This window comes from Amaranthus tricolor, chromosome 13 (genome assembly GCF_026212465.1).
Source record: "Amaranthus tricolor cultivar Red isolate AtriRed21 chromosome 13, ASM2621246v1, whole genome shotgun sequence".
Classification (NCBI taxonomy): Eukaryota; Viridiplantae; Streptophyta; class Magnoliopsida; order Caryophyllales; family Amaranthaceae; genus Amaranthus; species Amaranthus tricolor.
The window spans coordinates 6,101,954-6,218,869 of NC_080059.1; the positions used below are offsets into that span (position 1 = coordinate 6,101,954).

Below are 116,916 nucleotides of genomic sequence, written 5' to 3' on the forward strand. Positions count from 1 at the left end.
TTTCCAGAAACACTCATTGTACACATTTATTGGTTTAATTCTATCCATATGTTGAAATTTGTCTCTTTTCATGTGAGAGTTTAGAGTCATGGTAACAATAATAACAATAATAGAGGTTAATTTGTTGATGAATATCATTGATATATTGAGTTCTATAAAAAATTGCATAAAACTATGTCAGATTGAAAGACCCTTCGTTGAACGTTATATCAAACAACAATGTAAAACACGGTATGTAAAATTTTCAAATACCATCTACAATAAATCAATGATCATAAATTTTTATCAATTTCAATTTTGATTTTCTTTCAAATTTTATTATCAATTTCAATTTTGATTTGCTTTCAAATTTTATGCATTTTCTTATTGTTAGTTTTGATATAGAAATCGCATAACTCTTTTATCAATTAATTTATTTTATTTTACAAAATATCTTATCTAGAATATTATCCTATTATTATTTAATGTCTCCATGTTGTATAGAGCTAGATTACCATCCATTTCCCCATTACTTATGGACGTTCCATCGTAAGTTGATTCCTATGCAAAAGTACAATATTTGAGTGCACCACAAAATTCACTTGCTTTCTCGCACATTGTTGTCCACACATTTTTCATTTAACATGTCTTTTCAATTCTTTTAAATTTGCCTTATTTAATAAAAAAAATTTAAAAAATAAAGAACACTCTCAATATCTCATATTAGGCAGAGTAAGGATGGGATTTAAAGAGGATACGCGCAGTCAAGAAATCTCCCAACTGATAACTGCGCTCAGTAGGGATTGAATCCAAAATCTTCTATTTAATATACATATACTCTATCTATTGAGTCAAAAGCACTTTTAGGCCTAAACTTTTTGGTTTTATCTTAGTGTTTTCATTGGCTAGTCCACTTATGGTGTTGGTCCGCTTGTATTAAAGAGCATCATACATCTTTAGTCCTTAATAATTTTTTTCTACAGGATCTTTTATGCCATCGAGACCACTAAATATCCCTTTAATTTCTATTGAATGATATTAATCAATTAAAAAAAAAAAGACGGTATAGAATTAAATTACAAGTTTTCTTTGGCCAACAATAAAAATACAATTATACTAATTTTGACTTATATTTTGGTCTTCTCAAATACGCTCGGTTATTGGATCTAGTAGTGGGGTACTCATAGGTTTTACTTCATATTATTTTTTTATTTATAAAATGTTTTCACGTTCAAATGCATGATCTAGTTTAATTTAATAATTACAATTAATTTCTTATAAGAAATGATATTATATTTGAAATATATTTTTGATAGAATATATTTTTATATCAGCGGGCCTTATGAAAGAATATCTTTTTATGAAATAGTTCAATGACATTCATAAAGTTTTTGATTTCTATCTCTTCAATGAGTTCAACAAACAACTCTATTTATTGAAGTTCACTACAAAGCTATGTGTGACAGTTTAGTGTAACAATTGAGAAACTTAATATTTTAGAATAAAGGTATGTGTGGAGGTTTAGCGTAATAGTCGAGAAATTTAATATTTTATAATTGAAGAATTTAAAATAAATATTCGAACGGGGATTAATTTGGGTTGAGTGAATATATAATTTGTGGGTAAGATAACGGAAAATCAAATTGGGCTCAAATATATGGCCACATTTAATTCTATTAATTTCTTTCTTTTATTTATTTTATTTTATTTTTTTTTATATTTAATTTCTTTCCATATTCCTAAGAGCATCAATAATGATGATCTAATTGTGAGTCGTATGACCAAACTAGAGGAAAATAATATTAATGGTGATCTAATATTGGTTGGGTTGGGAAAAAGATTGGCCAAAGTGGTCAACATGCGACCGTTTAGGTGAACGGTCACCCATTTTTTTTTAAATTTTTTTGCCACGTGTTGCGATTTGATTGGGCAATGAAAAGTTGCTGCCTCGCTCTCTGACACGCGGTCTGCCCCCCTTCCAGCTACTGCGTTGTAATTGACTGCCAAAAAATACCCGTTTATTGTAATTAACGGCTATTTTCGTATTTGATTAAATTTTTTTTTTAAAATAATTATACCAACGATCATATTTTTTCAAGATCTATAAAATGAGACCCATATTGATATTTTTTGACATAATTTTATATTTACATATTTTCTTTTTATTTTCCTATATTTTTTTTGTTAAAAAAAAACCAAAATAATCATTTCAAAAATCCCAAAAAAAAAAATTCAAATAACCCAAATTATGGAAGAAATCCAAGTAAAAAAAAAAAAAAAAAAAACCAAACCAAAACAAAAAAATCTTCTAACAATCAAAGTGCTCAAATTTAGTATCAAAATCCTCCATTCAATCCTCCATTTACTCAAAATTCTCTAAATTCTTCTTACTATATTCCTCAAAATATCTCAAATTCGTCTTATTATGTTCCTCAAAATACCCAAAATTCTCAAACTATATTTCACCACCATCATCAATCTCACAACGTCAACTCTAATATTGATAACTATTCAACTCCGATAAGGGGTGAAAGTTTAGACGAAAATGAAATGGAGTTTGATGATGATGATGATGATGATGAAAATGAAAGAAATGATTAAGAAGAGCAATATGGTGAAGATGGAGAAAATTTTGTTCATCATGTTGATGCTAGTCTCTACACCCAACTATCATTTCAAGATCTACTTTCACAATTTCGTTCACCACCGAGCTTCACTCAATTGGTTCAACCATTTCAACAGCATCCTAATGATGAAGCCCCTATACCTTCAAAGAAAAGTTGGGATTTAGTTGAAGATCTTGCTCTCTTATGTTCAGTCATGAACATAAGTACAAATCCAGTTGTGAGCACCAACCAAAAGATAAGAGTGAGCTGACAAAAAGTTAAGGAAGCTTATGAAGCAGCGAGGATGGAATGACCCCATCTGATTCCATGAAGAATCGCCGACATGCTTAAATGTCGTTGGGGTAGAGTTGCTCCAGCATGTTTGAAGTGGTCTGAAAGTTATGACGAGGCTCTTAGGAGGAAGAAGAGTGGCACGAGAGACGAAGATGTGCTTAGAGAAGCACATTTAATCCATCAAAGAAAACACGATAACTTTAACTTGATTGAGCAATGAAAAATTTTAGGAAAGTATAACAAGTGGAAGTAAGTGGTAAAAAGTAATAAAAAAACAATTGGATCAACAACCAACTGGTGGTGTTAGTAGTGAAAAGTAGTGGGAAAAGATCAAGGACGGAATAAGATTCTGAAACACCAACAAGTGAACCTCAACGAGGATCATCTACTCGCCCCGAGGGTGTAAAGAAGGCTAAGACTCGCATGATCGGGAAAATGGTTGCAGATCAATCAATTCAAGCTTTGAGTGCATTTGGAGAGAGTCTTTGACTTAATTCAGAAATAATGAAGGAAAAAACAGAACTTCAAAAACAAAAGAAGCCCGAAAACAAAAACAACTTCAAATGAAAGAATATTGAATGAATTGGGATATCTACCAAACATTTAGCAAAAAGAAAACTCTTCAGCCATGGGAAGCTGATATGATGGTTCAACTTGGACAATACTTTCAGAATTACAATCGTCAATAGATGGTTTAATTATGTAATGTCTTACTTATGTCTTAATTATGTATTGTTTTTAACTTATGTATTTATTATATGTATGCGCATTGTAATCTTTATTTAAATTTAACGAATTTTCCTTAATTATTATTAATGTATACATTTATATTTATTAAAAAATATTAGTTTTATTAAAAGAATAATGTTTTTAATAATAAAAAATAGATCTATTTTAATCAAATAAAAACTTTTATTAACTTTGTACGTGAAAATATTATTATAAAAAAATAAAGATAAATATTAGATAAATTAAGGGAGAGAAATTATAGTGGGGTAGAAAAAAAGTAAGAATGAAAGGATGATGAACTTTTAAAAGAAGTCATTGTTAATAAAATTAAGTTGAAAGATACTTTTAGAACAGAGAAAAATTATAAAATAGTAAAATAACTTTTTTTTAGGTCATGAATAATGATGTTCTAATGCCCTAAACCATGAATCAGTTTATTTTCTTCCCATTTGCATTTTCCCCAAACTCTACTTTCATCAAACAAAACTGAAATCAAAAATTTGTTCTTGTTCCATTTTAAGCCATTCGAAATCCCTTGACTTCTATTCCTCTGAATTTTGCAGTTTTCTCCCTCAAAATAACTCTGAGAATTCGAGTATAGAACAATGGCTTTTAGTGCTTTTTTTCCTTGCCATTTTGACATGAAACTTTCAAAATTATCAACAATGATGACTTGTTCTAATTGCTTTCGCCTTCCTCCCTGATTCTTGAAGAAACAAACATAATTTATCCTTCTCATTCCTCTGAATTTCGATAGCAAGTAGTAAGTGATCTTCTTTCATATTTATTTTTTTTTAAAAACTGACGAAAGGCAGCAGCCTTGATTCTACCTAAGTTCTTTTTTTTTTCTTTCATTCTTGTTATTTTATTATTTTTAATTGGTAATTCCTTGTACCCATGGAACAACAGCTGCACCTCCGTTTTCCTCTGATTGTATCGCTCAAAATACAAATAACTTGCTTTCTTATTCGAAACATGAAGTGGGAAAACAAGTACATCTTGCTTTCCTTTGATAACTTTTACCTTCTTAAATCCTTATGTAATTCTAAATTTTTGTGTATACATTCTCTTTGCTCCATTATATCTTAATTTCTATTTCAATGCATTCTTTCCGAATTCATCAAAAATGACCAATTATTGATTCAAGATTTATTAAATATAATTGTTTTAGCCATTTAATTGGACTAAGTGACCATTAGTAGCAAATTATTGGATCTTGGGATAAGTTCTTGAATCTTAATGGTTAGTATGAAATTATTAATTTATGGGTCTTGTTGAGAAATATTTGAAAGTAATGAAATATTGGATGACTAGTGTTCTTGATTTAACTATGTGAGTCTTGGTTAAACCACAGTCGTAGGAGATGTAATAAGTTATATGTTAGCATAGTTGCATCGAACACATGCTGGTGACGTTATGATATTGCCATGCTTCAGGATATGACTACGTCGATAAGCCCTTCTAGTCAACTGCAGTGAAACGGTCTCAACTTCTCAAAGCGACATTGTCGGTGAGTAGTAGCAGTCCCTTAAAGGGTCTGGCCAAAATACAATAAAATAGTTTTATTAAAGCTGTGAATTTTATAATGTTGAGACAAATTTGTTATGAATGATTATGCTGATATTGATATGGTCAATGGATCGGACTCACGAGTTGGTCATTGACAGAGTATAGGGAATCTCCTTTACTCCCTATTTTAAGGTGAATTGTCATTCAAATATTGACTAGCCTTACCCAAGAGTGACATAGTCTTAGAGCTATGGATGTTCCTCTCAACTAGACTCCCTGTGCACACATAGATCTAGGAAACTGATGTTGCTTTTAAACCTATGATTTGAATTATTGTGTTTTGTTGTTTTGGATTGTTACTTCTCATTCAGTTAAACCTGACCCCTGTTGTTTCCATGTTTTAGTTTGTTTGCAGATCGGAACCGGTCGAGAACTAGGGTTTAGCGGTGATGATTAGAGTTACAGATATGTTAGATTTTAGCTGAGTAAGTGAGAAGTGTAGTATTGTATTAGGTTATTTGATAAATGTATAATAGACTTGGTTGTGTTGGTTATATTGGACTTATGGAGTGACTTTTATGATTACTTTGTGTTTTAGTTAAATGTTTGGTTTGAGAATTAACTGAGTTAGTTACGTTAAAGAACTGGTGACTCCTTTTTCAAGTTTTGGAAGTGTGATTTATGTTTCTTGGGAAATAAATTCTGTGAAGACCCTGTTTACTCAGTCAACGGTAAGTCGGATTTTTACTTTTAGGGCGCAATAAGGCTATAATGATGGAGAGAGAAAAAACTACTTTTTGACGTGGAGGAAAAGAAAGCGGAGACCTCCATTAAATGCCTGCTCGAGGGGTTCCTCTTTTTGTCGTAGCAAATGATGTTGTTGATGCCGGTGAACATGATTGCAGAATAAAAAAGAAGACGAAAATGAAGATGAAGATGAATAGAAAAGTTTGACTTTTATTAAAACATATTGATTATTTATAACACCTATTATAGTCCTTAAAATATTCACTTTAAATGCTTAAAATAACTACTCGTGCTCTTAAAAGTCTCACATACAAGTTTTGAACAAAATTAAGCTATTAAGTATGCAACAACATATTGTTTTGTTAAAACACCTACTTGAATTTTAAAAAAATATTTTGGATAGTTAAAATACCTATTTTTGCTCTTAAGAGTTTCTCATTTAAAGTCCCATTACAGCATAATGTCCCTATTCTGTATCAGTTTAAATCGAAGCAGAAAATAAATAGTATCTATTACATGTGTTTGGGGAAAAAAATGCAACATAAAATTCCAAAAAAATTGCAAAATATAAGATTTTTTCTATTAATGTTATAATATTTGCTTTAGTACTTAAAAATACCTACTTGATACTTAAAAACACCTAATGTAGATGGTTAAAACACAAACTCTTTCTCTTATAAGTACCATTCTCTTTTTGCATGAATTTTTAGAACACCTACTAAAATAACTACTTAAAACAACTATTTTTTCTCCTTTTCCTGTAATTTACTTTTTACACGAATGGATCACCTATTTTTTAAATTAAACTATTTTAAATGGTTAAAATACCTACTTACGCTCTGACTTTTGTAGAAAAACCTACTGATTTGCATTGCCTAGGGTTCGGTTCATCCATAGGATTTGGAGAAATATAATAATAATGTTAGACAATGAAGATTGCGACGAGATAAATCATTATCTTTGATGGTATTAACTGTAGGTAGCTATACTTGTATAATACTTCTAGAAACAAATAACCTGCCATGTCATGTTCATTTATGAACGGCTATATTACATATCAATTCCTTTAAGAAAAAATAAAAAAATATATAAATAGGTGTTTTATCCTACATGCATGAATTATGTTTTGGTTGTTGTTAATTAAAGAGATGGTTTTAAATCTGCATTAGTTTAAGAAAAGATTCTAAAATACATATATAAGAATCATAAATTTCATCAATTATATAACATAGATAGTTTATTTGTAATAAAATAGACATATATTAGTAGGTATATATTGCTTGTGCCAACATAATATGAAACTATTTTATTTTGATATTATTAAGTGACTTTTATACATGTAGAGACTCGAGAATATAATAAATAAATAAAAAATTTAAATTTTAGGACTTTTAGGTTTTTCAAAGTTCGATTGTAAGGTGTTCTATTTTATTGAGTAATTGAAAATAATTTCATGCAGAAAAAATTATTTAGAATAATCCAATAATTCAACTTTTTTATGATTTTCCTACAATAATTTCATTTATTGATTAATCATGAACAATTCTAATTTTGGGAGTATTTTTCTAGAGTAATTCAGGTAACCGGATGACTTGCTATAGCAATTTTTTTTAAAAAAAATAAATTGAAATAAAATGTCGAAAAAAATGTTAAAAAAAATTTCTGAATTTTTTTTATTATTCAGAATTTTTTATGTAAATTTTAAAAAAATTTCTCTAATTTACATCAATTTTCAATTTATTTTTTTTTGGTGAATTACCTACTAAAATTGGAATTACTCATAATTAATATATAGGTGAGATTATTGTAAAATTATAATAAAAATATTGAAATATTTTCACCGCATATAAATAAAGTATTATCCTTAAGTTTTATGTCGATTAATATAATGACTCATTATAAATTTACAATTTATCCTTATCTACTTTGAGTAACGTCATGAACTTAAATTTGTATACAAAATTTTACTCAAATAAGAAGTTATCAAGTTAATTAGAGACAGTAAAATCTAAATTAAATCTTATTTTAATTGAAGAATAAATATTAAATTTTTAAGGGATATTAAATTCGATTATCATCTAAATTTTACAATTTTTTTCAATCTATAATAAGAGCAAGTGAAAAGACGGCTGGATGGTAATAGTGGGCGTTGACCAACCCCTTCGAGTGCATCAAGAGCTGGACCACCTCGTTACTAGTCAACGCAATAATTGTGAACATAAGGTCGACACTTCTTGTATGTGGCTTCTATAACTTAAAAAAAAAATAAACATAAAGATTAGATTATTTTAAAGATCATGATCTCACTGATAAATACTGATAAGATCAGCTTCGAAAATGACTTTATTGGTTTACAACATTTAGATGCTGCGTGCTTTCATTTGCCAACTGGTCTTAAAGAAGTTGACCCCACCCATTGAATGTCTCTATTCATTACTGATTTGGTGTTTTGAAACATCACAATCATTCAATATATTACTTATATGTATTGGATTGAATAAAGTTTTATAAGAGTCATTGGATCATGAGTTGTCGTTTTTCTTTTCTCTTTAGACCTTGATCATAGTGTTTATATGGGTAAGATATATTAGGTAAGATGATGATGATAAGTCATCACTCTAAGTTCAAAATTGCCAAGAATAAGAATCGAGTGTCGTCTTAGTTGAAAAGTAAGTACTATTTTTCAGAAAGTATCTTAGGTTCGATTCTCGCATATCCCTCCATCTTCCAATAGCATCATGTAATCAAAAAAAATTGCCAAGCATGGATCAATATAGTTTTATAATAGGGATATTCTTTATAATAGGCACCAATTATTGAAAAAAGCTGATGGTAGCAATTCTTCAAAAAAATTCCACAAAATAGCACTCTACTGTTGAAGACAAGAGTAAAATGAAAATTTCTCAACATAACAGAAAAACATATGTTTTCCTTCATAATGTTACTGTAGTTCATTGTTCAACAGTAGAGTGCGATTTTGTGGAAATTATTTTAAAAATTGCTACCGCTGGCCTTTTTCAATACTTTGTGCCTATCATATAGAATATCACTTTATAATATTATCTGATGCTATCTATAAAAAAGTATAAGATACTACAACATATTTTTTTCTATTTTTGTTATTATTCTTCATTATTCCTCCTAATATTGTGTTCCCTATTTTGTATTTTGGGCCTCTGTGTATTCAAGGCCATTTAGGTTTTTAGTTAGAGTTGTATATAACTCTTTTAGTCTTGTATATTGTCCTTCTAAAGCAATAATAATATCTTTCTCTCCAAGCTTTCTTTATGGTATCAAAGCCATAGCATTTTCTTTCAAGAAAGAATTTTTTTTTTTTACCTCCATTTTTGAAGGTCCATCGTTTTTTTTTTCTTAATATGAGTGGGAGAAACAGTAACATTAAGCCACCAATGCTTATTCATGATCTATCTTCTCTTTATATTACCTTCATCCATCCGAAGGGTCCGATATGTCTATCACCAAGTACATTCTTACAGGAGAAAATTACGATGTTTGGTTCAAGGCGATAATGAATGGTTTGGAAGGGGAAAATAAAGAAATTTTTGTTACTGGAGAATTTAAACAACCAGATGAAAACTCTTCTGAATTTTCAGCATGAAAATCTAATAACTCAACCATTTGCTCTTGGTTGTTTAATTCTATTGATATTTTCATACAACCTAGTGTTGCAGGACACAAATTTGCTTTTGAGATGTGGAATGACTTAAAGGAATGCTATGCTGTTATGAACAGACCTTGAATTCATCAACTTAAAACTAATTATCATACCCTTCGTCGAAAAGGGATGAATGTGGTGACATATTATAATATATTTAAAGGTTTGTGGGACGAGTTATATGGTGATGAAGACTTAACTTGTGGTTGTACTTGTGTTGTAGCTGCTAAATTAAAAGCTCAGATTGAACGAGATAATACCCATGATTTTTTGTTGGGATTAGATGATGAGCAGTTTGGGGATCTACGCACCCAAATTCTTGGTTTGGATCCATTTCCCACCCTTAATAGAGCTTTTGCCATGGTTTCTCAAGAAGAGCATCACCAAAGCATCGTCCATTTTTGAGATGATAAATCTGAGGTCCTTTGTTTTGTTGTCCAGGCCGCCTTCGTTCCAACGCAAGTAGCCCCAAAATTTTCCCCAAACTCAAATCCAACTTCACCTATTATGTTATGTGATTATTGTGGGAAACAAGGCCACACTATTGATTTCTGTTATCAAAAACATGGATATCCTCCTTGTGGAACTCGAGGTGGTTGTCATGGTGGAGGTCGTGGTAGGAGCAGAGGGGGAGGACGCAAGCCTACACATACTGCAACTGCTTCTCAGTTAAGCACACAAGTATCTTCATCACCATCTACTTCTGGATTAACTCCTGATCAAGTGCAGCGGCTTCTTGCACTACTCAACACTTCTTCATCCAATGATAGGCTACATGGTACGCCAATGATTGGTAACACCGATTGGATGCTAGACAGTGAGGCATCCCATCATATCATAGGATTTTTATTCTATTTAGTTGACTGTATTGATTTAACTCCGCAACTCGTTAGCCTTCCTGATGGTGTGCACATATCCGCAGTTAAGCAAGGAAATGTTCATCTTAGCACGGGAATTGTGCTTAAGAATGTTTTATATGTCCCTAATATGAAATGCAGCTTAATCTATATTCGTCAATCAATTCAAGATTCTTGTTGTACTGTAACATTTAATGATAAATTTTTTCTTATCAAGGACCGCAATACGAGGACGTCGATTGGTCAGGGGGAGCTTAGAAATGGGGTGTATTATTTCAAGACAGAGATGCCACAGCTTCATGCTCATGCCACCACTACTGATACAACTATGATGCTTCATTAACGTCTCGGTCATCCTTCTAGCCAAATTATGTCTATTATTTCTACTACAAGTAGACAAAGTAGAGTTAAGAAATTATTAGATAAGTGTGATTTGTGTTTTCGAGCAAAACAAACTCGGAATATTTTTCCCATTAGTAACAATACAAGTTCAGAACTTTTTCATTTAGTTCATTGTGATCTTTGGGGATCATATACAAAATCCATCTTTACTGGGACTCACTATTTTCTTACACTTGTTGATGATTGTTCTCGTTCTGTGTGGGTGTATCTTTTGAAAACCAAAACTGAAGTTAAAAGTTATTATCTTCATTTATTTGCTCTCGTGAAAACTCAATTTAAGAAGGTGGTGCAAATTGTTCGATCGGACAATGGAATAGAATTTCAACCTTTGATGAATTTTTTTTTTTTTCTGATAATGGCATTTTTTCAAGTCTTCTTGTGTCGATATTCTACAACCGAATGGTCGGGTTGAAAGAAAACATTGTCATATTCTAGAGATTGCTCGGGCACTTCGGTTTCAAGCATATCTTCCAATTGAATTTTGGGGGGATTGTGTGCACACTGCCGCTCATCTAATTAACCAAACTCCTTCAAGAGTTTTAGACGGTAAGATTCCTTTTGAAGTTTTTTTTGGAACACCACCTCAATTACATTTATTAAAAGTATTTGGGTGTCTGTGTTATGTTCATAATAAGCCTCTTACTAAAGATAAATTTGGGCCTAAAAGTAGACATTGTATTTTCCTTGGGTACCCACATGGTAAAAAGGGGTGGAATGTTTATGATTTGGACACTAGAGAAATGTTTGTGTCGCGAGATGTTCGATTTGTTGAAGATGAAATTGCTTTTGCTCAAATTTCTCGTGATCGCATTTCCTCCGAGATTGGATCGAACTCATCATCCACTGAAGATTGGTTTGATGTTTTGAATGTGGACCGAGAGCAGCAACTAAGTACGTCTCATCAAGTGTATGAACCTGTTCAACAGATGAACAATCAAGTGGATCACATTTCTGTTGACTCAATTAATCATCCTAGAAATAGTGGCACTACAGCAAGTTTAGATGAGCAGCCCACATTGCTTACTGATTCTATTAATCATCCACTTGATCACATTTCAGTTGACTCTAGTAATCTCATTGATCATCCACCTCGTGTGGGTCGCTCACCGGCATGGATGTCCGATTATATTTGTCATTCTGCTCGTACTACACACCCCATTTCTGCGTCACCCTCTACCCCTTCTTTGGCTCCTCCGGGTATTCGGTATCCTATTGCAAATTATGTTCAGTATAATAATTTCTTTAATGGTCATAAAAAAAATTTGGCTGCTATTACTGCTAACATTGATCCCACGACTTATAAAGAGGCAGTTTGCGAAGAGAGATGGAGAAAAGCAATGAAGTTAGAGATTGATGCTCTTGAGCGCAATCATACATAGGACATTACTAATTTACGATATGGAAAGAAACCCATTGGATGCAAATGGGTTTATAAGACTAAGTTGTTCTTGGTAATCATCAAAAGGAGGGAGTGGATTATGGTGATACGTTTTCCCTTGTTGCGAAAATAGTTACTGTACGCACTTTTCTAGCCATTGCAGTTGCTAAAAAATGGGACTTCCATCAATTAGATGTCAATAATGCTTTCTTACATGGTGATTTGCACAAAGAAGTTTACATAAAGCTTCCTCTCGGTTTTTTTCCAACCTCTCCCGCTAAAGTATGTCGACTTCGCAAGTCTCTTTATGGTCTTCGACAATCTCCTAGGAATTGGTTTGCTAAACTTACTTTCGCTTTGGGCACTTATGGGTTCTCTCAATCTTCTTCTGATCATACTTTGTTTACTCTTCGTCAAGGGATTGATATATTATGCCTTCTGGTTTATGTTGATGACATTTTAGTTGCTGGCAATAATACTGATTTGCACACTATTTTTAAACGATTTTTACTTACCTGTTTTCAGCTTAAGGACATGGGACCCCTTAAGTATTTTCTTGGTATTGAGTGTGCATGTAACTAGGAGGGGATGTTTTTATGTAACACCCCTGAATTTCCGACCCCTTAAAGAAACCAAAACCGTAAAGGACGGGAGGAAATTCGGGTGTTACATAAAAGAAATAAGAAGAGAATTTAGATAAACGTTAAATATTAACATTAAAAAGGTGAGTGGAAATTTCGGCAGCATCTGCCTTAAAATTGTGCGCCTTTGTAGAAAAACAAAAGTTATTTAGAAGCTAATAAAGTAAAGGCATCAACGGCCTATCAAAACTATGTCACGGTGGAATGATTCGTCGCCGGCTTCTCAAATCAACATGCCAAGCATGGATCGTGATTCCAGTGTCGACGTTTGCGTTTTAAAAAGACTTAACTTCTTAAAACCATACAGAGTTATAAACTACGCAGCGGAAATACAAATATACGAGGGAAGACACAAGGCCTAATAACAAACATATACAACCAAAATTTACAAAAAGTAACAGGAGCTACAAAAATCGAAATATAGCAGTATGACACAGGTTATGCTTCGCCCTCATCACTCTCCCCAAATGCAATGGAATACAAAAGAAGCTCCAGTACCTGCTACGCCTGTCTATGATCCTCCTGAATGGAGTAATTTAGAATAGGGGTGAAGGCTAGGTTGTTGTTGCAGTGGTGTGAAGCACAAAGATGTTGGCGCTGTGCTCGTGGAGGGCTGCTGGTTTGCTGCCGTGGAGGAGGGAAGGGAGGCTGCTAAGTAGCTGTTGTTTGGGGGAGAAATTGCAGCCCCTGCTGCTGGCTGCTGTGTTGGTGGTCACGTAGGCAGCAGCTGGTGGTGGTGGCTACTGGTCGTGAGCGGCTGATCGGGGCCAGCTGCTGGTGACACAGCAAGGGGAAAGAGAGAAGAGAAAGAGAGAAGAGAAGAAAGGGGGAGAGACGGCGTGAATTGAGTGAGGGAAAGAGTAATACCCCTTAAAACCCTAACTCATCCTACTTATTTAATTTATACACTTATTTATTTATTTGTTTACCTAGGTTCATCTTTTTGCGAGGCCCAACTAAAAAAAAACCCACCTACGTGTGCTCACACATTTCAATAAAATAATTATTTTGATTCGAACCTCTTTATTTAGAAAGTGTAATTGTACTTTTAATATAAATATATGTTGATATTTAAATTCGTATATGAAAGAAGTTTATTAAAACTACTTCTAAATTAATTTAACATAATTATAAAATTTCCAAAATTATTAAAATTTTTAATTAATGACGTCAGAAAATCTCGAGGTGTTACATTTTATGTCAAAGAAAGTATGTTCTCGATATTCTGGATGACAGTAGTCTATCTTCATGTAAACCTGTTGATACCCCCATGCCTTAAAATCATAAGTTGGGATCTGCTATAGGCAAATTTTATTCTGATCCTGCTCAGTATCGGCGTATTGTGGGTCGTTTAATCTACCTTACCATTACACGACCAGACATCTGCTATTCGGTGCACGTTTTATCTCAGTTTATGCAAAATCCCCGTCAAGAGAATTTTGATGCTGTTATGCGTGTGTTGTGTCATCTCAAAACACACCCCGGTCAGGGTGTGTTTCTCGGCGCTAAAAGTGACTTGCAATTGTATGCATATTGCAATTCAAATTGGGCGAGTTGTCCTATTACTCGTCGCTCAGTTAGTGGTTATTTTATTACTCTTGGTTCATCTCCCATTTTTTGGAAAACCAAGAAACAAGAAACTGTTTTCTGTTCTTCTGCTGAGGCTGAATATAGATCCATGGCTTATGCTTGCTCTGAGATCAAGTGGTTGCGTAATATTCTTGCGTTCCTTGGTGTCTTCCATCAACAACCGGTTCGCTTATTGTGTGATAATCAAGCAGTTATACACATAATTGCTAATCCAGTTTTTCACGAACGTACCAAGCACATCGATATTTATTGTCATTTTGTCCATGAGCTTCTAGTTGCGGGTATCATCACTACTACGTACGTTCGAACTTCTATCCAGTTAGCTGATATATTTACCAAGGATTTGGGAGCTGATCAGTTTCGTTTTCTTTTATCCAAATAGGAATTTGTGATTCCCACACACCCACTTGAGGGGGAGTATAGGAAAGTATAGGATACTACAACATATTTTTTCTATTTTTGTTATTATTCTTCATTATTCTTCCTAATATCTTGTTCCCTTTTTTGTATCTTAGCCCTCTGTGTATTCTAAGACATTTAGGTTTTTAGTTAGAGTTGTATATAACTCTTGTAGTCTAAATATTCCATAATATTTAGTTTTCTTATTAGATGGTCAAATTATGTATAAATAGAGGTATTCCTCTTATTGATAAATTAATACAAATCCAGTATTCACTTATTAAAACCAAATTTATATTTCCGCACTATGAATTTCTTCATGGTATCAGAGCCAATAGTGTTTTCTAGGGACTGGTGATCGGCCACGTCATTCATCATTTTCCAGAAAAATCAAAACCAAACTAAACTCAAAAAACCATATCAAAATCAAACCAAAACCAGAACAAAAATCAATCCAGAAAAAAAAAAAAAAAAAAAAACCTGAAAAAGATGATTTCCTTGGAACAAGTGTTTCAAAATATCCAAACATATAACCAAAAACTCCATACTTACCCAAATGTTTCTGAGAATTTGAATCTTACAAATTACACCAAGTGGTGTAATTAAATTAAACAAGAAATAGCAGATCGGTGGCGGCTCAATTATATCATTGTCGCCCCTCCAAAAAACAAAGATCCTCAATGGATCCAAAATGATGCTGAAGTGATGTTATGGATACTTTATACTCTTGACTCCACCATTGTCAATGTTGTTCTTGACCATATTACTAGTGCCCATGAATTGTAGACATGGATTTCCACCTTTCATGGGCCAGTCACTGACGAAAGGGGAGCGCAAAAAGGGAAGAAAATCGGTCAAAATCTGAAAGTTCATCATTCCGGCGAAGTGATGAGTTCAAAAACGAAAAAGTCGTCTTTAAAGCTCCGATGGATCACCGGAACGGTGGCAAGACTATTTTCGCCATTCCTCACCAAGAAAACTTGAAAACAAACATCTCAAATCCAAGAACCCAAAAATCAAAATTCATCAACAACAATCAAAATCAGAAATCAATAACCAAAACAGAAGATTCGAAACCAAATTCAGAAAGACAAAATCAAAAGTGCCTAAATCCAAAAAACAGCAACCCCAAATACCAAGATTCAAGCACAAACCCAGAAACACAAAACCAAAAGGCCACAATCGAATCTCATATCGGTACACACTACATAAAATTCGCCAAACCAATAATCAAAACGGGCACAAAAATCACAAATCCACACTGCGTGACCGCCACCAAGGCCCCTGTGAACCGGACTGGCAACATGGTCACCACAGGAGGTGGTAATATCCAGCAAGTAGAGCAAAGGGAAGGAGAGGCAGAGAAAATAAAAAATGAGGGAGGTGGGTATTGGGAACTTTCCAAAAATATCTCTTTTTATATGGACACTAACAAAAACAAAACCCTAGCCCTACCCCAAGCCAAACCCGCGTGTCCACATATGGGTCACCCGAGGATTCGCATGTGTGGACCCGTTTCCCAGCCCATTTGTCCTTTCTCTTTAAACTCTATACCTATTCTTCCAACCCATTTAAACCCTATGCCTGTTGTTATACCCGTTTTCCTATCCAAACTCAAAAAGTTGAAAATCAATTATGATAAATTTGCCGAAAAAATTATCAAAATGTCCTATGTAAATCAAAAGATCAATTAGCGAATTTTCTGATCAAGGCAATTGGCTCAAAAGCAGTGAAGAATATTTTTTGCAAGTTCGATCTCGGTGATCCCAAAACCAAACTCAAGGGGAAGTGTAGGAAAGTAAAATATTAGTAGAATATTTATATTTTATATTTCTTTACATAGATACGAAACCACAACTCGGCAAAAAAAATCGAACTTGGGACCTATTAACTTCCAAATTAATACCCTTTAATTATAATTATTTCCTCTATTTACCAAACTCAATTATCCATTTTTATGATTTTCAGTGATAATAAATATTATTTATTTTAATTAATAATTATTTTTGACGGAATTTTTTCTCTCATTATTGATTTTTTTTAGTTTGTTTTCATATTCCAAATTGAAAAAATATAGAAGTTCGGAGAGAGTATATCTGAAAACTTGATCAAATTAAATTATAGTAATCTCAATGGAGTTGGCTATCCATAACGGGCCGTATGTTCAAACGCTTTATTATAGTGATGTTGGTTGAGCTAATAAAAACTTTTCAAATAAATAAGTTTTTTTAAATTAGAAAAATTAAATATAGAATTGTTTTTTGTTAATTATTTTTAAAATAAGCGCTTTGTCTAAGTCTTTGATCATGGTCATCAACCTAGCATTTTGCACTAAGGCATGGTCGGAAGGAATATGTAACGGACATGCCATATCTGTACCCCTTTAGGGGTAGGATAAGAGAAAAACCCGTAAACAATTAAACCCCAAGAAAAAAGCTAGTCAAAAGCCATTTAAGCCTTTGTTTCCTTTTACTTATAGTAAACACTTCATTATAATTTTTACACTCGTTTACTTCCTTTTTGTTATCCAATTTAATTTTTTTACTTTTGAAAAGAGAAATTTAAATTAAATTTTTGGAGTATGTATTAAAGATAAAATATATCCATGTAGGATCTTATTAGATTAGTCTTGATATAAAGTTTTTTAATATCTAGTATTTACAATTTTTTATAATGTGTACTTATAAATATTAATGCTCAAAATTTACTTTAAAATGTGTGCATAAAATAAGGTAAACAGACAAAAAGGTTAGAGAGATATTAAAAAATGTCATAATTTTAATCAAAAAATATTTATTTGTTCACTTGTTCGCTTAATAACACAACAAACAAATAAATTCATAATTTCAAATTTTTTTAATTTGGTTACTAACTAAATTATTTTATATGAATGAATACTTTTTTTTTTCATTTTTGACCATCAAAAAACCGAAAAAAGTAAAGTTATGTATTCGCTTTTGTTCTCTATTATCAAAAGCAAAAGGTGAATAATAAATTTTTTTTACTTTTTAAATTATGATTTCTCAATAAAAAATTATAAAGAAAACTTATTTGCAATTAACAAAGATTTTTTTTTGACTTTTTAATTAAATTTTCTCTTATTTGCTATTAGTAATAAAGACTAACAACGAATAAAATAACCAGAGGTTCATACAATAAGACATTTATTTTGAAAAATAATTTTAAAAAAAACTTAATTTTATAATATTTTTTATATTAAAACAGCTTTTATAATATTTTTGATATTAATATTTTTTATATTAAAATAATTTAAAAAAATACTTGTTTAACCCATTTGGTTTCTTATAAATAAGATTGTAGGGTATCCTATTAAATCACGGACATGACATCATTTCAAATTTTCGATCTTTGACCTTCTTACTTCTATTTGAAGTTGAGTGGGTTAGTTTGCCATTAGGTTTTCTTGAGGCTGGCAATAGTGAGATTTTTTGCCATTTTGCTGTCCTTTTTTTTCAATTAAATTAATTAATAGCAATAAAAAGATTTGTGAAAGTAATTAGTTTTTAACTAATATAAGGAGAAGCGGAAATAATCTTTATCGTAGGTCATGAAAAGTAAAATGTTATTACAAAAGTGAAAAAAAATCTTTAACTAATATATCAATTCATAATTCTCATTAGTTTTTGCAATTTGTATTAAGCAACTTAAACCACCTACTTGAACACTTCAATTTTTAACATACGTACACTTGTAGTTATAGATGAACACTAAGTATGAATATCGAATCTAATTTCAATTAAAGTTTGTATTATTTTCTTAAAGAAAAACTTAAAATCGATTTTTATTGTCTCTTTTTCTCAGCCTACCATATAAAATAATATGTACACTCTAAGAAATGAAATGGGTGTGTTAATTAATCTTGGAGGAAGTTTCTTAATGTATTTTATTATTTCTAATACATCAAAAATATATTTGTTAATGCGTCAGTTTCTTAATGTATTTTATGTCTGGAATTGGATTCTTGAGACTAGGGTTGAGCAAAGTTTGGTCTAAAATGCAAATTAAATTGACTAAATTGTAATTTTAATATTTGGTCGATCTATGGTCTAAATGGTTTGGTTTTCTGTTTTTCATGAAAAATTACGGTTTACTGTCTAGCCACAGTTTTTTATTTTTTAAACCAGACCAGACCACAAACCGTACTATGATAAAAAAAATCATATTTAAAAAAAAATATTGCTACCTAGATATTTCGAGATGTAGTTGTTTTTATATAATAATATATACTTCAATAATATTAATGCAATCAACTATTTATAAATTATTATATTTGGTGATTGTAAGTGCGAAATATTTGAATAAACACATATATTAATTTGGGAAAAGTATAAAAAAAAAAGTGTACACCAAACTAAGCCGTTGTAGAACGGTTTGGTCCGGTCCGGTCTGGTAATTTAAATGGTTAGATTCGGTCTAAAAATTTTTGATTTGGTCTTATTTTAATGTCAGAACTGATCAAACCGAACCATGTGATTGAGACATGGTCTAAATTCAACATTAATGGTTTGGGGGAAATTTTCTTAAGATCCCACTAAGGACAATGCATTCAATTAACGAGAATTGCAGAGGAACAACAGTGCTCCACTCGTTTTTATTATTGGACTAAAGTTCACCTTCCTCTGAAAATACGAAGACGCAACCCCTAAAAAGAAGAAAAGTTGTTCCTTAGCTTGTATTTAATGCATCACTGCACAACCAATAAGAAATGGCCATGTCACTTAGCTTCTTGTAGCCGACTCTACAACGAAATCACCTCGGAATCGATAGCGACATTCTAATTTCAAGGACATTTCAGTTTCAAAGGTGTCAAAAGATGAGATATAAATATCACTTCACTTCATCATTTTCTCTGTATCGAATATTAGTCTAAAGAAGTATTTACTCTCTAATATTCATTAATCTTTAAACAATATTTATTGAGAGCGAACAACATTTACCGGACTCAATCGTGCTTGACAGAGAGTTTTTCATTTTCTCATTTAAGTCAAAAGCATTAACTTAAGTCTCACACTTGACGCACCAAACAAACCTTTGTATTATTTCTCCAAGCTAAGTTAAGAGTCATTGTATATTTGGAATAGGATTTGCTAGGTATTAATCTAATATTCTTATTAACTTGGTCGTTGAAGAAGGATTTCAAAAAATCTCTTTGGCCTTTCTAACCCTTATTACTTATGCAAATATTGTCATTAAAATGACCTTACTATAAATGAATAAAAAACCTCACACAAACATGATCTTCGTTAGAGTCATTCCACTAACAATAGACTTAGTAATTATGTAATTTTATACAGATCTAACACAGGAACAGTAAATGATTTATATATTCCACAATCCAAACAATTGTAAAAAAAAAAAAAATCATGTTTCTAACAACGCCCTAAGGGATAGAATTAATTTAAATTAATTAAGAGTAGTCATTAACATAGTTATCAAAATTTCAATTCTAATTAATGATTTTACAATTTTACGATTTAAAAATAGGTGATCGATCCAGATCGTAGATAGGATATTAATACGGTAGAATCGTGCAATCTTACTTAGCTTAATAAGTTATGTGGTAGGATCATAACACGATCCTACGATCTTACGATCCAACTATCTGATCCTACATAGATAGTTTCATTCGTAAAATATTTTCACATAATACAAATTTCACTTAAGTATAAATATATATTTAAAATAATTATATGATCAATGCCTTTATAAAATTCAAGTTTTTCTTGATTTACAGTTTAAAAATAATTATTAAAAGTATTTTTTTCAAAACTTATTAGATGAAGTCAAATAAGTTTTTACTTACATCTTAAAACTTAAAAAGAGAACAAATATAATTGATAATCAGTAATCCGAAGCACATTAATGCATATTTGCACGATCCTACAATCTAATTCTATCGATTTTGATCTTAACCCTCAACGATCCTAGGTAGGACCCTGATCCTAATAATCTTAGTCATTAATAAGTAATTAGGTTTATTTGAGCATTTGACACACTAGAATACATATACTATGTTTTAGTTTCTATATTAAGGTTTTCTACAAACACTAAAAAATAGAAAAAAATCATTGTAATTTATAACTCTTAAATAATTGAATGAAAAGTTGATGAGGTATGAGGTAGAAAAAAATTGGGGCAAAATATATATTTACATTTATTTTTTGCTAAAAATAGTAACATAACAAGTAGTCTGACACAATTAAATTGAGAAAGTATACCAAGTAATAATAAAATGAAGTATGCTACTTATGTACTCTTCTGTCCTATTTAATTCATCCCATTTTTTATCTTATTCTATTTCAATGAATTTATTCCATTTTTATTTTTGAATATTTTATTTCTAAATTTTTAACTTTTTAAATCCATTATACTCAACTCTTTAATCTCCATGATAAAAATAAATCCATATTTGTAGTCTGTAAATTGTAAGGCGTATATGGTTCCCACATATTTTTTGTTAATTTCATTTTAATATTTTTATATTGCTTATGAACCCCATATGTCTTTCACTAACTTTATTTAAACATTTTGTTAATAATTGTGGTTCTTATAAATTTTTCACTAATTTTATTTTAATATTTTTTAATGTTTATTATCCACCTTTTTTTCTTTATTAAATTTATTATTCAATAAAATAATATATCCATCATCTAAAAGATTTTATTTCTCTTAATTCTCTCCTTAGATAAACAACCTTGAGAAATGAAAGAAATAAATAATACTTCTATAAAAAATTATTTTTAAATAACTGATTTATCAGTCAATACTTTAAATTAGTAAAACTAATTAAGTCCTCCAACCATCAGCTCCACACCCCTTCAGCCAACAGTGTTTTGCCGAATAAACCTTATGATTTCTTACCAATTACCATTACCTATTATATATAATAATAAGGAAAAATTACCTAAAATAATCCAACTTTTTCATGATTTTTCTACAATGATCTCACATATTGATTAACCATGAACAATTACAACTTTAGAGTGTATTTTCTTAGAGTAAACTCGTGTAACAGAATAATTTGCTATAGTAGTTAATTCACCAAAACATTAAACAGAAAATTAATGTAAAATTAGAAAAAAAATTGAAAATTTAAATGAAAAATTCTAAATCATAAAAAAAATTCAGAATTTTTTTTTTACATTTGTTCGATATTTTATTTTAATTTATCTTTTTAAAAATAAAAAAAAACTTGTTATAGCAAGTCATTCGATTAACGGATTACTCTGAAAAAATACTTCCTAAATTTTAAATTATTTATAGTCAATTAATAGATGAAATTATTTTAAGAAAATCATAAAAAAATTAAATTATTAATAATTATAACATCACTGGTTATAGTAAAAACAAAGCCATAATTCGAATGTAAGAGCATCATATTCACGGACATGACATCATAAACTTCTTTATCAGCTCATTCACAAAAGTCAACCCTTTTCACTTGCCCTATAATACTCCATCTAATTAAATAACAATTGGTTTTCAATAAATAAATGGTGTTTAATAATGTTAGATATAACAAATTTCAGCTATACCCTCTTTTTCCTCATTTGACGTGCCGTCTCAACCACTCTTTTGCTTCTTTTCAAACTATAGTAACACCACTATTTTATCATCTAAAATACATATATTGTACTTGAAATATATTTACAATTAATAAATTAATTACTCTAATCAGTTAATCATCTCTTCGCTATCCTCCTCCTCTCAAATCATAACTTATGCAAAATACTGAATTGATGATAATGATAATAATAACGACGACTTAATTATTTGTCCCATATTCAATGAGGTCAAAGTTATATGATTTTCTGATTTTGAATTATAAGAAACTATAGCAAAATGATTTATTAAATTACGTATACTTTTTATTTATGTGAAATTGCATGTATGTTTGCTACTATTAATTATAAACTCTTTGTTTGTTTCATAAATAATAAGCTGGGTAATATTGCGTGCACACAACCTCCCAAATCCACTCTATAGACGAGAAACACGTTGAGATAATGTAATGTTGTCGTCTAATTACTTGATCAATTTCATATTTAATTTAAGTTTTATTTAATCTTATCATCCATATTTGCCTGCATTATATAATGCAGATTTTGATTTATACATAGCGTATATTTGTACTTTCCAAGGAGAACAAAGTTTTATTAATTAAAATTGTGTATAATTTTGTATATAAAAATAAAATAGAAGTAATTGTATAGGACAATTTCAATCTTGGAAGTAGTAAATGGCTTAGCTTCCATATGAAATAAAGGAATTAAGTAGGGTAAAATACCTATATTTAAGAATATTACGCATTGGTATACGTTCAAATCGTAGTGTATGTTTGTAATCCCCACATGTGTATAACTTTGTGAATATTGAATATACCAAGAACAAGAAGTAGTCAAGTAGACCCAGAAAACAATGTACGATTATATCAAAAAGAAATGTAAAATTCATTGAGATAATAATAAATTATAATTACTAGTTACACAATATATTGTATTGAATGAGTGACTAATTCTACGCTCTACAATAATCATTTTTCAATAAATTAAATGAAAATAATATTTATAATTCTAAAATTAAAATTAATGATTACACAGATTCTTATTGTAAGATAATTTTAATTTGGATTAAATTGATCAACAAGATTAATTAAGGCATTGAACTGTGAACATACTTAAAATCAGTGTTTAACACATAATTTAATTTTTAAATGTTAAAATTGACATTTTAAAAATTAAAACATTGATTATTTTTATGAATGTAAGCTCCTTTGTAGAACATTTAAAACCTATATGATTCAGATCAGAAAATTAATTTTTAAAAATAAAAGAAGACAGATGTGATATTTAATGATATTGTCTAAGATCCATCATGAGTATTTTTAATAAAAAAAATAAATGGAGTACATCATTGAATAAATTTACCAACAAGCAATAAACATCGATTGAGAAAAAGCGAAAAAATTCGGTATAAATAACAATAATTATAATTGATTTTTCTAACAAAAGCACTAAATTCATTAACAAAAATATACTCAAATATTATTACAAAAAAAAAAAATAAATAACACTCTACAAAATAAAAGCTGATTAATATAACAAAAACCTGAAAAGAATCAATGGTGCAAAGGATTTGGACCGGTAGGAACTAGACGTTTCTCGACGCCGTAAAGCGGATCAATTTCCGGTTCAGACCGGACCGGCACATGCTTGCGGTGGTGACTCTTGAATGGTGTGAAATCAAACAACTGATTATTATTTTTATTATTCTGCAACATTTTTCTGTGGATGTGATGTCTTCTCATATGATGATCAAACCCATAATTCTTATAATTATTGGTATTATTATTACTATATTTACTATAAATAGTATTATAATTTGGTAATAAAAAGAAGAAAAGAGAGATGAAGATGGAAAATATTACTAGTATACAAAGTATTAATTTGAGAGATTTTTTGAAGGCCATAGTAGATAATATTATAATGAAGAAGAGAAAAAGAAAGCATTGAGTATGGTTTTAATGATGATGATGGTGATTAATTATCATCAACATTTAATATGAAATTACACCAAACTTTGTTTAAAAATATTTCTTAGAGGGTGATTATATACATAAATATAGGAAAGAGTTTTCTGTAAAAAGAAAATACTAATCTTCAATAGGTTTTTTTACAGGTCCAGATAAGAGAATCGAATTCAGGATTTTATTGGGAGAATGTGGTGTGCTCCAACTGTAATGAAACCTGATTCTCGAGAACGTGAAATGAGCAATGGGATTATAATGTAAAAGAAGAAGAGAGTAAGAAAATTTATCGTATTGTGCTTCAACTGTGATGAAACCTGATTTTCGAGGAAAGGATTAAGTAAGTTAGAATGTAAGGAAATAAATGAGGAATGGAATTATAATGTGAACGTATGGAAGAAAAGAGTAAGAAAATGTAGGAAGACAAAAGAGTCCAAATAAGCTGTCTTTACGTTCAAGGAATTGTGAAGAAGAAGGCAACAAATTATATTAAAATAAATAAGTAAATAAATAGAAGTAATAATAATAAGTTAATTAAATAAGAATATTAAAATAGAATAAAAAGGGTTTTAAGAGAAGATTGTCAAAGTTGGAATTATAGGAAGAGCTGACTACAGAAAAAGTTGTGCAATAACTATGCATTTTGGGAAGTACAAGTGCCTGAAGTGATGGAGGGGCCATCTTAATCAATGACTATTATATTTGTTGCCCTCTCTTTTAACTCCAAGTCTTAGCTAGCATTATTGTCAATTCATCTATTATTTTTATTTTACTTTATTTTTTAGATATGCTACGTAATGGAGTATTTACTGACGTGTTTCGCAATTGATTGTTGACTGTTGATTTTAGTTGGTTTGTTTGACTAGTTGGAAATATTGACTGTGTTTGTTTGCTTTTTAAGCTACCTGAAAAAATCAGCTGTTTATAGAGATATTTGGTAAGCTTAGGTATTGATTGTTAGTTGTTTATTAGAGAAAAAGTAAATTAATAAGCCAAAAGCCAACAAAAACAGCTAACTAGTAATTTTTTTTTAGTTTAAAATAAAGCTAGCTTTTCTACTGGCTTAAAAGACATTTACTAAATATTTTTTTTTCTGACCAATCATCTACCAAAAGTCAAAAATGAAGCAGAAAGTTAATCAAAAAGTCATTTACCAAAGTATGAGAGAAAAACAATTTGTTAAGTAGGTGGTAAAAATTAAAATATTCGTAACAAATGTTAAATAGAAAACATAATTTAACATTAGGCCGACCCTAAGATTTATTAATAAGAGGGATTATCATTTTAAGTAATATTAATGTTTATTCATATTTTGTAATTCACCTATTTCCTTTGTCATTATCAATTTAATTTGCTAACAAACCCAGAAAAAATACTTTTATGTATAGATTTTTTATTATTAATATAATATAGAAGTAAGTAATACATTTATTACAGCATGGGGATGTATGCAAAGCGGCAAAACCGATTCTTTTTATAAAGGATGTCAAACTCAAGTAGAGTTGTTGATATGTCAAAGCTTAATCTATTGCTGGTTTTCAAGGAGATTTTAGAATATCATTCATCTCCCTTTATATTTTGGGTTACGTTTTAACCACCCTTGACCCAACAACTATGACATAAATTATGAAAGAGGGAGCATTTCCCCTTTTATAATGCTTTCACATTATTTATAATTGGATTCTACGTAAGTTTGCATTAGGTAAAGTTTAGCATGAATTGTCATCCTTTAATATTTTTTATTATTGATTATTGGTGGGCTTATTGTCTCTTATTTTAGCTATTTGTGGTTTAATTGATCATATTTCTTCTGCCCTTTTTTACGAGGGGTACAGATATGGTCGTATGATTTATATGTCATCTATCTTGAACCCTGGCTTTATAAGCGGAATTTACTGGATATGATGGTATAGTGTAATATTGTATGGTCTCTTATTTTAATAAAGCCAAAGATTTTAATTTTTTTTTTGGTTTGTCCAGATTATAATGAATTATAAATTAAATGACTTACTAAATTTTATGCACCTTTTATTTATATGAAATAGTAAATGATATTTATTATTAAGGATCAATAAAAAACAAGATATTTATTATCAGAAATCACTAACATCCGACGACTCCTCCGAATCCTATGTCTCAGGGATTTATTTTATGGCTTTGAAGATATGAGATGTTGTTAATTATTGTGTTATAATTTGCACAATTTTAGGTCACATTTCTGGAAAAAATTAATGTTGATCTACTTGTGGTGGCTTATCTTTTATTAATCCAATATATGAATTATTGACGTCTATTTAATCTAGTATTTTCAAATTTTGAGCATAATGACATCCATGTAAAGGATAGTATGTAGGAAAATTTAGATAGAAAAATAGTAAATTGATTTATTTGGAGAGGAAGATGAGTGAATATGTAAAATGGTTATTCTTATTCATTGCCAAAAATTGATTACATCAATAGATATTAATAGTGATGAGTTTAGTTACAAGTTTACTAAAATAATATTTTTATTTTTTAATTACTTTTTTTAGGAACTTCTATTATATTATCTTAGATAATTTTATTTTTTTAATTCTTTAATTTAGATTTTTTTTATGTTTAATTAAAATTCTAGATTTTTCTAAATTATTTCAACATTGTCTGTTTACAGTTGGAAAAGTTGATTTCAACAAATGGGCTATATGTATACCGTAGAATGTCAAAGAACTTAGAAGCTTTCTGGGCTTCGCATCAAGATGTTGTGGTGTTTTGGCAAATGACTATTAATTGTTTTAATTGACTTGTTTGACTAGTTAGAATATAAGTATTAGGTGTTTTGTTGGTTTTAAAGCTATGTTTTTAATAAATTTAGACATTGACTGTTGCTTATTTATTAGAGAAAAAGTGGGATAAAGACCACTGAAAAAGCTAAGAAAGTAAGCTATTTTTTATTTGGCTTAAAATTCATTTATCAAACATATTTTTTGATTTTTTAACCAACCAAAAAGCGAAAAGCCAAAAATCAATTCAAAAGCCAACCCAAATGCATATAGGCAAATATAAGTGGTTTATTAACGACTCATTTTATTGTCAATATTAAATGATGGAAATGGTTGGAAAATTAATAAGTGTATTTTTTGATAAGTTTAATAGTTATATTTGTTCTACTTCAATCTCATTTTCATTGCAAAATTTATTCTAATGCACCGTTTAGAGAGGTGATTTTAGGTGATAATGAATAATTGTGAATAAAAAAACTTTTTATGAGCAAAGTTACTATCACCATGAGAATAACATACTACATTTTATAAACATTTACACTACAAACTACTCTCATTACTACTATTAGTACCAACGACAAAACCGATAGTAAGACATGCCTTACTTTTGGTTTGGTTGTTGGTATTAGATAGTAGTAATGAGAATGGTTAAATGGTAGCTATATATGTTGGATATACCTTTCATATTATACCTATTGCTATATGAGTGAAATTTAATAAAAATGAAAATTAAGTTGAAAAATAAGACAAAAAATAAATACATAATAAAAATGAGTACTTAAGATGACGAAAGAATAAACTTGTAAATGAGATTTTAAAAAATAAACCATTTCTAAAAAAATTGCAAAATCAATAAAACTTGATGAAAATTAAAATCAACAATGAATATAAATATTAATAATCCACTCCAAAACTTAAAGTGGCCCAAATAGAAAAATACAATAAGAATGTGCAACTTGTAAGCAAAATTTTCCTTCTCCAAATGATCTATTAATATGGTACAAGGATATCATTAAACTCAAATACTCAATAAATCACCTACATAGCCTGCATTGACATCTTGTGTTTTTAGAGTTTGACTTGATTACACTTTTGACTTCTATGAAATTGACAATCCCACATTGCATGTGCCATTTGCACATGCCCATGATAATTTTTATTCATCTTGGGATATATTTTCTCCATTTTTTTAAAATACCACCTTTTCTAAATAACTTATTTAACATTTAATATGTTTAAATATATAATAAAAAATTGTAAAAAAGTTGATGTGAAAAAAATATTCATGAAGCCAAATCAAACAAGATCTAACTTAGCTATATTTTTTCTAATATATTCTAAAAAATTGTAAAATAAAATAGATTGATAAACAGTGTTTATAGCTATTAAAAAACCAAGAAAGCGATAAAGTTGACCTTCCAACATAAAGTTGACCTCCAAAACTTTGCTAATTATGAGTATATTGCTAGTGTTGATGCGTTGACAATTTTCTGATTTTAAAAGCTTACTTAAATTATGAACTAAGAGCAAAAAAGGAAAATTTGACTTACCATCTTCCATTAAGATTTCTAAAAATGATGCTTGATCCCCCCACCACTTCCTAATGTCCTTTCTTCTTCCTCCTCCTTTTTATATTGAGGTTATAGCTTGGAAAAAATATATATTCGACTTTTTACTTAGATGAAAAATTAATAATAATTAGCAGATTTAGAATTTTAGCTATGTAAGAATTTATATGAATAGTTTGTTTGTTGAGTATTTTTAATTTGTGTATTTACTCTATATGTTTAAGTAGCTATAATTAGAGACGAATTCCAAATTTTTAATATAGGGATCACACTAGTTGCTTTATATGCATATACATATTAATATGCATATATAGATTGACTGTTAAATACTTTTAACTTATGTATTATTATACTATGTTTAACTAGTGCTTTTCTTTGGTGTAATTAACCTATTAATCGTTTTTTTTTTTTTTTTTTGTTGGGGCCATGTTACCCTATACCCTTTTTAAGTCTAGTCTTTAACTTTATAATCGTCAAATTAAGATTGTAATTTGTTAGAATTTCATTGAAGCTTTTTTAATTAATATTTTCTTGTTGTTGGAGTAAACATATGAGTTTTCAAGCCTTCTTGAGGTACTAGAGTTAGGAAGTGGGTGCTTATTTTAACAGTTAAGCATCCTTCAATCTTTCGAGAATTAGTAGAGTTTTCCTTCATGATTTACCAATTGGTTAAAGTTCTCAGCTACTTTTCAATGTTAATTTTCATGCTTGTTTAGAGTTAATTTCTTGTACTATTTATGATTTGGGTTCATGTTCATGGTTAGCATGGAATGGTATGCTTAGTTTTCTAATTAGATACTTAGTTGTTGATCTTGCTCAATTAGCCTTAATCTTCTATATTAGTTGCTTAATTAAGCATGGTTAGCTTTTTTCATGTTTGTCTAATGTTTATTTATCGCAAGTTGCTGTAGAGGAAACATAAGCCCCAAAAGATATGTCTAACTGATCACCTGATACCTAATCATAGTTGATGTTGATCTTGCATAATAACGTTGGTGTGTTCTTGATTTTGTGTCCGTAACTTATGGATTGGAGGCCTAGAGGTCTAAAAGCTAGTAGGAACCTTTGTAACTCCTTGAAGATGCATTTAGAGTCTTTTTCGTATATTCTTGAATGTTCTTAAATATGCATGATTGGGAATTTGTGTTGGAATTTGAATGCTGAATTGGAAATTAGGGCGAATTTAAAGTGGAAAAAAACATGACTTTGAATTAAAATAAGCAACTCATACTTATGTTATTACTCGGGTAAACATGTTAAAAAGAATTATATAAATAAAAAGTATCAAGCTACATAAGAAGTATCATTCTCTTTAATTACAACATAGATTGAGGGAAAGAGGTATGCTAAGTGACAATAGAACCCAATATCTTCTCTAAAAAGTGGTATTTACTCTTCAACTAATATACAATCTACTTCTCTACATAGAATTAGACTAAAACTTTATGAACTCCCATTATTTTTTATGAAATTAAAGTTCACATTTAGCATAGCCCAACCATTGAGAGGAAGTTCGTGGTGCCTTTTGATGTTTTCTGTTATTTAGTCAATTTGTCTTTAAAATGGCTTAAATATTTTATTTTTCTTTGAGTTTGTCCAATAGAGAGTTTAATTTTATCTTACAAATTTCTTTTTGTACAAAAACATCAAAGACATAACGATAGTTTCAAGCGGCTTTTTTAAAAAGCTATTTTTTAAAAAAAAATTACCTAAAATAATTCAATTTTTTCATAATTTTCCTACAATAATCCCACCTATTGATTAACAATGAATAATCTCAACTTTATGGGATATTTGCTTAGAGCAAACTTGGATAACTGGATGACCTGCTACAATAATTTTTTTTTAAAAAAGATAAATTAAAATAAATGTCAAAAAAAATTAATGTTAAAATAGGTTAAAATTCTTTTATAATTTTTTATGTAAGTTTTTAAAATTTTTCTCCAACTTTATATTAATTTTCAATTTACTTTTTTTGGTAAATTGCCTACTATAGCAGGTCATTCGGATATTTAAGTTTACTCTAGGCAAATACCCTATAAAATTGAGATTATTCATGATTAATCAATAATTAAAATTATTATAAGAAAATCATTAAAAAGTTGAATTATTTTAAGTAATTTTTCCTTTTATAAATCACATCTTTATTAAAACCCTCAACTTCTCTATGATAAGGATTGAATAATCTTAGTCAATTCCCATAATCTTCTCCTAATATTATGGGATTTATTATGTCAATATTCTGTCAATAATTTCTCCTATATTCTAGCTTTTATAGTACTCTGTTTACATACTTAGATTCTTGTTTCCTTTCTTGTAAATTCATTAGTTGACTTTCTTTACTTGTATTCCTCTATATATACGTTGTTGTACTCAATAAAATAATTATCACTTGTTGAAACCTTTATACTCTAAACCTCTTTTTTAGTGAGAGACCACATCAAATTACTACGAGAGCTAGATTTGACATAGCTTGGGAGAGAGCTTTTTCTTGATCCAAATCGAAGCCTTACAAAAAGAGAGCTTTTCCCTTTTCGCAAAACCAAAACCTTATAAAAACAAAAACACAAAACCCCACTCGTCAACATAATGTCAAAAACCCTTCTGAGTCTTGCAGACAAAATTTTTGTCTCAAATAACAATTAGTGAATGTTGAGTGTAGAAGGTGAAATAAAGAAGATCGAAAGAAGGTTACAAGTCATTTGTCATCAGCAAAATGACGTGAAACACTAAAATAATCGTTAAAATGGAACAAGGTTGGAGTTTTTTTTGCTAACCAATAACCATAATCATATGCCTCAGATAGTTACTATTTTAATATCGATCAGTTTACATAGAAAATCACCAATAGAATAAGTTTTTATTTATTGACAAAGAGAATATTTATTTGTGACAATAAGTGTTTTACCCAAAATCTACTATTATTATCATAACAATTTCATATGCTTAAAAAAACTTCCGACTATCTATTATGTTGTGAGCTTATTTCAATGTGAAATTTTAAACACTTTAGCAAATTCTACATGTTAAATTGTTAACACTTACCTTTCGACTTTTCCACAAACAATTTTTATTTTTCCACATAATAACATTTGTTTTTCCACAAACAATTGTTAATGCCTATATAATGTTTTTTTGACACAAAAGACCACTTAAACTTAACAATGTCTAATATCTATTTAAATGGATAAGTTAACTTTATAATTTCACAATTTCTTGTGATCATTTAACATTTTCTGATAAAAAAAAAAATCATATTTCTACTTATCACTCTATTTGTATTTTGTATAAATTTCATGTTGTGTTGTACTTCATTCGAATTTTAATAGTTGCTATATTTCTGTTTTTTATGCTATTCAATATACAATTTTAATCTTTAATAGCTTTAATTCTATATGATAAAAATTTCTAAAAAGTTCATGCATAAAGACGAATCATACAAGATCCCACTTAATTATGTTTTATATTATACATAGAAAAAATATATGTCTAATAAGATCACTTAATAAACAGTAATTAATAACTATTAAAATCCCACGAAATATAATGTTAATTTAATAAAACTTTTTCTACCATGTCAAAATAAGGTAGAATTTTGACTTTTTTTTTTTTTTGACAAAACAAAGTGTACTCTCACCATCATCCATAATGCTCCAAGTTCTCAACGTCCAAGCCTTCAACTATTTTGTTACTCTTCATCTGTAAACGAATCGTACCTTGTTTCTCCCTCTCCCCACACAAGACAAGATCCCTTCCTATTGTATATTGCAGCGTTTCTTCCCCCTTTCTCCGCATCGATTCCGTCCTAAACGCACACTAGAGCGAGAGATTTAATGGCGAAGCCTCGTAAGCCATCGAAGAATGAAGTTTCCAAGTCTGATACCTCTTCCGTTGAAGCCATAGTTCTTCATCAAAAGCTTTGTCTTTCTATCGACCTCGATAAGCATCGAATTTATGGGTTTGTCTTGTTTTTTCACTTTCTCAATCATGATTTAAGTGTTTTGAGATGTTTAAACCCTAGTTTCTATATATCCATTTTTTAATTAGTGAAATATCAGATATATGAAGCTCGTTTTAAGGTAATTAATTGTATGAGAAGGAATTCAAGTGTTTAATTCACTTTATTGAGCAATTGTTTTTGTTGTAAATGTTAAATAGGAGTAAATTTTTGTAAGATTATATTTGGTGTTCTTTACGATGTTTTTATTGATTAATAAGCTTTGGATGATGAATTCCTTGATGTTGATTAGTTTTGTTTCTGTATGCATGAAATTAGGTTAGTTTTGGTTTTGTATTGGTACGTCTTGTTAGGAGTGTCATACCAGTGTGCTCAGCCTCAATTGAAGTAATGGTGTGAATATCGGAAATTGTATATGTTGGGGAGTTAGCAACAAGATCATAAATGCAAAATTCATAATTGATAACTTGAGATTACAATCCCTAATTGGATTGGAAATATTCATCAAGAACTTTATGATAGACGAAAAACCGAAACTTATACTTCTATATAGGGAACTTCTATGTCTTTTGTTAAGCTTTATTTCCCCACTTGATGTTAGAGATGAAACTGAAACAAGCACAAGAGATAGAAAGTTATACTTACTCAAACCCTAGCACTAGGAAAGAGTTCAAATACAACAACATTCCATTACCAAAGTGCCATTAAGTGACACTCACCACACGGGGTTTAGGGGTGGAATGCGCGCAACTTTACCCTTATTACTGATAGAAAAGAGTTTGTTTTCAGTTGACCCTTATTAGTAGCAAACCTCATATGCAACTCTACAATAAATAAGAAGTGCATATGGTTTTGATTAGCCATTTTAATGTAGTTCATTATGATTTGAAATCAAATAACTATATATCTTTAGCGTCATTGAATAGGGATAACTAGAAAAGAGTTCAAATGAATGAATCAATTGATGAAAAAACGACAAAAAATTGAACTCAATTGTCGTTTGTATGGGCATAAAGAAAACTTTTGTTTTCAGAAATTTGTTAGAGTAATTGATTTTTGCATTTGATTAAGTTTATATAGCATAAATAAATGGGAAAAAATAACTTCCCAATTTCGCTAATGACGACACTATGGGTATCAACTACCCACTTACGTATGCAAAGACACATAACCACAAAACTGCAACAAAACAAAGCTGGGCAGAACTGAGCACTCAACGAATTGTCAAGGTCAAGATCGATGGCTTGTCGAGCCTTCAAATGCTTGTCATTAACTTTCTTTGTTGCTTTTTTGTATAGCCTCAACAACCAATTAATATATACCTCAACTGCTTGTGAACCCTCGTTTTGCGGCACTACTAAACCAAGTAGCTTCATGATCTTCCATGGTTTAATATTTACGCACTCCTATCCCCAACTTTCTACACACGAAGTTAGCTCATCTTTTAAGGAAACCAGTTTCAGAATGCTCTGAATTCTTAATAGCATAATTTATTGCTTGTTTGTTTGATTGAGTACAACTTTGGTGGAAATATACAATAAAAAATTGATTTTTATTTGTTTGTTTGGTGGAAAAGATGGTTCAAAAGTTGAATTGGTTTATGGAAGAGCCCTAGGATTTGGGAATTAAAGTGGGAACGCAGAGGGCGGGTGTGGGCAGTGGGAAATATCGAAGGAAATTTTGTTTTCTCGGCATGTTGGAGGCAAATGATTTACATTAGGGTGGATTGTGAATTCTATTAATTTTAATTACTCTTCCTTTCTAAGATCTACTCCTAACCAATGAATCTAAAAGGGGAAAAGAGCTTTTGGTAACATATTTCTCCCAAAACAAATGATTTTACTCTTACTCCTTGTATCTGGAACAAGTGATTTTACTGTTTTTCAGTGTACTTTTGAAGGGTTTTTTTGAACATTTTTTTGGTGCAAATACATCTGGTATATCCTACAATAATACTGTTTTGCAAGTGCAGTAAAATAGTTTTGTTAAATCATTTTGAGTCATAACATGCATTTTTACATTTTTACTGATTTTTATGATTGTGGAAGACGTTAGTCACATTAAGTCTTACATTGTACGACTTTCACATTTAGCTTTTTTGTTGTAAATAGCTCTATTTATGCTAGTTTTTATTTTAAAATGGATGGAATTTTATTTGGTCTGTTCAAGATACATCCAATTTTGACTGCCTTGAGTTGTTTTTTTCTGACATCTTTTTGGCTCTTTGAATTGTTTAGTTACACTGAGCTGGAGATTGCTGCCCCTGACAGTGGAGTTATTGGCCTGCATGCTGAAAATCTGGAGATTGAGAGAGTTTTTGTGGATGGGGAGCCAGCAGAGTTTTATGATTTCCCTCATTATCAACCTGTTGAAATTGAGAACAGGTGGTGTTCTGTTTCATCTGTGAGTTCTGCTGCAGATGCTGCGGGTGTGACTTACATATCAGCTTTGGAAAGAGAATTAGTTCCAAATCTGCTGATTCTTTGCCGTAAGCCATTTGACAATGGGAATCAACAAGAAGCACAACTGAATCTTGAAAATGGGGGGCAATCAGATGAAGAAGTGAAAAAGGTTACTTTATATGTTGTACCTTTGACAAGTTCTTTTCTGCATGTACTATATTTAGTTGTTTGTTTGGTAATTGGTTTGGTAGAAACTTCACAAATAGAGATTTCTTGTAAAAAGCAAAAGGAACTTAACCCAAACATGAGGCTGCAACATAGAAAATAATTGCGTTTGTCGTCGCGATTGTGGTGACTGTCGCGATGTCACGGACGTGGTACCTTGCGGTGTTATGACTTGTTTCGCGAACATCGCGATGTGAATTATTAACTTGAAAGATTTATTTTAGAATATATATTTAGATTAAAGCTTATAATATACCTTTTAGAAGCTCATACACTTGTAAAAGAACATAATAAAGGCTAATATGTTAGAAAAACAACTTATAATGGTTGTTTCTCTATTATTTTAATTCACAAGTTTCGTAACGAGGTTTTACAGATCGGTAAGCTCAAACTACTTTACAGAACATTCATTATGTAGCTGAACGGTCTCACTTTTATTCTAGGGGAGCCTTTGGCTGCTTAACATTGGCATAATAAAAATGAATTGTCACTGGTAACCGTCATCATCGTCATCACCGTCATTATGATCTGTGTTCCACTTTGCTGTTTTGCAATCCCTGCTACTCTACTGTCTTGCTTAATCTATAGTGTTTTACAGATTATGAGTATTTTAACTACGTAAAACTAGAATAATGACCTTACATTGTGTTATATTCAACTTCTATCTTTTTTTTTTGCATTGTAGTTTTGCCAAAAACCAACTTACCAGGATTATATGCTTGTCATATGTAGTTATTACTTGAGTATTATTTAATAATGATATTTACAAAGCGAGGCTCTAGGGTTTCCACCACAATCAAGGACACATGTAAATTATGGACTATAAAACCGCGATACTGTCGTCCTACCTACTAAGAAATGCACCATTAGCATGAACACAAAGGCAGGCCAGATATTTTCTTGGAATTTCTTATGTTTAGTTTTTCGTCAAATTTCTTATAAAACTTGTTATAGGCAATATCTTCCACAAAGCATTATATGCTGTATGCATCCTAAACTTTCATGCCAACTAATAAATCTAGATGGCATTGGGTTGTCTCTTCTCATTCGAATAACTTTATTGATATGTAATTATCAATATCCTGCTTCCGCTTGACATAAGATGTCAGCCTCTTATTCAGCCTCCTAGCTTTGGTCTCCACTTTTTGAAACAAGTTCCTTTTACAAAATTCCAACAAAAACATATCAATTAGAATAAAAATAAGCAAAGTTCAGCAAAATATGTCAATTAAGAAAAAAAAAAAGAGAAATTCAGAAAAATAAATTGAAGTTGAGCAATAATAAGTTAAGTTGAACAAAAATGTAAGTTAAGTTGAGAAAAAGTAAACTGAAGAAAAGATAGGAAATGAAAGCTTATTGTCTTGCTTTGGTCTGAGCTCATATATATGGTACCTTCCCTTTTGAAGATCAGGAAATCATGCAGGTTCTTTTTAATATAATAATGATCAAGATTATGTTAGATACTAGTAGCTAAGTTTTGAATTTTTTGGTTTTGCTTGTTGCTGGTTTTCGGATTCTAGGGTCTTATATGTGTTTTGAGCTCTAGCGGGGGCTCCCATTGTACTCTTTTGCGGTCTATACATCAATTTTTCCAAAAGGCTCATCCATGTGTGCTTTTGCTAGTCATGTGGCACACAAAGTTCATCCATGTTGGTCTGGTTGGTGGCACATGAAACATGATTGGTTTATATTGGGATATAAATTTTCTAAAACAATTTTTGAACACATCTAATAAAGACTTTCTTTTGTTTTGTTTTTCTATTGAAGTCTCTCTCTCTCCCCCCTTTTTAGAAATCCAATAGGCGATTATTTTATTTGGCCATTTAGGTGTTAGAATCTGCCTAATCTTTCCATGTTTGGGCATTATATTTACGCTTTCTAGCTGTCAAGGTCATACTTTGGCTCAACCTGTTCACTTACACGTGCCTTGTGTTTAGATTCTTGATCACTTATGATTCACAAATTTACTGTTAACTCGAAGATAAGGTTCAGTTGAAAATATGCTCTTTTGTTGGGGTATAATATGGAACTCAACTTCAAATCCAATTGCCCCTTTATATTAGCACTGGAGTTGTAAAGTCTCCATGCGTCAGGCCCTTATGTTAATCAAATTTATTTCCGTTCTTTCCAAATGTTGCCTGGTACAAGGGTCTCTCATTACGAATAGAACCATGTTTGTCCCTGACTCCCTACTAGACAATCTAAGCTGTGATAGGTGGTAGGTGTGTGTTCTTGTTGCCAATAGGTAAGGGTCTGGCGCATGGTAAGAAACTAAGAGCTTTAGTTGATTTGCAATTAGTTTCATCTGATGGATTTTTATGAAGTTCCTTAGTGTTAATCTCTATGGGATGTTGGTTTCTGTTTACAAGTTTGATGCACTGTCAACCTCTGGATGGAGAGTTCCATCGCAAAATAGTTGAGTGAATGTAAGCTTGGTGTATGAGAATTGTGATCATGTTGAGTTGCTCCTATTGGACTATTTTGTGTTCGATTTATATAACAATATTACATTACCCCAATGCCATTAAGTGACTCCCATGTAGGTTTCCACCTAGGCCGGGTTTGTGGGTCAATGTATGCAATCTTACCCTTGTAATAATGTAGAGGATGTTTCTTATTCACCATTGATAACAAATATCAACCTTACACAAAAAGAAGTGCACATGATTTGACTCATGTTATAATTCGAAACCAAAAATTTTTTTTTTTGGCTCCATTTAACATTCGAATAACTTAAAACATCTTCTTGTAGAAAAGTTAGTTGTTTATTAGTTTCAAACTCATTTACTGTTATTCTTATTTTAAATTTAATGTTTTTTAGTCTTAGTTTATCTGTAATGTTGCAAGATGCTGTATAATGTGTGCATCTTTGATTTCTCATGTAGGTTAATGTTGGGTGCAGAATGTGAAATTGATTAGAATTGACTATTTGGTGGAGAAAGCAGAGGCTGGAGTGCACTTTGATGATGATGTATTGCATACCAATAATCAGATCAGACGCGCCCACTGCTGGTTTCCATGTATGGATGATAGTTTACAGCGCTGCTGGTAAGTGTTTGAATCAGTTTGCTTGCAGATTGATCTTTCAGTTTACAGAAGTTGATAAGTTTATTTCTTCCATGTTCTTGCCGCAGCTATGATCTAGAATTTACTGTTCCTCATAACTTTGTAGCTGTCAGCAATGGAAAGCTAATTTATCAGGTATCTTCCAAAACCTTTTTTCGCTTCTTTTATGCGTTCCGCATTTTTGCATGGTTAATGTTGATGTGATGACCATTGTTCTCGAGTCTTATATACTGATGTTCCGCATTTTTTCATTTTGAGTCTTGAACGTTGTTATCTTTGGCATATTTTTGCTAAGTTAATTTATGTTTGTTCAGTTAAGCTTAGCCTTAAGTGTTCTTGTATAGGCATCAAAGTTTATCCTATTCACAGAGCCTCAAATGAAATAAGTAGTTAAATGTTTTTTCATATGGAATTTTACTTATGAGAGCTGAATGCATGCTTAAAATTATAAGAACATTAAAGATTAGTGTGTTATGAGCTGAATTATTTGTTTTAGAAGAATTTTTCAATGTCATTTACTTTGAATTGTTTGTGATCTTTTGGGATTAAGGCTTTGACGTTGTTATTGTTGTTGTTGTTTGCTTTGAGTTGGAAGTATTTACTGTGGGCTTGTTTTAAAAAACTATTCTAGAATTGAGACGAAAATGAAGAATCATAGGCTTCTTTTTCTTGCTTTGTGTTGTGTAAATCACTTCAATGAATAATCGTAGTTGGTGTAATGAAAATTCTTTGCTAACTTGCTATAGCAGCTAAAGAATATTTCTAACATTGGAAATCTATAAATAGTTGAGTGGGTTGCCATCACTCTATCTGCTTCTATCCACTTGTTGACGTTCTAAAGCTACTTATTGTGTTCTTATCGTGTCTTGGTAAAAGATTAAAAGAAAAGGTGTTTTCGTGCTGAAAGCCCAAAAGTTTGTTTTAGAGTTAAGAAGATGCTAAGCCTCAAAATAGATTCATCTCTTTTTGATCAGGGTTCTCATAGTTAGTTTTAGCCACCAAAAAGTGTTTTGGTGTTCTGCATAGCTTTTTCTTTTATGAAATGGTTATTTGAAATTGTTCGTTGTCTTTTTGTATGAAAAATTTAGTTACAATTAAATTTTTTTAAAAAATAGTGAGTTAAGACATTCGCCTTTTGTTTATTATTTTTCTTTGATTAATCACTTCCTATATCTCCAAATATGTTCACACCTTGGCATCATTTTTTAGTACACCACCAAGGATTTGGTGTACACTTGTAACACATATTACTCAAACACGAAACATGTAACCATCATATGCCTCTCAACATGGACACACATACTATGTCTATGTTGGACTCGATTGTGTGGAAGCACAATCTCACGACCATTTTATTATATTTATTTTAGTATCGTAGTGTATATTTAAATGTAAACCAAGTATTAGGAATCTTTAGGCTCCCTTCCAAGTTTCAAAAGCAATGCGTTCCAATTTCCATTACTATAACGCCTTTAAGTGCCTACAACATAGGTGAGGCTTGGGGGTTAGATCTAAGCATTTTTACCTTTGTTAGTGATAACATAAAGGTTGTTTACTAGTACCTAACATCATTTTACAATTTCTCTTTTACATCATTAAATATTTTTTCTCTCATAATTCCCTTGTTTGGAAGAATTACACAATAATCACTACCTTAGATGAAATAGAGAATTGATACGAAGAATACAATAATCGGAACTAGAGGGAACTTTGAAGAAAATGAAGCTAAAGTAAGTGGTTGGGCTAGATGGTATACCTATTGAGGTATAGAGATGCCTAGGGGCGATTTGAATAGCTTGGCTAACTGATATTTTCAATAAGATTCGAACGACAAATAAGATGTCCAATGACTAGAGAAGAAGTAATCTAGTGCCTATTTGCAAGAACAAATGAGATGTCCAAAATCGCTCCAACTATCGAGGAATAAAGCTCGTTTTACCATACTATGAATTTATGGGAAAGAGGGATAGAGATATGTATGAGGAGATGATTCATGCTAGAAACTCCATTTGGATTAATGTCAGAGAGATAACAATGGAAACAATTCATCTTATAAGACAAATGATGGAGTTCTATAGGGCAAGAAAAATAGACTTACACGTGATTTTAAGACTTGGAAAAAGCATATGACAAGATACTTAGAGAAGTACTTTGACGAGCAATGATAAGAAGGGTATTATTTAATATAGTGCAAGATATGTATTGAGAAGTAAAGACAAATGTTAGGACATGTGGAGGGGCAACAAAAGATTTACCAATCACAATTGCCCTACATTCTTGGCCCTAAACCCTTTTCTTTTTGGTGTAGTTCTTGATGAGATAACTTGATCGATAAAAGGAGACATTTCTTGGTGCATGTTGTTTGCCGATGATATATTTTTGGTAGATGAAACCAAGGAGGTAAATGTCAAATTAGAAGGATGGAGACATGACTTCGAGTCTTAAGGTATTAAATTAAGTAAACTAAGACATAGTACATGACACAAAAAAGATAGGCACTATAAAGCTTAAAGAGAAAGAAATCACTCCAAATGAATGTTTCAGAATCTTTAGCTCCATATTTCATGGATAATGGAGACATCCAACAAGATGTGACCCATATAATTAAGTGTGAGTGGAAAAAATGGAAAGTGGCCACGGGAATATTACGTGATCAATGTGTGCCCTTAAAGCTAAAGGACAAGTTTTATCAAATGATGGTTAGACCAACACTACTATATAGATTAGAATAGAATGTGGACTTTTAGAAAGGATCTTAGTAGGAAGATGAGAGTAGCATAAATGCATGAATGCTTCGGTGGATGAGTGGGCATATGATATGACCCATGTTCCTCCTCCCCTCTTGCATTATACCTATAGCCGGAGAAATGAGAAGAGTAATAAGTAAGGGTAGTTTGCTCTGTGTATGTTTGATTGTTTTGGTTGGTTTTGAATAGTTTCCTTATTTTTATACGGGGGAGATGTGCTTTGTTAGGGGAGTGTAGAATAAAGAAATTAGTCTTGTTGAGGAGTTTGGAAGCTATTTATCAATTTTCAATAATAATACCATTTTTTACTTCTTTTTGGTTTTATAATTCTTTTTCTACATAATAGTTCAATTATATTGTTTGGTATCAGATTTAGGTATGGCCCCCACACAATCAACCCGTTCGTATACACTTGAGGGAAATCCAAAAACTTTGGGCTTCTTTACCGATTTAGATACATAATGTGTCAAGATATCTTGAAGAAAAAATGAATGACACAATGAATTTAATTCAGGAAACCCAGTTAAAGATGGTAGAGAAGTGTGAACAACTTACAATGTAACAGAAACAAATTATTGAAGATCAGGCAAAGGTAAGGATTGATTCAAAGAAGAAATTAGTGAGCCTTAATTAACCAAGAAATCTATTTCTATTATTGATGGGGTAAAGTATTCGAGATTCTTGGGTAATGAATCAATTAATGGGGACATGGAGAGGTTTTCATGTCCTATGATAGGATGGTTTGGACGCTTCACGTGAGGGTTTCTTTTCTAGAAGGGATTGAAAGGGAAATGGCGACTGCATGGGTTTTATTTGGAGAATTAAGAGGCTGGAGATTTTGGTGTTCCCCAGGGAAAATCCCGACGACTAGATTCTTAGGGCCAAAAGGTATTTTGCTTTTCAGTAGTTGACTAATGCTTTGGATTGTGCAATAGCGGCATTAGATGATGATGCTTTGATATGGTTCCAATAGGAAAAACGCTGATCCCTGATTACCTGATGGGAGAATCTTAAGCGACTTGCTAAAGTATTTTAGAGTTATTCACGAAGGATCTTTATGTGAGCAGTAGTTGTGGTTGGCGGTGGTGCAAACGGTTTAGTGGAGGAATATGAGAGACAATTTGGTTCTATATTTCTTTTCCTACAAAATTGTTTAGTTATATCGGCATACCTTGAGGGATAAAATTCCAAAAGAAGATATAAGCAAGGGTTTAGAAGTTGTAAATATTAAAAAAAAGATGAAATATAATCGTTTAAGATGGTTTGAACATATGCAAATACTTGGTATTAGCAAACTTGTATGGAAGATAGAAAGTTGGAGCTCAGGAGATTTACAAAGAGGGAGAGGAAGAGTAAAGATCACTTAGATTAAATGAATGGGAAATGACATGAAGGATTTAGAATTACAAATGAAGATGATAAGAAATCAGAATGAATGGAGATGTAGAATCCATGTAACTATCATTGGAAGTAAATTATTTGTTTATATAGCCGATTTCAATCTTTTGGGATTAAGGCTCTAGTATTGTTGTTGTTGTTGTCATAATTGCCGTGTTTATTATCTAAGTTCTACTTTTTTACCCTTTAACATTTTGTTTGATTGTTTTTTCTAATAACTAGTGAGTATTGTGTCCTGAAATAACATGTTCTTATTAGGACAGCTAAGGAAGAGGTTTGATGAAATAGAAACTTATTGTGTTTGACTGTTTGTTTCTTTTATGATGCCTGTTTTTTTTTTTTTTTTTTTTTTTTTTTGAGACGTGTCCTGAAGTTTGTTCAAAATTCATAGCGAACAAGCTACTGTTTACAGAATTACAGATCTTTTAAATTCCATGCATGCCCAAGAAGATATTTCAATTGGTTGATCCTCCAAGAGAAATATGTTCTGTTCTTTTGCTGTTGGCTACCATTTGAGTTGAACTTTGGACTACATTTGCATGTCTAATAGAGTTTCTTTAAAATTTTAGTTCTTGATGTTATTTCCTGATTTTTAATTGGTACTAGTTGTTTGGCATTAGGTTTTGAGCAAGGATGATCCCCCCCGCAAAACTTTTGTGTATAAATTGGATGTTCCAATATCTGCACGATGGATATCTTTGGCAATAGCACCATTTCAGATCCTTCCAGACTATCATAATACCCATCTATCGCACATGTGTTTACCGGGAAATGTATCGAAACTTCAAAATACCGTGGGTTTTTTCCATAGTGCATTCAGGTTAGTCTCACTATGCCAGTAAAAAGTTATATTTGATTTTGAAATTACAGTTAAGTCAAGCTTACTAGTCTGACTAATTTGTGATTTTTGTCTTATTTCCCTAGTGGTGAATATAGCTTACGTCAATAAGCACCCTATGTGTTTCTTTCAGTTCCTTTGATGAAGTTTTTTTTTTTTTTAATTTTTTTTTAATTTTTCTCTCTTTTGTCAGACATTATGAAGTTTACCTTAGATCTCTATTTCCGTTTGGGTCGTACAAGCAAGTATTTATAGCTCCTGAGATGGTGATATCTTCGGTGACTTTGGGGGCTTCCATGAGTGTCTTCAGTTCTCAAGTCCTTTTCGATCAGAAGGTTATAGATCAGGTCAGCAACCTTACTCCCGTCCCCTTCGATGGTTTAGATATTTTCTCCCCTCTTTTGTGTTTATATTAGACGAAATTTTTGTTTATCATTGTCCATGGTTTTCCAAACCTGATATGTACATTTAGTTAATTGTAGGTGCAGTGTTTTTTATAAATATCATTTTGTATTAATGTAAGCAAATCATTTTTTTTAAAAAAAAGAGCCTTCTTTTTATTCCTTTAATCTTTTGTGTTGACGTTAAATTTACGTGTTTATAATTTTGAGCCATGATATCCATTGTAAAAAACATGTTTATTCATTGGTAGTTTCCCTTTGTTTTTATTGTACTTTAACAATTTTATTTTGTGGTCTCCAACTCTTCAACGCACATCTTTGACCAACAATTTTTTGATGAAAAATCATGGAAATCTAATATTTTTACATGCTGTGATAAATCACACATCGTCTGAAGCTAAATTCATTATCAAAGAATTGTAGAAATTCAGATTTAGGCCATACTTGGATTGGGAGTGAGTTTTTATGGATGAAATAATTGTCAAACTATAAAAAAGGTTATTAGAGTATAAATTTACTTTAATGGGATGGAATGGGATGAAAGGGACATATTTCCCTCCTTCTCCGTCAAACTAAGGTTGATAGTCTCCTCTTTCCTTCGTCCTCCTCATACCATTGTATTCGCTTTCCATTCAAATCCACCTCTACATCTTTATTTCCATATTTTGACCTTTATTTTTCCCATAAAATTTATGCACTATAAAAGAACACTTGGGATTCTAACCACTTTTAAGTATTTAAAATGTTTTATATCTTTGCAAATAGTTAGATAAGATAAGAAACTATAGATATTTCTAATGACGGATCTTGAACATATTTTATAGGGAGACCACATAATGTAAAACCAAATGATTAAAACATATTTTAGGGGGATATGTAAAAATTTTAACCGTTTTACAAAAAATGACCAGGCCAAGCCAAAGCCAAGGTCTACTACTATGTATTTTAGTTCTTAACTTATATCCATTCTTTGAAAGTTTGAACTCAGTGAAGAAGTGGGATTTTTTCGATTTTAATCCGTGTTAAAATGGCCACATACCTTAACATTTTTCTTTAGTTATATTTTCATTTCTTATGATAGTTGGGTGGTTGATGTGATTATTCATTTTTAGATATGATCAAGATTCAAATGAAATTCTATTTTTATTTCCCTTGGTTTTATATTTCTATTCGTGTTAGACGGAATCCCTACATTAGATATTGTTGTGCTGTATATTAATCTTGTTTGGAATTCGCTTCTACATAATTCGTGAATGGTTTTGTTTAGCTTTTTCTCCTGTTATCTTAATGGGTTAGATTTTACCATGTAGACCATAGACACAAGGATTAAGCTTGCTTATGCTCTTGCACGTCAGTGGTTTGGTATCTATGTTACTCCTGAAACACCAAATGATGGTAAGTAGCTGCTGTAAAGTTTTAAATTGGTTTAAGTGGGTTCAAATTTGTGCTTGAACTCTTTTGCTGTGTTGGCAGAGTGGTTGGTTGAGGGTCTTGCTGGTTTCCTGACTGATACATACATCAAAGAATATTTGGGGAATAATGAGGCGCGCTACAGACGCTATAAGGTTTGGGATTATGCGAACTTCTTATATATATATAAATGTGTGTGTGTGTGTTGTTTTAAAGTTTTCTTAGATCTTGTATTTGGAATTTTGTTGGTCTCTTTATTATTGTGTGGTGGAGTTACTTGAAGTTGACCAGGTGGTATTTGATGTCAAAATTTAACACTTGTCATACATGGCATATTCCTAGGGTCATATATAATGTAAAAGAATAGAAGTTGTTAGAGTTGTATTTTTAGGGTGTTATGTTAGTAGTCTTTTATTAGCTTGTATTCTTGTTTGTATTTCTGATCCCATCTCTTATAAATAGAGGGGAGTATGGGATGTTTAGAGGATAGGAAATATCTAGAGAGAGAAGTGGAAACACTTAGGAGTGTTTGGGAGACTCAAACGTCCCATACTTAGGAGTGTTTGGGAGACTCGAACGTCCCATAGTATTGTTCTTGAATTCATTAATAAAGATTGTTTTGATTACCATCTTGGCTGATCTGTCACAACACTCTTCTGAAACATTGGTGATTTCAAATCAGTTCAGCATTCAGTTGATTCATCTGTCTAGTTTTCTTAATATTGAAGATAGAACTGTTTTTGATGTGTAATTGAGCTATTTCTGATGTATACAGGCAAATTGTTCTGTTTGCAAGGCTGATGATAGCGGCGCAACAACTTTGAGCCCTTCTGGCTCTTTAAAAGATCTGTATGGTACACAGTCAGTTGGTCTTTATGGTAGAATTCGTTCTTGGAAGTCTGTAAGTGATCTGGGTAGTTAATACCTGATAAGATTGAACCTAGAGAGTGATCTTTCATTGCTTCCATAGCATGCATTCTAATGTTTCTTTTTTTCTATAGGTGGCTATTCTTCAAATGTTGGAAAAGCAGATGGGTCCAGATTTGTTCAAAGGGGTAAGACACTATTAAAATATTTTTCTTTTCTTATCTTTTGCAGTAGTATGGCAAATTTTTGGGTTGTATATTGACTGTTGAATGATATATTCATGCTCTTTCTTGGCTTGTTATGTAACATATATCAATCTATTTCATGTTTGCATATGTTTGTTTCATGAACCCTTAGTGACATTTTCTACTACTTCTGCCTTGATAATTGTCCTTTGTGGGAAATATATATATGAAGTGACACCATAAATTGCTTTTACTGGTGATAAATTTTTGATGGTACCTTCCCACTATTGCCATATTAGCACCATACAAGAGCGGTTAATTAGGCTGGGCCGTTATAAAATTTTAAATGGATTGGACACTTAAAGCCGGTTAAGTTTAAAATTGACCCGCCCGACCCATTTAAAAAGTTCATTTTATGATCTGTTAGTCCGATTTTGTAGATCCCCCTATATATATATATATACACACACACATATATATATATATATATATATATATATATATATATAATGTCATATCCATGTTTTGAGTGAGATGCGCCTCTTCGCGGACTTGACTAGGGATAGGAATAGGTGGAGACGCCAAATCCATGTTTTGGACTACTAATAGGTTCTTTAGTCGCCTTCTTGCCCCAGTGTAGAGTTCATTTCTTGCTCTTTTTTTTGTTGTTAGGTTTTTGTTTTTTTACCTACTCATTTATTCATATACTGTTCTCAGTATTATTTTTATTTTTATTTTTTTTATTTTTTTGTTGTGTTTTTGTTTTTGGTTCCTTTATCAATAGTTTTTAATCTTTAGATAACATTGTCAGTCGTCACTCATTTCCTCTTATGCGGGGCTCTTTCTTTCTGGGAGTAAAATAGACCACTTTCCTCTAGTCCTACCTTTAAGAGAGTACGGGTATAGATTGTTCGTCACCTTCCCTCACCTAGACCCTGCCTTTGTGCAGGATAATGGGTACGATGATGATGAATATGTCATATAAAGAAAACATGAGAATATTGTTATGGAAATCAAGCTCAATAATGACCCGAACCGACCAAGACCCAACCCGTTAAAAATGTGACCCGGTCCTTGACCGGTTGGGTCGACATGCCCCTTGATGGGTTATGTCGACCTGCCCCAATGAACGCCTCTACGTCAGACCGCTCATCTAAACCATTGTTTTCAAGAGTACGTGATGTATAGACGTATAGTAAGGTTTTGTGGTTTTCACAAGGAAGAAATGAGATTTATAGATGGCACCTTCCTATGATTGCCATATCAGCACCAGGTTGCGCCTCATATGAACCAATGTAAGCAAGAGAGCATGAAGGAGAGTAAGGGTTGGCTGCTTAGTAGGATAAACGGGCCTAAAACTTGGAACATGAAGGTTCTTTTGGAGTGAAAGTGGAAACTTTTTTTTTGAAGTTTAATCAAACAACGCTAATGTAGAATTGAAGATGTCAAATTTTAGTCCTTCATTCACTTTATTAGATGCCATTTACCTTTTGTTGGTCTTTACTTATACATTCTCTAATCTCAAAGACTAGAACATGTGAGAGCTCTTTATTTGATTTCAGTATATATATTCAGGTCAGGTGTGTGCTAGATTTTGCCCATGTTTTGCAAACAGATAACTGCTTCACTTGTCTACTCCCACATACTATTAGGAATTAAAAGCTAACAAATTTAACACCATATAGAAGCATTTTTGGTTGGGTTTTAGCATGAGCAAGGTTTATTTTTTATTGTTTTCTATGTAGTTTTTGCCATGAACAACTAGGCTGCACCAATTTCTTATTCTAAGCAACAAGTTGTTAGGTAAACTTTGAATCTAATCCATATTGTCTAGAAGTTGGCTTGAGCCACGCCAACGCAATTGGTGTATCGTCTTAGTCGAATTGCAATAGTTTCCAAATGTACTGAACTCATCATCTGCATTGTATAGGTGTAAAAATCTGTGCCTATGCCACTACAAGGGATATCTTATAGTTAACGTCTTTGGTGGTAGAGTACATCACCGTTGGTAGTAGAGTTTGGTTTTATTAGTGGGTCAGTAGCTCGGCAGGTTTGTTAATAGATTTACCTAAAGACGGTCAATAATGGATTATGAAGAGTCGGTTTATATGAAGTGTCAATAAAGGATTTATGTCTTAAGTAAATATTATATTGAATGAAGTATGGAAGTATAGTGATCTTTAACTAGAAAATAATTAAAACCTTTCTTTTTTTACTGCCCCGTAAAATTTTATTGGTTGTGTAGTTAAAAAAATTTGGGTTGAACGAACAGTTGGTGGATGTTGTCCACCAGACTACCGAGTACCGACAAACAATTGGTGGGTTGAACAAATAATTATATATGAACTTTGATCATAAAGATCGCACCTATGAATCAGAGTTGATCGTAATTTTGATTTTTAATTTGAAGGCATGTTTAGTTTTAGTTGGGTCATAGTCCTTGTTAATCTCATTTGATCCTTTAGTGAACCACGCTGAACTATTGTGACTCACTAATAACCCAACCTACACTCAAAAATTTTGACCTGCAACTCACTCGCATGCTCCTCGACCCTGGAACCGCTTCTAACCCGGTAAGCCATATTGCTGCCCCTCATTTGACCCACCCACATTGACCTACCCGTTGACCAAGTCTAAGTTTGTGACCGCTACCATAATCGCAACAAATGTATTTTTGCACTTTGATAATGAAGAAGATATGGGTCATGATCTGTTTTACTTCATGTCGACTCAGAAAACTCCTAAATATCTTTATCACGATTACACCTGTTAAATTGCATAGTTTTAGTAGTTACTAACTTACAACTACAATGGACTTTTAAAGGTTTTGAATGATTTTAGATTATGATTTGTACTCGAGTTTTGAAAGAAGAATTTTTCATGCTTTCAGGATTTGTTTATACTTCTCACAAAACAATATGTTAAAATAATTTTTCAACTCTATTTATTTTTCAGCTGCAATGCTCCTTTTTATGCTTTTCTAAAGAAAAAAGTCAAGAATGATGTAGAAGTACTACTACGTACAATACTTAGTCTAAACTAAATGAAATCAAACTTTTTAAACTCACTCACAATTTCTAGAACTCGAAGTGGAGTCATGAGTGGTAGATGTCGAGTTGTTGTTTTGTCTCTATGCTGTAGCTGGTGCAATGAGTTATTGCTCTTTAGTCGTCCATTTGGCAATAGCTATGATTCAACTCCATGCCTCCATCTCTATCTTAATCTTAACGTTTCTAGAACTAAACCGAATTGTTCTATTTAGATGTCAAGTTTGCGTTGTTGACACGACCTCTTGCACCTAAACTCTTACTATGAGCTATAATTACTGATGAGGACAAACCTTGTTTTCCTTTTATATGCAATATTGCATACGTGCTTACTCCATGGCTAATGAAAATGAGTTTTCATCTTTCTTATGAATGTGTTTATCCCATATAAAAAACTTTGGTTGTGGTTGCGCTTGCGTTAACGGTCACAATGTTGCGTACACGTCACCTTGCAGTGCTACGACTCATTTCACGGGTAACACAATGTGAACTCTTTACTTATTTTTTCATAAGAATTTAAGTTTTCTAAAAAATATATTTAAATTAAAGCTTATAATAGAACTTTTAAAACCTAATACACTTTGATAAAAGGAAAATTTGCCTTGCATAATTCAACATTTTCACGATTTCCCTACAATAATCACTACTTTTGATTAACTAGGAATGATTCCACTTCTGGTAAGTGTTTACTTATGATATCATTCTTAGGTTATATGGCCAATAAAAACTGTAAAATGAAAAGAAAAGGCAGATAAGTAAAAACTCCCCACCTCTCCCCATTCCCACCGTGGCTCCCACCACTCTTCCATCACCCTAGCCCCTCTTTATTCGGCTCCTCCTTAAAATTAGACTTTTGTGCAGCAAACAAACCCCACAACATCTGGATAAGTTCTATCCTATCAACTATGCTTAGTTCTTATTAATTTCTGGTATGAGCTACATAAGCTTCCTAAGCTGGCATATTCTGTTCTTTTTTTTTTCTTTTTTCTTTTTATGCTATCTTAGAACCTTCCATTTTGTTTAGTTTGGTTAGGAGGGAAAGAAGAAAATGGGGAAAAGTGGTCATGTAATTTTGTGATTGCAAGGGCTTGGAGGAAGGAGGTCAATAATGGTTAGTTGGTAGTGGTTGCAGGGGCTGGGAGGAGAAAGGTTGGTGGTCGGAGGGGGAGGGGTGGTGGTCAGTTGGGCGGAAGGTTTGGTTTTTTTTTTTTTAGAATTATTCTGTATTTCAAATTTTTTTAAATATTTTTATCATTTACCTTTTTGGTGCATTCTAGGCAAATACATTCAAAGGTGGGGGTTCATCATGGTTAATTAAAAGTAGGGATTATTGTAGGCAAATTGGAATTGTTTGGATTATTTTGGGTAATTTTTTCTAAATGTAAATATAATAATGGATAGTATATTTAAATAGCAACTTATAATGGTTCTAACTTCATGATTTTAAAAAACTGGTTACATAATGGGATTTTGTGTTTCAGTGAGCTCAAAATCAGTTATAAAGCGGTAACGAAAGACCTTATTTTTATTCCATGGTTCATTCCCTCCTTTTGTAGAATATTGCGTCAAATGTAATCTAACAAGTCTCATCATAATTGGGCCCAATCTTCGTTTCTTTAAAGCTCGTTGTTTTAGGATCTTTCTTAAATCTACTATGTAAGAGTTATTGTCGCTCTTCAAGTCGACAATAGGGATCAATCTTTAAAGCCTTCAGCACTCGAAAGGGTGTTGTCAATTTATTTTGGTTAACTCTCTTTTGCGCTTCTTATCATTCTTTGAGAACTTACCATGTTTGACATCTACCTACACTAGCTCACTTTCCATAAAATCATGATTACCTCTTATAAATTCACTTCTGTTGTCATGCATGCTTTACAATAGTCACCTCGGTCTTTCTTGTACATTTATAGGCTTCAAATTAAATTTCATACGTCCACTGTTCAAGGAATATGTGTTTTAAACTCATCATAAGCAACACCTTTACCTCCATTTTTCAAATGTTACTGCAAGCCTTCTTAAAAGGTTTTAAAAGAGCAACTTTTGAGTCTGTCACTGTGTCACGCTGATTCACTTCTAATCTTCCAATGAAATGACCTTACTTTGATTCTTCTTTCTTTTCAATTTGACATGCTATGTTCATTTGCTGAAGTTGCTTCAAATAGTTTGACATTTCATGCTCAACTTGATGTGATGACTCCAATGAATGTACAACTGTTCATAGTAAGATGGAACGAACCTTAGGTGTATAAGCTTTATAAATTTTCCGAAAGATTGAATCTTTGGCTCATGCTCTAGTAATTTGGCCAACTTCCCAATAAAACAACTAACCAAGTGTTCATATGGTTGGAAAGTTTCAACCTTACCAACTTCATAATTTCTTTCGGAGTGCTTTTGTATTCAATGAAACACTACAAGCTGCGCTCCTATCCTAGATACGCTTTAAACTCTAGTAATCTTTGTATTGTTGTCATCTGTGCATTCTGTGATCTGTTCTATTTCTCAAACGAGAGCTTATCTACTTCTTGATATCTTCCATCACGCCAAACTACAGTTTTTGTGCCTTGTCTTTCGCAGTGTCGGCTGCATTGCCTAGGTTGCCGCTTCCCATTTGTGTTGGGTTGTGTTGTTTGGCTCGCCTGCACAGAATCTTCCATGCTAATTCATCCACGATATATTCTCACTCTAATGCCAGATGCACCGATTTGCTAATACTTATCACAGTTTGTTAGGTAAAATTTTAATTTACTAAAACATAAACAGCATAGATATGGTTTTTGACGTCTATGACTACTCCAAAATCCTAAAGGTTTAGAAGGATGTTAGCATCTCTCTACTTTCATTCTGGTTTTGGAAACAAGAGTCACTCACTTTGATGTGTTGCATTTGATTTTTACAAAATACAAAATACAAAATTAACTCATTAATGTTCAACTCTACTAATTTTATAAACTACAACACTTCTATTTATACCTTTCTGTACATGAGACTTAGAATCATGTGGATGAACTATTTCCTCTTCCAATGAAACTATCATTTTGACACAACTTTAATCACTGACTCTAATTAAATTGACTCTTTAATTAACTATAATATAAAAGCAACCCTGATTCTATGTTAGTAAATCTAGCATAGCGGAAGTAAAAATCAAATAGAAAAGGTCTTGCTATACTACGAAATGTAGACTAAATTAAAATACATTCGAAGTCCAAATTTAGCAAAATCACTTGCAATATCCTGAACTAGGTAGAGTTGTCCATGGTAGATTCTGATTTGTTGCATGTTTTGTCTCTACCCGTTGCTGTAGTTGTTCACCGGCGACTAGTTGTCTCTTTAAAGCCATTGAGTCGGTGGTAGCTTCTGGCCATGTGTTGCCTTCTGGGTGAATTATGCACTAACCGCACTATTCCAGACCTATAATTGAGTCACTGCGATGCTTGGGTCCTGTGGGCGTCTTCTTCTGTCTGTTCTTGTATACGTGCTCTCTCCATACTCTGCCGTTTGAACTCGTTTGAAGGGACAAGTTAAAAGAAAAGGTGACCGTAAGCCATTTGCCTAACAATATCTACAAAACAATCTAAAACTGAAGCGTGGAAAGAATTTGGATGTATCAGGCATATGGTAGTATTGTATCATGAATGATTTTCTTGCTCAGGTACTCATGTTGGCAATCATTTGATTAAATGATTCTAATTTTTATTAGGTGGCATGCATTCTGATTCTTCTGTCTTTTTGGTTTGAAAGAACTCAGTTTAGTGGTCATCAAGTTGCATGTAGGATGTCAAAGTTCATAGCAATTTGAAATCTCTGTTATAGAGTACTATTTTCTGTGAAATTGAAATTGGAAATTTTCTCGAGGGACATACAAGAATTTAACACCATTTTGTGAGAAGCAGAACTTTTGGATATTGCAATTTATGTGTAATATTAAATAACAATGAACGACCTACTGGTTGTGTGATTTGGCTAACACAATTGGTTTTGGGGTTGGGGGGGGGGGGGGGGGGGGAGGGGGTTTTTAAAAGTAGATTGTTGGTTGATTAGATTCTGTCTCTGCATTCATGCATATTGAATCCTTAATATTTCAGATTGGAGTTAACTGATCCATTTCCAAAATATTGGGCGCTGCCCTAATTTGCAATTGCAGATTTTGCGGACCATAATTTCTCGAGCTCAAGATGGTACTCAATCATTGAGGACGCTTAGCACAAAGGAGGTAATCATGTTTTGGTCAGCTTACTGTCACCTACCTATCCACCTAGTTTGTCTATATTCTTATTTTCATGATGAATCTCCGGATGATCTTTGATTTATTCTAAATGTTACTATGTGTTTCATTATCTTCCTTTCTTTCAGTTATGATTTCTAATGTATCTGATGTATGCAGTTCCGTCATTTTGCCAATAAGCTTGGTAATCTTGAGCGGCCTTTCCTTAAGGAATTTTTCCATCGATGGGTGGAGACTTGTGGCTGTCCCATCCTAAGGTATATGTTCCTACTTTCTCCTTTTCAATACTTATAATGTCTGGCATCTCTGCGCCATGTTTTGTTTTTTAGTTAAATTTTCATACTTGTTGATAATTTTCATTCTGAGCCATATCAAATGTTTATGACTGAAGGTTGGGGTTTTCCTACAATAAGCGCAAAAATATGGTCGAATTGGCTGCTTTTCGTGATTGCACGGCCACTCCTAATGCTTATGCACCTGCACCTAGCAATAATATTGATTCTGAAAACCGTGAAGGTGATTGTGGTTGGCCTGGCATGATGACTATAAAGGTTCACGAGCTTGACGGTACACATGACCATCTCTTACCCATGGCTGGTGATGCCTGTCAGGTATTAGAAATAAAATGTCATTCAAGACTTGCTGCTAAGCGTTTCCAGAAGTCTAAAAAAAGTGCTAAACCTGATGGCTCTGATGATAACGGTGATACCGTTACAACTGTGGACATACGCTCTAGGTATCTCATTTTCTTAACTTCTAATGGAGTAATAGTGACAGTTTCCCCTCCTATATCTGAGTATATATATGCTAAATGCAGTACAGAATCACCATTGTTATGGGTCAGAGCGGACCCTGAGATGGAATATCTTGCGCACATTCACTTTAACCAGCCTCTACAGATGTGGGTAAGACTGCGAGTGCCATAATTTATCCTGCAGAGTTCATTTGTTTTTGTTCTTTTTACTTGATTCTTCTCCAAGTTTATTTGATTCTGTATGCTTTGATGCTTAGGGTAAGGTTTTAACCTTTGACATAATTTGGATCATGTACCAAAAATGGTTAGGTGTGAATAGAGTACGTCACTTTGGCCCGGATAAAACCAACTGACCAAGTATTGATTGTTTCTATTCTGGGTACTAAAATAGATAAAATATTTTCATCGCATCTTTTACGAGTTCAATGGATGAACTGGACAACTGGTATCCTTGTAAAGTTGCTCTGAAACTTAAAAGATCAAGTAAACCCTGAATCCTTTGTGATAATAAGGAAAGTTTATGCTAAACTCTTTCTCCATATCCGTTGATATTTGTTGTTCTCTTGTACTGTCTGGAATGTATATTTCGTATTTATTAATTTTTTCAGTTCGAGTTTAGAGCATGTTTGTACTTGCTAATGATAATGACGCAGAAGAAGAGGTCTATACCTATGCCATTGTGCATTGTAGTTTACTTAATTTTAGAAAGGAGACTGTTTACGCTTATTCTCTAATTCTCCTTCAAACTCCTTGTGAGCAAATAGTTACTGAACACCCCTCTTATATTTGTTCAGTCTAATATGAAAAAATCTATAAATCATTGACAAAAAGTGCTTCTCCTCTTGGTTCTTACATTAACCACAGTTTTGATTCCCACCATTTCTTGAATCTTGACAAGTCACGGATCAGACTCTTCATAAAAATGAAATGCACCATCTAAAATGCTTTTGACGGCCTGCATATCTTTCATCTTTTTTCTTTTACCTTTTCTTCCTCCTCCTTTTCCTCTTCCTAGGTCGCTTTGTAAACAAATATGGAATAAATTAAGACATTACTGTCAAGGTGTGGTTTCTATTTGTCTTACATAATACTCTTCACATTTCAACAAATGTTCTTTTGTGTTTTTATTTTTTAATGATGAGGATTACCTAGGTCTACTTCTAATTAGTGGTGATTATTTGTGATCAGAGCTGAGGGCACTAAGATCATCAAAACTTCCTTGCTCTAATCTCTCTATATGTAGATATTTATTGATGAAGTTGCTGCTGTAAATGAGATGTCAATTTTTCCATTTATTCCAGTCAGCATCAAACCACCTAACCTCATCTTTTGTTGTAGTTGTTTAGGCTCTGAACTTTGTTGTGAGTTGTGGCACTCTTCTGGGCAACTTCTCTTCTAGTTTTTAGTTCACATATCCTCTTTGGTTCTGTGTTTTCAAATTTAATTAATAAAATTCTCAATCTTTTAAAGTTAAGACTCAAAGAGTTCATGTATGTGGAAGTCCATGTGTTGATTGAACATGAACTCTTTTGAGTGTTGGTGTCCGTTGCTTCTTTTAAAACTAAGTTTCAAACATGTTGAACTCAAGCACATGGCTTCATATCCAATTTAAAGTTATCATGAACCCAATCCAATGAAATATAGTCCTAAAAGTTATCATGAACTCAATCCATTGAAATCTTCTCTACATTTTATTCTACATAGTTTATTTTATTTTATTTTATTTTTTCTGAAGTCCAGTTAAATCTATATTGGCCTTAAATTTTTTTTTTAACAAATCGACTTACAGAACGACTACTTAAAATAGATACTCCCTTTGTCCCCAAAACTTTGCTTGATTTGCGTTTGATTACTTATTTAAGTTTTGGTTGGGTGGTCATGGCCTTAAAGTAAAATGGTTAGGCCATTTACTGTTAATGGAAGGATGTACTTGTGGTTACCTATAAACAAATATGGAATTAAGAAATATCACATTGGCACCTTAACGAGGAAATCAGCAAACACATAGGACTGGATAATTATTGAAAAGGCAGAAGTCAACATGACCCCTTTGGCTTATGCAAGTTTGTCAAGGGAGTATTGTAGGGATGGCATTTTATCCTGCAGTGATGCAGATGGTTTTCGATCGACCATTGTCTAATTTAAATCCACTTTCAACTACCGTAACAAATAAGAATATAAAACTATTTATTTCTTTATCATCAATGTCAATGACTGTGAATTTGGTTGGGAATTTTATACTGCATAACAGTAATAGAAAATCTGAAATTAAGTTTGATATTTTCTCAGATTAATCAATTAGAGAAGGACAGAGATGTTGTTGCTCAAGCTCAAGCAATTGCAACATTGGCAGAATTACCAAGTGTCCCCTTTCCTGTAATCAATGCTCTAACTAATTTCATTGCTGACTCCAAGGTTAGTGCTAATCTCTAAGCTTTTGGATTTGCTTCAATTAATGTTTTAGGAATGTGACCTTTTCTTTCTTTGAACTTTCTGTTAAGGTCTTCTGGAGAGTACGAATAGAGGCAGCTTTTGTTCTGGCAAAGCTTGCATCAGAGGTATGACTTCTCTTTTTTTTCTCAATGAATACCTATGGGTTGTGTTTGGGAACAAGTAATTCATTTCAAATTGTATATTTCAATAATAAATCATAAATGAAGATCTTGAGAATGTCAAATCTTGGGAATTTATTTTTAAATTCTCAACTTCAACTACTTTTAAAACAATGGTGGAATTGGATCAAATCTAAATATGAATTTTTTTGATTTGCCGAACATTAAATATCAGCAAATTATGGGTTTCCAAATGGGAATTTATTCTCAAATTTTCAACTTCAACTACTCTTAAAACAATGGTGGAATTGGATCAAATCTAAATATGAATTTTTTGATTTGCCGAACGTTAAATATCAGCCAATTATGGGTTTCCAAATGAAATCATCGATCCCAAACATATCAATGTGGTATTCTAATGAAGATGGTGTGAAATCTTGATCCGTAATAAACATTTCAGGTCTAGATACTTGGGCATTTTCCTTATTTCATTAAGAAAGGAATGAAAGCAAGCCTTAATCCCAAAAGACAAGAATTAACTACATGAACCAACAAATCAATCCCATTGGTTCATATGAATTCTCCGTCTCTATTCATTTTGATAATTTGCCTTTAAATCTTTGTCTTTTTCACTCTTATTCTCCATGTCATCTTTGGTCTTGCCCGCCTCCTTTTTAAATCTCCCAAATTACAACTTTCTATCCTGCTTTTGAAAGGAATATCTAAAATTTTTTAGTTCATTCTTTAGAAGTTAGTGTAAGGCAATATCTAAAGCTGTTGCATAGATGATTCCTTAAAAGGGTAGTGTGGCATCTCCTGCAAGTGTGAATCTTGCTTTGCCCGTGCAGTTGTCTAAACATCCTTAACTTATATTAAGGGATCATTTCCTGTTTGAAACACATAACTTACCTATATGAAGTGCTCATGTTCTTTTTGAAGCCTGTGGTGGCCACTTCCGTTGCTGCCATCTTTTGGTTGCTTATCACATTATTGCTTGCTTTAATTGGTTTCTCTTTGGACTATTGTTCTACGTCGGGGTTACTAATTTACGAGAAAATAACTAAAATGTTTCTAACTGTTGATCTTGGATCTTGAATCTGTTGCCTTTGCTACAGGAGACCGATTGGGCTGGCATGCTTAATCTTGTTAAATTTTATAAAGCAAAAAGATTTGACGCCTCCATTGCATTGCCCAAGTAAGCTTTCTGCATCATTTTTTAAAGTCAGTTAATTTGTTACAAATACTGCTTACACGAGAATTGTCTTTTCCATGATATGCAGGCCTAATGACTTTGATAATTTCTCCGAGTACTTTGTCCTTGAGGTAATGATTTGAGGTAGGATTTGTATCAAAATCCAATGTTTGTATGGCTTCAAGTTGTTATTTGTTTGAAATTGAATGCTACGATGAGTTTTCTTTAGGTGGTCACTCTATTAATCTATTTGAAGTGGGTTGGCCCCGAAAAGCCAACCACGAATAGAAAAAAGTAAATTTTCATTTTTATAAATCTTGTGCATTAGTTCCCCCTCTCTCCCTCCCCCCTCTATCTCTCTCTCTCTCTATATATATATAGGATTTGGATCATGTGAAAAGCGATTAAAATGGTGAAAACTGAAAAAGATGTACATAAAAGCTTAAATGTACATATTCCAGTGGGTAAATAATCAGACATTTGCTAAAAGGTGTACATAAATGCTTAAAAGGTGTACATATTCAGATGTCATTTTTTGTAAATAATATGAACTTTTTCCGTTATAAAAATATGTATACCTTATAAGATAGTATGTACATCTTTTACCACAATATGTATATTTCGGTTTGGTTTTTAGTTTTCTCCACTTTAGTGGTTTTCACCTGATCCTGTCCATATATATATATATATATATATATATATATATATATATATATATATATATATATATATATATATATATATATATAGGTTTTGGATCATGTGAAAACCAATTAAAGTGGTGAAAACTGAAAACAGGTATACATAAAAGATTAAATGAGATACATATTTTGGTGGCAATTTTGTAAATAATTGGATATTTTCTACAAGGTGTACATACATGCTTAAAAGGTGTAAATATTCGAATGGTATTGCTGTAAACAATATGAATTTTTTCCTTTACAAAAATATGTACACCCTATAAGATAGTATGTACACCTTATGCTACAATATGTATATTTCAGTCTGGTTTTCAGTGTTCACCACTTTAATTGTTTTCACTTGATCATGTATGTATGTATATAAGGTAAGGTTTGCTTATTTGCACGCTAACTAGGGCTTTCTAGTGTTCCTTGTGTTGGTATTTTTATTAGTTTTATAGTTTGAGGCTGGTTGGGCCCATGGGGTGTCTTGGGGAGTGGTGGAAAAAAGCTGGTAGTGTGGGCTTTACTACGAAGATATTAAAGTAAAATCTGAGTCATTTCTTCATTGGACATTTCGTGTGCAAGTCACAGGATTTGGATAATCTCCATCCCAACAAAGAATTGATTCCCACGCACCATCTTGCTGATTTGTACTATGAAAAATTGATGATCCAGAAATTTCTTCTCACACAAAACACACAGGAGAACCATGCAATTCAGTTCTAAAATTTTGTTTCTGGTACTCAATCTATACCCTAGTGCCAAGTGACAATGCAGTATATCTAGCTCGTGGAGCTTGCACAATTACCACAAGCCAAACTTTTTAAGCACTGCTATCAATAATAGACCATGCTATAAAAATGAGCATTGTGGTAACTGGATATCGAATATACAATATGTGAGTAATGCCCGCCACCCCTAATATCCACTATTCCACTTCAGTGCATTCATGGCATGTGAGCAGGATCAACTCACACATCCTGTGCATTCGCAGTCTTTAATGTAGTAGCTATTATTAAATGTAATGAAAGCTTACTTTTTTTTTTTATTGCATCCAAAGCAACCTAAAAATTGTAGTTCTCCCAACTTTGTAATGTATAAGATTCAAACTTCCATCACATTGAGCTCTAGGAGGTAGTTCCAACTTCCAAGCTATCAATGCCTTCTTAGATCATAGGGAAACACCTCCAATTTCTATCAAATTGCCAGAAAATGATTATAAATATGAGACAAAAAGCTCGGACTCAATATATCACAGATTTGATGAGTTGTACCTTCCGTGAATTGTATGAATCAGCTAATTAATCTTGTTATTTGCTCAACTAAGGCATGATAATCAATGTTTCTATGTCAATGAGAGGCAAATGAAGTTATCGCTATTGAGTATATATTATCTGATATAACTAATAGAGCTTGCCACAATCGATAAAGCAGTTCTTTATTTCCTCAATTCTTTGTCTTGGCTAAAGAAAATTTTAAATGTATCATTGTTTCAAAGTTGCAGACATCTGTACAAATGCCACTAAGAATAATTACCCCTATGGCCTACAGTCTGAATATATTCCCCTATTTTTCTGTTTCAACCATTTTAAGTGGTTTCCTTGAGATCCTTTTTGTGTGTGTTACTCATGAGATCCTTTTTGTGTGTGTCACTGTGTATATAATATATAATAATGTGGTTTTGAAATTTTCTGAAGCTTTTGGGTTTAAGACAAGTATGTCTGACTGACCACTCATCTATACCATTGACTATGTCCTTGACTTCATGTATCTGTGTGGAATCCTAGGCATTTTGACATGGGTTTGACACTTTTTAATTACTTGAGTCCCCAGCTATTGATTGTAGGATGACAAAGGTTGGGTGTACTCTGACCTGTTGAGAGTTATTATTCTTATGAGTTGTTTCTGTTTTGTCGGTGTAGGCTATTCCACATGCTGTAGCTACTGTGAGAACTTCGGACAATAAAAGCCCAAGAGAAGCTGTGGAGTTTGTCTTGCAAGTCTTGAAGGTAACTTTCTTCTTTTGTTGGCTTACTGACACTCCAAGGAAGGACTAATGCTTTGTTCATATTTTTTTCTGGCAAGTATCAATCTTCTTTGAAAAGCCTTCATACACAGAATCTTTTCTTTTCCCTATTATATGAAATTTGTTTATTCTCGATGAAGCCAAAGATATATAGTTCTTTGGTTTCGGGTCATAATGAATTATGGTAAAGTGACTTATTAAATCATGTGTACTCCGTATATAAGTTGCAAATTATCAAGGGTCAATGGGAAACAACTTTTTTATAAATACAGGGTTAATTCTTTGCTTTTGAGACATGTCATCTTTTGTAACTGAAACTATTGTGCTTAGACACTCCAGGATCCAAATGGATTCCGAATTAATTCTTCTCCACATTTATGTGCAAGTCATGCGATCAAGGCATAAAGCTGCTATAACTGATATGACAGAACAAAGTTGATAACTCTTTATATCATATGGAGAGTTCTACATCTATTCTCTTTTTCTTATTAGGGGAAAATATATAACTGCCATGAGGGTTTGAGGGTTCCGTGAATTTCTGTTTCTTACCATTGTGATAGGCTGGAGTAGTGGTAACTGCATAAGCACAAGTATGAAACAATAAGGACTTGAATTGAAAGCCTGAAACAGATTTGGCATTGTATTATAAATTGTTTTGTGCTCTATGTTACTCTTTTTTGTTTGATAAATTTTGTTGCTCGCATTTGTGTTTTTTGTTACAACATCAACGACAAAGCCTTAGTCCCAACAATATCAGTTTGCCTACATGAATTAAAATACATAAATGTTGAAAATAGTTTTTTACAAAAGGTTATACTTTTTAGACCCAATTTAATACCACTATACATCGAAGAAATTAATTCCAATGATCATCTACATTTACTCATCTCTTACGTTATTTCTATCTATTGTCATAAGTTCTTGTAAATTCCAGTTGTTCATATTATTTTTTGCTCCTACTATCCAAATCACTCTAAGCCTACCTTTTCCTCTTCTAAGCTCCTCAAAGTTTCCACCTTTTGTGCATTGTTCTGCTTCTTTGCACGTGATCAAACCAATGTAAACAATTTTATCTTTTTTTGTCTTCAATGTTTGTCATTGCAGGACCCTTTCTTGTGTCTTCATTTTGAATTCTATCGTTTAGGTTACGTCCATTCATCCATCTTGACATAAATCATCTTTGACATTCTCTTCTCCACAACCCTAATAACCCTACAATGATCTCTTCTAAAAAATTGTACGGACCCAAAATGTAGAAGTGCTGGTGTAATGACAAATTTGGTAGAATTTTCCCTATAACCGTACTGGCTCATCTTAGTCGCAAATTGTGGTTACAACTTCTCATTTGAGCTACACAAATTGAATCTTATGCTTAACTTCTTAAAAAATTAATCTAAGGTACTCAACAGCTTCTTCATATTGAGCTTTACAACGCCTTTGCTATGATCCTTTGATTCGTTGTAGTGGCTGACCCAAGATATTAACTATGGGGTCTTTAAAATTAATTATATAAATTAGACAAAAATATATAAAAAATAGAGGGATCATGACATATGTTTCTTTACAATTATTGTTTAGATTATTGGTATAATTTATGAATTATGGTGGGCTTATGCTCCTAGGCCCCTTCGTACGTTCGCCATTGGTCCTTTGTCTCAAAATGACATGTCATATACTCTTTCTTTCATAAACATGATTTACCCTTGTGATTCTAATGTTTGCTTCACATCTCTAGTATAACATTGATCCATCTATATTTTGTCCCCTAATATGATAATATCAGTGAACAACATGTACTATAAAACTTCTCCTTGGATATGTCCTGTATCTCATATAGGAAAGTTGTGAACCAGAGAAGGCTTAAAGCACAATCCTAATGTAGACCTATTGTGATAGGAAAGTCTTTAGTCGCTCCTCCCCACATCCTAACATTGGTTTGTACATCCTCGTACGTATCTTTGTTCTAGACTGATATGCGTTTGTAGTATGCCTTTCTTTGTCATAACCCACTCAATCACTTATCTTGATACTTTTTCATATGCCTTCTCTAGATCAATCAAAAAACATGTGCAAATCACATTTCATTACTCGGTAATACGTTAGTTGTTTCCGCATAAGATAAGTTGCTTCCATGGTGAATCGTCTTCGCATAAAACCAACTTGAATTTTTGGAAATGCTTGTGCTCTTTGGTAAACAGATTTTATTTCTCTTTTAAATATTACGCCTTGAACTGTAGAACAATTTCAGTGATTTTATAGCTTTTAGCAACTCCTATAGCTGGTGTGGTGTGAGTGGTCTTCTGTTCTGAATTCTGATACTCAATTTTTTACGCTGTTGCAGTATAATGATAATAGCGGTAACCCTTTCTCTGATGTATTCTGGTTGGCTGCTCTAATTGAAGCAGTAGGAGAGCTTGAATTTGGGCAACAGGTTTTTTTCTGTTCTTCCCACTTCATGATATCTTTGTTCATTATGATGCTAAGATGCTTCACTTACAACCTTTTCTTATGATTCTGGTTTGTTCTATCACTGCTATTGTCTACATTTTGAGTTGTCCCATATATTTCTCTTTATTTTAAAAATACACAATAAGTCTAATGATCTTACCAGATTCCAACTGTATCAATGCATCGAGTCTATTGACTGAATACCAACTAATTAGTTGTATAGTGTTAAGTGTATATAGTAATGCATTAATTGCATTCCATAATATTATGTCGTCTTTCATTACACACTTTAATATTCAACCATCAATTACACTCATAATATTTGTTCGTGGAAAGTCAGCTTCAATGCTTTTGAGTTTGAAGGGAGTACATATTTTCCTTAAAGTTTTTGTAGCTGTGACTTGTGAGGTTCTTTGATATACAATTTCGGTAGTTCAGATTGAATTCATTCGTGTTAACTATGTGATACTTTCGAGGTTTATTCAGTTAATTACATGTACAACATTGTGTGTGCTTAATTTCATTGTAATCTGGGTTGGATTGCTCAGGTGTCTAATATGGTATGCCTACTAGGTTTGTGTTGTGACTTAAGGTGGATAACAAGTCCCACAGCGCAAATAGGTTTTAGTATGCGTCAGGTCACGGTTGATGATGTGGTGACAAAAATGGTGCATTTTTCGTACTCGCACTACCAAATATCGGCTAAAGCATGAGATATGCTTATACCTTGAACCAATATATAACACAATTTTTTACACTTAGGTTGTGTGTAGTATTGGTTTGGTAGATTTAAAAACCTATATAACTTCTGCCAAAACCATACAATGTGGCCTTGATTTCTTTTTTTACTATGTTTTGGCCATCGGCTATTTGTATTTGGTTATAACTTGGGCTTGTACTTTGTTTTGGTTGATTTCTTTATGGGTAAAATCAATTTGATTTTGAATTTGCAAGAACTTGACAGGTAAAATTAATTCTCGTGTGTTGCCTTCTTTAAGAGAAGATTTGAATTGTTGGATTTATTAGATAATAACATTTGCTGGATTTAAGACAAGAGTTGAATTGTTGTATCATCCATTATGTATGTAAGGACTTTTCAATTGAATTTAACGTAATTTTATACAATTTCAACATTGGCTATTGTTATAAAGCTACTTTGGTTATACCTTCTAATTATCATGATAGTGATTAGGCTTGATCTAGGTCTAGGTCCTCTTCTAATGGGTAAGGTTGTAGGGTTCGCTTTAGGTGCGGAGGAAAGAATCTCAAAGCCCAATATATTTTTTATAAATTTCTGAAATCGAGGACGCTTATAATTAAAAGAGAGATTTTTTTAACCTAAAATAAAAATTTAACACAATTCTAATTTTAAGTACTATAATTAAAAAAAAATTAAAAAAAATCAACATAATTTCTAACTACATTAAAATTGATTTTATAAAAATAACTTAAATTAAGTTGTTAATAATTAAATTTTCATCGTTAATGCTAAGAAGGGAGAGAAAAAAAAGTAATCGGTTGATGACTTATAGTGTAAAAGTTTGAAGGATTGAAAAATTAAGAAAAAAGATTATTATTTTTATTAATAAAGTTGGTGATTATTGATGTTTAATGAATGAGTGAAAATTAAATGATGTAAGAGAAGGTGTTTGGGAGTTCAAGGGTTGCTTTGGAACGCGATAAAAGAAAGGAGAGGACGAAATGTAATTAATAGGATTTGATCCGATGACTATTGATTTGTTAGATAAAACTCTCATTAATAAAACTCTTATCACAGTATTATTCTAATATAATTATTTAAATATAAGGTTTTTTATTTTTGGGGGAGCCTGTGCGGTTGGGCACTCTACACATCCCAAAACCATCTCTGATTCATTTCCTGACTCGATTTGGTCGACAACTAGATTCTAAGCCAAAGTTTTGTACCTTTTGTATCAGATTACAATGAACTGTAGTTAAATGTCTTACTAATCACTTGTGTTTCTTATATTTGTGAAGTTGTTGATATTTGCAATTAAGGATTAATCAGAAATAACTTCTTTGTTATTACTTGGGAAGGGATGTACATGTGGCCCCTAGACTCTGCTTAAGCGGTAGCCACTTGGCATTCTGAAAATGGCAAGATGTTGTTGGCTTGTTGCAAGTTAATGTATGCTATTGGTTTGTAAATCTTGGTATTTGTCATTAGTTCAAGTTTAATGTTGTTGGTCTAAGGAATCATTTGTTCATTTTAGATTTGCAGCATTATTTCCATATTTGGTGTTGTCCCTCTACTATATATACTTATAATTGTTCTATTGACCTGTGATCTACTATGTGTTTATGCTTTGTGAAAGTATGATTCCGCATCCCCTTTTGAATTTTATTTTCTTAAGTTAGCATTTTTAAGATATATGATTAGTTTTTTTTTTTTTGGCTTTTAGAACATATCTTGCTTATCGTCTCTTCTTAAAAGGATTGACCGGCTGCTGCAATTTGATAGGTAAACCGTGTTTTTGCTACTTCTTTTGTGTGCTGGTATCGTGCATATGAATTGCTTATGTTATGATTAACATGCATCAGGTTAATGCCAAGCTATAATGGGATCCTTACAATCAGTTGCATCAGAACTATTACTCAAATGTCATTGAAGCTTTCAGAATTCATCCCTGTTGTGAGTTGCTGTACACTTCGTATTGCTGTCTACTAATGGCCTCTCTCATCCTCTGTTCTAATGGATGGCTTTAACCTATTGCAGGATAGTGTTTGGGAATTGATCAAATCATTTCAGGACTACAAACTCATTTGGCAAGTCAGGATCGAGGCAAGGAGAGCTCTTCTTGATATTGAGTTCTACTACAAGGGTATAGATGCTGCATTGGTTTTGTTCATGAAATTTTTGGAGGAAGAATCATCCTTAAGAGGTTATCATTCTATTTCTTTTGAGACTGTTTATGCTAACGTTCTTTGTTTTAAATGCGATTCATTTGCAATAAAAACATTTTTATTGAAATGATAAGACCCATAAATTTTTACATTTCTTTTGAGTCCTTATCTCTGCATTTTTGTTGTACTTCGTTGGGCTTTAGAAACAGAGAGGCTTCCTGGTTGGTTTCACACTGTAATCTTAGATGTAAATCCCATCAAAGTAAGGTTTTATTTGTTGTACTTTGGGCTTTAGAAGTCAGTTTGTTCATGAATGTTATGCGTTGTGAGTTTTGTGATACTAAAAATGAGTAGTTTTCCAAGTTGAATAGTCCTTGCAACAGAATTTGATTTCCTAGAATCTAGAATGTTAAATTTGGCACAGCTCTGAGTCTTTTTGTCCAACTTATTTACAATGGAGTGAGCAGTCTGAATGCTTATGGGAATTGTGATTTTATCTTACTGGTCAGTACATGGCATGTTGTTATGTCATTGATTTTTGTATGTTTCCTGTGGGCTGTGCTTCTCTAAACCTCAATTTATAATTTACTTCTTTCTATGCTCTTCTTTTTTCTTATGTTGATGTTTATCTCTATCAGGGCAGGCAAAGTTGGGCATACATATGATCCGGCTGAGCCAAATTAGTGCTGGCTCTGGTTCTAGTGATGATCTAAAGAGCCCAACTCTTGTTGCTTTGCTTCGTTTGCTTGAAAGTCGCGTAGCATTCCACAATGTGTTTCTTCGGCATCACTTGTTCTGCATTTTACAAGTCCTTTCTGGCAGGTTAGTTGATTGACATCTTTTCCTTTTTTAATACACATTAAATTATATATGGCTTCAAGATGTTAGGATGTGCAGGTAATAGAAGATAGGATCTTGTTTTACGAATTTTTATTCATGGAATTCCTGTTCCTCTCGCATCCTCTTTCAAATTTGTATTAAATTCCTTTATGAGGCGTTTGGTTATCAAAATGATGGTAATGAGAATGAGATATTTTTATTTTTCATAAAATGTGTTAATGTCATTTCCATGGTGGTGGAGTTCTCACTCTCAAGCATGTGTTTTTCTTATTAGTTTTCAATCACCATTTAATACCAGTACCATGTTTTCAACGGGTAATGGATGAGAATGGATTTTGTGAAGTAAAATAATAATCAGTGCAGGACAAGCTTTGATCATAAACATTTTTCTTATATGAAGCATACCATTAATGGCCCATTTAGTACCAATAACCAAATGGGCCATTAATGGTGGTGCTTCATATGATTAGGCTTTTATTTTCTCCTGAAACAACCCTTATTGTCTTTTTGCTAGGTGGTAGTGATTAGCATTTGTGCTGATTAGTTTGTAATTTGAAATCCCATGCCAATGTTCGTCATTATGAAAATAAATAGAAGTATTTTTCTTTTCTTCATAAAGTTTCATGACCACAAAATAATTTGAAATACATGAAGAGTAAGTGGATTACCATGTACATCGGAGCGGGAATTTATCTAGTCACCTATAGATATATTATTGCTGCTGGCCGATCGCTGTTTCAATTGTTAATCACATACCTAAATGATTGATGAGGTCTCTGTTTGCCTTGCTCTTACATTACCATTGGGAGCATTACCGTCTATTCTCTAGTCACCTATAGATATATCATTGCTGCTGGCCTTTCGCTGTTGCAATCGTTAATCGTATACCAAATGATAATTTCTATGATTATTATTAAATCACTTATTATCAAGATTGGTGAGGTCTCTGTTTGCTTGCTCTTACATTACCTTTGTGGTTCGCAATTTAAATTGTGTTGACATTGCCCAACTTTGATCCTCTCTATTCTCCTTTAGTTGTCTCATTACTAGGATACATCAATTTATCTGTTATTCAATAACTGCCCAGTCTTGTTCTAAAAATTGAAATTGTTTTTCTACTAGCAATTCTCTTCATTAATATAATTACATTTTTGTGCTTGTTTTCATAGAAACCTTTACAGGCATTGACTGATGTTGAATGTTTTGTCCAGATACATGGCTTTATGGAGTGTTTTATGTTATTTGTACTTTGTAATATATTTTAGAATCAATTGTTTTTTTTATGGCATTTATTATACATGTATACATAAGTATATGTTTTCATTTTGGGATTAGGATTGGAACTTGGAAGAGTTTAAAGGACTGGGGGATAGTTGCTGGTAATTTGCTACCCCATCTATGCAACAGCATGGTTTTTTGCATTTAAACATTTTACCTTTATTTCAGGCGTCCGACTCTATATGCTATCCCCAGAGATCACATGCGTCAATCTGGCCATGCAGAGATTTGCAGTGAGCAGAGGAACAATTTTTTAGCTTTTATCAATCAAATTAAGCCCATAGAGCCTCTTATTGAAATTCAGAGCCCTCGCCAGGGTGGTTTGATGGTGCAAGAAACATGCGGAGATGTAGATATCATTTCCGATAGTCAGCCACAGAAAATACCAGCTTTGGAAGCTTTCAAAGATGTTTATGTGGTGTCCAATACAACTGGGGTTCATGTGGATCTAGAACCGGTAGCTCTTGGAGTTGGAGATGCTCCAGAAGCTTTCAAAGATGCATTTGCTAATTCTAATGGTTTGGGGCAAACAACGACACCTGCGCATGAAGCTCTGAGGGACGCTGATACTCTCTCTAATAGTCGGGTGAATTTGATGCCAGCTCAAGAAGTTTTGAGAGAGGCAGATACTGTTTCAACTAGTCAAGATCGGAAGTTACCAGTTCTTAAGATCCGGGTGAAGCAAACGACATCCAATAAAAGCGAGAAGGTTGACATTTTGACCCAAGAAAGATCTCAGCCTGGCATTGAAACTAATCCAGTGGCTAGCAGTTCTCTTTCTGTTGATGCACCACAAAGAAATTTGACAGAAGCTACTGTTAGTGTAAGCAATCAAATTACCGAAGAAGTAAATTCATGCCAGGGTCGTGGGTCCCATATGACAGCCAGTATTGGCAGTGCCAAACCAGTTAGAGAAGACGGTGATGAGTTTGGAAAAGAGCTTTTGTGCACTGCTGATTCTAGCAGCATTCCACCACCGCAACAACTCGTGTGCACTGCTGATTCCAGCACTCCAGCACTGCAACAACTTGATGATCGATTATCACTCAGTATTGCTAAAGATATCCTCCCGAAGTCTGAAATACAAAAACATGAGTTTCAGTCATTGTCCGAAGCTGCTGAAGATGTCGATGGGGTTTCAGCCAATCCATTATCCCATGGTAAAGAGAAATCAAAGAAGAAAGACAAGGATAAGAGAAGAAAGAGGGATGACCATAAAAGCCACCGGGATGATCCTGAATATTTAGAAAAGAAGCGTTTAAAGAAAGCGAAGAAACAAAGGGAAAAGGAAATGGCAAAATTGTTGAACGAGGAAAGGAAGACTATATCAGGGGATGAGTACAGAAGGGTAGAGAATGAAAAAAGATTGCACAATCCCGATACAATGTCCGTTTCAACTGAATGTATGGGTAGAAATGAAGAGCCTACGATAAATAGTCTCAAGGATAGACCTTTGAATCTGGATGCTCCATTAGAACCATTGTCGAAAAGTAGGGCCGATCTTGAACACCGGGAAGCCATTGTTAGATTAAAACCAAATGAACCCAAATTGGTCTTAAAAACAAGTGATCCTAAACCTGGAGTGCCTGAAGGTAGCTCAGGTCACAAATTAAGAATCAGGATAAAGACTCGAAAATAAAGCCCTCCATAGTGTAAAATTCTATACTACTAATTTCCTTTTTTAGGTGTTACTGTTAGGTTTTTTTACTGATGTGTGCTCTCCTTTCTGTAGTGTTATCAGTTATGGCCCATTTATTCTCAACAGGATTAGCCATGTAACTGTAATAGTGTTTAGAAATCCTAGCCCTATACTATATTCTGTACTTGGCAAATTGTTAATGAAGATAACTCAATCTGTTGCATAATTGTCTTTCTTTGATTACATTTTGTTTATTTTCTTGCACCGTCATAGTATACACTTCCTCCTTTCATAAATGTTCTTCTCAGAGGTATTTTTATGTTTTCCTCATAAAATCTTTACCATTTATTTAATTAGAAAGATCTTTTATTATTGGCTAATAAATATTGTTTAATTAAGAGACTAAAGTACATGAAAATTTTTGTTGTAGTGTCAACATGAGTTATAGATACAATCGTTTATTCAACCTTACAGACAAATAAAAAATTCCACAAAACATAATTAAATCGCATTTTTCAATCGAATTATTCAATAATCAAGAAAAAATTTGGAGGGTTTTATGCTTGAATTTAATATGTTTACTTTTCAAAATTTATGAAACAATTATGCAAAAACAATTGAAGGTTCTTGAAAATAAAATAATGAAGAAATGATAAACAAATTAATAATATTGATAATGCCAATGAATATGTTGTAGGGTGAAGAAGGTGATGATGAAACGGAAGAACAAATGAATTTGAGTTTTTCTTAAAAACATACTGATTTCTTAAAACGTATACTTTAGTATGTAAAAATAACTATTTTGTATTGTTTAAAAACTTTCTTATTACTTTTAAATGTCATGTGTTAAAATATAGTAATTTGATCATTTAAAATTCTTTAATTTTATTATCTAATTAAATACGCAAAAACACAAGTACTTAAAAAATACATATTAAATGTTTAAAACACCTACCTTATTTTATTACTTAAAATATCAACTTTAAATACTTAAAACAATAATTTTAATACTTTAGAAAACTTAAAGCATACCTAATTTACTACTTAAAATTAAAGGCATCTCATTCACTTTTTGGATGAAATGTTAAAACAGTTACTTTACTAAAAATACATACTTTAATATTTCAAATAAAATTACTAAAAACACATACTTTATTAATACTAAAAAAATACATATTTTAATACTTAAAGTAATTATATTAAGTGTTTATAACACTTATTACAACACTTAAAAATACCTACTATTAAATGTCATGATTTAGTTGTGCATTATAATTAAAATATGCCAATGAAATGGAGGACAACCATTAATATAATTCTTCCATTCTAAAATAGTTATAACTTTTAGCTTTTTAAGCAATTTAATATACTAATTCAATCCTTAATTTTTTTAATTATGTATAATAAAAAATTTAAAAAATTTAATATTTATAATCTTTGCGTTGAGAGAATCAAACAAGATCTCACTTGATTATATTTCAACTTATAGATTAAAAACTAATCACAAATTAAGGGTGATGAACGAATAATGCATTATCTTGTAATGTAGCAAGTATAACGGGGAAATAAAATAATAGTCCCTCTGTTTTTAAATGTTCTTATCATTCACTTTTTTGTCAAATCCTAATGCGAATTTTAAAATTAAATAATTTTTATTATGAGTTTTTAAAAATTCTAAAAAGTTGATATTTAGAAAGTATATATTAAGACGAATTTAATAAGATTCCACATAAATAAATTTTTTCTTATAGATCGATGAGAAATCAAAGTTAAAGTTTGATATTAAAATTCATAAATTCTATTTGAGAAGAACGGAGGGAAATCGTAGTTAAAATTTGACACTGAAATTCGTAAATTTTATACTCCCTCCTATTCACTCAATGTGTCCCATTTGACTTTTCACATTTTTTTAGGTGGTCAAATGAGACTACATGTGAACGAGAAAAGTATAGTATTTTTAAATTTTAATAAGGGTAAAGTGGAGTTAATAGGTGTAGAGGTATGAAAAAATTAGGTTTAATAAAGGTAAATTAGTAAAAATAACATATCTAAAATAGCAATAAAACTAACTAAATTAAATAAAAAAATAAAACACCTAACAATAAAAAGAGTGAATATTTGAAAAGAAGGGAGGGAGTAAATGAGAGTATTATTAATAGTAGGCTAGCTAGTAGCATATACTAGTAGGGTTGAGTAAGTAGAAGTAAGAAGGTGTAAGTATGTAAATGAGTAGCCCTACTCCTAGTCATAGTCATAGATAACATGTGTGAGTGTATTTGTAAATTGAAATGTGTCGGTGAAGAAAAAGGGAGATCCAAAAATGAAGAAAGAGGAGACCCAAAGAGGAGCCCCAAAGAGGAGACCCAAAGAGGAGCCCCAAAGAGGAGACCCGAAGAGGAGCCCCTACCGGATGTAACATTTAAACGCAACACGTACATAAATGGGAAACTCACCCAATTTACACTCCACCATTTCGGGTTATTATTATTTATTCTTTTCTTTCTTCCTCAAATCCAACTTATTCGCCTGCTTCTACTCTATGTTTACACTATTCCTTCCTTTTCCACTTCCAAAAACAAAAATGAAACGTTTTTTCCTTTACTTTTTATATAATTTTTAAAGTATATTTTAAATATTAATATCTCTAAATATGCATATTAAAAAACTATAAAAAATACATAATAAAAAAATATACATCAAGACGAATTTAATAAGATTTCACATGAATATATTTTATCTTCTAAATATGTCTTAAAAACCTTAAGTAAATTTCTCTTTGCTTAAGGTGAAATATTTCAAATGGTAAGAACATTAAAGAACGGATGAGTATATAAATTGGTAATAAATAAAAAGTCAGAATAAATTATATGAATGTAAAAAGAAAATTAAAATCAAAATAAAATAAAATAAATGATTCATTAGGGAAGGATTGAACTCGAAACATTATTTATAGAAAATATTAATAATTTCAACTGACACAAAATTCAATTCATAACTTATTTTAAAGTACTATATTTTATTGAAATATTATCATCAATTAATGGTGGTCCTGTATTATAGTGAACCTATTCTCTATTACCTAGCTGTTCATTTCGTGTATGCTTCTCCATCTCCATATTTTAATGACAAATTGACAATTGACAAGTCTCAGCTTGTCATATAATCTTTTAATTCGTTTGATTGTTGGTATTAACAGTGATATTAAAAATTATTTATAGTACTCAAAATATTTAAAATTTTTATATAATGTATTATGTTATTTTGATGGTGATAGAATTTTGATCACAAAATTAATTCAGAATATTTAAAATTACATTTTCTAATTTGAAGTATTGATTTCATTAATTCTATTGCTTGATTTAATTTAAATTGTTCATTTAAATGACTAGAACAATTTGAGTGAAGAAAGGTAGTCTATAGCTAGAAAATCACTTATATGAAAAAGGTTAGTTACAAATTGATTATCTATTTCATTTAATTTGTTCTATTTTTTATTTTTTTCATTTTAATAAATATGTGAAATCTCTAGTTATCAATATGACCCCATTGCTTTTAATTTTTATATATATTTTTTTTATTTTTTAACACCTCACTAATTTAATTCATTATATTTACTTTTTCGTCGTTGGACAAACAAAAAATGATAAAACACACTTCTTCTATTAGGAATGACATCATTATTACGAATGAAAAAGAGCTTAATGTTTAATGTAGAATCACACATGGACACGGTTTTTTTGAGTAACTATCTCTAATTGGGCCTGTCCATTATATATATTTTAAAATATAGTAAGTAGATATTAAGAATGATGTAAGTAAACGTTTAACATATTGAAAGTAGGCATTAAAGATACGGTAAGTATGTATTAAAGATAATATAAGTAGACATTAAGAATACAATAAATATGTATTAATCTTTAATGGTTTGGGCTTGAGATATGTCCCTCAAAGAGACAGTCTCTCAAGAGACTAACTGATGCAGAATGAGATGGGCCGAGGGATTAATATGTATTTATCATCATACTTACTGTATTTCGCTAATAAGAATTAAAATTAGGGTTTAAAGAGAGAAAAAAGACAACTTATACTTCATAAAGAAAGATGGAGGATGCGGTCAAAGAGTCGACTCAAAATTATTAATTTATTTTCTTTTAATTATGTTAATAAGAATATACTTGCGCACTAATCCATACGTAGTTTACATTTCTTTTTGTTGAAGTTAATTTACATATTATATATCAAAAGAACTCATATTCAACATATTGAATTTTTATTACTAATTCATTGTTGATAAATTGATGTTTTGCACTACATATTATTGTTGAATTGAACTAATATTTATTAAACAAAACTTGCTTTTAACTTAATTTTATGTTTTAATAAATTTTTAATATAAAAGTCTGAGTATAGGTTTAAATATTACTTCCTTTTGATGTTGTTATTTAGAATTTTGGTACTTCTAAATGATGTTCTCACAAAAAATATTTTCATTTATATCATATTTATTTTTAATTTAAATATTATTAAACGAATAAAGTTTGTACGCAATTCTTACTAACTTTATTTTAATTATTTTTTTCAAGTTTATGGTCCTCACTTGTTTTTAAACTTTATTTAACAATAATACTTGTGGTCTTCATATATTTTTTCAATAATTTTATTTTAATATTTTATGGTACCCACATTTTCTTCAGTAATTTTATTACTTCATAAAATCATATTTACTATCTAATTTATTATTACTCCTATTAAATTTTTTTTTCTTAATCTACATAAATAGTCTATATGAAACATCAAATTGGAAACGTAGGGACAACAAAATGAAACAATACGGGTAAAATATTAAAGGCATGGCTAACCTAATACATAGCACCTACTAAATGAAAGTCCTGTTATCTACTCTCAGTTTCTAAATATTCTTGTCGTATAAACTTTAAAATCAAATAATTTTAAATGTGAATTTTTAAAAGCTTTAAAAAGTTGATATTTGAAAAGTATATATTGAGACGAATCTAATAAGATTTCACATGAATATGTTTTTCTTATAAATCGATAAGAAATCGTATTCAAAATTAAACACTAAAATTCGTAAAATTTTATTTGGAAAGAAGATATGAAAACCAAAGGAAGTATAATTTTAGCAGGTTACACAAAAAATAAAATAATTTTAATTTGCATACTATTTTATGACATTCCACAGTCAGATTGTTACGTACAACCTACTCTTAAAACTAATGCGTACTCACCCACTCCGGTGTTTCTAATATTTAAGTTTTGTATTTTTTCCGTTTCATAATACTTGTTAGTGATGGAGATATTTTTTCACATAAGATGTCCTACTCAGTAGCAAGAATTATGAAACGGAGAAAGTATGTTAGAATTTTTTTTAGGAGATTTATCACAATTTTAAACGGATTGAAGGAGTATATATAAATATATATTGATTGATGGATTACACATTATCCGTTCCTATTAAAATTGATTTTAGGATTTTCTTTATTACTTAAAATATAATGGATAGTTCATTATTCAATCTAATTGTTAGAATTGCTTGATGGAGGAAAATAAGAAGGATTTTGAGATTTTAATTTTTATTCTAAAATAGATGTCAAAAAATCTTAGTATGGATAATAAAGAAAAGTAATGGAAAAGATACTCATATGGAGTATTAAAATTAGTGGTGAGCTAAAATTTTAGGGGGTAAGATTAAAAAAAATGAAGCTAATTCCTTCAATTTGCAATAAATGATATTTTCTTCAATTCAGTATAGGGATGCAGGCGGGGCGGGTCTAATAGGAGACCCGCCCCATCCCCGCCCCATCGGGGCGGGGATGGGTCCCGGTTTGATGGGTCATGGGGCGGGTACGGGTATAAAATTCATACCCACCGCGGGGATGGGTTTTAGGTGATACCCGCCCCATCCCCGCCCCGCCTAACGAAACGTACAAATTTTGAGAATTGGAATACCCTAAATTATTTTTCAAATTTCTGAAAACCTTGAATTATTTTCAAATTTTTTAAAAAACTTTAAAAACCCCGTTTTTATATTTCTTTTAAGGTCTAAGATCATGTTTTTTAGAGTAAGGTTTATAATCATGTTTTGTCTATTTTTTATCCTTTTTTCTCAATAAAATTTGTTTATATTCATTACGAGTTGTGTAGAGGTAGGCAATATTAAGTGATGATTAGATGGGGATTTGAAAATAAATATGTGACACAGATGAGTATTAAGCGGGGATTTGACGGGTGGTGGGGCGGGTAAAATGGGTATTAGACGGGGATGGATACCCAGATGGGGATGGGGATGGGGATGGTATTAGGTACAAACCCATCGGGGCGGGGACGGGGAAAAAATTATACCCGCCGCGGGGATGGGGATGGGGATGGGGATGGGGATTGATTTACCAGATGGGGATGGGGATGGTAACGCCAATACCCGCCCCGCCCCGCCCCCGTTTGCATCCCTAATTCAGTATATGTTATACTTAACCAAATTTCATCATCATCATAATATCCAGGGTATCCCGCTCATAGAAAACTATGGTCAGGGTCTTGGGAGGGAAGAACGACAGCAGCTCATCATACCCATAAAGGAGAGTGCAGTCGAAGAGTCCCTCGACTCGAGAAAGGTCTTCAGAGAGAGAGAAACCTGCAACTTACAAATAAAATAAATAGAATATGTACAAATAACTAAAAATTAAATAAAAGTAAAGATGGAGATAAAGAGCGATAATTAAAAGCAATGAACAATAACAAACGCCGGGTAAAAGAGACGGGTTTCGTAATCTAAGATGTGGATAAGGCGCCGCCAACTGCCCCTATCCCTGGTCAGGTCCTTGGAGAGATGAAGTTCATGCATGTCACTTTTAATCTGTTCCTCCCACGTTCTCCTAGTTCTTCCTCGATTTCTCTTGCTCTGCACTATGATGCATTCGATCCTTCTTACTGAGGCGTCATGTGTCATTCTCTGCATATGTCCAAACCATCTCAACCTGTTCTCCCACATCTTTACGAAAAGAGGTGCAACTCCTAACTTTTCCCTGAAATCTTGATTTCTTATCTATCCATCATAGTATTAACTAAATTTCAGTGCTTTTAATTGGTCAAAATGTAATAATAACTTGTTTCTAATTTTCTAAAAACCTAAATCCTCGTCTCAATTGTCCTTAAAGATTTTGTGTTGGGTTCATTTTAGATATGGATAACAATAACAACAACAACAAAGTTAATAACATGAACTTGCTTTGTTTTGAATATTAAAAACAAGATATATTTAAAAATTGGACGTATTTATTTATTTATTTTTTATCTATTTTCATTTATTTTAATATTTTTATTTTTTTTAATGTAAGGAGTACACCTCTGTCCCCTTTCTCTGCTACAATTCTACATTATTTATTATTATTTATCTGAATTTGTATTTTGTACAATTTATCATTAATTTAAAAAATAATCACGTAAAATTTTATTTTATTTGTCTTAATATAAATTTACTAATATTTTATTGTGTATAACTACAAAGATTAAGGATGAAACTAATATATTGGCAAATGTACATGAACAAAATCTAGCAAAAAAAGGGAATCGGGGATTCAAAAAATTTGGGTAACGTTAAATAGTGTATTGCCACAGAATTGAGGTTCTTTTGTTCTTGTAGTGCAAATATTCTCTTTAAAAATAAAAGAAATTAATTAAATGGATATCTTCTAATTTGTTGCATACAAAATACACAAACACAAACTTTTTTTTTTTTTTTTTTCACTTTAAGCTACAATGAATTCTCTTTTCTTTTATTTTCCTTTTCACTTCCATAACATAGCTTTATTTAAGCATTATATGTATTTATGATTTACATTAATATACTTTTATGTCAAAAATATTATAGGATTTTATGTGAAAGAATGTTTGAAAAGAAAAAAATAACCAATGAATTTTTTTTTTTACGATAGATATTAGATATTTAAACTTAAAAGTTTAACCTAAATGCAAGTTCATATATAGAAGTACTTCCTTCTATATATTAAAGTTTGTCGTATTGAATAGTCTATAAAGTACTCATTCCGTTCCTTAATAAAGTTTCCATAAAAAATATTCACGGTAATTAAGAAAAAATTTTAGATAATGGATATATTATTTAATTGAAAAATTAATTTAACTGGAGAAAAGTAGGGACCATAAGCATTAAAATATTAAAAGAAAGTTAGTGGAAAAAATATAAGGACACCACAACTAATAAAAAATAGTTTTATAAAGTTAGTGGGAAACATATGGGGACCATAAGGAATATAAAAATGTTAAATTGGAGTTGGTGGAAGATATATGGGTAAGCATTCAAAAAATATTAAAGTGAGTATAAATAAGGTTATTTTTATTCAAAATTTATGAAATAAATGAAAAAATTCTTAATGAAAACAACAAATAAAAAGAAGAAGTATAAATGTACTACTTGTTAAATAGCCAATCATTTTTCAAGTGGCAATCCCTAAGTTCTGCAAAATCGAATTAAGTACGTGACCACAAGTGTGGTTTGGTTGTATGGGTATGGGCCATATGGCCATATAATAATTAATTAATATCACCTCTAATAGTATAACTGTATAAGTAACAGTAAGATGTTGTGTGGAAAAATATAATTATCGATGAAATAGTTTGTTTAATTTTATTATACTTATAATATTTAAATTTATACAATTTAATATATTTTTTATTGTAGAAAGCTAATGTGATTAAAATATGTAATTAGATGATTCAAACAAAATATTACTTGACTATATTTTTTCTTATACATTAACCACAATATATATAAAATAAACGTAAAAGATAAATAATATCAATAATTATAATATAACCGGTATTTAGGACAAAAAAAAGTACTACCTTTAAATTTGATTGCTTCACCAACACGTACAAATTTTGATCTGTTCATTCTCTACCACTACAACATTTTATACCCGATCTGTACAAAAATAGAGTACAAAATTTTATACTTGATGACAAATTGTGATACGGGTATATGTCCTCTACGACGACTTTGACTTCATAAACTCATATTTTCAGACCATACGATTTTAAATTTGTTGTTTATAATAGAAACTTTGCACAAATTAATTTTTAACAAAACTTATGTCTCTTTTTTCTGTAAAAAGCTCAAATTAAAAAAAATATGTTTGTATTTTTCTATTTTTGTTAATGGTCTCACATTCACTCCACAATCACATCTATAAATTCATTTTATTTCTTTTTCTCATCAACATGTTTCTTTTATCAACTTATTCTATGTCATATTATTACATTAACCTATCAAAAATTTCAAGTATCGATTTTTTACTATAGAAAAATAAAAAAGACCGAAAAGTTACGCAAGATATGAAACTCATGTTTCACGTAAGGAAGATGCAAACCTGTTAAATTAGACTAGACTTATTACATATGCCTGCATATTAATGGAGAGACACGAGGTGCACACACTTCATAAGTCAAAGAGATATATACCATTCCAAAACCATATGATAATGGGAAGAAGAGGTACAATAGCTTATAAAATGTGTACACCATCTTTAATTTATCGATATAAGATAAACCATCCCAACAACCTGTATATTTTTCATGTCTCTTTAAATTTACTATTGCAAATACATAAAAACTCATTTTGATTATGTAGAAGTGTAACAATAAATTGAAAGCAATGTGAAATAAAGAGTACGTATTAGGCCATAAGATGAACACCCTATCTCTTACCAAGCTATTGAACATTACACGTTGCCATTTGCCATTATAAATACTTGTTCATATTGCCTCAATAAACACCAAAAATAGCAAAGTTAGAGAAAGAGGGAGAGACAACTTTTAAGTGCCTGAGCCAATTTTTCCTAATTGGAGGTAATCAATTTGTCATGTCTATTTTTTATTTAGATTATACAGCATGGCAATTTATGAAAGAGAGTTAAGTGATAATCGAATTTATAATTTTTTCTGAAAAGTATTAATTTTTACTCTCCAATTAAGATAAAAATACGATCTTCCAAATATCTTTTCTATATTTTGAATGTTCATGATATTTATCTTTTTTGTTCAAATAAAAATTCCAAGTTCTAATTGGTAAGACCATTTAACTATGCAAATAAAATAGGAAAATTTGTTAAAATTAATTTCGATTAAGACCCATTCGATCACTATTGGTTAACTCAAAACATTCCAACTATTGGTAACTTTTTCATAATAATTTGAAATATGTTTTTTTACTAAAACGATTGATTTTCAAGGGTTAAAAATTTTCTTTATATTATTGTCTCAAGGTTAATTAACCAACAATGAGTTACTTTGTAGAAGTAGTAGTATTAAATAATATTCCCTTTATTTTTTTTGTTTTTTCCATTTACTTTTACACAATTTTTAATATAAATTTTAAACCTCAATATCTATAAATATATATAATAAAAAATTATAAAAAATACATAATAAAAAAATATACATTAAGACGAATCTAACGAGATCTCAGATGGATATATTTTGTCTTCTAAATATGTGTCAAAAATATTAATTAAATTTTCTTCTATTTAAGACGAAATATTTCAAATGAGAATAATATTAGAGAACATAGGGAGGGAGTAGTAAGGATTATCTCATAATAAAATTTTCCAATAAAATATCATCAAATTTTCTCAGACCACTTCGTTTTGATTGTCTTTGGTTATTGTATTATTCCGAAATAGAGTATATAGTAATTTGACTCAAAATAGGTTATTATATAAAAATATGGTTTATAAGAACTTTAAGTGCAATTATGTTGGAGAAAAATAATCATAGAAGTAGTTTATTTGAACTGTACAAAGAAATGTACTACTCCCTTCCTTTTTTTTAAGTTTGTACACCTTACTATAACGGGTAGTCTTTAAAATTTTTTCACTTTAGAATACTTTTTATTTTTAGAATTCTTTTTTCTCCTAATATACCCTCATATTTCTCTCTCACTCTCTTATTTCTCTAGTATATTCACTCTTTCACTCATTTTTTGTTCTTTAAATTTTGTTTTATTTTAATTTTCTCTCGTACTTTCAATACAATTATTATTTTACATCACTTTCTAATTAAAATAATACTCACTACAATAAAAAATTCTACTTTTCTTAATAAGTGTGAAAAATTCAAATTAGAGAGCTTAAAAAAACGGAAGGAGTAGTATAAGTTACACTCCTATAATTGATGTTTTAGTTACCCCAGTCTTTTTTAGTATTCTTTTTAATAAATAAAGCAAAATAAAACGTGTATTTCGATTTTTATTTTGAAGTTTTTAATTCAGGATAATTACTGAAAAGTGATACTTGTTAATCAATATTGACAAAACCCGATTATTAAATCTTCAAATTTTGATCAAAAGACTAAGTGGAAAAATATGAAGTACTTCATCTAGTTGCACATTTTTATATATTTTTTAAATTTTCATAAATTCTCAAATCAATATTGCCAAATTAAAAATGAATTAACATATATATGTGAGAAGAAAATGAACTCTTAAGAATTGTACAAGTAAAATATTTAAGTAATACTTCATCTCATTATAAAATCTTTTAATATCTAGTTAATAAATTATAGTTTATATAAATTGATCGAATAAATTTCGATTTTCATGTAAGTATTAGGATCTTCAAAATAATTATTTTATTACGTGTAAATCTTTTATTATTTCTGGATTAGGTCATCAATTGAAGTATAAGAAGATAAGTTTGAAGACACCATTTTTCATTTCAAGATTGCTACTTTACTTAAAAGGTAATTTTATATTGGTTAATTGTTTGATTAGTTGATTAAATATTAAATTATTTTTTGGACATTTTAATTATATTTAGTTTAGTTATTTACGGTTGTTGAAGTGAAATTTAATTGCGATAAAAAAATACTATAAATTAATACAATTCAAGTTAAAATAAAAAACTATTAAATTTATAATTGATCTAATTATTCTTCCCCAATGATGTAGGCCGCCCACTAATTAATTGATTAAGGTCATTTATCCACTAGAAAACCCAAGGTACTAAAAAAAACTCACTAGCTCATACATCGTTATAACAACTTAATATATGTTATATTATATTCTGTTTAATTACTTTTATTTGATTGTATGTGTGTTATTTTTTCTTCTTACTTAAAATTATTTAGACCTGTTTTTTTAAATTTTAACATTGTATTATATTTTTTGAGTTATAAATAGACATTTAATCAAATTATACTATGGTTTTGTAGATTATTGAAGTAATCATATATTTGCACATATTTAAGTTGTTCCACATCAAGAACAGAAAAGAGCGTATATCATTTTATATACTTACTAATACTACAAATTAATTTAGTAGTAATCTTCCTTTAAATTTGTTAGTGAATTACTTGATCTTCTCTTTCTTATTTGGATTACTCATATCCATTCCTAATCCTAACATCATCTTAATAAGATTCAAAACAAAAGAGATATTACACCATACGTTTTTTAATGTTTTTTTCATTTGAAATATTTCATCTTAAGAAGAGAGAAGTTTTAGTAATGTTTTTGAAATATATTTATATGAAAATTCGTCTGATTTGTCTTGATATGTTGTCTTTTGTTATGTTCATTTAATAATTTATTATTATACGTATTTAGAGATATTAAAGTTTAAAATTTGTTTAAAATTATATAAAAAGTAAAAACAAAAACAGTGGGAATGTATTATAAAAGTTGACGTACTTAAATTTTGAGTGCTGAGTGCTGACGAATTGTGTGTGGGAAGCAGAGACAGTGTTTCAGTGGATGTACCTTATTTCAAAAGAATACAATTTTGATAATTACTTTTTCATTTTTTTCATTTGCTCGCAAGGTACGGAAGGGAAAAAGTTTTTATAAGAAAATGAAATAAATATATATTTTTTCGTTCTAGTTGTAATATTGGTAAAAATGATATTATTCATTCATTACTCTTAATTTGTGATTAGTTTTTAGTTCATAGGTTGAAATATAGTTATCAAATTTTTATAATTTTTTATTATGCATAATTAAAGATATTAAAGATAGAATTAGTGTATTTGACTGCGTGAGAACACTAATGTTGCAAGTAAATTAAAATGAAGGAAGTAAATGGGAAGGAAAAATAAGTTTAATGTGTATATGAAAATTAAAGAATGTTTATCATGTCCAAAACAAAAACTATCAGAATTTATAGAACGACTAAAAATAAAAATATAGCCGAACCATTCGACAGAGTTAGATGACAAGAGTTTAATTCTTGTATGTAACGGTCTCATTGTGAAACGCACTCCATACATACGTTTAATAGCACATTTAATACAAAGTATTGCATATGGGCTTGTTGTTTTAAGCTTGTTTCACCAAAAGATGATCTCACTGTCTCACCAACAATTAAATCAATTAAACCAACTACTTGCATACTTAAAATATTTATTTTTATCTTTTAATGTTTAATACGTCATATTTATATTTAAATTGATACTTTGAATATTAAATCACTCATTTTAATTGTTTAAAGAGTGACTTTGAATGCAAAAATACACACAATAACTGTTAAGCATTTACGATTTTAAGTATGTATTTTAACTAAAAAAGTTAGAGATTGTGGCAATTTTTAGTAAATTTGTGATGTATGGTGTTGTGCTCTATGGATCATTTATTTCTTGTTAAAGCTTCCACTACATAACTTATTTAAGCCCAAACCATTAATTGATTAAAGCCCCTTTTTGTTTTGTACTCTTTAATTCCTAAATTGATCACTCACTTGTGATGGTGTTACGGACAGATTATTTTTATTAAATTAGTCTAATGTATATTTTCGGTTCTAAATTAATCACTCAAATTTTAAACTGATTAGTTATAATTTTAAAGTTATCAATCATAATCTTAAAGTGATCACTTTTTATAGTATTATAGTGATTATTTATAATATCTTAAAAATTAATTGCTTATAATTTTAAAGTGATCAATTAGAAAAATAAGCTAATTATTGGACTCGTTTCTTTAAAACGATCTAGGGTTGGATTTGGGTAGGGTAGGTAGGCCCAATTCAAACTCAAGTTGCACACAGTCCCTTATGCTGATCCATAAGATTTGAAATATTAACTCTGACATGAATTTTTTAGGTCAGTCTGAATTTGGGTCTAATTATTTTTTTTTTCATTGTAAAACAATCAAATACTTAATTCAATAACGATACATTCCTATAACATTTACAAAATCTCTTTTTCATTAATGAGAGTTATTTAATGTTGATGTAACAGTGAGATTTTATCAAATCTTTCAACTTTCAAATCAAAAACGATTTAAAAATTTACTCAACTTTTTAATTGTAATTTATTAAAACACATATTATTATAAGCAATGTTTAAGCCATATTTCTTTCTACTTTTAACTTAATCATCCTACAAAACAAATTAAGTTATAAAATACACAAGAAAGACAACCCAATAAACTCAATTAGAAATTGATACAATCAAGTTTAAAACTATAAAAATTAGTTACAAGTAAACAAATAAATTTGTGCATGAACAAAAATGTTATCAAATCATGAATGAACATTAAACACATACTAACTATTCGATATTTTATATATTTTCAATAACATTAAGCAATTAATTATAAACTTTTACCAAAAGACCTACTTTTATGAGAATTACTCAATGTTTACTATTGATTACTATGTAGTGTATTGAAATTTAGAATCAAGCAATAAAGTTATTAAATCAATTATATACAACCACTTATATTCTTTATTTTTAATTTAGAGTTATATTCTTTATTTTTAATTTAGGGTCGATATACAACGAGCTATATTCTTTATTTTTAATTTAGGGTCAATGTACAACCAGCTATATTTATTTTTAATTTAGGGTTCAAAGATAAAATCTGAGTCTACAAAACTTGAATATGAACATGTACAAATTTTTGTGAGAGATGATTTTTTTGAGAGACCATTTTTAATTGGGCTGGTCTAAAAAGGAAAATGTAGAGTAAGTTTTTCAGTATGCATTAAGAATATTGCAAGTAGACATTTAATTAGAATATTGCAAGTACTTGAATACTAACTCGGTGTGCATAAAGTATATTATAAATAGACATCAAAGATATTGTTAAGTAGGCTAGTACGCTAGTATGCTAAGTTTCTCGGTAGGCATTATGAATATTGTAAGTAGGGATTTTAAGTACTTTTTCTGTGGGCATTAAATATATTGTAAGTAGACATTAAAGATATTGTAATTAAGTAGCCTTTAAGGATACCTTAATTGGACATTAAGGTTTAATGGGTTAGGCGTGAGAGAGGACAAAAGAGAGGACCCATACCGTAAATTTAGAGTCAAATCTGGATCTAGACTCATGGGTCCAAGATTTAGAAGCTGCTAGTGTAACAGGCTAGCTATATGGAATGCACTAATAAAAGATAGAGTAAGGAAGAATAAAATTGTGTAAAAAGTGAAGCCAAAGTAATTTCCCTGGTATTAAGGATATAAATAGAATCTAGAATAAAGGGTAAATCACCATAAATAGGCTTGAATTGAGATACATTGAAGACAATCATGGATTTTTATTTTCTTTGGGGAGCTTAAATAGTGTTGTGTAACATTGGCTTGAGATCTTTTGTTTGCAATTTTGTGAAGTTTGTTGTTTAGAGAATTAAAGATTAGGATGTTAGATGTCTATGATCATATGACATGTTGGGTTTAGGGGAGAAGTCAAATATTTTAATTTGAGGTTAAATAGTCAATATACTAGTAAAAAATTTTGTCAAATGCTAAAGATTTTATGAAAAAGATTTAGAGTCAAATGACGAATCTATTAGAAAAGAAATATAGTCAAATGATTGATACATTAAAAAAGAGTATAGTCAAATGACAAATACTCTAGCTAAAATACTGTAGTTATTAATTAGGTGATCGACATACTAGGAAAAGATTTGGCCAGATGATCAAAATACTAGTAAAAATTATATTCAGATGACTGATAATAGCAAAAAATATATTCAAATCACTGATATACCAGGAAAAAAAGTTATAAAAATTAAGTTAAAAGTTCAAGGTTCCGTTTTTAAATGGAATTTTTTTATGAGACATGGAAAGTTGAAGAATGTGAACACACTACAAGAAAAGTTATTTTTAGCAACAGAAAAAGTCGTTGCTAAAAATCTGATTTTGTTGCTAAAAATGTTTTTTGCAACGAAGTACATTGTTGCGGGTACAGCCGTAGTGAAAACTTTTAGCAACGACTATGGTTGTTGCAAAAGATATCTGTTTTTTGCAACGAAATCTGTTGTTGCAAAAAAAATGTCGTTGCAATTCCTTCAAACATTTTTAGCAACAAAAAAGCTCGTTGCCAAATCTCTTGCATTTTTAGCTACAACTATTTTCGTTGTTAAATTTCTGTTTTTCACAACAATTCAAGTTGTTGCAATACATGATAGTCAATCTTTTGCAACGACTTTACTGTAGGGAAAACAATGAAGTAAAATTTATTATTAATGTTTTTAGCAACAACTATTTCCGTTGCAAAAAACATACACATTTTTTGCAACAATTATAGTCGTTGCTAAAAACCAATTTTATTGTACAATAAACTAGACAATTAAAATAATAAATAATTTAATACCAACTAAACTAATATCACCGATTATCATTATATATTAATTCGTATCCCAAAATATCACACGTCCCAAATATTATCGTGTGTCATTGAATCCCGTGATTGGTATACATGTAACGGATTGGATAACCAATTTTCCAACATAATTCTCCAACCATACACAAGTTTTTATGCAAAAAATTACAAGTGATAGGCACTTTTAAAAAGTCCAAAAATATACAAGTGCACATATAGCTTCTTCATAACCCAAAACATCGCGCATCCAAAATCATTGTAGCTATCACCAACTTCGTCATTGTAGCCCCAATATTGAGTATTCACAATCAAACCATACCTACACTTTTTGGAGAGACATAATAAGCAAAGGTCTTAGCATGATATTCACTAACAAAAGCATTATATGTATAGGGAAAGCATTTAGAATTGACCATCAAATTCACAATTGGACTAAAATGCCAACCAGCTAATGCCATTGTAACTAAAACTACAACACAAGCCACCAATACTCCTAATTGGACTAAAATGCCAACAAGCTAATGCCATTGTAACTAAAACCACAACACAAGCCACCAATAGTCCTAATTGGACTAAAATGCCAACCAGCTAATGCCATTCTAAGTAAAACTACAACACAAGCCGTCAATACTCCTAATTAGATGCAAAAAATAGGCCAAGTATATGTCTTTTTAGCATGTTGTAAGCCTAAGTATATGTTAAAAAAATGCAAAAGAAAGCATCATTTACCTAATAAGCATTCATGACAATCATTGAACTTCTTTACTCTGTAGCTGTTGTAAGATGCTTTGTTTCATCGATTCAATTGCTTCTTGTTGTTGTGCCTTATATTCTTCAAATTGTCGTTGTTGTAGCAACTGACTTTCCATCAAATCTTTAATTTGTTGTTGCTCTTGAATTTTCTCGTGTTGTTGCTCCACAATCTTACGTTGTTCTATTTGTGCTTTCTCTTTAGAATATGCACGTATCCCTGTCCCTTTTCCACGTACATGCCCTGACTTTTGGCCCAGAACTCTAAGCAAAATTTCATCTTGTGTCATTGAATCCCCAGCTGATGCAACAACATCTTTCAACTTCACCTAATAGTTAAACAAGATATATGTAATTGCATATTATAATAAAAAAATCAAACAAGGGTAACAAAAATATAGTTATAATGGGTTGTTGTACATACATGGATTTCTTTTGACCGCGTATCGAGCCATTCTAGTTTTCCTTGATCATTCTTACGAGTGTGTTGGATAAGCCAAACTTTATCAGCAGTTAGCTTCACATTATCATTCTCTTTTGTCTATTCAAATCATACAACGTTATTGATATTATTTCAGACTACATTCAATAAACATAATAAAATAGGTTTGTCTTACCAATACATCTTCTGATTCAGGAAATGATAAATTTCCAGTCGTATGCATAGTTCTCTTGGCAGAATTCCGATTTTTACAGTTCCTCTCACTTATGACCTGCATGATGATTACAAAAGTTGATGCCAATCAAGTTCTTGCTCATAGTTCATATACATCGGCTCATAGTTCATAAATAGTACATAGTTTAGTTAAAGAAATGCCTTAAATTTGTCAGATCCGTAATACTTGATCAGATATTCCCATTGAGGTTGGGGTAAGTCAAAAGGAGGATTCTTTTTGATCTCCTCGTTAGTTTTTCCGCATCTCGCACTTTTGTAGTAATTGTGCAACCTACACTTGTACAATCTATATAAACGTTGCATGGTCTCCAAGACAAATGCATACATTCGGAAGTAATCGCTAGACTTATCAATTTCAAACTTATCCTGCACAAAGAAGGTAAGATGATAGGTACAACAAAAACCAGAAAACTATAATGCTAAATAAGTGATATTAATAAAGAAATTAGTAACTAACATAACCTGTATTTCCTTCAACATACTTTCTCCAGCTGCCTCAAATGCTTCTTTCCAACTTTTCACATTCAAGGGAGCTTTTGTCCTCACAATACGCCCACACTCATTAACCAAGTGACGAGCATTTTCTCCAATTGCTCGGTCAATTTCATCAGGTATTGTGATCTTCAATTTCGATCCTCTCCCTTTAATTTTCATGTCAACCACGTAACTCTTATACATTCCTCTCTTACCTCTTCCTTTGATCTTACTAGTTGCTAAGATAATACAAATGTTCAAAGTTATCAAGTATGCCTACAATAATCAATAATCAATAATCAATAATATTTAAAAAAGTTGCTCCATCTCTGTTAATTACCTGTATTTCTATCTATCTCATCACCGTTAACTTGCTCCACCTCATTTCGAGTGATAATTTGCCTTGGTTGTGGATCTAAAGCTTCATTCACTTGCAAGCCCACTTCAATTCTACTAACAAAGTTGCTTCTTTTCTTTCTCTTACCAAGTATGCCTACAATAATGGTCATTAATCATTAATCAATAATATGTAAATAATTACAAACTAGAAACGTGAAAGTCGAATTTTGCAATAATGTACTTTCATCCATTAAGGTAATGACGCCTTCTGATGCTTGGTCATTTAAGATTGGTGTAGCAGTTTCTTCATAACCTTGATGATCGTCTCCATGAATTAAGTTATGGTCATTCAAGGTCGGTGCATCAGTTGTTGGCGATTTAGTTGCTGGCAATTCAGTTGGTGCTGTTTTGTTTATATGCGCTTCATAAGTTGTTCGTTGCCTCTCCAAATCTACAAGGGTAAAGACAATAAAAATCAAAGTGAATTCAACATAATAAAATTTAAATATTTTGAATTGAAATAGAAAAAAAAAACTTACTTTTGCTAACTGCATCAGTAATCTCATCTGTGATGTGTGGGTTAGAGCTATCATTGAATTGACCAGCTACATTTTGCTTGCTAAACAATTGTGTCCGACTAGCTTGAACACGACTCATAAGTTTTCCGGGGGCAATACTTCGACTGCATATTTTCTTTCCCCCTCCTCTCCCAACCATCTTTTATCTATTCACATATTTTTGCAAAATTATCAAACAAAAGGTAGCTTCAATAATAAACAATATATTTCAAGATAGAGCGGAAAAAATAAACAATAGTAGCCGAATTGTTCATATAGATAACAAGATAATAGTGAATGTAAATATTGTACAACAGAACATAATGAAGGAGATAAATCAAAATCAAATTTCTTCTTCAACTTCACTCGATTCCTCAAAGACTTCAATTTCACCATCATTAATGAAATTGTCATCTTCCAATATTTGTGTAACCATTTGCACTTCATGTTCTCCTTTATAATCCATAAACATATTTGTAGCCAACGACGAACTAACTCTGAAATTGTTAGTATGTACGCAATCAGTACATTCAGCTTCAATATTAGCTTCCACCTCTACTTGTTGAAAGGCATCTACATCTATACCCTCCTTATGTAGATCACTAGCACTCATATTATACAAATCCCTTGGTTGTGCTTTTACAACAAATTCCCAATTCTCATTGTTTTCATCTTGTATGTAAAATACTTGTTCCACTTGGGATTCTAGCACAAACACATCATCCGACTTTAAAAGTCTATTCTTATTCACACTAACCAAACCATGCTCATCTACCTTATACCCTCTACCAAGGTTTTCTACATCAAACCAACTGCATTTGAAGACAAATACATGATTTTCTCCAGGATAACGCATTTGATATATGTCTCTCAAAACGCCATAGTATTCCTTATCTGAAGCATCATCACCACGCACCATGACACCTGAATTTTGTGTTTCCCTATTTTCTGACCTATCACTGGTGTGGAAACGGAAACCATTTACAATATATGCTGTGTAACGCCCTACAACTCTAGAAGGACCACAAACCAAATTGTACAAGTCTTTATCACAGCGTCCAAGTTTATAAATTTTTTGTACCTAAATGAACAAATGTTAACATACTTTATTAGCAAAATGGCTTACTGGACAAACTTAAGAAGGAAACCATTTACAATGTATTACTTAAAAGCTTTCTTACTTGATTTTTTATCCATTTGGAAAATTGTTCTTTGTGCCTCCGTTCTACATTTCTTGGACATTCCTTCTCCAATTCCAACTTATGTTTTCTATGACACCATATAAAAACAAATAAATGTGGCTTCTATAGCCTAAAATATACTATACAATTCAAACTAATTAAACATAAGGAATAAAAATGGCTTACTGGACAAACTTAAGAAGTGGATCGTAGTTTTGAAGAATATAAAAATGGATTTGATCACACTCTAAATGATCTAGATGTATTGGTGTACTCCCCCCAATGGTATGTCCAAGTGGTCTAAAAACCTCAAGGTTTGATTTTAATGTATCCTCTTCTATATCTTCATCGTCATTTCTTACTTTGCGATTGAATTTAGTGTCAATGTCACTCATGTATCTAGAGCAGAATGTTAAGCACTCATCTGCCAAATAACCTTCAGCAATGCAACCTTCTGGATGTGCTCGATTTCGAATATATGATTTTAATGTTCGGAGATACCTAATAGAATAAGACATGTTATGTTAGTATTTGAATACTTGACAAACATGCATGAGTATATTTCTTAAAGAAAAAGTATACCTCTCAATAGGATACATCCACCGATATCGAACTGGTCCAGCAATTTTTGCCTCGGTTGCCAGATGTACAACTAAATGCACCATAACATCAAAAAAAGCCGGTGGAAATATCATTTCCAACTTGCATAAGGTGTAAGGAATTTTTTTTTCAAGTTCTTCCAATTGATCAACACTTATGTTTTTAGAGCAAAGGTCTCGAAAAAAAAAACTTAGTTCAACCAAAGGGTCATAAACCTCTTTAGGTAAAAAGCCACGAAGTGCAAGGGGAATCAACTGCTCAATAAAAACATGATGGTCATGGCTCTTCAAACATGATATCTTTTTTCCATTATCTTTAACACAACGAGAAATGTTTGATAGATATCCATCGGGAGATTTCATTTTTGCAAACATACGACATATGGAAACCTTGGCATCTGACCTCAATGTATATATAGCAATAGGAACACGCACCTTACCATCAACCACTTTAGGATGCAACTTATCTCTGATTTTCATCTTCACCAAATCCAATCGAGCCTTCAAAGTATCTTTGTTTTTGCCTTGTATGCTCATTAAAGTACCCAAGATATTATCAGAGACATTTTTCTCAATATGCATAACATCCAAGTTATGACGAACTTTTAATTTCCTCCAATAAGGCAAGCTAAAGAAAATGCTTTTCTTTTTCCACCCAAACAAGCTATTAGAAGCATCCCTTTTTCTTTTGTTCCCTACAATCTTCCCATATTTTGCTTGTGAGAATCGGCTATAATGTTGTAATACATCATCCCCACTCAATGGAACTGGTGCAACACCTTTTTCAATTTTACCGTCAAAAGAATTGGCATCATTTCTCCACTTATGATTCATTGGAAGCCAACGTCGATGCCCTAAATAACCACCCTTATGCATCAATGAAGTCCGTTTAGTTTCCTTATGACAACATGGACAAGCGTAATAACCTTTGGTAGACCATCCAGACAAATCTGCATACGCAGGAAAGTCATTGATAGTCCACAGTAGTGATGCACGCAAGATGAAATTTTTTTTAGAGTAAGCATCATAGGTTTCAACACCAACCTCCCAAAGCTCCTTTAACTCCTTAATAAGTGGTTGGAGGTAGACGTCCATATTAATTCCAGGACTTGTTGGACCTGGTACTAGTAAAGATAGCATAAATGAATAAGGTTTCATGCATAACCAAGGAGGTAAATTATAAGGGATAAGAACCACTGGCCATATGCTATGTTGTGAATTATTGAAAGGCTGAAAGCCATCACAAGCTAGTCCAAGTCTAACATTTCGCACCTCTTTAGCAAATTCACTATATTCTTCATCAAATGATTTCCATGCAAAGGAGTCAGATGGATGTCTCATTGTATCATCCAACCCACTCGCATTGTCATCCTCCAAAAAGGTATCATCCTCCTCTTCCCTAGAAAGGGCATCATCATCTATAATCCTATCACAATCATTCACTTTAGTAGCATCCCTTTCTTTGTGCCAACGCATGTCTTTGGATGTCTTTCTACACATGTACAACCTTTGTAGCCTAGGCTTCAATGGAAAATATCTTAGCACTTTTCTAGAAACCTTTACCCCCTTAGAAGAGCCTTCTTTTTCTTGTTTCCACCTTGATAAACCACAAGTGGGACACTCAATCAATTTTTCATGCTCTTTCCAAAAAAGAATACAATCATTTTCACAAGCATCAATCTTAAAATAATCAAGCCCCAAGTCTTTAATGAGTTTCTTAGCCTCGTAATAAGAAGTTGGAAGGTTAGCGCCATAGCCTTGACGTTCTAATTGGAGTAAACTATCAAAAGACTTATCAGACCAATTATTCAAAACCTTTAAATGTAATAATTTAACAATATATGACAACTTAGACATTGTTGTGCCATGCATTGTTAATGGTTCTTGGTACTCCTCTAAAAGTTTGAAAAACTTTTTTGCATTTGCATTAGGTTTCTCATACTCCTCAACATTATTTAAAGCCTCTTGAGCACTCCCAACATTCATAGCACCAACTCCACAAGCATCTTGCAACATTGTGAAACCACTATCAGTGTCATTGGACTCATTAACATCATCCCCTTCACTTGATTCAACTAATTCTTCCCCGTGAAGTTCCCAAAAAGTGTACTTCTCATACATTCCACTCTTAAGCAAGTCTAATCTTACATCACATTTTGTTTTAAGAAATATATTGCGACAACAATTACAAGGACACCTAATAGTAGTACTATCTCGATCATCTTCTCTTACTTTGGAAAGAGAAAAATTTAGAAACTCATCAACACCATTTACATAATCAATAGATGAACGATCTTTTACTTTGACCCATGCCTTATTCAAAATCATTTCCTATATTTAAAGTTTATAATAATTAGATTATATAACATTCAATAATATCATCAAGAACTCCTTATAATATTGTTAACAATTCATACAAGAACAAGAACAATTTAACAACTTGTAGAAGAATTTAATTTTGAGTTGTTCGTAAAACAATTTAACGATTCAAAAAGAACAAGAACAATTTAAATTTTTGAAAGAAACACAAGAACAATTTAACAACTTCAATAACAATTTAACCACGGTGTGAAAGGGAATTTTAAGTTTAAGTTCTTTGAAGAACAATTTAACAATAAAAACAAGAACAAAGATTACCATTTGTTCCAATGTATGCGTGACAAATCAATTTAGAAAATATTTTCAATACATGACAAATCAACTTAGACAAATCAACTTGAATAAACAAGAGCAATTTAAGAAGTTCACATGAGGGAATAATTAGAACAAAGCCCAGAAAACGCAAGTAAAACTTGTTCCAGAAAGCCCAGACAAATCAACTTGTTCCAGAAAACGCAAGTAAAACAAAGCCCAGAAAGCCCAGACAAATCAACTTGTTCCAGAAAACGCAAGTAAAACTTGTTCCAGAACAACCCATAAACTTGTTCCATAATTAGAAAACGCAAGTAAATCAAGAAAAACGCAAGTAATTTCCAATACACATACATAAATCTTATAATTAGAACAAAGCCCAACAAAAAAGCCGAAATCTTGTTCCTTCGCAGAGCCAAGACCGAAAATCAGTACAACCCAACAATTCAAACTGATGAAATACACATACATTAATCTGATAATTACAACAAAGCCCAAGAAATTCAAAGAACAACCCATAAATTGAAATCAACAAGAAACAAGAACAACAAATTTAAAGAAAACGAAAGGCAAAAAAAAATTAAAACTACCTGTCGTGGGTTCAGAGGCGGCTGAAGGGCAGCGTAGCGACAGCACCGGCGTGCAGAAGGCGGCTGAAAAAGCGGCAGAGGTTCCGATGTGCAGGCGGCAATGGCTTACCTCCGGTGTGCGGGATTAGGGCTTGTGAGGGAATCGGGTTTGTGAGGGAAGGCTATGGGCGGGGTATATGGTTTCTGAAATTTCGAAGGGAGGGAATTGGATTATGAGGGATTGGGGTTTATTTTTGAGAGGGAAATAAAAAAAAAAAATTATTAATATAAGGTTTTTTGCAACGACTTTATTGTATCTGTATATTTAAATATTTTTCGCAACAATATATACTGTTACGAATTATTTATCTAATTTTAGCAACAACATTGTTTGTTGCAAAAAATTGGCTTACACCGGGAAATTATTAAAAGGGGTGGGAAAATTTTTTTTTTTTTTTGGCAACGATTATTTAGCAACAACAATGGATTTTGCAACAACTTATATTTTTCGCAACGAAAAAAATTTAGTCGTTGCTAAAACTTGTTGCTAAAAACAAGTTTTCTTGTAGTGACATGTCGATAAGGCGATAAGTGTTGTGTGGGTATATGAAATACAAATTACATTTCTATTGAATCAATAGTGTTTAAAAATTATTACAATAACAAGATTCGAACTAAATACCTTATGTTTTATTTTTACTATTTCAATTGTTGAACTTTATACTTTATTTTATATGATATTTAATCAGTCCTCGTATCAAATCATATATATATATATATATATATATATATATATATATATATATATATATATATATATATATATATTATAAAACTAAGGCAATCGAGTTAAAAAAAAATAAGTTGCGTGTTTGGACCAGCGAGGCTGGGCCTCACACGGTCTTCCAAGGCCAATGGTTGCAGTATTTGAATTAGTAGCAGCTCCTTAATAAAAAATGTAATTCATCAATAGTATAACTCTAGTAAAATGAAAGCTAATATGAAATTTAACAATGGAAAATAACATGATAAACACAAGACAAAAACATTGGAAAAAGTGAACACAATGATATATAAGGTATCTTAGATATCTTTACGTTTAACAATAATTTATTTATAATTGGAATCAATAATACAATACGTAAAATAGTCCTAAATATATCATTCTAGAATATACACTTAAGTCTCCATCAATACGTTATTTCTATAATAAAGAATGACAATAATCAAGAAATGCACCCCTTTCAATGCCCCAAACGTACAAGTAACTAACCATTGGGAATCCAAAGCCCATCTGCTCGAACGAGCCAGAAAATCAAAAAGCTACTGCCTGCTACCATCATATGTGCTTGAACGAGTGAGCACTATGCTCGAACAGCACCCTCCTCTGGTGCCTTTTGTTTGATGTTTTTGTGTTGCCTTGTTCGAGCATTTCACTTCCCATGCCTTACCTTGTTCAAGGCATGGTTCCACACCTTAGTGAAGCATCATTTGCCCCACATCAATTACCTTATGAATCGCTCTGAACCTTAAAACATCAAAATTCGATACATCACCATCATTCTTATCCAAAGTACTCGATAATGCATGTTCGATCATATGTGAAATTTAACGTCATGGTAAGAGTTTTGGCACTTGCATTTACATCTAGTTATGAGATACTATGTCAACACTCGAAGTAACTCATTACTACACAAATCTAAACGAAACAAAGTGCTTTACTCTGAATGAGCAAGCGCCCATTTGGAGCAGTTGTCTTTAACTACATCAATTTGTTTGGACGATTGTTCCTGTGCTCAAACATATCTTCCTATACTAAACAATCCACCCAAAACCATGTGTTAATTTGAATGGAAGATGTATATCCTATCCCCTAAAATGTAACTTTTTGGTGTCGATTGAGAGGAAAAAAAAAAAAATCTTATTACTGCATTATGGGGTATCCACATCGATGATATGTGAGATGAGTTTGTTAAATTGCTGATTATTACCTACCTTTGAATTTTTTAATATGGGGAAATAGAAGAGAGAATGTCACTTTTATATAAACTTGAGGAGTAACACAATTACCAATTGGTTTTAGTAGTGAATGACCTATTTTTTCCTCCTTAATTGGGTTGCTTAGGCCCATTTCTAAACTTGTAACATGGCATCAAAGCTCGGTTTGTTGTTGTGCCTGTAAGATTGGGCATCGGATCTTATTACTGGTTTGTTGTTAAAGTGGTCATCATTACTTATATGTGAGTTGTCTCACATGGAGAAAGAGAAGGAGATACGCCAATTATAACTTGAGAATCAACTCTTATTACTACCAATTACTTTCAATAGTGAACCTCTTCCGGGTTTATAAGTGGCTTACTTCTTTTTCTCTTGTTTGAGTTGCTTTGATCCATTTTCTAAAAATCTAACAGAGTATTACAACTAAAGAAGGCTCAATCAATGAGAATATTGGAAAATCTCATATTTTAAGGTATACATCCTGCTCACCGTTAAGAACCCTAAAACTTTGTTTAATCCTAATATTGTTTCAGCTTTAATATAAGTGGGTTCAAGATGATTAAGCCAGGAAGGACCCTTGGGCCTGTATAGGTTAGAGATTCCTAATTAAAGATCAGGAGGAAAAATAAACTAATCTTAGACATTGAGAATCAAACTAAAAGATGAAAGTATAAACTCTCAACCACTATAGGCTTATCCTTAATTCTCAATAACCCTAAATTATGTAACCTAACCTAGAGCTAAAAATGGCAGCTTCAAAGTTCAGACTGATATATTTGAGCATTCAACTTCTTTGGTGTAATTGTAAACATTAATAGACCATTATTAGATCACAACCCTAAACACCCCCACTTATATGTCTAATGTTAGGATCTCACATTTACTTGTATATTGGAGAAATTAGGTCTAGATAAACATCGTCCTAATTACATGGCTTATTCAACTACTTTAAAAGCTAATAAAAACAGTCAATACTTTTGACTGGTAAAAAACAAAACACTAACCAACAAACCAAAGCCATTTGCAAATTAAACAACCCCAATTATATCACTAATGTTAGGATCTCACATTTACTTGTATATTAGAAAAATTATAGGTCTAGATAAACATCATCCTAAAGACATTATGGCCAGCTAAAAAACCAATAAAAACAGTCAACATTTTTTACTAATAAAAAAACGAACTAAAAATCAAACAACCAACAACGCAGAATGACATTGATTATCATTTAATTTGAAAGATTGAATCAGAAAAAGATAGTGGTCCTATAAGTGAATAATATCCCATTTTTGTAGTTATTGTCAAAATCACGTTTAAGGGTAGAAAGAAGAAAGAAGAAATAAAGAAATAAACTAAAGATGTCTGCAAATAATACTGGTCCTTCACAATGAGCATGGTACAGCTAGGGCACGGCAATGCAATGCAATGGAAAGGACAAAGTAGCTATAGGCAACTGCTTGCTTGAACATGTAATTATGCTGTTGTCCAATACACATCTTATCAGCATCTTCATCTGCTCTTAAAAGATAATGAAAACGACCCCATATTAGTTGCTAGTGGATTTATTTTTTGTGAAATGACTCCAACCACATAAAATGCCCTAGCTTAGCTAATGGTGTATGAGGCAGTTTCATTGAGAGACGTATTTTATGGTCATAGTCATAGTCATCAGCCTAATATGTTGTACAGGGTGCGGAAAAGAGGTAACAAATTTACCATATTATCCGTAACCCTTGAAAGAGAGGGCTGAAAGAATTCGCACAAACAATTACATAGCATGTTAATACAAATACAAAATTTTGAGAATATGAAATTTTTGTTTTGAGTTTGTCTCATACTTTCTCCGTTCTGTAATACTTGCTATATTTTAATCATAGGTATTATTCATCGTTCAAGCTTATTTTTTATATTGCGGTTAACGTGTAAATAAAAATATAATTAAGTGAGATCTTGTTTGAATTGTCTAATCACATACTTTCATTATATTAACTTTTAAAATTTTTTACATGTGTATAATTCAACATAAAAATTTAAAAAAATAGCATTCTAAATTGCGTAAAAAATCAAATATAGCAAATATTATGGAACGGAGGAAGTACAAGTAGTTGTGAAAAAACGCCCTACCTTTTTTCTTTGCAAATAATATTTTTCATCCTTTATTTATTTTCTCTTTCCTTGATGTTTGAATTTCAACTTATTTACTATATTTTAATTGATTTCTTTGTACTATTTTTAATTTGCTACTAATAATGAGAATTTTGAAAGAAAAAAATCTCCCTCTTGAATCTTGTGTATGTAGTGGCATTTGTACTTATACTCTTAGTTTTTGAAATTTGAACTTTTGTTAATATTAAGATAGAATAGTAGAAGATATATAGTACATATTTTTATGAAATCAGGTATAACAATAAACTAATATTAATTATTTATGAGATTATAAATAATTTTGTTTAACTAATTAGGATTTCTCTATATGATAAGGAATTTATTGTGCAACTAATTAAGATGATGGCATTTGTTGGAGTCTTTGGAAGGAACCAATACAGAAACAAAAGGTAAGATTTCGACTATATTACACCAATATGGTAGAACCCTTTCTCGAACTCTCGCTCTACAGGAACATTTTGTACACCAAGCTATAGAGAAATCGACCACCTCATGTCTCGTCGCCAGCCCGTCGCCCGGCCTACTTTTTAACCGTTTAGCTATCAAATGGCGACGAAATGCGTTGTCGCTAATTCGATGGTTATTTATAGTGAAGATACTAATTAAAATAAATAAGAAAAATGATGAAGTATTTTTGACTTATTTTCCTATTTCATCTAAAGTCCAAATAAATCCCATAACTTAGAAATTTCAAAAAAAAAGTTTTATTCTAACTTGTGAAGTTTTGTTATTTCTCTTATGATGTATCGCCACTTATTTTAACTTTATAATATATTGTTTTATTAAAAAAAAAATAATATTATCTTTCAAATAAGAGATAAATTTTTACCATTAACTTTACAAAATTTGGCAGTTAAAAAACATAATTAAAGATAAAACTACTTCATGATACTGTCAGTAGTAGTTAGGGTTGTGAAGTTAGGGGCTAGACTAGATCCCTTATTCTAGGCAGGACAATCTTGTAAATTTCAAATTATATTTGCTTGATCTCTATACATACGTACTGGGCCAATATTGATCATGTGTGCCTAAAAAAGAGTTTTAAATGCTATTAGTAGATTAATTTGTGGGATCTACTTTGGCTTCTAAATCTGTCATCAGTTGGCTAGGCTTGCGATATTTGGGGTTTGGGACCAACTGTTTTTAGACTCTGAGTCTGGATAGAATTTAGGTCTTTTATGTTAGGGTTTATTTAATTTAATCTATGATTTATGTTTTATGATGTTTCGGATTGAGTTTGAAAGAGGGTTAATATAATGTACTTATCAATAAGGTGCATTTTCTTTTTAAATGAGCTTATTTTCACTAAGAACTAGCTCTAAAGTTGAGCGTACTTAATGGGGAGTAATCTTAGAATTGGTGATCTATTGAAAAATTTTCTTTGCAGGTGAGGCTAAAGAGCGTGAAAAATGCTTGTGTTGGTTTATGGGGTCATTCTAGAACTCCATGGGTAGTCATCGGCAGTCGAATAGGGTCAGTTGTTCCAAGTGATATCACAGCAACCCTGTAACATAACTAGGGATAATAGTTTGTGTGTTGTGCGAATAGCGGAAGCAAAAACCCAAACAATAAAAGAAACAAAAAGATTCAAGAATAAACAATATAAAACACACAAGAACTTAACGTGATTCACTATAAATGTGATAACTACATCCACAGGCTCGAGCGGAGAACTTTAATTTCACTATAGATGAAGAATACTGAAACAAGATGAATCGAAAAAAAACTCCAATTTGTGGCTCTCAATTGAAATCTCCCTTTTTCCTTCACTTGTTCTCACAGTTCTAAACCCTAACCCTAATTGATAAAGTGTTTAAATAGTAAGCCTCGATTATAAAAAAAATAGGTTAAATAACAGAATAAGAACCGTCAATAAAACCTATAACTGATGCAATATGCAAAACCACAGAAAGCAATGACTCGTTGCCCAGATGGGGCGACTCGTCACTTTGTCACTGATCAGTCATTTTGACATCGAAGCGGAAGCGGAGACTCGTCGCCTATAACGCGGCAACTCGTCGCTATGGTATGAAAACTCAATTAACATTAGAAATGATACGACGACTCGCCGCCTTCTCCATCCTAGAAGCGACCTCTTGTCGCTAGGCCTATGGATTCCAAACTCCCCTATTCTTATTTCTTCCCATATTCTAGACTACGTAAAGTAACCAAACATTAAAAGTGTGTTCATCAGTGTACCTAGCAGGGGAAAGATCTTGAAGCTAAGTTGCAACAAGAACGTTGTGTGAATCTTAAGTGGAGGTGTCAAGATACCTCAGGCTTAGTTTTAAAGGATTGATAGACAATATATATCAACAATGTACTTCTTTTTACGGTATTGTACATTTGCCAAGAACTGAAGTTTTCTTATGTGCACACGAGTGACGTCAAAGTATACTAAAAAGCCATGTATATAGTTTGTGTAGTTAGTTTATAGTTTCAATGGGTAGTCCCTGATGGTATGAAGTGTTTTATTTTGACAATTTGACATAATTTAGTCTTATCTTGGAAGAGAAAACTATTTAACAAATTTGCAACTAATCAACCACATTTATTTGGCTTATATCACTGCATGCCATCTTTTGACTCAATCGAAACAACTATATATATTATTATTTAGATAACTTTTTTCTTTTCAGTTACTTTTTTCAATTTCTTTTAAGAAAGGACATTTATATATTCAAACACAACGCATGCTAGACTAAAGAGTATAACAAAAAAAAAAATCTTTCTTATATCTGTTAGCTTAGGTATTTGCAGAGGCGCACATGTAAAATATGTTTTTAGATTTTATTTATATTAGAATCTTTTGAAAAAATTAAAGGTTAAAATATAAGTAATTACACTAAACAAACTAACAAAATTATATAAAATATTATTTGAAAACTTATATTTTTAAGGGTTTTCTTTGGTTAGATATCTTCACAACTAGAATCAATCCAATGAGTATTTTATATCTTTACTTGCAAAGAATGGTACTTGTTTTAACCAAAACTAATCTCATTCACAATGTTTTTCTCTTATTTTTGCAGATTTTTAGGGTTTTTGTTTTAAAAAAATTAGGCATTCTTATATATCGCCATTCTTTTCATTTTATCGTCACCCCTTAATAAAATTAGTAATTTGTTGTTGGACTTAAAACTTGTTTAACAAATGTAAATCGCACTTAATAACACTATTATCACTTTAAAAACATTAAATTTAAAGTTTAAACGTACTCCCGAATATTTTTATCGCGACCCTATATATATATTGAATTTTCAGACGCGCCATTGTATGATATACAAATTCAAACATGTTACTATCACTCTAAAACCCTCTAAAAACGTTCTTCGATTTTAAATAAGTTGTTAGTTGAAATCGATTAACTATGGCTAACGAAAGTGACTGTGGATCGGATCCGGTACGTACTTTAATCGATTTGAATCTGTGTATTATTTTTTTTAAAAAAAAAGAAAGTCGCAAAAATTGGGCAAGTGAACCACGGTGGAGTCGCACAAAATGTGCGAGTGGACCACGGTACAATCGCACAAAACGTGCGACTGGACCGTGGTCCACTCGAACAAATCGTGCGAGTAATCGTGCGACTCCACCGTGGTCCACTCGCGCGAGTTGTGCGACTCCACCATGGTATGCTCGCGGTTTTTATGCGACTATTTTTTTTTATTTTTTGTTTTTTATATTATTTACATTATTATTTAAATTATTATACGTCTTAGTAATTATTATTATTAATACTATCATTAATATTATTATAATATTATTATTATTATTAATATTATTTGTATTTTTTATAATTGTTATTATTATTATTATTATTATTATTATTATTATTATTATTATTATTATTATTATTTTTAGTATTATTATTATTATTAATTTTTTTTAATATTTTTATTATATATTATTATTATAATTAATGTAAGTAATTTATATTATTAACATTACTATTATTTTGTTATTATTTATTTAAATAATTTATAATTATATGCTATTATTATTATTTCTTATTATTTAATATTAATTTGTTTTATTATTATTACAATTATTTTATTATATTTTTTGTATTGTTATTATTTTAATATTAATTATTTAAGTAAATTAATATTTTTAATTAATATTAATTTATATTACTAATATTTTAATATTAATTATTAAAGTAATTTATAATTTTTATTTATTAATGAATTTTTTTATTATTAATGTTTGTATGTATAATTTTTTAATAACCTAATGTATGGTTTGTTTTATATTTCAAATTTGCAGGACTTTGAAAACTTAGGAGAGAACGTAGATTAATCCGGTAGATTTGTTACGGATAGGGAATTTGATTTTTTAGATGGATTACATAGTTGGGCCGATGCGATAGCAATAACAATGGGTTTTTCAATTTATACGTGCTTCATATAAACAAAAAGAAGGACGTTCTAGAGTTAGTGTGTATTTAAGATGTTACCGCTATGATAATATTATGGGTGACTTACATAATCTAGATAATGCTGCCCGATCTGGTTCTAAAAGTTTAAGTTGTGGGTGTAAATTTTTAATTGTAGTAAGTAGTCATAAACCTAGAGAAAGACCTTGGACGATAAGGGTATGTTCTGGTGAAAAAGGAAGATATAACCACCCGTTTTTAATGTACAGAGATGGTCATGTAATGGCAAATAAAATCAATGTAGATATTCGTGAGCACATACGACAGCTTAGTGCAACCGGCCTTTATCATAACTTTTATTAGAGAAAATTTTCCTGGTTTTTACTACTATGAATCAGATTTATAATGCTAGGCAATCAATAAGGAGGGAAGAAATGGAGGGTAAGACTCCCCTTCAACACTGTCTTTATATGGCCACAGAACTTAATTACGTGGTCTGGACAGACTTGGATAATGAAGGGGGATTGAGCAGATTATTAGTTGCAAATCCTACCTCTATCCAAATGATCGTACGTGGCCGTATGTTGTGTTGATAGATACAACATACAAAACAAACAAACAAAAGTGGCCACTGGGTGAAGTCATCGGAATGACTCCAACCAATCACAACTTCTTGGTAGTGTTCTGTTTGATGCGAGATGAGACGACTGTGTCATATTCGTGGGTGTTGCAGGATTGAGAGATATTTTTGGCGCAGCTCATACTCCTAGCGTCATTGTAACCGATCGAGATGAATGTTTATCTGCAGCTATTCGTGACGTCTTCCCAAGTAAAAAGGTTTTGTTGATTAATTATTGTCGTTCTATTTATTGAATATGTCTTAATTACGTTTAATGTTGTGTTTAATGTAGATGTGCATCATTTTTTATGCATTTGACATATTGCAAATGAAGTTGAGAATATGGTGGACATGTTGTGCGGCGGTAAAAGAAATCAACAAGGGTATGTATTTAGGAAAAGTAGATGGAACCCCTTGGTTGAAAGTTCTACAATTGACGAATTTTAATAGAGATGGCAATCGATCGTGACTACCTAGTCGGTTAGGAACAAAAAGTTCATTCGGTATTTGGCTGGAACATGGATTCGACTTAGAGAGAAATTTGTGCGTGCGTGGACGAATGAATGTTTACACATGGGTAACCAGACTACCAACAGAGTTGAAAGCCAACACTCGTCTTTCAAGTATTATCTTGGTAGCGGTAGTAGCTCATTTGATACCTTGTTCAAAAGGGCACACACAGATTACAAACGAGCAAGTCAGGATCCGACAAGCACTACAGGAATCCATGAATTCTGTAGCAAAGTTGCTGCGAAAAATTTTCTTTAGACCTTTATATCGCCTTCTATGCCTTGGAGCAACTGCGGCTTGAGCAGTAACCGTATGTTAGATTTGGGTGATTATGTACTTAACAAATGCGGTTCTGTACTTCAACGCACCCATGGATTGCTGTGTGCTTGTTTTTTATATATGTCCATCGGTTCACAAAGTGCTTTGTATTTGGATGACATTCATCCATTCTGGAGTACTTTGACGTATACAGAGGTAGGAGATGACAACAACGAAGGAGTACGATACGCGAATGCCGATGACAAAGATTACTTTCAATCTTTGGTCGATGAAGTCCAAAAATCTGAACCCGCAGTTGTACGACGCTTGTCTCAGGTATTTGAGTATGAACTGCACCCTGATGGAGCCGATATACCTGAGCCTTACGCAAGTCCACCTAGAAAGGGAAGACCAACCACAAGAAAAACCCTTATAAGAAATAAAAACGCATTTGAATATAGCAAATCATCTTCTCATGGTCGAGGGTCTAGATCTTCATCCCACGGGATATCTAGTGGTAGATCTAGTGGTCGAGAAACGCAATCCTCAGTTGGAATTAAGTTTAGTTTCAATTTATCCGGTACATGACTTTTCTTTCCGTTATTTAAATTAGTTTGTTACAGCTTAATCTTACTAACCTTATTTTCAATAATTGCAGATGATCCAGGAGGTCGTGATTTTTCACTGTTTTTCATGGCCTAGTCACATCCCGTACATTCTTCCTCCTTACTTGTTTGATTAGATTGATGTCTTAAGTGACGGTAACTGTGGATTTAGAGCTATTGTCGCCACAGAGTTGGGAGGTGAGGAGGCATGGCCTCTTTTAAGACGTGCTATGTGTATGGAAATGCAAATGAACAGAGACCAATACCTAAGTTTGTATCTATCGCAGGAGTTGTTAGACGATGCTATATTCAGAATTTGTTCAGACGGCAATGTACCTGCTCCTTATATTCACTAGATGGATGCACCGATGGCATTGTACTCTGCAGCAACGTTTCTTAACATTGCCATTGTATATTATGGTTCTGCTGACGGTTAGCCGTTGTATAACTGTTTAGTTCTTTCGTTAAAGAAAGCATCGGGCGTGCATAGTATAAATAAAGTTATACATATATGTTGGGTGAATGGAAATCATTGTTCAACTATTAATGAACGACGATTCATCTGCACTGCCGCCAGTCCATCAACGTTAGAGAGAAGCAGTTGACAATATTTCCAGACATATAGAAACACATTTTACTAGTAGGATTATGCTTTGGAATAAACTATGCGGGCCACGACCACCACAACGTAATAACACAGCTGAAGATGCTGTAAATTTAGATAGTCCATAGTGTAATGTGATGTGTAAATTATTATTCAGTTTTACTATAGAAATTATAGATGGGATTCAATTTGTAGATAGTCCATAGTTATACTATTGTGTACGTCATTACTATAGAAATTGTAGATGAAATTCAATATGTATAATAATGTTGTAAACTAATAAAAGCATTGATGTAAACATGAATTAAATTTAATGTAAAAAGCGTTGATGTAAATAAATAAATGCATTAATGTAAATTAGTTTAAATACAAACTATGAAGGGCCATGCCCTTTAAAAGCTTGTCATTCGGCAAATAAATTTTTAACATCATTAAGGTATACATCTAAAGCATGTCTTTCCCGTGGGGTCATTTCCGCAACAGGAGGCAGTCTCGCCAATGGAGCGACTCGACTCGGCCATTCATTCAGAAACTGAAAAAAAAGAGGAAAAAGGGTGTGAATAAGATATTAAACAGCATCTAAATAACACAACTACATAATAGAAAACAAATAAGTTCAAAAAACTAACGTATTCCAATCTGCTTTCAGCTTGACCAAAATCGACACTCGGTCCTTCGCCGGGGACGACGTATGGGTAGGAGAACACTCTAAACCAGTCAACGTAACTAGGATCAGCCTCTGATGGAACAGATGCCCGACGAAGTGCCTGATGACCAAGGCGGACACTATAGGGGAACCTACTCCATGCCTCCAAGTACACAGGCGGAGAAGCAAAGGTCACGGAGTAGGTACCGTGTGCCGGTCGTACAGCCTGGCTTGGTCTTAAAGGAGGGGGGAATAGCCTGCACAAAGCCGACCTGTCGCACTGTCCTCTCCGACAAATACACCTCGACGATATCAAAGGGTGACGATGTTTAAGGATTATCTTGTTTTACTTAATTTGCTTTTTTTCATCATTTTGTTTTTGCTTGAAGGTGGTAACTGCTAAGTAAGAAGTCCTAATAAGCCAACCTTTTTTCAGTCTTTATGTCTGTCTCTGACTCTCTGTCTCAGTCACTCACTTTGTTTGAATAGTTTTTGTTGCAAAGTGTGTTTAATCACAACCATCACTCTTGTAATTACTTAAATCTACTGACTATACTCTAATTTTTTGTGTACATTCTTATCTTCAGCTGATAAAAACATTTTTTTGAAATGACTGTTGATAAAAACTTCTGAAAATGGACAAAATGGTAAAGAGAATCTTAGGTGTATGAGTATTGGGGCTTTATCAACTTAAGTTTTTAACTGAGTTGATTCTTTGACATATAGAAGTATGATATCAGAGGTTAGCATAATAAAAGGGTGATTCGAATTCAATCACTCCTCATTTAAAATAAATTAAAATAATATTTAGCGCAATTTATGAGGAGGGTCTATGCTACATGCCCACTTTTAGCCCAAAGATATTTTAACATTTGGTTGGGTTAGTTTTTTGACACTTAGATTTCAACATATTTTTCTTATCCATTTCATTATGTGTCAAAAAATAGTCACCTACAGATAAAAAATAAAAAATACACCGCATCAAAGTGAAAATTATTGTGTTTTATGAAAAAGGTGGATAATGGTAATAAGTAAAGAGAGATAATAAATTATGTGGATGAAATCAAAAGAAAGTTAAAATGTATTGATGAAATTAAAAGAAAGTGGTGGACCATAGTCCAAAAATATAAATAATAATGTAAATTAAGTGGGACAAGCCAAAATAAAAAATAATTCAAATTAAATAGGAGGGAGGGAGTAAGAGTTTAGATTTAGATTTGTAAGCTGGAATTATAGATATTCGAAATAAATTAAAAAAAAAAAAGTATTTAAGTGGATGATGATCCAAAGTAATGATTAATGAGTTTATATAAGTGATCTCATATTTTTTGATCAGGGCTTTAACAATATTAATGAATATAGGGAAAGAAAAAGGGTTAGCCGTCAAGTTTGAGATAGTAATACCCTAAACGGCTAGATCTAACCTAATTGTGGTTATAGAAAAAGACAAAAAACCCTTCTGGTTCTCGGTTAAGGGCTCTTCTTCCAAGTTCCAACTCTGATCCCTAATCTTTCTGGACAAAGAACGTACCCCATTTAATATATTACCCCCTTTCTCCCAAACAAATAGCCCTGAGTTAGATGAATTTGCATATATATACTAGAGAGCTTTATTAATTATGTGATGCAAAATTAAAGAGACAAAAAAATAAAAGTAAATAAAAATGGTTTTAAAATGTAATAGTATTAAAAGTGAGGAAAATATGTATATAGAATGAAAATGAAAGTTAAGTATATAAATGAAAATTATAAAAGAGAGTGATTAATAATGACTAAAACTAAAAATATAGATAATTTAATTGATGAACTTAAAAGATGGGAAATCCACGCAGTAACTTCGAGGTTTACCAAAGTGTTTTACAGTGATTTTTTTACACATAAAACGTTAGCAAATGTTAGTTTGAAGCTTTAAGTCTGTTGTTATGCAACTCACCATTTCAAATTCCATCAGTTTCAACCTTTTTCCCTAAAACATAAACCCTAACTCACCACTTTAAGTACTATATTTGAATTTGGGAGAAAAAATCCATTGATGAAAGATGGTAGAGTTAGGATTTTTATTTTGGGGAAAATGATTGAAACTGATGTAATTTGAAAAAGTGAGTCGCATAAATAAGCGTACAACAGTCTTAAAACTTCGAAATAACATTTGCTAACGTTTTATATGCAAGAAGATCACGGTGGAACAATTTGAAAAATCTTAGCGTACCGCGTGAATTTTTTAAAAGTTTTGATTATCACGTAAAAATCCAAAACCTTATAATTACTACGTGAAACTTCCCTAAAAAGAAAAATAAAATTAATTCTTTAGCACAAAGCGAGACCAGGGAGTATATAATACATTATACACCTGCTTAATAGTACTATACATACGTTTTACTGTTTTTTAAAAAAATATTGGCCACTATTTGGAATTTTGCAACTTCTTATTCATTTTTTCTGTTCTGATTTTGGGTGGCTGATAGGCATATATAGCAGATTTGCAAGTACATTCTGTTTGTATTTGATGAATATTTCATTTTGCATTCTTACAATATTGATTTTTTGGTTTGTTCATTCCTTTTTATTTTAAACGTTTTTTTTATTTTAAAAGTGAACAGTAATTTATAGGAGTAGTATTCTTTTGCCCATGAAGTCAATAACTGCATAAAATTTAAAATAAAGAAAAAAATGTTTCACTAATACAGAATTATATAAATAAAGATATAATAAAAGAGCAAGGTTTTTTCCTTTCAGGTTTTTTTATCATTGTGATAGAGATTTGATTAGGGGCGAAAGATTTTGAAAGTCCTATTTATTTTTGTGATGTCCTTTAAAATGGGGCCTTTCATTATATTCAAAGATAAAAAGTTTTCCACTTAAAAAAAAATAATTAAAGACAAAATATATCGTAATGAGAAAGCTAGTAAAGAAATCAAAAATGGGGAAGGGAAGGGATTATTGGGAAATTGAAATAAATATATAGGGAAAATGGGGAGTAAATAAAAGCCAAAAAAAGAGTTAGAAGGATTTTAAAGTTGTAACCTTTGGATTAAAAGTCCATTACTTTACCAATTTAGTCAACGTATAATTAATTTTAATTGAAATTACTGACAATACACTAATTTATTCCTTTCTTAATTAAAGCCCCTTAATTTCAGGGGGCCTTAGATGATTGACTATTCAAAATATATTTAGAATCGGACATAAATTCGATTATCACCGATTCTAAAAAGATTTATTCATTCTTCCCTTGCTCAGATTTTTTATTTAGTTTAGGGTAATCAATAAATGGAGAGGAACAATGGGACAGAGGTAATTAATATAATAAGTATAACAAATATTTAGTTGAGGTTCATATAATTAGGGGTAAACCTTTATTAAATTATAAAATTCCATAGTATTTGTTATACTTCCTTCGTTCATATAATTAGGGGTAATTACGTTTGTTAAATTATAAAATTCCATAATTTTTGTTATACTTCCATATTCCATAATATTTGTTATTAAATCAGAGGTAATTACGTTTGTTGAGGTTCATATAATTAGAGGTAATTACGTTTGTTAAGGTAAAAATTAGATTTAAGATAAAATTTAGAGGGAAAAGTTTGATCTTATGACTTTTTAGATTATACTTCCTTCATTCCATAATAGATACAACATTAGAAATATTGCACTATTTATTTATCATCTTTAATTTGTGATTAATTTTTAAGCTATAAGTTAAAAAATAGTTAAGTGAAATCTTGTTGATTCGTTTCAATACACAGATTATTATACAATATCATCATACTCAGTAAATCTTGCTTAAAAAGTCAGACTGTCAAAGTTCGGGGGTAAAGTACATAAAAACCAAACCTGTGCCCCTTGTCATAAGAGAGGGCATGAGGAATGTGGTCAATTAGACCTCAAAATAGTCAATACCAAGATATTAAGAATTTGAATTAGTAAAAAGATATTAAGGTTTTTCCGCTGGAGAATATTTGGCGGATTCAAAGTCAGTCAATGTTGTCAACTGACAACATTTAAGGTCAATCATATATTTTTAAAAATTTTATCCCATCATATAATTTTGTTCTAAATCTACTCTAAAAAAACATATCCAGTTGAGCTTTACAGTAGAGCAAAGGATGAGGGAGTTGGATAAAAGTTGCAATGTTCCGGGCTATTTTGAGAGCATTTTGTAAAAGAGGGAGAGTAAATGAAGCAATTGGGACAGATGTATAAGATCATTACAAACGAGAAGGTTTATAAACATAAATAAATATAAAATTAGAAAAAGGAAATTTAATGTGGTGATTTTGAATTTTTGAGTTTTTTTTATAAATATTTTTTAAAATCTGCATAGTGATCTTGAACTTTTAATTTTTTCATGTGGTATACAAAATGTTAAGTTTTTAGTTAAATTAAGTGCTTATTTCAGTTGGATTTCGAAATATATGGTCAATTAGAGTGATTAAGATGTTTATTTTTTGAAAAAAATGTCATTACGCAATGGGTAAAATTAAATAGTATAGAGTTAACAAAAAAACTTCTCTTTTAACAACCACGTGGATTAAAAAAAAGTTTTTCTACCACGTAAAAAAGCCAAAAATTCAAGAGTTACTAGATGAAATTTTTTTTCTAAAAAAAATTAGAAGTTAAAGATAACATGTTGACCAAGTTGGAGGTCAAAAAGAACTTTAAAAGCAAATTTATTAGTTAAACATGTGGTTGCATACTTCGATGACCAATAAGACTAGTAGTTTAATTAGCTTCATATTTCAATTGTAAAATATGAAGAATTTTGATGAGTATGAATCAAAGCCCTTAGAAAAGAAGAGTACTTCCACATAGAGTGGTCACTACTCACCACACTCACAAGAGCAGAATTATTGGACAAATGGTGTGGTCATTCCTTACCAAGGACGGGTCGCCTAACAGAACAAACAACCTGGTCTTGCACTAAATCCACTACGCAAGACGTCGTCAAACATTACATATGACTCAACGTACGTACGCCTAAGCTAAACTCTAAGAAATGCATTAATCATCCGCCTTCAAGATCAATTTCCTTGCATTCTACGGTCGTGCAACCATGTCCAAAGTCTGTCAAAGAACCAAAAAATTTAAACCGATGATTGATGTCAAAGAATTAAAGGTTTAGTTAAGACATAGTTGTAATCCCAAGATAAGTTATGTACCCTATCACACTTCTTTCACATACAAAAAGCCTTAGAGCTAAAAGTGTAGACAGAAAACTAATCCTTCTCATATCTAGCACTAAATAAGGTCACTATGAGAGGTATATGATGTAGAAAATCATGATGCGAAATTCGATTTTTTTTAGTCTGGTGAATACTGGATTTGTATTGAACAATAATGAGAGGTACTACTTTTATTTATACAAGTAATAAGGACTAAAATAAGGAAACAAAATATTAACCTAAACCTAAATAATTAGAAAATAAAATAACCTTAATATTCTAAGTATTAAAAATATCTTAATTTCCTAAAACATAATATTCTGAATTAATATCTTTATTTTATGCTACTTGTTTTCCTAAATATAAAATCTGAGCACGTGATTTTCCGTCACGTTGGGTTCTGATGCCATATAAAAGAGTCGGTCAACTCAACCCAAAGCTTAACATATCCCCTAAAACAATATTTATGTCATTGATTTTACCTCATCAAATGGGCAATAAGATACATCATGCTTTTATATACACAACCAAGATGAAAATGGTAGTTTAGAAAGGACTTATTAGAAGATAAGTTCATCATATATACACCATATTCAAACAACAAAAGTAGCCCATCATAGTTGACTCTGATTACATAACAAGTAAACCAAAGTACTTGTTACCACTTACAAAAACTTTATTTTCACACTACATATATATATAGACTATAGTACATAACTCCCAATAAGTGTGAATCCACCGTAAACCATGATGCAAAAGACTTATATAATACTTGATCAAAAAAAAAATAGTAAAAAAAAAACATTCTAGGCAGCTAGGTTGATTGAGTTTTAGCTTCATACTTTTTTTTTAATGTGTACCTCTCACCATGTTGGGATGCGTCCGAATTTGGTAGCTTGGAACTGCAAAGATGATAACTTGCACAAAATTAATCATAATTTTCAATAGCATAAAATATCAATTTAATTTCAATAATATTTTATATAAGTACGTGTAATAATAAGAAAAACTAACATTAATAATTCAACTTATTTTACATTCGCTGATATAAATAAATTTATCTGTCCATTTTTTATAAATAATTACTTTTTACATGTATCTGCTTAAAATATATCCAATCGAAATGACATATAGTGTTTTAATGGTTGAAAGCTTTGTTTGAAAAGGGATGAAGTATTATGAAAAAAATGATGAAAATTTAAGGTGTTTCTGTGGTTGATATGGCCTTAAACGGAAGATGAGTTATTTAGGTTAGCTACAATTTTGACAGACTAATTGTGGGCAATTCTCCTTGTTATTTCTCCTTGGATCGGAGGGGACACGGCCAGTATAATCTATTCGCTATTCTCCTCCCCTAACCCTGACTTGTACGAATTATTAAGCTTTTGATTCTGACTTTGATATTTTCAATGGACAGATGCAATAGGTGAAATCATTTGAAAATTATTCAAAAGTTTGGTTTAATTTCAGCTGGATAGCCAATAAATTGAATCTTCCATTTTTCAAATAATAAAAATTAGGTTTATCATAAAAAAAAATTGAAAATAGTAGCTAGGTATCCTAGAACATTTACCAATTTGGGAAGCATCCATACTTTGTTGATAGCTCAAAGATGACATCAATGGGTTCCAATTCCCACATATATGAGCTTCATTAACATGATCTTCTTCCCTACCTAAACCAAAACTTGTTCCACCTTCCTCAACCTTTCTACTTTGTTTCTTCTCTAAAGTCCTTTCTCTTGCCCTATCTCTTGCTTGTTTCCTTTCTTCTTTTGTAGTTCTCTTCTTAGCCTCATATTTCTTAACACATGTGGATGATCTCTTCTTCGCCTTCGAATTTTCGACATTTTCTTGAATAATAACCGATTCTACCTCACAATCATCCGAAGTAAAAGATCTAGGGCACTTAGTAACACTACTTGGGCTTCCATTTTTGCATTGAAACAGCTCATCAATGGCGGATTTAGACTTCATTAACAACCATTCAACAGTTCTACTAGCTTTATCAAACCCTAATGTATCTTGTAATTCGAAGAAAGGGCGAGCAACCGGAAGAGAAAGTCTCATTCTTCTATCTCGTAACCCATGAGCAGTCTTAATCTTACTATGCCTATCTTTATTTGAAGATCTCTTCTTCTTCAAGCTTATTCCATGGCTAGATGAATAATTCTTAGTAGTAGTCGTAGTAGTAGTATGTTCTTCTGCATCCATAACAATAATAGACTCGTTCTTGTTCTTGTTCTTGTTCTTTTCATCATCAATATGATCATTAACAATTAAGTGTTCTTGACAGATATTTGAAAACTCATTGTTCCCAAAAGTGTTTTCAAAAATATCCATTTCATGATAAAATAATGGAGAAGGTAAATGATAATAAGATGTAAGGTAATTTGTGGTATGTTCTTCTGATGATATGTAATTTTGATCATTTATATCGTCGATCAGGTAACTAGATAGACTAAAAGAATAGTCGAAAGTAGAGGTGTTCGACATTTGGCTGTTAGTGATCTAGACTATTAATTAAGTGTTTGTGTGATTGTCTAGCTAATGAAAGGGAAATTTCAAAAGGAAAGAGTACTTAGAATGAACAATAGTATGAGCTTCTTTCTTTTCAAATAGTTGGTATAGGGAAGTGTAATATTTTGTTAGGTCATTTTCAATTTTTTTGAGCAAAGGGTATTAGTGAAGTAGAAGGGTTGAGAAAATGGAGGTGTTTGTGCAATATTCTTTGATGAAGACTAAGCTTAGTTTGGTAGTGTCAATAACAGGAATTAACAGTAATAAGATGTATTGTATACTGATTTTTTGAGTGAAAAGTTTGCATATTATATAGTTAAGATATGTTATGGAGAAAAGAAAGCTATGACATTATAATGGAAAGTGGGGAAGAGTTTGAGAAAGACAGGACTGGCAAAGAAAGCTTTGGGAAGATGAATAATGAGTTGATGGGAATGAATTAACTGAAAAGAAGCTAAGGTAATTATAGGAAGGAAAATGGAAGAAGTAAAGATTATATATTGAGGGGATGTATCAATGGTTAGATGAGGAAATTACGAAGTCACATCTCTTTTCTAGGTATGGAAAAGTTGAGTTGGAGTCTCAATCAAAAGCTCAACGTTGTTGGTACCGTGAAGTCCTGACCTTAATATGTTATTATATACTCTATTTCGCCTTTTATGTACGAGTCTATCGGCTTAACTGATCTCCTTAATCTGGAGTTAAATATTAATTTCACTTGAAAATAAGTGGTGGATTTGATTAAAATTCTTGATCTTTTGTTATGTTGACTTATGATACTATATTAAGGAATAAACAACACTAAAAGCTTTTCTTCTTCCTTGCACATTTGCACTAAATATTATTCTATGGGGGATGAGATTCAAATCGGTGACTTTAATTTTTCAAGTTGACTTTTGAATTCTAATATGAGATCAAGGAACAAGCTAAACTAAAAATTTATGAAGTCTCGTTTATTTTTGGGCCCTAAAGCGAAAGATAAAAGGGTACCTAAAATTTAAACTTAAGGCGTAATAGTTATATAATAAACTTTGGTTTTGTATTGTTGATATTTTAAATATTTTATGAAAAAACTCTAATAATACATAATATTACATAGTAAAAAAATATAAATTATATCTAAATTTAATACAAGTAAATGTTAACCTCGAATATGAAAAAATAATTTTTAAGCCCTAAAAATTTAGGACTCTAAACAATAGCCCACTTTACCCTTACTAATCGACATTCATGCCTTATGATTAAGTTGATGGTTAAAGGCGGGGCAAGGCAGGGCAGTATATGAGGAGTTGTGGTTGAGTTATTGTGTTGCAGTGAGAATGAAAAGGATAGAGGGTGACTGAAAACAATATCAATATACTGGGCTGGGGCATTATAAGAAATTAAGAACAAGTTTGTTTGTAGGAAGTGACTAAGTGAGTGGATGATAACAACTGAAGAAAGTAGCAAGCTAATAAGGGCATCTTCACGTGGTAGTCAAATGGACTTCTCAGAAGTAGCTATTTGACAGCATACTTCTTTCCCCACAACTTTTGACATGCTTTCTTACTAGCCTATTAAGTGCCAACTTAGTCACTTTTCAATTTCACATCAATCCCAACATGGGTAAGTGCCTAATGCCTATTACTTTCTCCATTCTAAAATACTCGTATCAGATTGTGACGTATATAGTATAGGAAAATATCGCGTTTACTAGTATTATTATACTTCCTCCGTTTTTCATTACTCGCTACATTTCAATACTAACATTATTCATCTTTAATTTTGTTTCGGTAATTCTGACTCATGTATAAGAAATAATATAGTTGTATAAGATTTTGTTTTATTCTTCTTAAAGCCTAGTTTTTTAATATCTAATTTTCATCATTTTTCGTTTAGTCAAAGTTAAGCTTGATAATGTAAATTGAATAACATGAAAAAGAAATATAGTAAGTGTAAGGATAATGGAGGAACTATATAGGATAAGGTATATATATTTGATTTTGTAACATAAGATCTATGTATAACAAATTTATATGCCTATGTAACACTAGATATGTCAGTGGTTGTGTCATTTTGTTTATCATTTTTCAATTTAATCATTACCATAAATAGTTGTTAGGCTTAAAGAACTAATTCACTTAAAATATTAAGCTAATAATGATGGTTATGATGCTTTATACTCTAATACACTCTCGAAATGCTGCTATTTATCTGACTTCAAAATGAGGAAGATAGATAGAAACTCAACTAAAAAACTTTTATCACGTTAACTTTTAATATTATAGTATTTCAAATATATATTTTGCCCCAATTTGCATAATTATTGCTTCTTCACCTATATATAGTGCCCCAAACAAATATTGAGAATACCATTCACTAAATATGGCACGGACCATCTTTTTGAAGATGCTTCTTCACCCTCAGTTGAGAGTTTTTATCCTACATTTTATACTTGTAGTATTATATTTAGAATTTATCATTAAATAACACGTTAAAATATATTATACTTCCTCCGAATCAATTTAGTTGTCCCATTTGCTTGGGCATGGTTATTAAGGATGTTGTGGGGTCCATTAAAAAGGGTAAATAGTGAAGGCTAAGTAGTGAAGGGTAGTTGGGTAAGTAAGGTATATGGGGTATATTCGTAATTACGTGTGTAAACTGAGGATATTTAGGTAAAAAAATATTGACAAAAATAGAAATGGGACAACTAAAAAGACTTTGTCAAATAAGAAAATGGGACAACTAAATTGGTCCGGAGGGAGTATATTTTTAATTTTTATTTAATTTTTATTTTGATTTCTAATTTACTCTATAAGATGTATTATTATTTTCATTAATGAACGCTAACGGTGTTGACTAGCTTTTGCCTCCTAAAATTGCTCATTTATTTTTTTCCATTTATTATTCTCTTATTAGAAATAGTCGGATTGGGTATTAAAATTTAATTAGGTTGAATTCACTTTGCATAGTTATATATAATTAAAGGTGATTTGTATACGTGTTAAGTGTTTGACCACACATTATAAGCATCAACATTTGCATCATCATATCCGTTATATTTTGCTCATAGCTATGATCTGGGCTGGGTGCTAGTATAGACCATATCTTCAATAACAGGAGAAGTTTTGAGCATGTTCAACATATTTGATCGTACAAAATTCTGAAAAATTAGGAGCCTCAATATTAAATTACGTGGTATATATTAAGTTATAAAAGATACAAAATTATTAGAAAATTTTCAAATTCTTTGAGATTCCATAGGGCCTTAAAATAATTTGTTACTTTTTACCCTGCCCCTGCTTATCAAATTTTATTCATCATCATCGATAAAACACG

The 116,916-nt window shown here is 31.4% G+C and overlaps 4 protein-coding genes across 5 annotated transcripts; 2 read left to right on the forward strand and 2 right to left on the reverse strand.

The window, feature by feature from the left end:
- Positions 1 to 32,310: 32,310 nt before the first annotated feature.
- Positions 32,311 to 69,953, forward strand: LOC130798451 (transcription initiation factor TFIID subunit 2). Of its 2 annotated transcripts, none has more exons than XM_057661442.1 (25): positions 32,311 to 32,639; positions 34,877 to 35,210; positions 38,169 to 38,314; positions 38,401 to 38,467; positions 43,098 to 43,297; positions 43,509 to 43,662; positions 45,027 to 45,111; positions 45,190 to 45,281; positions 45,902 to 46,027; positions 46,128 to 46,181; positions 53,370 to 53,438; positions 53,610 to 53,707; positions 53,842 to 54,186; positions 54,268 to 54,355; positions 56,494 to 56,619; positions 56,706 to 56,762; positions 57,872 to 57,951; positions 58,037 to 58,079; positions 60,554 to 60,640; positions 62,999 to 63,088; positions 65,529 to 65,587; positions 65,668 to 65,758; positions 65,843 to 66,008; positions 66,609 to 66,792; positions 68,146 to 69,953. In XM_057661442.1, the coding sequence occupies exons 1-25, from the start codon at positions 32,515 to 32,517 to the stop codon at positions 68,234 to 68,236; spliced, it is 3,057 nt and encodes a 1,018-aa protein (XP_057517425.1). In that variant the 5' UTR covers positions 32,311 to 32,514; the 3' UTR covers positions 68,237 to 69,953. The 2 variants fall into 2 exon arrangements, with proteins under 2 accessions (XP_057517425.1, XP_057517424.1); XM_057661441.1 differs by having other exon boundaries at positions 32,313 to 32,639; positions 68,257 to 69,953.
- Positions 69,954 to 79,508: 9,555 nt separating this feature from the next.
- Positions 79,509 to 105,569, forward strand: LOC130798453 (uncharacterized). Its single transcript, XM_057661444.1, has 7 exons — positions 79,509 to 79,606; positions 81,422 to 81,496; positions 81,705 to 81,755; positions 98,610 to 98,683; positions 102,561 to 103,498; positions 103,581 to 104,636; positions 104,715 to 105,569. The coding sequence occupies exons 6-7, from the start codon at positions 104,075 to 104,077 to the stop codon at positions 104,756 to 104,758; spliced, it is 606 nt and encodes a 201-aa protein (XP_057517427.1). The 5' UTR covers positions 79,509 to 79,606; positions 81,422 to 81,496; positions 81,705 to 81,755; positions 98,610 to 98,683; positions 102,561 to 103,498; positions 103,581 to 104,074; the 3' UTR covers positions 104,759 to 105,569.
- LOC130798751 (uncharacterized) lies at positions 87,029 to 95,729 on the reverse strand. Its single transcript, XM_057661851.1, has 7 exons — positions 95,640 to 95,729; positions 94,152 to 94,214; positions 94,031 to 94,036; positions 88,243 to 93,261; positions 87,722 to 88,146; positions 87,529 to 87,645; positions 87,029 to 87,433 (listed from the first exon to the last, which is right to left on the reverse strand). The coding sequence occupies exons 1-4, from the start codon at positions 95,727 to 95,729 to the stop codon at positions 90,856 to 90,858; spliced, it is 2,565 nt and encodes an 854-aa protein (XP_057517834.1). The 3' UTR covers positions 87,029 to 87,433; positions 87,529 to 87,645; positions 87,722 to 88,146; positions 88,243 to 90,855.
- A 5,046-nt stretch (positions 105,570 to 110,615) lies between the features above and the next one.
- On the reverse strand, positions 110,616 to 114,096 carry LOC130798452 (transcription factor TCP12-like). The gene is made up of 3 exons (XM_057661443.1): positions 112,650 to 114,096; positions 111,919 to 111,978; positions 110,616 to 110,978 (listed from the first exon to the last, which is right to left on the reverse strand). Exons 1-2 carry the CDS (start codon positions 113,569 to 113,571, stop codon positions 111,926 to 111,928), a joined length of 975 nt encoding a protein of 324 aa, XP_057517426.1. The 5' UTR covers positions 113,572 to 114,096; the 3' UTR covers positions 110,616 to 110,978; positions 111,919 to 111,925.
- Positions 114,097 to 116,916: the final 2,820 nt, after the last annotated feature.

Bases quoted from the DNA above. Each gene is read 5' to 3' on its own strand.
- LOC130798453 (XM_057661444.1), top strand. From the start codon at position 104,075: ATGCCTTGGAGCAACTGCGGCTTGAGCAGTAACCGTATGTTAGATTTG. The intron at 104,637-104,714 runs GTACATGACTTT...CAATAATTGCAG, and splicing joins GTTTAGTTTCAATTTATCCG to ATGATCCAGGAGGTCGTGAT.
- LOC130798452 (XM_057661443.1), bottom strand. From the start codon at position 113,571: ATGTCGAACACCTCTACTTTCGACTATTCTTTTAGTCTATCTAGTTAC. The intron at 111,979-112,649 runs GTAAATGTTCTA...TCATCTTTGCAG, and splicing joins TATGGATGCTTCCCAAATTG to TTCCAAGCTACCAAATTCGG.
- LOC130798751 (XM_057661851.1), bottom strand. From the start codon at position 95,729: ATGATCGAACATGCATTATCGAGTACTTTGGATAAGAATGATGGTGAT. The intron at 94,215-95,639 runs GTAATTGATGTG...CCGCTTTTTCAG, and splicing joins GGTTCAGAGCGATTCATAAG to CCGCCTTCTGCACGCCGGTG.
- LOC130798451 (XM_057661441.1), top strand. From the start codon at position 32,515: ATGGCGAAGCCTCGTAAGCCATCGAAGAATGAAGTTTCCAAGTCTGAT. The intron at 46,182-53,369 runs GTAAGACACTAT...TTGCAATTGCAG, and splicing joins GTCCAGATTTGTTCAAAGGG to ATTTTGCGGACCATAATTTC. The intron at 58,080-60,553 runs GTAATGATTTGA...TTGTCGGTGTAG, and splicing joins CCGAGTACTTTGTCCTTGAG to GCTATTCCACATGCTGTAGC.